The sequence below is a fragment of the Pelecanus crispus genome, chromosome 5, assembly GCF_030463565.1.
Source record: "Pelecanus crispus isolate bPelCri1 chromosome 5, bPelCri1.pri, whole genome shotgun sequence".
Lineage (NCBI taxonomy): Eukaryota > Metazoa > Chordata > Aves > Pelecaniformes > Pelecanidae > Pelecanus > Pelecanus crispus.
This window is the reverse complement of record NC_134647.1, coordinates 24,580,975-24,725,153: the sequence shown is the minus strand read 5'-3', so window position 1 is coordinate 24,725,153 and position 144,179 is coordinate 24,580,975. Positions and strand designations below refer to the sequence as shown.

At 42.8% G+C, this 144,179-nt stretch overlaps 2 protein-coding genes across 3 annotated transcripts; both read right to left on the bottom strand.

Moving 5' to 3' along the window:
* Positions 1–28,953: 28,953 nt before the first annotated feature.
* On the bottom strand, positions 28,954–36,701 carry CDCA7 (cell division cycle associated 7). Its single transcript, XM_075711340.1, has 10 exons — positions 36,647–36,701; positions 34,882–35,007; positions 34,371–34,481; positions 32,598–32,849; positions 32,104–32,181; positions 31,164–31,352; positions 30,608–30,748; positions 30,036–30,185; positions 29,309–29,445; positions 28,954–28,991 (listed from the first exon to the last, which is right to left on the bottom strand). The coding sequence occupies exons 1-10, from the start codon at positions 36,665–36,667 to the stop codon at positions 28,961–28,963; spliced, it is 1,236 nt and encodes a 411-aa protein (XP_075567455.1). The 5' UTR covers positions 36,668–36,701; the 3' UTR covers positions 28,954–28,960.
* A 10,766-nt stretch (positions 36,702–47,467) lies between these two features.
* On the bottom strand, positions 47,468–139,241 carry MAP3K20 (mitogen-activated protein kinase kinase kinase 20). Of its 2 annotated transcripts, XM_075710588.1 has the most exons (20): positions 139,185–139,241; positions 132,487–132,676; positions 107,736–107,823; positions 103,357–103,458; positions 102,513–102,578; positions 101,500–101,528; positions 101,247–101,384; positions 95,131–95,217; positions 91,480–91,554; positions 85,920–86,026; positions 79,961–80,096; positions 68,491–68,535; positions 67,549–67,579; positions 67,289–67,428; positions 66,038–66,100; positions 64,947–65,039; positions 53,720–53,836; positions 52,085–52,159; positions 50,880–51,030; positions 47,468–48,147 (listed from the first exon to the last, which is right to left on the bottom strand). In XM_075710588.1, the coding sequence occupies exons 2-20, from the start codon at positions 132,643–132,645 to the stop codon at positions 47,468–47,470; spliced, it is 2,382 nt and encodes a 793-aa protein (XP_075566703.1). In that variant the 5' UTR covers positions 132,646–132,676; positions 139,185–139,241. The 2 variants fall into 2 exon arrangements, with proteins under 2 accessions (XP_075566703.1, XP_075566704.1); XM_075710589.1 differs by lacking the exons at positions 47,468–48,147; positions 50,880–51,030; positions 52,085–52,159; ... (5 more) ...; positions 68,491–68,535; positions 139,185–139,241 and adding an exon at positions 75,147–75,650 and having other exon boundaries at positions 132,487–132,672.
* Between the last annotated feature and the right edge of the window lie 4,938 nt (positions 139,242–144,179).

Sequence of the window (144,179 nt, the reverse complement as noted above, 5' to 3'; positions counted from 1 at the left end):
TTTCAAAGGCAAAACATTTCCGATTCTAAAGTATCTTCATGAGCCAGGGTTGGTTTACCTGTTTCCAGAGAATAATAAACTCCACCAGGGACAAGGAAACTCCTTCCCTCCCCTCTCAAAATTCCTGTTCTTTTTCAAAGGGGCAATTGCAGCCAACAGTTTATTTCTGTCCTATCTTTTGCTGCTCCAATGGCTTATAACTCAGTGCTCACCACTAATACATAGCTGAATGCAATTCTGGATTAAATACCAAGTAACAGAACACAGCACATCTTTGTACAGCGCTATGAATAATGGTGTGGAGCCCCCTTTTTCTTTTTACAACGAGGAAAATTTAGATCTGGTTCTTACAGACTTCTAAAATTTTAAGCATTTCACCATATAACTTTGATCTGGCGATTTCTTAATAGAAACTCTTCTTCTTCTGGAGAGTTCAGCTGACCTTGGACTATTGTATTAATACTCCTTCTCAGCACAACTCAGTGTTTCTAGCCTTGTTGACATGCTAAAAGGCTTACACACAAAAGTCCACATTTACTTTGTGAAGGCAGACATTTCAGAAAAGCCTTATATTTAGAATTTTGTCCATATTTTGGTGAAGGTTTAGCTGGCCTTGCAAGCTGACACACTTCATCATCATCTGTGAATGGATTCATGTACTATGATGAACATTACTTTATGTGTATGATTTAAGCTTATGATACCCAGAGTCTGTATTGCATGGTTTTAAAAGCTGTAAAAATGTTTTAAACAGGGAATTTGGCCACAAGTAAAATCCAAAGCTTTTGTGCAAATAAACACTGATAAGTATTACAAATCTTTTCTATTAATTTCACAGCTGTTCTGTCCTAAACCTTTTAGTTACAAAAAAAAGAAACTGATGCTTTGTGAACTCTCTGAATTTACATTGACCACTGTTTCAACAGTTACTTCATTTTCTCTCTAACTCTGCATGGAGAGAAATCAGGGTACGATGTGCCTATCATAATGATCCTACAGACTGTTTTTTAAAAATCAAAAACTTTAGTTACGTTGTTTTTTAAAATCCATAGGCTTGTGCTCAAAGGTACTGTCTCTACATAATGTTTTTTCAAGTGTGGACAACGATGAATAAATCTTGTTACCTAAACAGAAATACTGAAATCTCCTGGAAAGGACAAGCAGAAGTGATGGAGTTGGAATGTCCAGAAAAGAGACATTTCTAAAAGAATGAAAAGCAAAAAGTTCTCTCCTGAACCCGATAATGATGTGAGACAGCAGACCGGCTGGGATGACTCGTGCTGTCAGCTTGCATTACAAGCCTCAGCCCTCTGAAGGACAGATTTTGCACTGTGAGTGACCCTAAGTGTGTTGTACTTGGATCTCTACCAAATAGAAGTCATGATAAAATATTATGCCCCATAGATGGGTCTTACACCTTAACTGTTGTTTTCCCCAAGGCTCTGTCAACTGTAATTCTTAATTTATGGAGACTTTGCCCGAATGTAACTTTGGAACAAAGTGTGTCCAGTGTTTGCAAAAACTTTCAAAGAAGGTAATGCTGTTCCACAGTAGTGTTTATCTCCTGGACTGCTCCCCTTCTCAATCCTGAACCATTACATTAGTCTGGACTAGACCCTTTTACTAACAATCGTAAGAAAACAGCATTTACCATGAAATAAAAGAAATTTCTACCAAGTTAGTTAGCAGTGACCACTGGTCTTAGATATTCTAACTACCACAACCAGAGAAATAAACAGGGCCTTTCCATTACTGCCGAGTGCTGTCACATGTTAATGCACAGACGGCATTACATCTGGAACACATACTATCTGATGAAAGTTACAGTGCTTGACTCAGACAGCTGCCTGGGTGAACGCTGGCTGCTTTCTGAAATAAGAGGTAGCGCTCTGCTCTTCTGCATTTTACTAGCACCAGTCATCAACCTTGCGTAAGTATACTTGAGCAACAGATTTGGCCCTGCTGCCTACATATGCTGAAAACTTGCTAATCCTCCTCTGACCAAACTACCTCCTAGCGCCAGTGTAAGGACTTCTGTTTAGCCCCATGTACTGCCTGTGTGTAACGTTACCTTCAGTGAGACACTAATTTCACTTCTTATTTTTTCTTTAAATCCATTTCTAACATACCCACTTCTGTGTGCATTGAAATATTTATATAGGCAATAGGTAGGGAATCCATTAGCAGGAATCAATTGTTCCACTTCTGGGTTGCTTTTCAGACACAGCACTATTTTGCTAATATAGAATACCTAGCCAGAAAGCAATACAATACCCTAGTGCAGCTGATTTATTGAAACTATATTTTTGAGGGCTGTTTTTTTACTTTATAGTGACTCATGCAATGTGGTGCCATTTAAACACTGTGTGTAGAACACATGCTTGTTCGAACACTTCATTATTTGGCTCAAAGTAGTACAGTATATTGTTCTGTTTAGGGAACAAGTTTGAATTTACCATTGACTCAGGAGAACTTCACAATGTATCGTTGGGTCAAGGACAGGAAGCTGTAGCAGAAATAGCAATGGAAAAAGCATCAAAAGAAGGCCACTGGGTTATACTTCAAGTAAGTCAAAGCTCTTCATTACATCAGTGCTGCATTGCAGTGTTAAAAACTGAAGCTTTTCAAAATAACATGTGCCTAGATGAAAGAGTACTAAATAGTGATTTAAAACTTCCTTTGTCTTCACCACAAGGGAAGCACGTAACTTCATCTGTATATGCAAGTATCACTGAATATCACATAAAATATGAATTGCAACTATCTGGTGTGTAGGGAGTCAACTAACATATTTTCCCAAGCACATGATATCTGATTTACTAATTTATTATCCATTAAAAAAAATCCTTTAGTAAATAAATGTGTAGCAAAAAGAATTGTTATGCTGTATAATCAGATGAATAGATACAAACAGGGAAGATTGCTGTCATTATGCAGTATATTGTGCTAAACAGATGCACACGATTTTTTTCAAATATTGTGCAATATCAAACTGCTTCCTTATGTCTGGGTTTTTCTTGTATCAATAAAATGTTTCACATTTCAAATCAATAGCTCACTGGGAGGCCTATTTTTTCCTCCCTTCTCCCCCCCCTCCCTCCCCATCTCTGAATATTTATTTTGTAGCAAAGTGGCTTGACACATTAGAGAAATTACTGAAGAAACCCAGGGAAGGAAGTCTTGCAGGGCTATCGGTTTTGAGCGTGGGGAACCTGCCCCTTCTCCTAAAGAACATCTCATTCCAGGGGGGATTCAGGAAACCTCCTATTAAAATAACTGATAAGGCACTATCTGAAATGCTGCCTGATCACCATGCTTCACTGGATAAATTTGACCAGGCAAGTAAAACAACACAGAAATAAAACTTTAAAAATGTGACTATTAAACTTCTCCTTTTAAAGCCACTTGAAATGGTGAAGTCACTAAAAGCCTATACAGGATATGCAATAACAAAGCAGAATGCATTTAATTTCTTAAAGATTTGTTCACATATCCTAAAGTGAAATAACTGCACATCTATCACCCAAAAAAAAAAAAAAAATCAAAAGAGAAATTACTTCTTTTCATTGTAAAGCGTCACATACAGCTTCTTTTTAAAAACATGCCTGTGTGCACAGGAAACAAAGAATGCACAGTCACTACAGATAATTACTGTAGTACAGAATAAGAATTTATTTTGGTTTGGTCTAGCTTAGTTTGCTTTTTCTTGAAATGCAAAACCATGCTTTTTTGTGTCTCTGGAATATCTTTTACATATTCTGAGTATGTTGGGCACTGGAATTAGGTCTTCAGCTGAGGTAAAGCAGTGAGGTTTACTATGCCAATTAATATCGCTAAGGATTTGGTCCAAAATGTTTGGCTCGTATGTAGGAGGAAGGAGTGCTTTGGCTGCTAGGTTATCCTATTTTCCTCTGTCCTTTTTAATCTTTGTTTTGGAAGGCTTTTAATAAAACCATTTTTTGTTACTGACTCTCAAAAGATACATACAAACACAGGTGTACACAGGTAGTAATTAGAAGCTATGGTCAAAGATATGGTCAAAGAAATCAAGTATCTCTTTGGAATACGTATCTGTACCACAGAAAGAGCATCAACCTGAATGGTAAGAAACTCACCAATTACAAAAAAAAAAAATAGTTTTTCGACTGCCATTTAATACCAGTATGTTCTGAAAAACCTTTGTGAAAATTACAAAGGCTTTTCGTCTTTCCTCCTGTTTAGAATAATCTCTTCCAGCAATAAAAAAGGGAAAAATTGCCAGCCAACTGCACAGAGGAAGGAATGTCACCGAAAGTGCTGACAAACGCACAAAGAAAACCGCCGGCTGCCGGCACGGGCAGAACGCGTTTGTCACCAACTTCTGCGGGCGGCTGGCTCCGCCGGGCCCGCTCCCCGCGGGGCGCCGGCGCTGACCGCCTCCGCCTGCCGCGGGCCCCAGCGGGCCGGGGCCGGGGCCGGGGCCGGGGCCGGGGCCGGGCGGGCCGGGCAGCCCCTGCGCCCCGCGGGGTGCCTGCGCTTCCCCGCCGCCGCTTGTGGCCGCTGCGCTCGGGGTGTCGCGGCCTGCCGGGCCGGGCCGGGCCGGGCCGGACCTGCCGGGCGCCCGCGGGGTCCCTGAGGGGCCGGGCCTCTCAGGCCGGCGGCCAGGCTCTGCCCTGCAGATCGTAACCTCTTCGCTCCCCCGCACTCCGCTGCGAAGCGGCGGTACCTGCCGGGTGCCCGGGGCTGCCGCCCGCCCCCGCCCCCGTCCCCGTCGGGCCGCGCCGTGCCACGCCGGGCGGCGAGGGGGCGGGCAGCGGGACGCGGCCGGAGCGGCGGCGGTGGCGGCGCGTTCCCGGAGCCAGAGCGCCCCCTGCCGGCAGCTGGCCCCGCCGCCGCCCTGGCGGCGCCGCGGGGCCGCGGCGGAGGCGCGAGCGGGCGCCGAGCAGAGGGGTCCGGCCGGGTCCGGCAGCCCGCACCGCACCGCACCGCACCGCACCGGGCCGCACCGGGCCGCACCGGCGGGCCTGCGGCCGCACGGCTGGAAGTGACGCGGCCGCCGCTGCCGGCGGAGTGCCCGGAGCTGCCCCGGGCGAGAGGCAGGCCCCCGGGGAGAGGCGTGTACCCTCCGGTTTTGACCCTGGCCGGGGCTGCGGGGCTGCGATGCCGCGATGCCGGCCGGTCTCCTGGGAGGTTTGCCCTCGCATACGTTTGCGTTAGCGCCGGAGGCAGGCCGTACGAGATCCCCCGCGCCGGGTCGCAGCCCCAGCCCCACCGCTGCCAAACTCCCCGCTGCCGGCGGGGAAGCCTCCCCAGGCGCCCCGCATCCCCGAGCCGCCTGCTCCGGCTCCCGGCTGCGCCCCGCGGTTGCCAGCACATGAGCCAGCAGGCGCTGCTGGAGCCATGTCCGCAAAAGCAAGGCGCGTCCCGCACTTCTGCCGTAGCTTCCGTGTGGAGGGCAGGGGTGTGACAGGAGCAGAAACCAGTCCCGGAGCAGTGACGGACCTGCGGGGCTGGGGGCAACCCGGCCGGCTGCAGCCACCTGCGTCCGCCCGCTGAGCTGGGGTTCTGTGCCGGGGGAAAGGAAACACAGGCATTAACTGGCATACTTCCTTACTCATTTAAATGGCCGCAAGTACGCTACTCTTTTTGAGGAATTACATCTTAAATAGATCTGGCTGTTGAATCATCAGCCCCTGATCCCCTGCAGCAGTGACCTCTGAGCCCTTGATCAAAGCAAAGATTTCTTGTAATGCTGTGCCAGCAAGGCTGCGGCCGAGCGGCGATACTTAGAAAGTGTCCGTGGGTGAGAAAACTATTTTGGTAGGAGGGAGGCAAAGAAGCCCTCTCCCTTCCATCTCTGTGGGGCAGTTTGTGATTACCCCTGCCTGCAGCAGCGGCCGTGCCTGGCGGCAAAAGGGACCCTCGCTGAACTCAGCGTTTGGTCGGATGGGGATGGGAGGCAGGTAGCAGGCAGCACCTGTGCTTCTGCTTCCCAGCCCACGCCGAGCGCAGCCAAGAGCGATGTCTCATAGCCCCCATCCTCACCTGAGAACACATTTGCCATCTCACCTCCTCCTCCTCCTTCCCCCCCCAGCCCTGAGCAAGGCAGGTGTAGAAAGCTCCCAGCGCCATGTGCAGGGGCTTCATACCCACCCTGTCCCTGGCAAAGAGGCATGGCAAAGAGGAAGGCAGGAGCAAAACAGGCCCTGTACGTACATGGCAGCAAACTGTGGGCTCCATCGTCCTTCTCCTCGGGCGGCGGTGCCCCCAGCCAGCGGCAGCTCACCTGCCGGCAAGCCCCACGCCAGCCCGCGGCCGTGGCTCTCCGTCCCCAGCTGCCAGGAGCCTCCTGCGGCGAGGAGGAAGGAGAAGCATCTGAGGAGGGAAGGGGAACAAAAGGACGAGATCAGAAAAAGGAATAAAAGAAGGAAATGTAGTGAACAGTAAAAACAAGAGGAGGAATTTTCCCGGGGCGGGGGGCGGGGGGGGGGGAGTGCCATTTATAAGAGCCTTTTTTTTCCTACAATTTCTGCAGAAATTCTGACAATGCACGTGCTCATTTTCCCTTTCCCATCCCACACAAACCTGTTGTTATTTTACTTTCATTATTTCTTTTTGTTGCATCAGAAATGCTGAATCATAAAAGGGGGGTTAGTGAAAATGGTATTTATCTTACAGGAGTGAGCCCCACATTATTTTAAAGATCCCTGCACTACCACTGTTGTTGTTATTATCATCATCATCATCATGCATCTTGGCAGGTTGAAAGGTATCTCAGAACAGTAAGAATTCAGCAGTAATTTAACATCCCACAGCAGTACTTTAAAAGCATCAAATAACATTTTGAATTTTAAGTCAGTACAAGTGTAAATAAATGGATGTACTCCCACACGTCTGTTGTTTTAAAACTTGTGATGATCCTAAAATATTTGCCTAACAGCTTTGAGTTGCAACAGAATTTCAGCTCATATATACACGCGCGTGTGATATTGAATTAAACCATTTGTCATTCTTTCCCATAAAAGACACAATTTGGCTCTCAGCAAACCATTTGAAATAGAAATTATGATGATGATACCACAGCTCCATTTTATTTTATGGTAGTGTATTGATTGTCAAACAGACAATACATGTATTTTTGTAATGGTCTAAAAGAAGATATTCTGCCTTTTTATTTTACAGTCCTTATGCTATTACTTGCTTTCATTTCAATAAAGGATGGCATTTTTCAGAGATGCTACCATAAATTGCTTCATTTAATAAGTTGCTACACAGAATAATAATGTTACTCCAGAGAGCAGCACTTTGTAATTTGGAAAAAATAACATTTTTCTTTTAAAATATTTCTCTCTCTCTATTTTTAAATTAAAATCATCTCTCTGCTGTTTTCTAACTGAAGAATAATCTGATTATTAGCAAATTCTTTTTTTTTTTTTCCTTGCAAGCATCAGAACTTGGGTGTGACATGAAGAGGCTAATTAAAATGGGGAACAAATTAGATTAATTTTCATGGATATAAAAGTGTTATAAAAGTCTTGTTCTCAACAACGACTCCATAACAGAACAATTTCATTTATGCCTAAGCAGGTTCCTTATTCTGTCTAGCGAGGATTGCCACCAGTGTCTTGGTGACAGGGTTTTTATTATTTCTTTGACAGTTTGATAGGAAGTCAGTGCTTGCTTCTGGGTTTGCCGTCTCTTCAAACCTGGATTATGAAGGTTACCATAAAAATATGGATGTAATGCTACCTCCCCAAAGCCCCATCCGTTATGGCCCGCACCCCAATGTGGAGATTGCTTTTGTAATAATAACTGCAGACAACATGCTCCATATGCTATTAGAGCTGCAATTCAAATACTCAGTCACTGGGGAAGGAGTCTCCCAAGCTGTGGAAGACAAGGTCAGTCAAAACATAGAGCAGGCTGCAAATTTTGTCACAAGATGGTGTGATGTCTCTGGTTTTACATTTTTTTCTCCTATGGCCACCAATTTCAATAGAATTATATATTTTCATACCTGCTTTTTACAGGGATTCAATCTGAAATTTGTAATGAGGGATCTCTAGTATACGTGAGACATAAATATAGGCATTATTTTGCACCACATAGAAAAAAGATCTTGCTGGAGTGTTACGATATATTAATAGGGTTGGGCCATTTAGGATCCTTTGTCAGGTTGCAAAATGCCATTATTTGCAAACTACAAGGCAGAATTTGCTTTTCTTCCTAACAGCATGAAATGTTGCTGCACAGATCTTCCACTCCTTCTCCATTTCACAGAATAAATCCTCCATATCCTTCATACTATGACATGCAGGCAGTAGAACTGCTTTCATTGCATAAAGTTAAGATACACAAAGTTTATAATTTCCTTTACATTATTGCAGAAGTGGGTGCACGAGATGCTTTATGACAACACGGTATCTCTTGAAGGTGAAGGCAGAGCTAGATGACATACAGAAAAAAAACTTTCAGAAGAAAGTAAGATCAGATATTTTATCCAAACACCAGCAGAATGCTCCTCATATAAACTGATTTGTTCTCCAGAATATGAAAGACTGGATCTGCTGATATATGAGGTGAGGTATTCTCTTCAAGAACTTAATTTAGGTCTGAAGATACGTGTGCTTTGCTTTACTAATCTCAGGGGATGCATGGGCTTAAACATAGCATCAGTGTACGTGCCAGTAACAGGCAGTTGTGAGTGATACTTGGGGAGCTTTTTTCTGATTTCATTGATTAAAAAATTGTGCTTTCATAAACTGCCTACTCCAAACATGTAACTTGTCTCCGTATATCGAATGATTTGTTTTAATTTGGGTAAAAAAAAAAATCATGAAACTGCTCAGGAGATTTAAATCCTCTCTCTCTCTCTCGATACTAGGAAGCAAAATGCAAGGCCTCTGATTACAGTCTGACTCCCATTTCAGTGCAGACCTGCAGGTAAGACAGGGACATTCTTCTCTTCTGCCATTGAAGAAATTTGGCTTCTCTGTTATAACTGCTAACAGGTCTGGTTGCTAGTTACAGTGTGTGTTCACGTGTGTTTTAGGCAATCCATAGGAGAGAAGGGAGGCAGCTGTTTGATACCTCACAGACCCTCTGATGCTGAAAACGAACTCTGCTTCATATAGATCCCTGCTGGATAAGGCGCATGGTTCTTAAATGATCGACATCGTCTTAAATGATCAACATGCTCAAAGACATCGGTATGTGGCATTTGACCATCATTAGGAGATGGCCATTACCTGTGAGTAAAGGTGCAGGAACAGCAACACCCAAGTCCTGATCTCACTGTGCGTCTAGTAAGTGCAGTGAAGCTAGGTAAAAAGGACATGAGTAACTCATCACACATCTTTGGCATTTTTTTGTAATAATATGTCTCTCAATGCTGACAAAGTGCTGAATAGGAACATGTAATGTTCTTAACCATGCAGGGTCAAATTTTCATAATATCTAGCAATCTCAAACAGCGATATACCTGCTGCACTAACATTTAATATACGTTCAAATCATGGAATTGGGCAACCAAGTAGCTTCTTAGGCATCGCTAGCAATTTACACAGACAATCGTGGTATATGCATGCACAGCTGTAGTTAATGCATACCACTCCAAGACTAGGTACTGAAAATGTAATTCATAGGGCTAGTTTTTTAAAGGGACCTCCTTTTTCACCACCTAGAATTACCTTCCTTTCGATCTTTAATTCAGAGTAACAAAACATGGGCACTCAAATAGCCATTAGTGCAAGCAAGCCAGCAGAATGGTAGCTTGATTGCGTGTACAATTTTCTGTGGGATATCTGAAAGCAAGTTAGTAATTTGGCCCTTTATCATTTTCTCCCTGTATGTATGCGTAGGTGGGTGCTTCTGTGCATATGTATATGAATTACTATATCATATAATTACTTAATGCAATTAGAGTGAATTTAAGAAATACAGAAAACCCAGAACCTACACTCTTGTTTTTTCTGACCATTTCCCCCTTTTAAAAAATAAATGACTCACCCCAGTTGCAAGAGCCAAGATATTCTTTACACTCGATGATTTAGCTACCTTATGTGTTTTTACTGGAGAAAAAAAAGCCCTCTATCATTTATCATGTCATCTTATCACAGTCTCTTTGTGAGACGCAAATAGCACACTAATGTTTTCTTTTGTTAGGGTGAGTTGGCAATCTCCTCAGAGATGGAGCAACTACAGACAGCTCTTTTTTTTGATAATCTTCCTGACACTTGGATGAGACTGGCTTATCCATCAACATACAGTTGCTCAGTGGTAAGTCGCATGCCAACAGTCAATCAGTATGGATGGTGCTTCTTGTCCATCATAAAAAATAGAATAGAAACTAAAGAATTTTTTTTGGCAAATGTCTTACCTTCTTGTGTAACTCAGAATAGCTTTTTATCATAAACTGATATTACCAGTGTTATGAAAAGCAGAAAGAGCCTTGCATTTACCTTGCCAATTACTGCACTTTGAAAATTTCTCTAAAATTTGTGTTCCCACTTCTTCCTTGCTTGCTTGTTTTTTTCTCCAGCTGTGTGTGCTGATCAAATAGGTTTGGCAAGTGCACATAGTATCTCCTACTTAGAAGACCAAGCTTGGTTTCTTGTGTCTTTTGGGATCAGAATTTGTAACAATAGAAGGGTACTGCTCTGAGCTCAAGGGCGAAATGGTCACCAGAAGGAGCAGGAATTAACAAAGCAGCTTGCATTAAGAACCTAGAGACAAGTTTCAGAGCAAGTAGCGGGGCCATCGTGTTTCTGTTCATCTTAATTGAACTCATTTTAAGATGTGTCCATCTACCTCCTCTCCATGGCTGTCTTGTAATACCAAAAGTGAAACTGAGAACAAAAAGTGAAAAGCCATCCAGTGCTGGCAGATTATTTATTTGCTGACATACATTCAACTCTCCTCAGGAGCCTCCTGAGTAATGCAAAGAGCCACTGGCCGATGGAGCTAACCAGGACTGGAGAGCTGACCGCCGGACAGGAAAGCTCTGCCTAGCACAAAGACAGGTAGCGCTAGAAGGCAAAGCAAGCCCACACTTCTGAGATCAGTTCAGACTTCTGAGAGATCAAGAGAGGAAGAAGAAATCTTGTTCAGCAAAGGAGACATTGAGAGAAGCACCAGAGGTACATTGTGGTGAAGATCAATCAGAGCTTTATGGAATTAAATGCTCTTTTAGCTTCCCTTGACGGAAAACTAAAGCACCATAGAGATACTGTGATGTCTGTGATAAATATATGTCCTGAAGACAGAAAGCGTTGCCTAGGGGATATAAGGCAGTAATGCTAAATTACAAGCTGTTTTCCTGAAGGACAACACAGCTGCTTTCTTCAAAAAAATGTATGGGGGAGTCAAGCTGGACCTTATATTCATGTTTGGAGAAAAGAGGGTAAAAGTACTCACTGATTATATAAAAGCTGTCTTGCAGAACTAGTAGGATTTGAGGTGACAGATTATCTTTTGCCATCAGGTGCAAAATGCTGTGAGTCACTAGGGAGCAAAAACATTGCCAGGAGATGCTGCGTTATGCAGCTGGGCTCCAAGACAGGGAGTGTATGGGGAGGGACTGGGGAGCCGGTGAAAGGGAGGTCTGTCATGAGCACCGGAGAGGTTGTGCACAGATGTTACTAGTGGAGTGGCCAGTTCTGCTTGGCCATCAGTCCCTTGGGTCTGGGGAGATTAAAAAAAACCCAACAGAGACTGAAAACAAAACTTGAATCACTGTCACATCTAAAAAGCCTGTAGTAATTGTTGTCAGTAGCCGGAGCCATGAGGTTCCTGCAGGGAAGGACGTCCTCTCTATACCACCCTGTTATGTACACTGCAACGCATGAGAAGGCCTCTGTCATCCTGATAGTTTTATCCTCCCTGTTTTTTAAAACCCTCTGTCTCTTATATACTTACCTGATGTGCCACCACCTGAGACATCAGATAAAAACCTTTGCTTTGCAGATGCCATTTCAAAGTAAGACAAGATGGGGTGAGGAGGTGAAGGGAAAAAATCTGAATACACGCACAGTTTAAGCGTCGTAGGCTCAGCAAATGCGTCAGAAACAGCAAACGTGAGTGATTAAATGAAGGAGGTGATTTCAGATCACCTAATAATCTCAGATCTTCAGTTTGTCTTCAGGATTCTTTTCCACATCTCTGAAATGAACATGAATTCTGTTAATGCTTCCCTTTATAAGCTGGCCCTACATGTCACCTAGTGTTTCACATTTCTGTGTAGGAGTTGCCTCTTGCCCCTGAGCCAGCAGTCTCCTGTCTCTGGGTTAGAGACAGTCAACTATCCTCAGGGTGGAAGATGTGTCTAGCATTTCTTAATAACAGCTTGTTAGGAAGCAAGAAGCAACACTGAATAGTGCCAAAAAAAGAAGACCTCAGCTAGAAAGGTGGGGACGTGATGCCAGTGATGTTAAATGGGGTAAAAGGAAAAAACAAGCTGATGCTTTCTTTTTCAGGCCACAGACATTCAGAGAAAAATCCAACAGATAGGGGAAAAGAGTGTGGATGGAAGAGAAAGATTGGAAGCTTGTGTCACAGGTCATCCCACTTTCTGGAAATCTGCAAAAGACCAACAGTGGGACGTCTTAACAGAGGCAAATATGTTTGGGTTCTGGGCTGTGACTGCACTGGCAGGCAACAGCTGGAGCAGGTTGAGGTGACAGCAGCAGTGTGGGAGGATTTGAAAGGAGACATTACATGCAGAGGGGATGAAGTGCAGGGGCTTGTAAGGAGCGGAGGGTAGCGGGGAGGGTAGGAAGTCACGAAACGTAGGATCTGCCAGAAGAGGAGATGTTCATTCCCCCTTTGGAAGATATTCATAATACACAGATACAGGCTTAGAAACTATTCCATGAAAGTTCAGGGTTATGGCATTGACTCCCTTGCAGGCTAGAAAAATACATGCTTGAAAGGAAAAGGCCTTCAGGGTAGGAGGGTTTGTTATTTGGGGTTTTTAACTGACAGAATCCGCTGCTGACTTGTAAGGTGGGGAGGTATTAACTCCTGAGAAGGAGGAACAAAAGGCAGGGATTGCAATCCTGCGAAAAAAAGCAAGGAGCATTGCAAGTAGAGGTGGGCTGGTCCAGAGGGGGGGTAAGGATATTCATCAAGTGCTCTGAGATGAAACATGCTGTGTGTTCGCAAAGGTGCCTGTCAGTCAAGTGGGGGAGCAACCTCTCTCCCAGGAGCAGCAAAGACCAAGATTTCTTTCCCTGCAAAGCCAGCCAAGAAATTACTGAAATGGTTGTTTTAACAATCAAAGCTAACTGGGAGAGAACAAAAGAACTCCAGATGCATGTACACACACATCCATCCATCTGTCCATGTCCTCCTATGGCCTCCAATGAGCCAACTTCCACTTAAAGAAAGCCTCTTACGTTGGTGAGAAAACAGGCAGCAAATTATTTTGCTGCTGTAAAAGTTGAAATGATCTAGGTTTCAGGGAGGAGTGCGAAATGGGAGTAACTTGCATGAAAATTTCTGAGAGTACCGTTAAGTCTAATGCACATGGAACAGCAGAAAAGAGGTTAGATTTCTTTTGAAGGAGCCACTCTCGTTTCCTGAATACCGACTTGCTGTCTTACTAGCTACCTCTCGAAGCACAGCTGCTGCCGTGGCTCCTGGAGACAGACGGGCTCAGGTTCCAGAGGGGCTGTTCTGAATGCCCAAGAGCACACAATATTGCTGCACTTGCTGCTATTCGCTTGTCAGTACTTAATTAACAAATACAAATGCAGAGCTGTGCTGAAATCAAAAAAGACACTTTGGTATGGAAAAAACTTAATATGAGGAAGTTGCTTGTTAAACAGAGAGGAATTTGTTGTTCAGCTGCACTCAAAACACAAGAAAAGGGAAAAAAAACATTAATGTGTGCCAGGGCAAAAGTAGCACTGTCTTGGCAAGAAAAAGAAACATTTGCAAGCTTCTGAGTTGGTATTCGAACAATGGGGAAGAAAATGAACTAGAAAAACTGCTTGATGGGCTGCTGAGAAGAATCCTCCTCCCCCCCTACACACGCTGATATTTGTGTTCTCTTACACCCGGATTAAGATGGACTGATGGTACAACAAATAATATCTGACACACAAATTATACAAAAAAACATGGTATTGAGAACAGAATTCAAAATGGGCTTAACTCCTTGAATTCAAAGGCAGTCAGGTAAGTGGCAAAAATATAATCAACTACCACCATTCCTTTCTACCAGAAGATGTTTGATAATTGAAAACAAAACTCTATGAGCTTTTTCACACAGTTGCTATCCCAGTATAGGCTGATACAAAGTGAAAAACCAAACCAAAACACCAAAACCCAAACTGAACCAAGCCTTGAATCCAAGGTTGAAGATCAAGGTGAGAAGAAACCTTAAGTCTGGCTCTCACCCATCTGAAGTAATAGGTCTTCCAGTGTTTGCTTTGGTCATTTTCCCTGTGGCTGTGATCTTTAGTGAATTACCCCTAATCTTTCATCAGAAGCCTGCCCTTCTTCAGTTTTATCCCAAATTCCTAGTTGGCAGCTTCTCAAACAGCCAGTAACGGCTTGGAGCTTTCTTAACATATTGCAGATGAGGGTCAGAATTCCCCATTGTTAAGCTATTCGTATTTGCTTTTAATCCTTCTCCTACGCAGAACGAATATCTAAATATTGCCTGTGTCCAAGTAAATATTTTAAAACATACATACTTAACTTGGGGCGGGTGGGAGGGGTGGGCTGCAACTGTTTGCAGTCCAGGATCTTCACATTACTGGGTCCTTCCGAGCATGGCAGGTGCCAGGTCAGAGTGTGTGTGCTCGCACACAGCATCCCAGGTACACAGTGCATCTAGGTCCTTCCCAGCGCCTGTGATTCCTGACCTTCTACGCCTGGTTTGCCTCTGAACACTTTTAAAGCAAAAGCACCCTGTTCAAATCCTCAGTGTTTCAGGGTTTGCTAAGCAGTACATTCTATTAGCGAACACTTCCACCGCGGGTTAAAATTCTCAGACGCAGATCATACAATGCGCTGAGAAGTATTGGCTGGGGAAAAAAAAGCCTGTCATACATAGCAGGACTACCAATAATGTGTAGTATATTACACCCCAGCAAAAAAGGCTAATATCAAAGCTAAACAGGAATGATTTGTATGGTTGAGACAAGTAGAATAAAATATGTATTTTAACTAAATCAGTTTTTAGGAATACCAGACACAGGTTAATCCTTTATAAATATGTTCACAGAGTACATTAGACACCAGCCCGCCTACACAAAATGAATGCAGCACACACTCTGATGTATTACAGAGGCAGGATAAATGAGGGAACTCTTCTGTGTTTGATCTGGTTCTGCTCTGTAATTCAGAGATACTGGAGATGGGTGGTGAGTTTCTCATTGATCCCAAAAGAACCAATACTGTTGAATCCTGTGAAATGTAAGCTTTGTAGAGGATTGGAGGCTATGCACGAAGGACATTGTAGCTTTAGGGGCATATTCTCTTCTCGGGAATGTCTGTAACTGGCATTCACAAGTCATACACATCCTGGGGAAACTAGACCCTGTAGCTTAACAATAGTGAGAATGCATACCTAGCTCCACAGGCAATTATATCACTCTCATTGCTACATCTGCATCCAGTTATCAAAGGATAGATTTCCAGCAGCTAATAAATGAACCTGGAAATGAATGCCTTGAGAATTTTGAAACAATGCTAAATTTGACACACATCAGCATTTAAAAATGCAGCAAAGTGCAGTCAGAGCATCAATCCAAGTCTAAGATATTTTAGATAGGAAACACAGAGCTAGCACATAGATGTGGGAATAATCAATTCCAGGGTTTTTTGTCTCCCATTCTTTCCAGCTTTTTAAACCACTTACACCAGTCCTTGCTTCTCTGAACTGTATTTTGCATATGGTGGCGGTGTTAATGCACAGTTACTGCACAACGGGGTTGTGAATTTTAGTTAATGAAAGCTTTTAAAGGCACAATGAAATCCTCCGATGAAAGGCAACAAAGAAGTGCAAAGTATTATTATAGCCTAGCCTAAGTTTTACTGAGAGCATTCTTATACACGATGGACACAGCGTAAATATGTGGATGATAACCTCCCTGTAAAGACTAATTCCCCCTCCTGAGGCTGCCAGAGGCAAGGGGTGGCGGTCTTATAAGACTTAATAAAGTCTCATAATGTTTTCATCCTATTCCTACCCCCAGGAGCTAGAAGAGGACCCCTGTATACCTTCTGAATCCTTAATGAATAGCATGGCCATCCCGGCATATTGCGTGCACAATTAGATCACAAGGACTGCAGACCAAGATGGTTCAGTGAACTCTCAAAGGCAGAGGCAAATATAGGAAGTACAGCAAATGCTGTAGTTCCAGTCACAGCAGTGTGGCATACAGTAAGTTTACAGTGTGTGTTTGTATGCTAGCTATGGAAGAGGTAAGCAAAGGGACAGAAATCTGCTTGTCATTTTCCTTGATAATTTTTGCTAAAATCCAAGTAATTATTTGTGCATGATAACAAAAAGGAACAATTAAGATGGTCTGTATTTTGGAAAAAAGGCGAGAAAGGGATAGCTGTCAACGGGATGTGGATGAAAGCTCCAGTAACCCATTTGGAAAAGATCTAGCACCAGAATAAATGTACAGCAGCTTACCAGGCTGAGAAAGGACAGGATCTGCTGGTCTGCACGATGGTTTGATCTGTTACGATGGGAGTGAAGTCTTCAGTTTGAAAAATATTATTCTGCTTCCTGGGTCTGCAAGAGCTAACATTGTTCTAAAGGCTGCATCCCTCTGATCAGCTGCCCTGTTTCACTGATCATAGCCTAAGTGATCTGTAGCCTCCTTCTTTTTCTGCTTCTGTTCAGAGAAAAGATTGCAGCTTCATTTCGGTTATTATTTGCATGTTTTTCTTAACAGTTTACTCTCAGCAGCTTCTGATTTAACCTTACGTGTTCTGAAGTCCAGGAAAATACTAAAAGGAGAATTTTTAGATCGGTACCTAATATTTTCAAAGTAATCGCAGGCACCTCACGCATACATCTCATGTTCCACCCTTTTGGTAAATGTATTCTAACACTCTTAACTTACCTGCTTTAAAAGGACTGGCATGTTGAACCAGCTGGCCTTTTTCCACTGCTATAGCTTTTCATGTTATGTTCTGCTGCTCCAATTTCTGTATTTTCCCTGCATTTTACAAGACAAAATGCAGAAGTTTAAAGGCTCATAATGTTTATGTGACAAAATCTTACTGCTAAGTACAGTATTACTGACGGATTAGTTTAATGCAATAGCATAATGTAATTTAATTATAGTAATAGTGCACAGCAACAACCTTACTACTTATGTCAGATTGTGAGACATTCTCTCTTAAAAGCTTCATCATTATTATTTAGTTTTTAGGTTTAGTTCCACAGTATTCCCCCCCAACACACACATTAAATTAATTTCATAGGTGTGGAAGAAGAAACATTAGGTAAACCGCTCCCATTTTGCCACTGTAAGATTCCATAAGAATTCACAATACTAACTGAAAACCTATTCTGCATTATGAGACAATAGTCAGCCAGCCTGTGGTGAAAGCTTGTAGCCTTCTGGGCATAAGTCCTCAGACCTGCATGCTGCAGTTCCAAAGAAAAAGAAAAAAAAAAAAACCAAAACAAACCCAAAACCAGCCCAAGCCAAAAAAAAAAAAAAAAAAAAAAAAAAATCATTCCACCAAGTCTACCTTCTGTATTTACCAGAGAGCTTTTAATGTAGATTGATCCAAATTCCTGTGCCAGCCATGAACTACTTCCACATTCATGTAAACTATTGTAGTTGAGGGCTCCAGTTTTTTCAGCCCACAGCTTCCACTGATTTCAGCTGTGGCTGACAGCAGTTCTGAAAATCCAACCCACAATAACTCCTGTTTCTAAAGTGTTTTCTTTCTGAAGACCACAGAATTTTCTATCAGTGTTAATTTAGCCTCACAACAGCTCCAGAAAGACACAAAACTGCATCTTCAGCCAGCACAGCTGTATGCAAAGTGAACATCTGTCCACTGCCAAATTCAGTTTAGCTAATAATAAAAAACCCCACACTTTATTTTCTCTTCCAGACAGGACCAGACTGCAAGGGAAAGCCTGGAGAGGATTTCCATGCTTTAAAAAGGGAAACAGGGAGAGACTGAATTTCCTAAGGTCACTGAGGAAACGCGTGGCAGCGCTAGGAAAAGAACCCAGCACTTGAGCAGCCGAGATACCATCTTCACAGCCAAAAATGGATGTTTTTTTTCTGCAGCATGCCTGCATTAGCTCTGTCATGGTGACATAACAGCACAGACAGAGCAGGCTCTGTGGATTTTGTGGCAATGAAGTTAGATAAGGTTAATTTCTGGTTGGCAGACAGATGTTGTCTTTTTGTAATTGCATCATGGCAAAAGCTCTTCTTGCCTTATTTCAATAACAAGAAGCTAGGTAATGTGAATTAGCTAAATCACTGCAAACCACTGCTTTTTGGAAAGGGTAATGAAGGTGTGCCCTTTTTCTTGAAACTATGGAAACTGCAGAATAGTCCTGCTGCGTGTTGACCTGTTGCTGTTCATTTACTAGCTCGCCCAAGGTTTCGTAAGACCCAATTGTATATATTTTTCAGTGTATACACTTATTTAGGTGTGAGGCTAAAGCCACAAAGGGTCTTGGGCTCAGTACTGCAATGCTTGACTTTTAGGGGCTCCTTCAGCTTAAGAAACCCATAGCTCCACAAAAGCCAGCATCTCTGCACAGCATGAGTAGGCTGTATGCAAGGGACCTACACTTCTGCTTCTTTCAAGGGGTTTGGAAGATGACTCAAGGGTGGATAGACATACTTCTCTCCCCTTCCACTTCACAATGTGTATCAATGTGTGGATACCCATGCCCAGTGGTCCCTTTCTGTGCAACATACCAGCATAAGGAGGAGATAAATTGTGCTAGACTTCCCCACTCCTTTTCAAGCCTCAACAGTATATTTAAGAGCAGTTCTGTGCTGTGAGAGATTAAAATTCACAGCCTTTTTTTCTATATTATTTTGGGTAGATGTTTGAACCCAGGATCAATCTTTCACAGCAAATATTTGCTAAAAACTAGCCTATTCGCTGTTTTACAATACCAAAGGCCACCTGTCAAATCTATGGCACCTTTGCAAGCTACAGAAAGAAACATAATTATATGCCAATTCACTTGTGCATTAGTTTTAGCATGCAGCAGAACCCATTTCTCTAGCCAGCCTCTGCTACTGCAGCAACATCCTGCACTCAGCAGAAACATGGACTTTTGATAGAAGTGGCACCATTTTTATACCTTTATGCCTTGGTGTCATTCATACTGTGTACCATTCACTACCAAAAGCCTCCGCATTTCTTAAAGCTTTGTCTCAGAAGAAGAAAGAAATCCAGGTCAAACTCCTTGCATCAAAGCAAGCTGGTGGGGGATTTCAACCTTTGTCTTAGCTCCATGTCTTAGGTGACTGTTCTGAAGATTTAAGGCCACTAAGAAAACATTGTCCTCTTCGCTGTGTCTTACGTGAAACTTTATAACAACTAGAAAGCAAGAAGTTGTTCCTAGCCGAAGATCTACTACAGTAAATTAGGTCACCTCAGCTGCTTTTGTAGACAACATGATGTACATATAGCAAAGTCCCTTCCTCCCATTGATAACATTGTTCCCTTGCCTATACATGTTGATTTGGAAATGAACCTAGAGTTACTATTTAAAGTGAAACTCCTGATTATTACTCCCTCTGCTTTTTTTTTTCTTGCTTTTTTTTTTCTTTTTTTTTTTTTTTTTACCATTCAGGTGCAGTGAACAACTTCCCCGCTGCAGTGAGCTTGACTCCTAGCCTCAAGATCTCACCCTCCCCAGTGTTGTCTGGATATCAGGTTTTTCAACCCCCAGTCCTTCCTCACAGGTAGGAAGCACATCACAACTCATTAGTAATTTACTGCTACAGTAATTTTTATAATTACTGCCAGGAGGCCTCATTAAATTTGATCTAATGAATAAATATTGTATTTTTCAACGTGATTACCAGAACAGCTTAAGCTGAGTGCCATAAACAATTATTTTCTTCAATACGCAGTATGTCAGTGAGTATTGACTTTTATTTTATAAAGAATTTACTGTATTCCTACCCATGGCTAGTAAGTAATAAATAGCCATCCCTCTGAAGTGTCAATTGCCATGGAGCAGATGGCAAGACAGAAATTGGGGGATCTGTTGCAAAAACTAAAATAATGCACATTAGTGAAGACAAAGGGTTTGTCTGGAGGTCAAGGAGGAGTGCTCCAATGTGAGTCTTTCTCCTAGCCCTCAAGAAAGCAGCCTGCTTTAGTCTGGTGGTCTCTGATTTGTAAGTCAAGGACACAAAAAAATTTAGGATATGTTAGCAGGGTACAACAAAGCATTTTATCTCAGAGATCTAACACGTGAACAAACAACAATGCCTTATGTTTCACTTGCTTTTAGATCAATTGATCAGTTGAAACATTCTTCTAACAAGTTTAAGAAAAATACAGAAATACGTAATATGCTAAATGTGAACCTACAGTTCAAGCCAAGGCTGTAAATTATATTTATTTTCCAGTATCATTTACACCTTTTTCAGCACTTGCAGACTTTAGCACACAAAACTCTTTGAACTGTAACAAAAGGCATGCATTGGCAATGTCTTAGGATATACATCAGAGGAGTTCAGCATCAGGAGAAAACCCTTGAAATTTCTGTCATCTAAGAATGTTTTCTGCACCTCCAGCTATATGGTACCACATTAGATAGATCCAACTCCATAGCTCGAGCACGACAATTAAGTAAATTTATCTACAGCAACAAATAGCACTGCTGGACTGTGCCATCCGTTTTTTGTTTAAGCAAGTCTTTCATTGAGGGCAAGAGAAACAGGTGTGAGGGTAAACCCAGGGTCACTGAGTGCAATTCAAATACCTGAAAGGATTTTTTCCTATTTAATTGACAATTTTGAATGAGCTGCATTTTCTCCCTTGGTTGTTTAGTTTAAGGAAACCTGGGGAGCCTTGAGATTGTTAGCTCAATATCTCCCACTCAGTCTCCTTGCTGTGGCCAAACTGTGATCTGGCCTCCACCAAATTTCACTGGAATGAGTACAGCACAGTTACCAATTTGTAACTGTGTGCCATCAGAAAAGCCTCTCTGACTGTCACCAACATGCAACTTTTCCCCCTTACACATTACGTCCAAGTAAACTGTAGGCAATTAACTCTGCATAGGACCTTAGGACTAGATCCACCTTAGTTGCTCCTTCACTCCATAGCATCTGTATTTCATGACACTTAACATTTGCTCTTGTAAAGTCCCTTTAGTGCCCGGGTTTCTGCTGTGACAGATGTGGAGGAACCTCAGTCTCACCAACACTGGCTGATGAGTATCTGTGCTTCCAGATAGGCTGTTGAACAGATATAGCCTTCCTCATCTCAGTAGTGGTGGGATTTGGTGGCACTCGCTGAATGATCCTTGCACAAGGAGCAAGTACAAGCTCCTACAACTACATGCTACAAGCAACTACAGCTTCTCTTCCTTCTTTGTCTTTTTGGTACTGTGTCCCAGAAACATGCTAACCACAGCAGTGCAGAGCACAGTACAAGTACAGGTAAAAGTAATAGTAAGAGTGCCCTGCAGTACTGTGGTCTGACACTTCCAGTACCACTCTTCCACTCCAGTGACTTTATTTGTGAGGGCTAAGGTCAACATGGTTTAGGGGCCAGGCAAACACCAAGAAAACATTGCTCAGAAATTGAGGCAGAAAGAAGTTTAGGTGTTTTTAACTGTGGCAAAGAGGCGAGTGTTTTGTACAAACTAAGCCATTTATCATAGGGACTTCAGAGGACCCTTTTTACAAAATCCATGTCTTCTTGCATATTGTACAGCAAGCTGTGGTGTATGGGAAGGAGCAAGGGCACTCCAGCGAGGCTGGCTGTTCCACTAGATAGCAGGGAACCCTAAGATCTGGCTGAAATCATATGCCCTTGTGGATCCCAACATGTTAAAAGTATGATGTGATACCTACACAGGGAAAAACAGAAGCTAGATTTCAGCAGTTAGGCTTAATTAGGAAGTTAGCTAAGCCTGCTATCAGCCAAATTGTTCATCTCATCTGTAACTTTCCCTCAGAACTGCAAAAAATCAGATGCTAGACATGAGCTTTTAGAAACTGGAAAAACAGGCAAGAAGAAAGAAAATGGTACCTAACAGATTGCAATACTCTCAACTCCCTTATTTCAGCTATAATGCATAATATACTTAATAGTGAGTACATCTAAGAAACAGACTAACTCTGCTTGCAAGGAGAAAGGGAGTGTATCTCCAGTCTATGCTTAGAAGGTACACAGAAAAAAAAAAAATTATTCCTTGCTGTGGGTAAGTCTGCATGTCCTGATGAAAATTAATTGTAATCTTTTTAAGAACATTCAATTGTTATTTTTTTCAAAAGCAGGCTTCAGCTGTGTGGGTGAATGGGGTTTTGTGACTTGTTTAAGATCATACCAGAAGGCTTTGACAGAACACTGTATCTGTATGCTGTAAGGGGCACATAGATACCATATATACTGGTATATTTTTATTTACTGGAGGTACTCTTCAGAGCTTTGTAGTGCAGATGCTGCCTTCTAGCCACAGCAACCATTTAAAAACTAGAAGTTACTTCTCCCAGAGAAAACTGGGATTATATCAAGGCAGTTCAGTTCCTCACAACAAAACTCCGTACTTGATTTCCAATACCAGAATTGTAACATCGCAACTTTTTCATAAGAATTAAATAGAAACAGAAATAAAGGGGGAAGAAAAAGCTTTTAGAGTGTTAACTCTCCACGGCAGGAGGAAGCCAGCATGGGCATTGAGCTCGGCACACTCATCCCCTTCTCCCTGCTGAAAGGGATACAAAAAGAACTCTGGCTAAGCATTTATTTTTCTGCTAATGTGAAAGTTTTCTTTTAAAGAGGAAGCAGATTGAACAGAGCACGAGAAAAGAATTTGACTCTGGCTTATTTCCAAAGGGTTTTTTTTTTTCCTGATGATTCACTGTTATCACTTGTATTCACATTACAACCAGCCTCAAAAAGAAAGACCCAAAACCGAAACCACCCCCCCACACCCAACAACAAAAAACCCATACCACAAAAGCACTAAGAAATAGGATCTTTCCTACTGCTAAATTCTGCTAATAAGCTGTATATAAGAAGAGAATCACATAAGATAAGAGTGCCTATGTTCATTCACATTTGAGTAGTAACATAGCTAAGCCTCTAGATCTGGAACTTTGGAGCACATCTAAAGATGGTGAATGTCCAAGGTATCAAACAAAATGGTTGACAATGACTGAACTTCTTGTTTTACTTCAGCAATAGAATAAAACAGAAAACATCCAAATATCTCTGAAGTCTAAAATGTTTAAATTTTCAGTATAGTCTTTCCAGTAGTTTTATTTGAAAACAGGAGTTTGGGTATTCAGCGAGAAGGCATAACTGCTAATCTTCTGAAAACATGAACAATACAAATTTTTGTATTTGTGGGAGCCCTCTCACCCTCAGCCCTCACAGCAGTCAATCGTGAATGCCCAGTTTATGTAGCAATTCACAAACATACCACTTTCACATGGGCATTCAAGCTAAAAGGAGGTAAAGCCAGGCCAAAAGGAGTGCTGGTAGGATTGCTTTGTTACTGTGTACGTGATTAAAAGAAAATGAGGATGCTTGCCATAAGCTTCTGTTGCTTACATCTCTTGACACAACCTGGCACACAATTACATTCTCCCTGCCTGCAATGATATTAACAGACAGGTAAGGATATAAATCTAACTTGAGCCCAAACACAAATCTATAATTTCAGTAATGTTTTGTTGCCATGTTCAGGAGTAGACGTTAGTTTTACCTGCAGACATACTCCTGGGGAAAGATTTTATGAGTACGGCTCAATGCAGCAGGATCTACAGTTCATCTGATTTTTTTTTTTCTAGTCAAGTGATCAGTGCATATACTACTTATGTACCACTAATAAGAGACAGATGCAATGCCTTCTTATCCCATCCTGACAATACCATGACTTCTGGTTTATTTTTTTCACGTAACAGAACTGTCTGCCATCCTTGCAACCAGGAGCTTGATCAATTCTAGCTGGAAGAAAGCCTGTACCAAACAGCAGCAAGCAGATCTTGTTTAGTATGACTGTAGCTCTATGCTCCAGACACGCTTTCATACAAAGTCACTATCCACAACTTCTTATAAATATCAGTCGCAGGAGGATTCCAAATTCCCCCCTCATCTCCCCATTTCAGGACTCCTACGACTGGCACCAATCATTACATTTTTGGCTTCAAACACACAATTCCCCTCCTGTTTCCCACTCTGATCCCAAAGGGTTTGTGGGTTTTTTTGACACCCATCTAGGAGCCCCAGGCTTATTATTGAGCAGAAGGGCGAGACCCAAGCATGAAAGTGTGATGCTGTCCTCTTGTAATGTTTGAAGCCCAAAGACACATGTGTATCTACGACACAGCCCAGCATTACCTGGGTGCTGGCATTTAGGACCCCAAAGACTGGACAGCCAATACTTGACAGAGAAAGCTGTATCTTTTTACTCACTTTTAGTTGCAAGGCCAAGAACATGAAAGAACAGCAGGCAGTGTTTCCAAAATCTCCACACCAGCTTATGCCATTAGCCATGCAAGAGCTGCACTAGCAAAACGCAGTAAAAGAACAAACTGGTTTATGCCAGCAGAGGTCAGTGGGTGACTCTCTTGCCAAACGTTTCAGATGCACATTGTGTATTACAGATAAGGTTTCAAAAGTCAGCTACGTTCCCTCACCCTGGAACGCTGAAAGCCATTCTTTGACTAGATGCAACCATTTTGCCCTTTTTTATCCCATTAGCCTACCCAAGCAAATGATGCTGCTGCTTTGTTATGTTGCCATCTCCTTGCTTTTCTCTTCAAAATATGTTTTTAGTTTTCTGACAGACAAAATAAAGGTATATTAGCCCATGAGACTAGGAAGAGGGGGTAGTATCCAAAGCTAATGCCTATTTTTAAAGTTTCCATTGCTGCTCCCTACATTAATGTAACTGATTAAGCAGCTGAGTGTGTCGCTCTGGAATGTACAGTGTATGCTACTTCACCAGCCTGTGAAGCAACACTTCAATGCTATTTTCGTAACTTACATATAATGAAAAAAACAGTTTGCTTAATAGGTAAGGAAGACAAAAATCCTTCTCTCAAGATTTGAAGAGATCTAATGTTTCAACATTTGGCTTAATCAAAAAGAGAGACAGGGAAGCAGCAAATAATGTATATATTAATATACACTAGTCTGAGAGAATCTTCTGATAGTAAGGAGGTTTTGGCCAATTCCATCAGTAGATACAATGTCACTGTAATGAAAAGTTCACTCATAAGCAAGCTTGGGGGTTTATTTACATATTTAACTTAAAAAAAAAAGAAGCTATCACTCACCCTTCTGACATAGTCACTTCTCTCAGACTATTACACAGCCACAAATGCCCTTCCCATCCACCTCCTATCACAGGGAACAACAGTCCAAGGAACTTAAGAGTGTAATTTGTCTTTTAGTCTTTTCAGTATTCTATTTCTAGTAGTTATAAATTATTATGCCAGGTTAAAAAAAAAGTTAGAAGTTATATGAGACCTCGGCACAAGACCACCTGGCCCTAAAGCTGAGAGTAGTGAGGGAATATTAACTCATAGAGCCTTTTTCAATAATAGACATTCTACCTCACGCATCAGCTGCATTCTTCTGTTGTCTTTAACAGTGATGCTATATTTTCACACATCTTTGTTTTTAAAGGTGACAGTTAGGATCCTTTCCTCATGAAGTTTCTTAAATTGCTGCCCATTTGCTGCAGATATAAACCATGAGCTCTTTGTCAAGTTAATACCAACAGTACTTAAGTAGCTGTGGTACAGAGACTTGGGGAAAAAGGTGCATTGAGACACCTCAAAATCATCACGTAAACCGTAAACTAACATACTAGACAATTACATACAAATTCATGCTCACATCACCAGCAGTGTGATGAAAGGTAATGCATCTAAACAAAGCTTTTAGGTGAGAGTAATGACATGAGGATTTTACCAGTAGAGTACCTGGGGCCAGCTCAGTCACTCTGCTTGATCACTTCTTTCCCATTTCCTCTCTCACTACAGGTCGGCTTTGTGTAATCTTCTGCCACAGTCTCATGTAAATCCTCTCTCTAGACCCAGCTACGCTGATGCAAAAGCAAGGAGCGCAAGTATCAGAAACAGTCTTCAGCACACTCAGCCTGCAAACAGCCCCCCCCCCCGCCCCAGGTAATTCTCTGCTCCAGCACACAGCTCCTGAGACAAGTTACTCAAGAGTCTGTTGGGGGGGAAATATAATGGCAGGCACATGACTTCAAGTTGTGTCCAAAACAATAATATCCTCCTCATCCTTCTAAGCTCAGGATGTAGGCATCTAGTTTAAAAAAAAAAAATAGAAAAAAAAAAGCAGAAGTGTAAGCACATAGCGCATGTGCTTAAAGTCTGTACCTGGCCTGAACTCAGCACCTATATATTTCTACCATCACAAGTTAGTCATCAGGTACCAAACAATTCAATCCAAGCAGCATGATTATCAGAGCAGGCCTTGTTCAGGGACACAGGGCTGGGGAGAGAAAGATGTCCTAGTCCCACTGCTCCCCCAAGTATCATGGGAGCAATCGACTCCTTTACTTTGCAACAAAAGTTTACCTGAAATGTGGTAAAATCTAAGTACAGCTCTAATGGGCTTTTTGAAAACAGTTGAGAGGCAAAAATTCTAACCCAAAAAATGTTTATTTTCAAAATAAAAAACTTTGTACAGAACATTGTAGATCTGAGTAAATCTAAATACAGCAGTGTCTGTGATACGACGCAAGGGTTTGCTTTTAGCACAGTCCTTTCACACTCTAGCAATCAGAAGGCAAGCCCAGTAATGGGGGGTGGAGGGGGGAGGAACAGGGGGAAATCGCTCTTATCTGCCAGAACATGTATTTCTAGAGTTCCTTCTTCACGAAATGTACCTAGAGGGTAGAGCACTCTCCACCTCAGATTGCACAGCTATTCACACTATAAAAACAGACAAAGAGAGGACAGGAGATTTTCAATAGGACAGATAATTTATGGAACAGAACTGCAAGTCTGAGACATAAATACCTTTGTTTCTAAATTCCTCTCTCCTCCCCTCACACACACACTGACGTAATTCCCACAAAGGTATAAACTGTGGACCATTATGCATACACACAGTGAAAATACTGTGCAAGCAGAGAAGTCTAAATCCATGTTTTGTTCTAATACTCAATAAAAGCAAGTTGACTCTTCTACTATTCAACTGTACATTATTTATAAAATTGCATTCTAAACCTTGTACAAAGCTTATACGGTAGTTTCCATAAACAAACTAAGCGCATTTATGGTTCTCCAGATGCAATTTTCATGGCACCTTCTTTTCTACAGCACTGAGTACACAAGACCTCATCCACACAGCGCATTAGAATTCTTCAGCTCTGTTTTTGCTGTACTCATGCTTCATTAACAACATCATGCAAAATACCCTTCTACAATCATGCGGAGCCAGATACAGAAATACGGCTGGACTGTTAAGGAGGAGGCCACAGCACTAACCACATTTGTAAGTGCTCATAAACTGTACGCAACCCATCACATATCCCATTTTATTTATTTTTAAAAGCCTTTTTGATGAGGCAATCATTCTTCCTCATCTGTTACCCGGGTGTCTCAAGAATATTATCTATTTATGTTTATGCTGCTCTATGCAACTGGAAGAATAGCCCACTTTAAGCTGGACTGTAGCTTAGGAAGGCCTTGCTTTTTTTTTTTTTCAGAGGTAAAAAAATTCAGGCTTCCGATTCCAGTGATTGTTTGTCATTGCCCCTTTTCCTGATAAAATTCAACAAGTTACCATCTTTCATCCACTTGTAGTCGGCCAATAGCCACATGAACCACTACCCCTCTACATAACCAAGCCCTGGTCTGGAGGCATCCCTCTTCCCCGGGACCAGTGCTGATTCTGCAAAGAAGCAGTTCCACACTGCAGCAAGAGCAGAGAGAAGAGAACCCACAAAACCAGTTATTTAACAAAGGGTACATTCTGTTTTAGACAGAGTGGTCACTCCACAGTGTATACCAGTACATTCACATCGCTGTCATCACTAGGCAATGCTAGTGCTGGTGCTGTGGAAGCTTTCAGCAGTGGCCTCCTCTCATCTGAGCAAAAATACAGAAAGCGCCACCCTCAACTGCTTCTGCTGCATTTTTTAAGTCAGAGAATCTCCCTTTAAATGGCTAATGTGCACTTTGAGTACTCTATATAACCAAGTATTAGTGCTTAGAGACTGCTCAGCTGCAACTTTTAGGGCTTCCTTTTTGAACTTAAGAATGTGTTGTTGTTTTAGAGAATTCTTAGCTGCTGTTTGGTATGTATGTTCAGCAAGAGTCTGTATTGCAGCAGAAGTTGACCCGGAGTTAACCACATACCTTTCACCACTTGGTTCTGTGGGGAACAGTGCCCTGAATTTTCAGAACATCCGTATCTTTTTGTGATCAACTTCAAAGCATAAACAAACCTGCAGCACAGATCACTGCATGAATAAAACTCTAATGACTTAAAGCCCCATCTCCTTTCAGGGGAGAAAAAAAAGTTATTAGCATGAAAGCAAGGGCTGATGCTATCTGATTTGCAAAGTTGTTTAAAAAGAAAACAATGGCCTGTGGGCAAAGACCTTCATTAAACAGTTTTCCCAACTATGATGTGCACTGAGGTAAGTGAAAGTTCTTTATCCTTTTTTACCCAAAAGGGGAGGGAAGGAAGGCACTGGCTTTGTAATCTCATTTGATTAAACAATTCACTGTAGGCAATAACATGACATTGGTGAAGAGTACATAATTTAAAGGCAGTCACAGCTTCAGTCTTCCATTCCAAGTTCTTGTTTCAGACTGAAAGACAAGTAGAAACACGAGTTAGCTTGTAGCAAAACACTGTTTGGAAACTCTTTAGACCAATTAGTGGAAGCCCTGACAATAAACACAGCTGATGTTGAGAGCCAAAAGACAGAGTGGATATATCACTTGTTTTGGGGAAGAACCAACATTGTCAGAAAAATTGTATGGCAAAACACAGATTCTAAAGGCAACACAGACTGATCTTGAGATTTACCTGACAAACTGGGATGTGGAGAGCTCTCCTCTCCCAGTTTTAACCTAGTTATCCCACTTAGAGAAGAGCCATGCCATTGACACAATGGCATACTTACCTTTTCAAGTAGGCATGGACATTGTCATAGCCATGGTACTTGGCCAGATAGACCAGGACACCCGTAGCACATCGGCCATCTCGCTGTCTGCAGAAGCTACAGTTGCAGATTCCACGACATGGTGGGCACCTCCAGGTCTAGACAAAAGACAGACAACAAGCCTTTTAACTGAACTGGAATGCCAGACATTATTCACACCCGCAACTTAAAAGACAGCCCTGCTCTGCACCGAGTTCTGCAGTGAACATCAGCACTGCAGGAGTTGTCTAAATCAGTACAAGAATAAAAATTGTTCAGTCTGTGAAGGATTAAACTCCCCTTTCCCTGCCTTGCACATAACCACATGAAGCATTCTGCTCTGCTCAACTCCTGCACCACTTCCACAGCCCACAACAGCACCACTTTGTCCACAACACAGTTCCTTTCCATCAGGCATTAAGCACTTAGGCAAGGCAAAATAGAACACTATTCTGATGCTCAAACACAAGAATACTTTGGCAGCTGCTCTGCTCTTGTAGTTTACTCCTGCAAATAAAGCTACAGAAGTAGTAACTATGAGTTCTACACCACACAAGGTTCTGTGATTCAGTTTGAATCAAACCAGGACTGCATTACGTACTACAGCACTGTGAGCAGTTCCCCTGCTAAAACTCTTTCGCTATGAGTAACCAATGCGCCTCTCTGCTCAAGTTAAGCACAATAAAGCCAACATTCAAAATTGTCTTACCGGATCCAGCAACGCTGTTCTGACATCTTCCCCATACCTATTGCGGAGGCATGGCCCACAGAATTGGCCCCGTACTCCTATGCAATCAGGGTTACGACAATTTGTTTTGGTGTCTATGGTTTTTTGGCGACACTGATGACAGGTGGATCCCTAGAACACAGGGAAAATAGTTCAAGAAACGAGACATTAAAGATGGCTCTTTAGTTAGGGGAATAAAACATTTAACAAGCAATCTCTTTGGCAGCTAGCAGCACTTATCCTGAAACAGAAAGCCACCCTGCAAGTTTGAATCAAGACTGTTTTAACATTGCATGTTCACTGTCTGTTAATCACTTTCCTCAGCCGGTATTTCCTACGTACTACAGTTGTTCTAGGGTGAAAGCAAGCTAACTGGCTTGGTAAAGGCCATTCCATAAATTCAGGGCAAGGTAAGAGATGATGTTTCAAGATCTCAGTACTTCTCCCAAAAATCACATCCTTCCTCTTGGTGAGAGGGAGTCTGGTCTATTTGATGCTAAACCACAAGCAGGTAATAACAAGAAAGTGATTTCACAAAGTTAGAATATACTTACCATGGCCCTGTTATATACTTTATCTCTTGCGGATCCACAAATATTATTCAGCTCTTCTGCTGTTATCTCCTCAACTGGGCGCACAACGTGTGGAAAAGCCATGGCACCACGGTGACCCCTCCTGGGAGTTCGGGCTTCATGCTGAATAGTGAAGACACAATACTTTTAGTATTAGTTTCAGAAAAAACTCTACATAAACAAGGCAGGGATCTTCAAAGCAATGCCGAAGTCTCAAATATGCATCACATATTTAAACAAGAGATACAGATCTTTGCAAAGACATGTGGATGCAGCTTTAGCACCTTCACTTGATCTGTCACCTTTGGGGTGCAGAAATGCTTCTGGATCTTGCTTAATTCCTGCTGGAGTGCAAGAGGAAGTCATTTTTCAAGGATAAGGCAGGGGGAAATGGGAACATGTACAACGTGCTATTTTCTGTACTTCTTCTCAGGCCATTCCATACTCATAATCTGGATCAACTCTGCATGTTTCTTGAAGGGATACAAAACCACCTTCATGATCAGCCTGCAACTGGAGAACTAGAACCTCAGCGTACCTCCAAGTATTCATCAGACATCTTTCTTCTTCTCACTAACATGTACCGGTCATCATCTTCCTCTTCTGGTAAAGGAGTAGGAGGACCTTCAATCAGGGACCTGGATCTTGTATGAGGCCGAGAACTTCGGTCTGGGTTCCTCCTCAAAGCGCTTCTGGGCAATGAACGTCTTGGAAGTCGCTTTGGTCCCTGGTAAAGTTTAAAAGCCCCTCATGAAACAAGCAAAAACCCAGACAGCTCCTGTGCCTACTATGAATTCCTCCCTCAAAAGACATGCCTGCCTTCTGTCTTTTCCAAAGATGAAGTCTCCCCCCATCCCATATCAGAAAACACAAGGTAAAAACACCCTAGGCAAATTCATCTCGGGCGTTCTGCTAGCTGCAGAGAAATAGTCAAGAGAATGTTTGTGCCCATGCAGGTGTAAGATACAATAATTATACCACGCAGCAGAACCCGTGTCTATGAGGAGTTGTGACTTTTAGTGTTGCTCCCATCTTCACACAGCTTAGAGATAAATTAGCAGTGAAATTCATTACGCTGCCAATTCACAACCCAACCTTCTTTAAGGACCTAGTTAGGCCAAACATCAGGTTTTTTTTCAAGGCTCCAAACTCAAACAGTATTCAGGCTTGAGCTTCAAAGTCTGAGCCGCCCCTCTTATCTCCAGCCTTCATATAAATACATATTTACACAGCACCTTGTTTAGTTTTATTGGCCTGTGGAGACACCTATCCTGTATGAATTAATCTGTTCTGCTTTATACAGTAACAAATCAAAAGAGAATTGCACAATGAGGATGCCTGTTTTAGGAAGCAATAAAATTCTGAACTGGACCTTGATTTACATGGTTTATTAAGTTTTTTAATCGAGAACCCTGTTTTGTAATGTTAGAATTTGACTCTCAGAAATCTGAAGGCAAATACAGTAAGTTTATACTTACATGACTGACAGTTGGCAATGATTTTCTCCCACCAAAGATACCAGAAACATTTTGCAACTCAGCCATTAGTTTTGCAAGCTAACAAGGGAAAGAAAAAGGAAACAGAGCCTTAAAAGGGTGTTTATGCGCTATTACAGACTATTAGATTAGGGCAATTAGCTAGAATTACAATTACTTATAGGAAATGCAGTCACTCTTCAACTTTTTACTTTTATGTCTTATTTATGTTCTAGTGACTGCAAGTAATTTGAAAATGCTCAAACTTAATATGTTGAAGCCCTATTCTTTAGGCTTGCAGGCTATGGACTTTTACTGAAGTACTTAGCCTATGGATTTTCACATGCCAGTGGACATAAAGTATCAGATTTAAATATTAGAAATGTAAATTCCTCTTAATGCATTCACGTAATTCCCATTAGAGTTAATTTGAACCACCAAAGAGTTCTCCTCAGAGTCAAGGGGCGGGGAGTGCCAGGGAGACATTGAGTACTTGCCATTGCTTTGTTTTCCTTTATGTTTAAAGCTCTTTTTTCTAAAAACATGGCACCCTTTTCTTCAGAGTCAGAGTCTGAATCTGGAGCAGGCATCAGCTTTTCAGGAAGAGGTTCCATCTCACTCTTCCTCCTCTCCGATCTTCGAGGTGGAAACTTCATGGCTACTTTTAGAGGAATAGGGCATCTCTGCCTTCTCTGATCTACCTCATTTTTAGTACTTGTATCATTCTCCTCTGAATCCGATTCCAATTTCTGTTAACAAACCAGAATGGAAGCACTTAAATCCAAGTGAGTTGCTCTGCAACTAAATACAGTTCAACAATATTTTGTTTGGGGGTGGTTAGAGAGGCTATCTGGCTGAAATCTAGACATTTAAATCTCCAGTCCTAGCGTTCTAGTATATTTTAAGGGGGGGGGGGGGGGGGGGCGGGGAAAGAGGGCAGGAGGGATATTTTAAGGGGGGCGCAGGGATAAAACACTGTCAGGGAGAGCCACACTATACTGCCACAACACATCAGAAAAAGGAGTTTGTTTTCAGTTGCAGCAGTCTTAGCTGTCACTTGCAGGTCTTAATAGCAAAGATCTTGTGTGAGTGTGAGGAAGAGTACTGCCTTTAAAAGGGCTTGATTTTGCAACATGTTGTATTTGGCTGTAAAAAAAAGCTACTAGGCAGTTCTCAACACAGGGTCAAACCCAAGTTAGTAAGCCGTCAAGAATAGTCATCTCAAAGTATCAGCATTATCAAGTGAAAACTTCCTCTAGTCAATGAAATAATTATGAAAAAAATCCCAGTATTTTCTTATCTTTGAATTCTGATGTCTTTCTTACAACTTTTGCAAGAACCAAGGGTTCAGTGAGGACAGAAATTAATTTCTCTAGTTAAAAGCCCATTTTCAATACGCTTTGACTTTTAGGTTTAGACTCAATAAGACAGTCTTATTTTGGTCATAGGTAACAACAGGCTTCCTGCTTCGCATGCACAGACCATCAGTCTCAAATGGCAATCCTTATTTGCACAGGGTTTTTACTAAACCAGGTATATGGTTCTGGCTGCCACTTGTGTGCAGTTATCGATTTCTTTTTCTTACATATCTATTCCAGCTTTGTCTCCTACTATTGTGTATTATTTAACTCAGACACGTCCTCTTCCAATCAGATGTTATTCTTTTCTAGTCATTCCTCAGCATGTTCTGAAGTTACGACAAACCTGCTTCATGCCAAACATGGTACTACTACTGTCTTCTCTACTAAATACCAATTATTGGTCTTTTTAAGCAATAAAACTGCTCTTGCACTGATGTCAAAGAAAAGCAAGAAGGCGGATTTCACCACCTATCACTATTTTTCTACTGCTAAAGAAGTACAGCATTTCCTGTTACGCTGTCAGAGTGCAGGTCTGACTGCATGTCAATATCCACAGAAATTTTTCTCAGGTTTGCCAGAGTCCATGGGCTAGCACAACATTTCATACTGAGGAAACCAGAAATGTTAAGAGTCTGACAGAGTAAAATCCAGCAAGGAGAGTTTTAAGAGGTATCATATTTCAAAATCCATATGGCAGATTTCATTCTGAACTCGCAAAGCTCAGGAGCTTGGGGGCTTTTTACTGAGACAGAAAGAAAATGAAACTATGGCTACTTAGACTGTACATTAAATAAAGTGATGCTTCTTTATGACAACATTTGACTTTCAAGCCAAAGCTGCCATTACTTTTCAATCAAGAATGTGTAAGAATTTAAATTTAAAATTGCAAACTAAGATCAACCGTCTTACCAATGCATCTTGAATCTCATTTTCTGAAAAGCCACAGAAGGATTCATCATCAGAGGCTTCGTGAAAAATTTTTGCCAGTTCTTCTTTAATATCCGACCTAAACTTGCGTTTCTATGAACAATAAAATACCCTTTAACTGAGGTTGTACGGAAAATGATTCACATTTACAAGTGCAGTATAAGCAAATAGCTTTTTTAATAAAGAAAAAAATAGTTAAGGCATTTAACAAGGGGTTTCAGAACGGCAGTTGCAAATCATCAGGCATGTTAGGTTAGGTGACATTTCAAAGGCTAAAATAAATAGCTAATCTGTTTCCAACAATTACCACCTAGAAGCACAAGTGAAGAGTGAAATGAAATTACAGCATATAGCATACATTTCTAACTATTATACAAAAACATAAGCAGAGCAAGCAGTTTTAATCGTGCACAAAACATTTACTAGCTTCACATTTTTGCAAGCTGTACTAGCACTGCACATTCAGTTTTATTTGTTCTTGTACCGTACCTACCGTGTTTGCAAAATTATCAGAACCAAAACTGTCACAACTGTCATCAGAGGATGAGGATGTTTCCATGGGAATCAGTTTCGTATTTCGGAATGCTGTTAAGTTTTTCCTTCCTGAACAACCTCGGCGCTGCAAAAGGACAATGGCAACACCGTTAATAGAGACCTACTGTAGTGTACTAGCTTTTAAGAACGTCCTTAAATTGAAGTTTAGGAGGTTTGAACATTTTAGGATGTTTAACAGTCTTGAATACAAGTCAGCAGAATTATCATCAGCTTTGAAATAATTCCCAACGTTAGAAATGGGAATAGTTTCTGCTCTGATACATTTCTGATCATCGTTATAGATGAGTTTTTTAAGTGTTTTCAAATACTTGTTTTATGCAAACAGCCAAGTGGAAATATACACAAAAATTGTATCCTTCCCTACTCATTATAGATAATGCTGGAAAAGAGCACAAGTACACAAATAGTACCTAGAAATCTGCTTTGATTTATTAACTACTTCTAGTTTGAGGCAAACACTAAACACACTGCAGCTGTTGAGGAAGGGACTAAGGATCATATCCACAGAAAAGAGGAGCTTAGAAACAACTGTTCTAGACAACAACAGCTTGCCGTTTTGTTAATTTTATTACCAGGGTGAAATACCTTTTTTGATGGGCTTCAGGTTTGCATTTCCCAGTGAATGTTTCTACTGGCAGTGACCCATTTTACCTCCCCAGGGTGGCAGCGGTGGTGACACGAAGGCCAAGCCTGCTGCACCCACACGTGGATGCGGCCCAAGTTAGAGCACTCTAACCGTTACCAGTTCACAGGCCCCAGCTGACTGGGCCAAATATTTTATAAATACGGTTTAAACGGTAACTAGCTGGAGTAATTTAAAGACCTGCGTCCTCTCCCCAGCACCGTTCAGCACGCTGCTTTTCGCTGGAGCGGCACCCCAGCACCGCTAAAGCTTGCCCACGCTACACAAGTTTTGCTGGTGCTGACGAGGAATAAAAAAAAAAAAAACCCGACTTCCCGGCCCGGCCTGGCACGGATGCGGCCCCAGACACGAACGGGGCCGTTTCTGGCGTGGGCTGCCGCGGCTGAGGGAGCGCCCAGGCGGAGAAACACTGCCGCGGCAGGCCGGGCTGCAGCGGCGGCCTCCCGCACGGGGCGGGCCGGCACCGGGAAGCCCAGGCCAGGAGACCCGGGACCGCCATCTACACGCAAACAGGCCTTCCCCTTCCCCGCCCCCGCCTCCCGCTCCGACGGTGCGCCCCCCCACCCCCGCCCCCGCCCGCCGCGGCCGCTCCCCGCCGCCCTCTGGGACCGGCCCCCCGCGCGCCTCCGCCCAACGGCCGCTCCCGCGCCCCCCGCCGCCGGGGCGGAAGGCAGAGGGCGGGGGAGGCCGGCGGGGGCCGGCTGCCGCCCACCACAGCCGCCTGCGCCCCGCCGAGCGCGGCCCCGAAGCCGGCCCCGCCATCCCAGCCGGGCGAGGGCACCGCCGGGCGCGGGCACGGGGCGCTCCGGCACCACGGCGGGGCAGGAGGCCCGGGGCTGCCGGTCTGCGCGGCGGGGCTGCCCCCACGTCGCTTCCCCTGGGGCGCCCGGCGAGCCCCAGCCCAAAGACTCGCCCTGCCCGCCCCCACCACCCGCCCCGCAGCCCGGCTCGCCCCGGCCATGAGCCCCCGCAGGGCCCCGGGAGAGCGCGGCCGCAAGCGCCACAGCCGCCCCCCCGCCCCCCCCCAGCAGCGATCCGCAGCCGTGCGGGCAGCGCTCACCTGCGGGCGCGGCGGACCCATGCTGGCGGCGGCGGGGCGAGCACCGGGGAACTGAAGGTTCGCGCCAAAGCGGCTGGACCGTGGGGGGCGGGGCCCGGCGGCGCCTTTCCCGCGTTTGCCCCCGCGTCCTGGCAGATGCAGCTGACACCCCCGCGGGATCGGGGACCCGGCGTGCCCGCCCCGCGCTCGCCCGCCCACCCCCCTCTGAGGAGCTTATTCGCTCTCCCGGGGGGGGGGGGGGCTAGTGCGGGGGCCCTTTTTTTAATTTTATTTTTTTTATTCGCGGCGCGGCGTTTGTGGCGCTGCAAGGGCCTGCCCTGTGGCGCGAAAAGCTCCCCGGTCGGAACGCCGCGGGAGTCGCGTGCTAGAGGGGAGGGGCCAGCGCCCCCCGAGCGGGGCGGCCCGCGCCGGCTCCAGCTCTTTTTAAAATTTTTTAATTTTCTCTGTCAAGCCTGGATTTGTTTCCACCGCTCTGAAGTAAAACCCCCAAACGTGCAAGTTTTCGCGGGGGGGGAGGGGGTGTCCCTATGAAAGGCAGGCGGGGGCCTGCGACCCCGCTGCCCCCAGGGCTGGGGCAGCCCCTGCGTCCCCCCCGCGCACCCTGCAGCCCTTGGGGCCCTGCGGTGCCTGCCGAGCGGGGTGGCCAAAGTGGGCTTTGTTAAAAAACCCGCGCAGCAGAGGCGCGCTTTGGTGTGCTGCCGCAGTGCGTGAAGCCGGATTTGCCAGTGCCCCGCGAGTGCAGCTCAAACTCGGGGGGGCAGGTCGTGGGTGCCTCTGCTCCCTTGGGTGCATGGCAGCGCAACAGGATTTTGGAGAGAAGCTGGCTGCGTTGCTCCTCGCAAACAAAGCGCTACTTGAAGACAGGCCAGAAGAAAACGGGTCATCAGTCATTGCACACCACTTTCCGTAACGTTTGGAGTATCGTATTAAATCAAAATACAGCCGTTAAGCGCAGCAAAGTAACTGCCGCGTGACCAGTATTTGGCAGCAATAGTAACGGGAGAAGCCCTGAAGAAGCTGCGTGGCATCTGCCATTATTTGCTATAATCCTCCGTGCACCCCGTGGTTTGAGCGGGGCTCAGTATCCGTGCAACTGTAGCTGCTCAGCATTTCCAGGTGCCTTCCCAACAGCCGGCGAGTCCCCGTTGCAATGGGCGCGAAGGAAGGAGGCCCCGTGCACGTGCAGCTCGCACGCAAAGCTGCGCCTGTGTGAAGCAAACCACGAATCATCTCTAAGCCAAAGCCTGTAAATAGGCTACAGCACAATAGAGTACAAGAGCCCTCGCGGAGGTTTTCTATTTTCTGTGGGCATTATTCTTCCTGCGCGTGCTGCAATCTGTCGTGTAAAAGAATCTCCATTTTAAATAAGCCCGTAATTACATACTTACCTGCACCGCTGGCTTCTCAGCGCGCAAACAAAAGCAGATGAACTAAACCCGGTTCTCCGGAGACCAGACCACACTCGATTCCTCCAAATCCGCATTAGTGGGGGATTGCCACCCAGATGGTTTCCAACCAAGACAGCTCAGTTGGGAAGGAGGGATGTGTCTTGAATTTTGATGTAGTTTTACTTCTTTCAGAAAAAAAAAAAAATTCTACAAATACTAGTTTACTTACGTGGAAGAAGAGATCCAGTTTCTCAACAGTAACAGCCCTTAACCTCCTGAATCGTGATTATCAGGATTTTACTGGAAAAGTAGCCAACCTTCACAGCTGTTAAGAGCATCATATGAAATGTTATGGAGTACTGATGGGGCTAGCTGAATCCATACTTCAGACTGCAGTTAATTTTCCATTTAATGCTTAAGGGAAACAGCATTCTTCAAACAACATACGTAGTCAAATGGCTTTAAAATTAATAGGCCAGAGCGGGGACTTTGTGGGGAAACTGGACAGGACATTTTGTGAACTGTATTTTCAGCTTTTTTTTAATATGTGAAAAAGAATTAATTTATTGAAAATTGTGTATGTCGGCTCAGATGATTTATAGAGGATTGGGGAGAAGGGGGCAGGAAAGGGAGAAGAGAAATGGGAAGTATGTGAAGGGCAGGGGCTTCCCTTCCTACGGTACAGTGCAGGGTACCAGAAAATGAAGGTCTGTAACTGAGGACATGGCTGTTGTGGCCTGCACCGCTGTCATTTCCCCTGTTTTCATCAGTGGATGGGCAGAACAAACTTACCAGCTGGCTTTACCATGACAGAAAAAGTGTCTTAATGTTTGTCGAGATGTAGGCAGCACCACTGTCCTACATCAAGCTATTTACAATAGCTGAGGACATGCAAAGCTGAACCCAGGTGACCATTGCATTTTCAGACACATTTAACTCAAATTAGGCTAATGTGAGTGGAAGAAAGCATCCCTGCCCGTTCGGTCTGCCCGTCGAGGTCCTGCGTGGCCTGGCCAGTGCTACCAGCCCATCTCCCCTGCTGCCCAGCTGCGGGGTGAGCTCACCCCTCAGGGCTCGTGTCAGCAAAGATTATCTGGAGTATTTTATCAGGTGATTCCAAGAAAATAGTCTCTTAAATTCTTGTCTTTCCTTGAAATGGGTTGTCAGCACACGGTAGGGGCCCTTGGAAGACCCGCTAAGGGAATAGGCTGGAATTACAGAGGGACGTGCAGTAGATTGAGCATGCAATGCTTTCTGCATCCGTCTAGGGGAATCAAAGTTGTGTACATATTAGGAGCTTCAAGCAGTAGCAAGAACGTGGACCTCCAACAATAGCTCCATTGTCAGAAACAGTAAATGTGACCTTTGTTCCCCTGGGGACGAGGGACAAGCACTGTCCTGGATGTCACCCCACAGATTTCAGCTGGTGGCATTGCAACACAGCTTTTCTCTCTGAAGGCAGGACTTCTGCTGCCGTGTCTCTGGCTCTCCTACACACTTCCTATCTTCACTATGGACAACACACTTTATGCTCTAGTTTCCTTTAGTTTCCTTTTTTTTTTTTTTTTCCTAAATCGGGGCAATACATTTCCACTTGCCTAAAATAGCATGTGGATACATTAATTAATGCTTGTGTGATGCTAGTAATTCTTGTGATGGGACATGCACAGTGACACAGATTTGTAGATGTTAAGTATTTCAGTGGAAAGGGAGAGTTTGGATTCTCCTGACCGCAGAGTACCTGTAGCACAATGCAACAGCACGTATCTTAGCTCTATAGAAAAGAATAAGATTGCAGCCACTAATGACAGTAATTAAAAATTTCTGTAAGAGCTGTCCAATCACCTCTTCATCTGAGCAAATTATAGTGTGTTATTGAAACTGTTAGTGCAATAAAATGAAGCTAAAAACATTTTGCATTAAAATAATCAGACATGGATTTATGATGTAAATTGTAAATCGGTAACCTATAACACACACTAATTGTTTTTCTCTCTCTTGAAAGGTGTGTTTCTGTAAAAGATCTGATCAAGCATATGTATTTGTTCACATGTCACCCTCCAGTGGCTAACACTACTATACAAGACATAATAAGGTGTATAATCAGGTAACCTGCTATTGATTGCAACCCAGAAAGGACACTTGTTCTTATACAGAAGAAGGAGGATGGCCGCTTTTGGAGATTTAATTATAGTTAGACCTCTAAATGTTTGCTGGACATTAATTTTTATGAAGCACTTTTTTACTGTAAATACTTCGACATTGTGCTCTGATAGGTAGAACCAGAATTTGTGCAATAAATGTAAATTTAAACATTTAGTGTGTATAATCAGTTTATAGCCAAGACCAACTGTACCAGCTCCATAAAATACCTCTGCAATGCAATTGGTATCTTTTTCCTTTTTTCTCTCTCCAAGGAAAAATATATTTTCTCATTTTAATTTAACAGGTTTGCATCTCCTTGTGCTTTGCTGTAAGTTCCCTATTATTAAAGGCTGGGTGCAAATGCATCCTGCATGTTGAATTGAAGGTGGTCATGTCTGATCCTATCCGATACCGTGTTTCTTTGACACAAACTGGCAAGACCATAAAAATGGAAAGAATAAGAGAAGGAAAACCAAAGGAATAAATACAGCCCAGGGAGAGAAAAAGTGCAGTTGATAGATGCCTCTAGGAACCTATATTCATCAGCGCACTAAGAGAATGGCTGAAATGTGGTCAGTTTTGATAGACATCTTAATGATTATTCCAAGTATACGTCGTAGCAGATCATTCGGAGCCCAGAGCATTGTGATGCACATTATGGGAGTGTAATTATAATGCTCATTTGAGTATCCTGTAGCCATTCCACAAAATGCACAGCAAAAAATGCTGATCAAAAGTAGCTGTTGTTGATATGCAGTAGCCACTTTTAAAAGCTCAAGATCCCAGCCCTTTCACTCTTGGGCTTTGATTTATATTTCCCTTTGAAAACACAAAATAGATTAAGTCACATCATAAAGAAATTGCTTACAAAATGTTCTGCAAATGCATAGCTGTGGGAAACAGGAGGCTATCAGAAAATAATCAAAAATGCTTACTGCAGTCTGGTTTTTTGCCCTTTTATACAAGCTTTGCCACTGCCTCTCTGTGAATGTTGATTTGCATCGCCTCCACCAGCCTTCAGCAAGATGCGGTTGCTGGGAGAGGATGGGAGTGGGGGGACAGGTGGTGGCTTAACCTTCTCCCCAGGGACTTCTCTTCTGGCAGCTCCTTCAGGAGGGAGGAAGGGGGGCAATAGGTAGAAAGCCCCCCCTGGGGCTTGCTACTGCCTGCCGGGGGGTCCCCAGGGCACACCTTGAGGTTTCAGGCCCTTCTTGCATTTTTTCACAGCACGAGGGAAATGCCCTCTCTGCTGCAGGGAGCCCTCACCTTTCTTGCTAAGGCAGGAAAGTAAACGTATATGTTGAGCCCCAGGTGTATTAAGCCACTTCATTCTGTGTAGCACAGCGTTCGTGTCTGTAGTCCGTCAGCACCTGCAAAACCGCCTCATGAAGTCTCTAGGAGGAGGCACTGACCCTGGGGGCTGGCAGGCGGCCGGGGCGGGGGCGATGGGATGAGGCTGGGGGGAGCGTAGGTGGTGCTGGGGTGGGAGCTGCAGAGAGGGGCCGCACGCTTTACCCCCGGTGCTCAGCTACCCTGTGCTGCCGCTGCCTCCCAGCACCATTCCTCTGTCCTCCAAGACGTTCATCTCAAATGCCCTGTGTTTACACATACTCAGACATGATCTTGGCAGACCCTTATTAGTGTTATTGGCATAATAGACTTCTCCTCCATAACCTCTAACTTCTTGCAACAAACTGGCTTGAACTGCTAAGCTTTGGCACTTCATTAGATAAGAAAATTATGTAAAAACCCTTCTATGGTGGACACATATACAGAAAATAATTCTGTCAGATGTAATTTTCAGAGGTAGCACAGCTATTTGGTTCCATTTTAGTGATGTGAGATGTCAGAAGGTCTCTTGGTTTGGGGTTTTTCCACAATTACAAAAGCAACTGCCCGTCTTTCCCCAGCCTAAAGTAATAATAATAATAATAATAATTAGGTCAAAGTGTATTCTCTAGCACAATCAAAAAAATCAAGTGCTTATCTTTGATGCATGGTCTAGTATTCTTGGCAGCAAGCTTATAGAAAGTCTTAAAATACTTGGGGTTTGATCCTCAGCAGCATCAGCTGAGCTCGAGAGGAGGACAGTGGTGAGGGGTGCCCCAGCCGGGGGCTGTTGCTCTGAGTGAGGAGGGAGGGGGAACTCAGAGGGTTTGGGCAACTTCTGCTCCTTAAATCAGCTCAGCAAGTTGCCAGATCACAGTCAGCTTATGGGGTTTTGGTGTGTGCCCAGGGAGGGTGGCATTGCTGTCAGACATGGCCAATTGCTAGAAAATGATCAGTGGCAGCAGGTTAGAAAGAGCAAAACTGCAGTAGCAAATATTTTCTTTAAAAAGTAAACAATGTCCAAAAACACCTATCCCTGTTTCACACCGATGTCAGTGAGAAAGCAGGTTTTCATGGGGCGTTAGCTCAGCCGTGGCAGCGCTGGGGGAGGCGCAAACAGGCGCTCTCCCCTCGCAGCTGAACAGGAACTGGGTTTGCTTTCCCTAGCATTTCATGGAAATAATCAACCAGCAGCAACGACACCCGTCAACCCCAGCCCTAAAACCCACCGCTCCTGGGAGCATGGCAGTGTTTTGTCTGCTGGCATTGCATCACTGAGATCCAGGTGTAGATGGGGAGGCAAGAGGGGCCACTGGCACCCCCCCTGCTACAGGCAGGTCTCAGCAGCATCAGCGCAGGATGACCAGGTCCCACGGTCACCCCATCCCACCCCGTCAGTCTGACCAGATTCCCCCCAGCACAGAGGTACAGCGCACTGTGGCGGCAGTCGGACAGGTGGAATCCCTGGCAGCCACGTTGCCCAGCGAAACAGGGTTAGATGGCCACCCCATCCCTCCTCTCTGACCATTACGTCTGTTTATTTTCCTGATAAGCGCAGTGCAGGCACAACATTTCGGTATGTGCTCTGAAATCAATACGAGGCCAAAGCAACAACTAGAAATGTTACAAGAGAGAGATTACAGCGCTGCCCAAATCAATCATTGAGCTGTGTGAAATTCCTACCCAGGCCATAAAAAGCGACCTCTGCAGCTCCGCTGCCCCAGGACGGATTGGCAGTCTACTCATGTCACAAAGGGTTAGGGTTAGGAACCGCCTGGGGTTCTTTATGATTTTGGGGCCCCTTGGACTGTTCAGTGGGCTGTCACCTCTGTGACAGACATCCTTCTGTGAATTTGCCAAGGCTCCATGGGAAAAGGAAGGGCTTGTGTGAGGGGCTGAGCTGGGAGATGGGTTGTTCTGCCATTTCATCCTCTCCCCACCCAAGCAGATGAGCAGCTACAAAAGCTCTCTGAGCAGCTCTCCCCCTTTCAGAAATGCCTCTGGCTCTGTCGAGCAAGCTGCAGATGGGCAGCCCCCTTGAGCCCTGGCTGCATGTGAACAAAAGCGGTCTGTGTTTGCAGGACTGGGCAATGTTTTTGCTCCAGGGAGTCTCACATTCACATGCTGCCCGCTATGCTTAGGAGCAGAGTTTCACAGGTGCTGGAACCACCAGCTGGCTTGCAGCACAGCAGCGCACACGCCTCCGACCTGCAAGACACAGGGAGCACGCACCTTGAGAGCGCAGTTGCTCGGCCCCTTCCCCATGCAGCACTGCGCCAGACTGCTGGGCTGGCTCTTGGTCCCTCTGCGGAGCGGGTCCCCAGGACACTTGCCTCTTACAACCAGTCCCTCTGATGGTAGCGGCAGGTAACCCAGTGCTGCTGGGGAAATTTGTGTACTTTGGAAGCCAATATCCACCAGGGTCAGACCCAGCTGTGGGACACCTTGCTGAGCTAAAGGAGAATGATTGCTAACCTCAGTGTTAAGTGCCTGCTGCCCATTCTCCTGTTTTCTTTTTTTTTCTTTAAAGACATCCTTAGGTATATGGGAAAGACAAAAAAAAAAAAGCTTAAAAAAATTGAACCACACATTTTGTTGGCAGAAAAAAGAAAGAAGTCTTAGCATCATTTTTGCTCATGCCATGAGAACATCAGCTGTGGGGGGAAGCCTGTAAAGTTTCAGAAAACCAAGGACCGTAATGCTGAGGTTAACCTGCTCTTCCTGTCTGTGCTGAGCACCACTTCCTCCCTCTCTCCCAACCCGCCAGCTGGGTTAAGAACTAACGGCTGGAGAGAGGTGCTGCTGTTCACCCTGAAACCTTTCTGCCAATGTCTGGCATCCAGAGGGAGCTGGGCAACTCTTGTGATTCCCATAAGATCCAGAGCAAAATGTTGCCGAACAAACAGATTCTGTGTAAACTCTGGCAGTCAGAGTCTTCCACTTTAATTAAAAAAAAAAAAGAAAAGAAAATTTGTATCTGATTTTGTAAACATTCTCCCCATTGGACACAAATACTCACTTTGAGTGAGTTCTGAACTTGCCTTCACAAGTTCTCCGCTATTTTTCCTCATCCATTCCAGCAGCCATCCCAGAGCTGGCTTCTTATAATGCAGAGCATTTTAAACTGTGGAAAAGGAAAATGCAGGTACCATTGGGGATTAAGGAAACAGCAACATCAGCGCACGGCGATACGAAGACCAACAGAAAGGAGAGCCAGGAAAACAAGGGGCAGCTCTACAGCAGTGACATTTTGTGCCACTTGTAGAGTCAGCCACGGAGGGAGGGCGTAGCACTGCCGAGGATGTGTGTATGGATGGAGGGCAGTGTGTCCAGCTCCTAGTGTGCTGATGTAGACATACTGGTACTTAAATATGATTGGCTTTAACAGACTTGTAAGAAAACCCTAAGAAAATGAAGCATGGCTCCTTTCCAGAGAGCAGACATTTGCTGAGGTGTAGTTGCCCAAGACTGTGTCATTTTCCACGTTGCTGTGCGTGGTCTTCTAGCTGCATGTTGGTAAAACATGGAAATAAATTGCTCGGCTTTGGTGAAAATGTAAGCATATTTTGACTTATAATGAATTATTACCAAGATAGGGAGTAGCCACATTAAGAGTGATAAAAATGAGATGGAAAACTAGATCTCGCTGAGACTTTCCTTTTTTTGACAAGTTCACTAACTGTTGCTTTAACCAGCAATGCTGGTGCAGCAAGAGGTTTTCTAATCAGTCACTACTGCATGATTGTTTAATTTTAATAGGCATGATCAATACCATCCACTCCTTTAAATGCTAATGAACACGTTAATACAACAGATGTGGACAGACAGTATGTTGCAGATTAAAATTAGGCACAGTATTAAATTGCTTACAAACAGCAGAGGAATCCTGCTGGACATCTTGACAATCAACCACAGGCAGCTGATAAATCTTGAATTGCCACCACCAGTCCACAGTGTCTGCTGGGTAGGGCCTTGTTTTCAGGCTTGTACAACTACACTGCCATCCTCATCACCCTGGAGGAGAAATGTACCCTTCCAGACTCTTGCAGTGTCTTTCTAGGATTTGTGCAGACCCAACTGTGAAACAAGATCTTGCTTCCTGAGATGCATATCCAAATTTTAATAACACAAGCACATTTCTAGCAAGTGCTTTCAGGTGAGGTTACTATCAGCTGGTATCCTCCAGCCCATTTGGGTCATGGCAAGAAATGTTAGGGAAGGATCCCCAAACCAAGACAAAATGCCAGTCTCCTGCTAAGTTACGACAGAGAAACATCCAGTAGTGGATTGTCCACGTCCCCCAAATTAGTTGTCAGATTCAGTAAACCAGGGCCAGAAGCTGGATTACTAACTAGCTTTCAACCAGTTTGAAGCCACAAGAAAGCAGCAAGCTTTGTTATCACAGAGCTTCACGTGCAGCTCCATTCCCTTCTAGATAAAGCTTCTTACTATTTTTTCTGCTCTTAACTGTTGTCGGAGGAAAAGGTGCTTAAATGACAAAGATCCAATTCTTGACACCCGGTATCAGTTGCATCCTGCTCTGTTGGTTTTAGTGGACCGTGTCCTGAATTAATGAAATGTGAGTCCCAGTTCACTCTGGTAGGTATTGGGAAACCCACCATGGGGCTTAGCCCTCATTGGAGCTGGTGGGAATCACAGGGAGGAGAGCTGCATGTACCCCCAAGAGTGGCCTTTGTGTGGAGCAGGGAATTTATATGTCCTTTTGAATGTCCAGTGACGGGGGTCATCGGGGTGGTGATGTGCCAGCACCTCCTCCAGCATTGCTCACAACTGCGTGGCAGCGAGCACCGCTTGGCATGGATGGTATGTAGCAACTTGTTCAAAGGCATCTCTAATTTACAGTTTCTTGGCTTTCAGAGGGTACCATGCATTGCCTTGGGTTCAGCTTCCTTTATCTGTTTCTTCCTTTTTATTTTCCCCTCTTGCATCTTGGGAAGCCCTAACTTTGGTTGTTTTTTTTTTTTTCTAATTGTGTGAAATCAACTTGGAGTGAAAAGGCCATGAAGAAACTTGCTGAGTCTACAGCTGTGTCTTTGTTCTCGGTGGAGCTAAAGACCACATTAGTCACAAACTTTGCTGACCTTGTCTTTACTACCTGAAGACTAAAAGACAAAAGCGACACAAGTCTGGCCACATTTAAAAATTCAATTAAAAAATGCCTGCTGCCCAGGGATAAACATTATCGTAGACCTCAGTGGGGTTAGATGTAACTATGATAAAGGCAATGCCTTTTTCTCCCTCTACTTTTACTTTTTTCCCAGAAAGAATAAAGCCTAGTTTTTGTTTCTCCTCCTGATTATGACAACTATGTATGCAACAGAGTGTGCTCAGTGGTGTTGGGTAGCTGGTGTCAGGGCTTTTAGTAAAGAGCGAGGTGAGAAATTCCTGAGAGGAGACGGCAAGCTGGAAGTGGAGAAGTGAAGCTACTAGTAGACCTGAAGAAAAATCTCCCTGCTTTCCTGTTTTTTCAGGCTATGCTGGTCTGATAAAAATACTACCTCTTCTGATAGCCCTGGCAGAGGCAGATTGAACAAGGGGTGAGGAGACCCTGCTCAGAGCCAGACTCAGCATCTGGAGACATAAGCGAGGCGAGGGGAGATGTAGCAGCGCAACTCCTTCCCTAAGGATGAAACGGAGAGCCTTTTATTATGGCACCCAGCTGTGCCTTACTGATTTTATTATTGAAATATTAAGCAAATCAGTGCGCATTCAGTCAACCGAGAACACGAGCAGCCAAAGGGAGAGGAGAAAACCACATGAAATCCCCCGGCGCTGACCGTGACAGGAGGAGAGGCAGGCGGCTCTCCCCTTCCGCTGGCAGGCCCCAGGCCACCAGCGAGGGAGGCGGCATCCCGGCTTCAGTGCAGCGAATTAAATAGGAGCGGGCGTACCTTCTCTAGGTTGAACGTTTTGTTAAATAAAGGGGCAAATTCCTCCCTCAGAACGTCCTCCGGCCCCGCCAGCTCCCCCTGGCTCTCTCCTTCCCCGGCTTGCCGGCCATCTGCCTGTGGGACTTCTTTGCATGCTGCACCTTTATCCACCCCCCGTCGCCGAGTCTGCTCTCCCCTTCGCCCCTCCTGGGCTCGCTCTCGCCCTGCAGGGGCATGCCCGGGATGGCCTTGGGCTGGGGAGGGCTGCGGGGGTACCTGTGGTGCTGGGAGGCCGGGGGGGCCGCTGGCGAGGAAGTCCTGCAGGCTCTTCCCGAGTGCCGCGGCGGCACCGGGGAGCTGGTCCCGCTGTGCCGCCCGTCCGAGGAGCTGCGGGAGTTACCGCTGTGCGAGGCGTTTCTGCCTTTGCCGGCAGACCTGTCCCTCTCCGAAGGGGTGTCGGAGGCCGTGCTGGAGGTGCTGCTGCCTTTTGAGTTCAGGTGCAGATTCGAGAGGTTTCTTACTAAACTGTGTGAGAGGGGAGAGGAGTTTCTGGAGTGGCTGATGGACGTGAACTGGTAATTGACGGGACCGCGCGTCCTCCTCACGGCAGCGGCATAGGAGTCCTGGCTGCGAAGGTAGGGCAGGTAGTGGGTGACGGTGGTCGGGCTGTGGGGGTGGCCGTGCTGGAGAGAAATGGCTTTCGCTATTTGGTGCATCCGCAGCGTCTGCATCCACTGGCTGTCGATGCCTGGCGGAGAAATGGAAACGGAGTCAGCTTTCTGTGAATTGATGGAAACCGCTCTCTGGTTTACTGAAGGTGTGAAGTTAGGTACCAGGGTTTCTCTCTGAAGAACCTCAACATATCTCAGACCACCCTTTCACTCCCAACATTGCAGCAAATAGTCCTAGGTTTGAGTATGTTCAACATTATGAACATAATGTTGCAGTTTTAAAACAGCAAGGGACACGAATATTTCTGGTGCCATTGCAGATTATGGAGCTTAGACTAGAAGATACTTACTGAACCATCCATTTGGCTGTTCAGTTGGGTTCCCACTCCCAAGTGCCTCCCAGTGTTTTTAACCCAACCTGGTTTTAAACATTTCCTGTCATGCTCTTGGCAGCCTCAGCAGATTTTGCCACCTTTCATTGCAAAAGAGCCTGGAGACCTCCAGAGTAGGCATGGGGCGGGCACCCCAAGGTGCTGGCACCACTGCAGCGTTGCCCTCCACCTGTGTCTCTCCCAGCCGGCACGGTCACGCCGTTGGCAGCCGACCGCACAGACGGAGGTGGTGCAGACTGCAGTGCAAATCCCTGCTGCGGCAGCCAAACTCACCTCTTCTCCCTACGTTTTCTCTTCAAACTGCTACACACCACAACAACCAGACCCACTTCAATTGTTATTATTACTACAGATTCAGAAGTCAATCCACTTTGCCCGCTCCAGATACTGAGTCTAAGTCCCAGCTATACCACTCTGTCCAGCTTCACGCAGAAGATCAGCTTTGTATGTGGAAAAGCTGGTGAGGCAGCAGGCTTCAGCCAGGATAGCCCAGACAGTGCTTGACTGCGAGCAACTCGGGGTATTCCAGTTCCCTCACACCTACTGTCACAGCCCCGGGATCGTAACTAAAGTTGTAGCTCCCAGAGATCAGACTGAAGCGCTTTTGAAAGTCAGTCCTGTGGTTTGCATGAAAGCCTGTAGCAAATACAATAGTTGTAAATTTTCTATTTGAACTGCGAGGGCTGCCTGGTTTGCTATTGTATGGGTAGAGCAGAGACCAGGAATTCCTCTTATCTGAGGCCACAGCTCTGGCCAAAAGCCCCTAGGGAGCAGCTTAAATAATTTTGCTCTAGAGAGATTTGAATGATTTGTCCTTAAAAATTGCTAATATCATTCCAACAGGAAAGCATAACCCTGCCAGCTTGAAGCAGCATAAATGTGACCGAAATGTTATCTTCAACAGAGGACCCTAGCTCCTCTCTCGCCTTTTGCTGGTTTTCCAGGAAAAGAATCCCTACACCATGGGCCCTCTGCCTCTCACTGCAACGCTGCATTGGCTGTGAGGAGTTTTGTGGGAGCTGGGTAGCGGCTCTGTCCTTGTTGGGATTGCTCCTGTTAAGATGTAATGGATGGTCTCTTCCATTCCTCCTTTCCCCAGACTTTGCTTGAATCCCAAGAGATTTAAATCACTTCAATTTAATGTCAAATATGTCAAAAGGAAACTGTCTTTCCTGTCGAAGTGCGAGTGTGACACCACCACATGTGTGGTGGTGTCCCAGCTCTGGCTGCACTGGGAGATGAGCCTCCTTTCACGGAAAGACAGATGGGAATTGCCTTCTCTGCTTCTTAACCTCCTTGAAAGTCGCAGTTTCAAAACAAACATGCATGCTGAAATGCACTTGCTAGACACCATCTCCTCTGCCGTTCCCCTGTGCCCTCCTACCAAGGCTGTGGATGTAAAAGACAGACCTCAGAAACCTGGAAGCAGCAGGCTCAGGACTGGAGTTTGGATCTTCATTTGTTATCAACTCTCAGGTGGCCACCACATGCCCTGTGGGACCAGTGCCGAAGCTGTCCTGAATGAGGGGCTCCCTTCAGCACCCTCAGGTTGTTCAGTCCCTGCTCCTTACGACCAGCCATGGTCGCCAGCCTAGGGACCAGCTGCCCAGCAGGGACCTCCCAGTGTGCCCTGTGCGGCTGCCTCTCGCCTCTCGTGGGCTGGGGGGCTTCTCCCTCGTACAGTCTCTGAGCCACCAACTCTGTACACTGAATGAAATGCTTTATGTGGCAGCCCACAGAGGCAGTACCCTCACTGCTGGTTATTTTAGCCTCTGAAGGTATTACCTTCAGTAATTTCTAAGGTATTACCCTTACCTTTTGCTTGGATTTGGTGGTGTTTTAAACCTAGGGTAGGTGGTCTGGTAAAGAAGACAGGTCAGAAGGTTTGCTAGAGCTGAGGCACAGCTTTCATGTTGGCTGGTAACCCACCTCCTCTGAACTGTGCCTATTCACTTGGGTGCTGACAATGCATTAGTACCTTCGTGTAACTCCTCCATGTGCCAAAGGGACAGATAAGCTCTCCCACCGTTCACGGCAAAAAAAATGAAAGCAGAAGGATCTGAGCTCTATGTCTGCTGTTGATGTGCAGCTGCAAGCGACTATAGTAGACGAAAGATTTGTAGCTAATTGCCATGGACTGCTTCCAGCATGCTTTCTATAGGACCATACAAGTCATCCCCCTTAAATCACATTGTGATATAGAACATGTTACTACCCAAGGTTTAGCCTTTAAGCTAAGTCAGACATGCCAGGGTGCTCCTGCATGCATCTATGAAGACACCACAGGGACCACAATGCCATCTGACGCTGCAAGATGTGCTCTGTTGTTGGAACAGAGTCATGGCATTGACTTTTTGCTGTTCTCCCTGTATATGCCTTGCCCATGTCAGCAATAAAGTTCGCATGTACTGACTTACTTGAGTCGGATCTGCTTCGTGAATTCCCCTCCGAGTTGGGGAGCGAGGTCTGTATCATGAGCTGTACTGTCTCGACCTCATCCTGTGCTTTCACCTTGCTCCAGCAGATAGCTTGGATGTGCCTGGTGGTTTTGGGAGCTCTAACATCACTCTGCTCAGGAAGGACACAACATGCATGAGGACAAAATGCACATGAGGATATAACAACACACAACCCACTAAGCTCTGAGGGAACTTCCACTAGTGCCTGGGCGGCTGCAGCATTTTCAATATAGAGTTTGTTTTGCAAAGCCACTTAGCCAGTTCTCAAGTATTTTTAGACTCTAGATAATTTTGGCTGGTATTTTGTGATTATGCTAAAAATGTGGTAGTGAATAACTATTTCAATTCATGTACCATGTAGAGGAAAGATCTGAAGGCCTTCCTCTACAAACACAAAAATAGATTTTCCTAGTTGTATTAAAATAAGCGTCAAATGGGCAGTGCTTTCTGCTAAAAGAGGTAGGACTAAGCAGGTATTCTTGCAGGGGGACCCTCCACAAAACTTTCCTGGAGTATCAAGCTCTTCAATTTGCTGTTAAGGGCCTATGACTCCTGTGAGAAGCTTCAGGCTGAAAGAAAACTATTGTTCTTCACTTTTGAGACAGGCAAGCAAGGTCCAGGATTTCCCCCTCTCTCCTTCACTGCTTGAATCCTTGCTCAGGACAGAGCTGGAATCTCATTATTAGTCTCCTTGTGATGCACTGCATTGGTCTTTATAAAAACACTTTTGTAAGTAACTGCAAACTCTTTTTACAAAGGCTAATTTCTATCACATTCAATTGTCTTCCAGGTTTTATTTTGTCTTATTTTACTCTTGACTTCTCATTTTCTTTCTTCTCCTGTTGCTCCTCTGGTCTCCTAATTAGTACTTCATTGAAAAGGTAAAAAACAGGCTCTTTGAGTACTGCACACCACATTGACCATTACACTTCAAGCAAAAGGAGTTTTCGTCCTTGAGAAAATGAGCCGTCCCAGGCAGTCTGAGGACACTGTCTCTGTAAACCTCATTCAGCTTTTGCTCTGAACTTTAGATTTTACAATTAATTACAGGCTGCTGAGACTGAATTATAGGATATAACAAAGCCAGAGGATGTTATTTCCACACCTCCCATGTAGGTTTTATCTTGGGTAAACAATTTTTTTATTTGTTTCTTAGAGCTTACCTCATACGTAACAACACATTCTACTGACTGGTGTTCTTCTATCCCCACAATCCATTTCTCCATTACAAACGGTGGCTGAAAAAAACATGGTGGTAGTTTTATAAGGTGCTGTTCATCTCCTGACTTGCTTCTGAAACACCCCAAAGATATTTTCAACATCTGCCTTTTTTTCATCTGTTTCCATATTGTTAACATCAATACTTTTCTTAAAATCTTAGGAGACAAAACAATATATTTTGGAATTATTTACTTCCTGGTTTACAAAAGGGAACAGAGAAGAGATTTCTATAAATAACAGACAGTAGGTAAGACAACATGGAATTTTTTCCTGGGGGCATAAACCTTTTTCATTCTTGTGCATGTACAGGGTTTTTTTCTGCTAGATTTACAGAGACCAGCAAGAGCAAATATCTAGAGATTCTCAGAGATATTCCCTGACAGATGTAAAAATGTTGAAGTATGTGCAAAGTTAATGTTATTTTATCTAGTTATTAGTTTATTTAACTTCAAGCCTTCTTTTTTTTAAGGAAAAAATTAAAATGTCCAAGATGAAAATTAAACAGAAAACTATTTTACAAAATAATAATAATAATAATAATAATAATAATAATAATAATAATAATAATAATAATAATAATAATAATAATGATGCAACTGCTGTTCCAGAAATCACTAACTATAAAAATAGTATTAGCATGAATGAAATATGAGAATCCTTTTTGGCAAATACTCGTATTTTCACATTTTCCTTAAAATTCTGACTGTTGAGAATCTGATTTTCAGTTTTTCCTTTAGAAAAAAATAACCAAAGGTTCCCCCAAAATTTTCCCCAAAAAATTCACAGTTAAAAGCATTCAGGAGTTTGGGGGTTTTTATCAGTGCACATTAGAGCAGCATTCTAATAGGTAATCAAGCTGTATATTTTTTCATTTAGAAATTAATTTTGTTAGCTATTATCAAGTGGAGCATATTAATAAAAGCAAACAATTAAAATAACAGCAAACAGAATGCCCTCTGCATTAACAAAGCTTCCGTTGCTTACGGTAAAAGCAGTCTAAATGCTGGCTGGTAGGTATTTACAGGCAGGTTCTGAAATGAGGTAAAATGCCCAGTGACACTGAATTGCAGATGTTCAGTGCTGTACTGTCTGTTGATGAGTTTTAGTCTTTGTGACCCATTGTTGCATGAAAGAGGGAGTTTTAGAACCATGTAAAAGTTCTAAAACCACGTCAAAAAAAAAAAAAAAAAAGAGAGGGGAAAAAAACCCCAGACAAATCACATGAAGTTTCAAACTGGAACATTTAAATCACTTTCTTCTCTTGAAAAGGAAAGTAATTTTTTGAACATTCTTTTCTTTAAAAGGGGTAATAAATTCAGAGGACATAACATGGAATTAAAACAAGAAAATATAAATTAGTTCCTTCCCTTATTTTTCTATTGTTAACATTATTGTCAGCTTAAAAGAGAACCAAAATACCTAACTCCTATTATGATACAAACCTGTTTAAAATGTGCATTTTATTTAAAAGCTGTCAAGAGATTGAGCTTCCGCAAGCACAAAAGTCGACTGCTGAGGTATTTTAATGTCTTTGTTTGAGATCTGTGAATTTGTGAAAGCTTTAAGGCTGTAAATACCTTTGTCATCTTTAAAATCTCTACATCAGGTAGGTTAGTGTTGAATGTCACATCTTTTATGTAGGTTATTGCAATTTCATCCCCGTCCATCTCCATGTACATTTTCCACTTACAATCCTATGAATTATAAAAGAAGAATGCTGGACTGTTAGAACACACAAAAAAAAAAAAAACCCAAAATGAAACCAAACTGAAAGCCAAAACAACCCAAAACCTAATCCTCAATATATGGGGGGGAAAAAATAACCCAATGAGAAAGATAAGGAACATATACGTATTTTAGGATATGCATGTTTTCCGGTAAAAGTGTTCATCACGGAAAACCCTCGGGTTCTCTTGTTCGTTCTCCTCTTAGCTCACCCTGAGAGACAGTCGCCACGTTGACAGGTCTGGATGTCTTCAGAGGTGGGGATCCCCTGAAGGGCCCCAGGAGGACAGAGGCGTCACCCACCTGGACGGAGAGCCCGTTCGAGCGGGCGGCGCGGGAGCTCCGCACGCCCGCGTGGCGGTGGAGGCACAGGGCAGCGGCCGGAGCTGTCGCTCGGGCTCACAGCCAGTGCTGGCAGCCCGCCCCAAGGACATACTCCCGCCGAACCCGGGAACAAATGACCAGAGGGGTCTGTGAAACGCCTTTAAGACAGTCGCTCAAATAATGGACGAGAGGATGAGCCGGTTATTACAGCCTAATTATTTCAGATACTGAGTGCCCAGTGAGGCACTGAGCATACTCAACTTCTGCTCACCTCCAATTGCACTATTAATTATAAGCAAGCTCAGCTTAAAAAATAATCATAGTGAGTCTAATAAACCAAAGCAATGAAAGGTATCCTTAAATAATCCCATGAGCTGAACATGGGGCCAAGACCCACCACTGCACAGGTGTGAGCCGGCAGAAGCTGACGGCTCTGGCAGCATCCTGCACGACATTCCACATGGGCTGAGCGCTGGGACCGGGGGTCGTGCCCGGGGCCAGGGAGGCTCCCACTGGGGACCAGAGAGTGCCTGTCCACGGTGCAAACCAGCCAACACTTGCTGGTGTGCCCAGCAGGTGCTTTGGGGATTAGATACTGTCCGGCGCACCGAGCTTCTCCAAAAATCAGTCCCCTGAGGGGCAACAGGGGCTGTACGTTTTCCATTTACGATCCCATGAATTATAAAAAAAGAATGCTGGACAACAGGGACAACTCTGCAGTGAAGCAGAGCGTCTCCATCTCCATGCGGGCAGGAGGGGACCTGCCCTTCACAGAGACAGGAGCTCCTCCAGACATGCCGGGAGTTCAGGAGGGTCTGCGTCCGCCGCGCACCGCTGGCCAGGCAGGTGCGGTCTCAGCATTTGCAGGAGGCAGTCTTCTCAATTCTGTTCAGAAAATGCAAAAACTTTCAATGGGGACACAGATGGCCGCTTAGGGCCAAGGGCTTGCGTAAGCAGTTATTTGCACACACAAACGTACAGCAGCCTAAAAAGTATCCGTTCGCACATGCCATTATCTGCTAGTGTTTGCACGTGCATCTCTCATAAATGTAACGTAGGAGCTCAGCCCTCAGAAGTCTCAAAGCTTTCAATCAGGCATTGAATTGGCAATTCCAAGATAAAAGAAAACTGGAGTATAATCATTTCCGAACCACAACAACAAATTATGCTTATGAAAGCATTTGGCCCTCTGTGTCCATCTGTCCCCATTGAAAGCTTCAGCATTTTATGAGCAGAGTGGACATGTGAGTTGGTTTTCACATCGCCCTGGTGCAAGTCTGAGCAATGGGAACCACAGTCCAGCGGTCAGGGCACCGGACTGAGACTCGGAGGCGCTGAGTTCAGTTTCCAGTTCTGCCATTGGTTTCCTGTGCAACCTGATAAGGCACTGACGTTGCCTTGTGCCTCTGTTTCCTAATCATGGAGTGTATCTCTTTGCCCGTCCTTTTTCTGTCTTGCTTTTTTGGGCTGTGAGCTAACCCGGGGTTACGCCTGTCTCTTCCCAGGTAGGTACAGCGCGACGCACTGGCCCTGATGTTGGCTGAGGACCGTACGTGCTATGTAACTGAACATCAGCAGCAAAGCAAGTTGTCTTTGACTCCTCCTCGCCTGTCAAACTGTGCTCCTCTCCCTGCCCACACCATCCTTGTTGCCAGACTTTTTTGCAGGACTTCCTAAATTCATGCTACCTGGATTTCCTATTGCAGATTGAACCTGAGGTTAGAGACAAGATGCTTGATGATATTTATAAGTTTTACAAAAACACCTGAGCCAAGGAGAGAACAAAACATTGACAGAAAATACTGTCTTCCAGTTAATTCAGAGCATCTCCTGCCATGAGACCAGTGCCAAGCGCCCGAGCGCCACACCTTGTGCCAGTGATCCCGTGCCTTCACGACTCAGGATTTTGCGCCGTTCACTCACATCTCCCTACAGACCAGATCTGACAAACGTGAGCTCGTTTTAATAAACAACATGAATCAAACTACCATCTCTAAAGAAAAGGCTGACAAGCTGTGTAAATCCAGGGTCTGGCAGGCGGTGGGCACCTGCCAGTGCCCGGCCCCTCGCCGGATCCGCTGCAGACGCAGGAGCCCTCTCCGTGCGGTAACAAATCAGGCTGCCCCACGCAGCTGTGGATGCATGAGCCCTGCACAAACACCGCCTTCCCTGGCTCCGAACTGCAGCTTCAGAGAAAGAAATACGCTCTCCCGTCCTTCAAATCCAGCCCCCAAACCTTCGGTCCTCCTTGGAGTCCTCTCCAGCCACACCGCACAGACACCAAAAGGGCAAATTACCACACTAAGCGTACCCTCTCTGGTGACTCAAAAATACGTGTCTCGTTTTATTTGGAAAGGTTTTCATTTTGCGTTATTGTAAAATCATCAGTGGAAAAGGGGGAAGAGAGAAAGAGAGAAAGACAGGGAAATAAAGAGAGGAGAGAAAGGGAAGGAGAAGCTGGGAGAAGAAGAGAAAAGATAGAAAAGACAGAAAGAAAGAGAGAAGGAAGGAAGGAGAAAAGACAGCAGCTAGGTGACTTTTGAATCCAGGCACCTGGGAAATATCTAAGATAAGTAGGTGGCTACTTGTCTTACAAAGTAAGACATTTCGTTCAACCACACGGTAAATAATGCGAGATTCGTGTGCTGCAGAAAGAGACATATTTCCCTGTTTTCCAATTGAGTTCTAGGTTCTTATTTAGCAATGAATAGAAGAGAGATGCTCGGCCACTTAAGCAAAAATTTGGCTAGAATAATCAAGTATACGTATTTCAATTCCTTGATGAATTGGAACCATAAGATTTCTTCGATCGAGACTACATTTAGTACCAGACGTATGCGGGAAAATAATTTGGAAATGGCTTGTTCAAAATGTCTGTTGATAAATACACTTACACAAGTCTTTCAGAGAGATTTCCCTGGACACCTTGCAATTCAAGCATTAAAATACTCCCCAGTATTTACCTGCTCGATTTTGATTTAAATAAAGAATTACAGCCTTTTGTTTTTCTAAAAAAATCTGAGAGGCACAACCAGCAAAACTTTGTGTGAAAAATATTTCCTAATAACACTTTGACAAAGCAAATAAATCAGCACCCTCTGCAAATGATTGTAGAAAAGCAAAGCGAATCACACACGTATTTTGAGCCACTTCTCAGCTTCAAAACAGAAAATAAGAACGCTTTAAAAATTAAGTCTCCAGCTTACTGTGGTGAGAATACTCCTTTAACCCCCTATGTGCTAACGTCTGCAACAAAAACCAAAAGGGAAATGAAAAAGATCAGGCACAGGCTTTAAACAACAAACACGTCTCCTGCAACAGCAGCTTAAAACTCTTGCTGGGGAGACACCTCATTTTTCAAGGAGGCCCAAATCCATGATTCGTTTTAAAATCAGTGGTTGCAATAAACTTTGGGGTTTTTTAAGATTGAAGAAAAAATGGAAACAGCATTGTAGCAGGCAACTGGATATTAGAAGAAAAGTAAGATGTAACGCAAGATGAAACAAATACGAAAAAAATGTTGGTCATGCTGGTACTAAAAGTAGTAGCATGTTGATGATTTAGGTCCCCAGAAGCTCCTTTACATTCTTAGCTATTATCTATCTCAGCTGCTGAAACCTGCTGTTTTAAAGGCATTAGAGTTGAACATCTAGTGACAGCACTTGGGTTATTTATCATTATGTATCACCCTGCTACACTGTATTTTATTATTCTGGATTTAAAGGAAGATAACACAATTATGGTTAATTTGCTTCTCTTCTTTATATATATAGTGTCATGACCCACCACGGCTTTGTCCCATGAGATATTTTTAACCAAAAAGAAATCCACAAGAAACTCTCCCTAAAAATTCCATTAATAACCTCTTGTAGCGTGTATAGGTTGCAGGGTCTGGAACTAAGAATGTTTTAATCTCTTCAGCAAAACAATGTCTCATAATGATGTACAGGACTATTGCTGCACTGATGAAGAATCATACATAATTCAGCACCTTTCACTTGGCACCACTGTGATATCCTCATTAGCAGTGGCTCACAGTGGCTGTCAGATGGTGTCCATGCGAATGCAGGCATTATATTGTCTTTGAGATGTGCAGCTGCTTCCATGACACTGCCAGTATATAAAAACATGACGCCAGTTTGTTTTATTTAGTGCTAAACCTTCCAGTTTGTAAAAACAAGGCTGACACAGAGCCTGACATGAGGCAGTGAAAATAATTAGCTCTCATTTTCTCAGCCTCCTATTTCCTTCTCCCCGCTGTGTTCTCTTTCCACTAAACCACCACATGTCAGTCGAAATGGGAGGCAATTAGTGGGCTCATTTCAGTCCCCACAACTGTGCTGAAAAGAAAGTATTTATGATGGCACAATGAACAGCTGAAAGATTAAATAACATTTGCCTTTTGAAAAGAAAATGACTTCTAGCTAAATGGGCAATTTTTGATTATTCTCAAACAAGCTTAGAGTAGTTGGTTTTTAAAATACAAGAAAGGAAAATGAGTCATTTTTAGGTGAAAGAATCAAATAAAACTTGACACAGTAATGCAAATAACTGATGTTTTATTGCAAAATATGTAAATGTGTTATACCCTTAACAATGGCTGGTGTCTCAGGTCAGGGCAGGCTGTTGCCAGCCAGGCTCCAGCGAGAGAAGGTGGCTCCACCGCCGGTTTTGTTTCAGCTGTGCAGGCAGAAAAAAACAGGGGCGGAGGGGAGGCCTTCCGAGAGAGATGGTCTTAAAACGTACAGAAACAAAGCAAGCGAAAGATTTATTTATGTTATCAGTTGCCTGGGTGCCTCCTCCGAAAGCCAGAGCCCTTACTCCTCTGCAAGGCGACAGGCACTGGCTGGCTGGAGTTTCACCCGGAGAAGCGCGAGGCCTTTTTAACACCTACGCAGACCACCCAGCGGTACCAAAAATATCTGTCCCCTGACAGCGCCTTTCTTTAACATCCAGCGCTGTGGAGCTCTGTGCCGCCACGGAGGGGAACATAACGGTAAACAGCGGGCACCGCTACGTGCTGGGGGCTGGTGCCCCGAGAAGAGCGGGCTGCAGCAGCTGAGATGGAGAGCTCTGCGATAACAGCGGTCCTGAGCCTTGCCTTGCCTTACCAGAAGCTGCCCTTGCCATGTGATCAGAAGCAAAAGGGGATTGCTGCGGTCGCAGGCATCATCACGCACACGAGCAGCCTGCCTGCGACAGCGGGACTGTGAAGGTGGACGCATGAAAAACACGAGTCCCTTCCCTGAGGGCTGCACGGGTGCCTTCCACCGCTGTCTGAGCCAGCCCCGTCCTCCAGCAGCGTTTCCCGCGGACCGCTTGTGGGAGCAGCGCGCTGGAGCCGGGCAGGCACCACGTCCCCGCCGACGGTGGGGCGGCGCGCGGAGGCTACAGCTCGCACACGGGGGCTTGCGGCCCTGCGGGATGTCGGCCGCGGGGACGAGGGTGCGCAGGAGCTCGGGAAAGGCACGGCAGGGGCACTGGACGTGTCCTGCGCGTGCTGGGGACAGAGGTTCCTCTTCCAGGCTTTTGTCTGGAGAGGACGTGTGCCAAGCCTACAGACCACTGGGAACCTGTCTGTCCTTCTGCAGACGTATCCGTGACGGAGGCTGTACGCGTGAGAGAGAACGCGTGGAAGGCAGCAAGTTAATTCAGAGTGGCCAAGGTATAAAAATAAAGTTTGAGATTGAAAAGTCTAGAAAGTCAAGTGAGCAAACTGCCTAGCTGAGAAGTCTATATGCCTCTTCAGGATTATGGAATCAGTTCTGATGGGAATCCCTGGCTCAGCACTGCCTATGTAAGGATTTTAAAAGGCCTTGGCTTGAGTTTGACCTCAGTTACACATGGATGCTACAGCTGGAGCAATCCCCGTGGAGGTGATGGAGTTATACCAGCTCCACCTTGTGTAAAAACAATACATGGCCCAGAAAAGCCTCTTCGAAAGAAGACAGAAGGAGCTCAGACCACCTGCACTAAACTTCTAACACCCTACCACTCATCCACCTCCTTGGTGGACTACATTAACCAGTTCTTAATGGTGCTGGTTATATTTAAATGTGGCTGTGGTTTTATTTTACAGCTTAGGTAATTTTTTTTTTTCCTTCACAAAGTATTTACCCCTTTACTAACTACTTATTAGAATAGGAGCAAATCTATGAAAATGGCACACCAACACAGCTACTCTGATTCTTGCATTAACTATTAGCTTTTAGTGGTGAAAGCATTGTGCATTGAGATGTAATTAAAGAGAGAGGCTTTAGAAGATGAGGTTTTGAGATCAGATTAAATAACCCCACGTTAGAAAGTCAAGGTACTTGCAAGTATCTTGCAAAGGAAGGGCCAGATAAAACCAATTCCTCTGCCAGCTTTACTTGCTGAAGTGGGTTACACCACCTACAGAGCACGGGGAATATGTACAACTGAAAAACTACAAAACTGGAATTTTAAATTTTAGACCTCGGCCCTTCCTTTATTTTTTGCCACATCTGTAATGTGAGGAGTACCTTACATGGCTAATTAAACTGGTGATGCTATATCATGTCTGTCTGAACTAGGAATTCTTTTAAAGAAAGTAAAGAAAGGTTTTATGAGTGTTGATGCAGTGGGAGGGTGGAGAGGAAGAAGCAGCATAAAGAGTCTCAAGCACTTGTGAAACTGCATTCAGTTACAACAACTATTTCAGTATTGTTTTGTCCAGTACTGCCTGTGCTTTGCCAGCCTGGGTTTGTCCACATGAAGAGTTGGTCACAATGTCTCTCTAAAGTAGCCTTAATATTATATTCACTTTTGCAGTACACATTTAAATAATAGCATTAAAATATATCCCAGTTTGGATATTCAAGGCTAGAAAATAGTTCATACAGTTAGCAGATGGTTTTGAAGAGGCTCTGCTCCTTACCTTGTCAAGTGGAGGGAGAGGTAACTGGGGAAAAATAAGGCAAAATGGTGGGCCAACTTCAAGGCTTTGTGTTTGCATGTAGGTCAGATTGTGCCACCCTCAGTAAAAAATGAAAATATTCAAAGGCATGGTGAAATCTGCCCTTTTGAGGACCAAAACTAAAGAACGCATCAACAGGAGACAAAAAGACTGTGAACCATCCTTCTTAAGGGGTTGGGTGATTCATCAGTGCGGAGCTGACACAGCTCAGACACCTTTCCCTGATTGGGAAATTTTAATGAGCCACCTAGGATGAGAAAGCCATTGAAAATTCCCTCTGCAGTTCTGCGAATCAGCTCAAGCCACAATTGCCAGGGTTTGTTTTTTTTACCCTCTTTGGTATCTTGGAGTTAATTGGTGTGTCCCCCCTTTTTTTTTAATTTGTGGAAAAAACTCATATAAAATGTCTAAATCTATCACCTTTCAGCTCAGTGGGAATTGTGTACAGAAAGGTCATTAAAAGGAAGTGAATGGAAGTAACCACATAACTCGAACAACAAGAGTTGGAAAAGAAACCTCTAAAAACCAGGTTAGCTTTGCAGCGCTCACTCCTGATGCATTCGGAGAGCGCAAAGGTCAACTGAGCTTTCATCACCTCCAAAGATGCAGCTAAAAAGGGAAGGAAACCGTAATGAAATGACTGCGTCTGTCAGCTGGTGGAAACCAACATAATCCCACTAGAAGATGCAGTTTAAATTGGGTAACAAATCTGAGGCTGGTAGAGTTGCATACTGGGAAGTCAACGTTTCATTCAGGGTACAGACAAGGCTGAACATTCAAATGCCATCCTGAAGTATATTCATCAGGAATGCTAAAAGGCACCGCCATTCCTAAGACCCTTAAGTTTCTGCCTGCTTATGGAGAAGGTGCACTGGCTGTGCTGACGGGGCTTGGTGCAGCACTGGGGAGAGGACACCTGTGCCCCAAGGAACCGTCTTCACACCTGAGACGGTGCTGTGCTCTCACCAGGCAAATGCATCTGAATTAACCTGCACCCCTCAAATGGTTTCTGGGTCCGGGACCAGCTCATCTGATACTTTTACGCCCTATAGCATTGCGTTATGTCACGCTGCACACCGAGGCTGCGCCCACACCAGAGCTTTAGTTTGCATCAGGAGCGTGCTTTTGTTCCACATGTCCGTCCTGTCCCATGCTTTGGCGGAGTCACATCCGAGCGCATGGACGGGCTTGCTTCCAGATGCAACTACACCAGAGGACGTACTACAACTAATGGGAACTCGGCCCAGGAGACCAGCGCAGAGCCAACCTGGAGTAAAACCTCCCAGCGTGACCTGTTCCCCTGTAGAGAGCCCTTCCTGCTGCACTGCACCAGCTCCCAGCTGAGCCTAATAACCTCCCTTGATGTACACAGTCTACACATCACCCAGGGAACACACGTTCTCAACTCGTAACCCAGATTTGAGCTTATTGCCTCTTTTTCCTCATGGCTAAAGCAGGAGAAATGCTTCTTAGCTAGGCAGCCGGTTATAGAGACTGATTAGGGTAAAGTTCCTTTGAGAAATTCATTTTTAAAGTGATATAGGCCAGCTTTTTAGCTATAAAGATGGTGGAAGGTACAATCCCAAGTGCTTCTGCTGACCCAGTTTTACAGGAACAGGCAACACTCTTTTACAAAAATGGGACAGTAAAAGTTTAAACCCTTCGATCCTGGTTTACCCAGTATCTCCAATTCATTTTGGAACAAATCTGGATGGCAGCAGTAGTTGGCTTAAAGCAGCCTCTAGGGGAGCTAGAAGATTGTATCCAGGGATTTTCAAAGAAGCAAGATAGCCAGATTTTCTATATTGTATGTCCCACAGCAGTGTTTGTTAGTGTTGTGTTTAAGGCAAATTACCTTGCTCACGTTAGTCCTAGCATCCTGCCCGAAAGCTCAGTCGATGTACTCCTTCCAGTCCACTTCTTAAAACTGGCTTAGCTGTAACATCTTTAAAGGCAGGTATGAGTTAATAAGCAGATCTCAGACAGAAGTTTCCAGCCCAGACAAACTCGGGTGACAAACTGCACATTCCCTGGAACAGCATCAGGGACACGGGCGCTGCGGCGGGCGGATGCCAGGGCAGGCATGCCTGGCACGCGCCCGTGGCTATGAAGGGAACGGCTTCCTTAGGAAGGGGCCTGACAGCACACAGAACGGAGAGGACCAATTAGGAGGTCATGGGGAAGGCAGGACCGAAAGAAAAAAGGGTTCTCAGTTGGCACATCAGAAACCTGCAATGGTTAAGCTGGCACTATTGAACTAGCCCTGTCCTCTCATAACAATTCAGCTTCTGTCCTGTAGACTTTGGCACACTGTCTCATTTGCAAATTTTGCCATCACAGCTAAAATACATACTTGTCCTCAAACTTAGTAGGCGTTAGTGCAACCTGAATTTCTCTCCAACACTCAGAGGTCTATTTACTCCTTCTCTTGCTTTCTCCTGGGGGAGGTTGCCCACCTCCCTGCACTACAGCTCACAACCCATATTGGAAATGGAAGGGAGATACAAGCTATTTCATGGACTTTTAGTTCCTTGTAGAGTTGCACATGGGAGAGAAAGATGCACACCTACAAAAAAGCAGCTGTACAGCATCATAAGCTACATGCATTCAAGAATACTGAGACAGTCTAAGTAATTCACATAGTGATAAAGAGATTTTCATGGGAAAAAAGTGCTTAGGATAAAAGAAACAAACAAAAAAAGGAAATCTCCAGACAAAAAGCAAAAAGCTTTTTCAAACTGATGAAATGATTTCAGTACGAGTCCAAGTTCCTACTAAGTACAAACCTAAATGCTTTCTCTGCAAGCACCACCAAGTACCAAAATCAAGAGACTTTTGCAAACAATATGCCCTGAAAGCAAAGCAGCCAGATAACACAAGATGAAAGTCAGCCACCCACAAGTTTAGGGTGGACACACAATGCAGATTTGTCAAATAGAAAAGGAAACAAATCCTGCTGTCACAACCCCTGATCTAACTCAGAAATGCTTTGCACACCATTTCCACGTATATGATTAATTCTAAAACCGTTGAACTCGGAGTCCATGGCAGGCTGGATAAAGAAAACAAAAAGCATGGGACAAACCTCACTCTTGAGAAAAGACAACGTAGTGGAAATGCTTTGCTGGAACATCTGGAGTTGTCAATGCTCCCGTTACACAGGGCGTAACGAGAGATCCTTGAAACAGCTCGGCTCGGAGCTGAGGTTTGATTAGGATGTGGCACGCTGGTAATTGCCTTTCGCCAGCCGCTGCACAGTAGTTTTGCCATCTGTAATGTGCTGTACCTACCCCTCCTTCCCCAGTACCGTGAGTGAACACAGTCACCACCAGGACCAGTCCCATCCTCCCCAACCAGCAGCCATGCATACCATGTATTTTCCAAACTCCTCTTGGTTGCATAAAAAGACACCACCTTTCTGCTGAGACAAAAGTAATAGTCTGTCCACTAACATCAGGTGTATGGCACTGCTCAACTCTGAATGGGGTTTTTTGCATAAATGGATTGTTATTTCACACCCATTGGGATAAAAGGAACAAAGCGAAAGCCCGAATTACAAAAATTACCATTAAAAAATTGTTCACGAGGAAACAAAAGCTTTCAGTGAAAGCTGTCTGTGCCACTCTTTTCTTCCTCGCCTGCTCTGGGGTGCGGTTCCCCATCACCGATGCAGCCCCATTTGCCACCTTGACATTTGGTCAGCGTTTCCCAAACCAAGAGGATTCTCACAGCAAATTGTTGTTTTGTGTCCAGAAGATACTGGAACCTCTGGGTAGTGACTGTTAACCAAACCAACCGATCTAGTGCTCCCAGCTTACCTTTGGACCACTTCCTGGCTTCAAGTGGTAACCAAAAACGAGTTCAAGATTCACTACTTTCTCTGTGTTTTCTTCAGCTCCACCTGCAGAATCCTGCCAAAAAAAGGCAAGGTGAGACTTCACGCCTACCACAGCCCCCTGGGAGACAGGAGCAAAGCCTCTGGTGGCAGAAAGGATTTGCCTTTCAGATGCTACGAGTCTGGCAGGCAGCAGGAAGGAGCCATCACTCTGCCCCCATCACGCTGCTCCAAGAGGGGCCAGGGCTTCTGCGTGGGTTGACGGAACGCAGTGGATTGCACCTGGGAGATGCTGCACGATTTCTGCTCCTGGCTGAGCCACTCCGGCACAGCACGGTGCTGCTGCGAGCATCATGGCAGCCACTGCTATTGGAATTGCAGCCGGCATGGCACGGCAGTGAAACCCTGACTTTCATTTTCCCCTTCAGGGAACAGAGCTTCGCTGTATGTAAATTCACTGTAAGTAGATTTCACTCTATAGCTGTGCAATAAATTATGACTCAAAAAGCTACTTCAGGCTTTGGGGTCTAGAATTGCTTGATTAGCTCACTGAATTAAATCAGGCAAATATCAGCTCTGGCAACCCCAAGGTTCCTAAACACTCTCTCGCTTTTGCATGGCTCTTGTTACTGATATCAGAAAACCAACAGGTTAACACAAGGGTGACCAGACATTACAAATCACCCTTCTCTCCTGTAACATTAACAAACTGAGGAGTGATGGGTTCATTCTGGGCCAAGGGTCTGCCGTTCTTCGGTGACACCAGTTCGGAGGAATGGCTCTTAAGAGTAATTTCTGATTAATGACAGCAAAGGAATCGCAACCAGTAGTCTTTTAATTTAATACCACCGGTTCCACGATAAAATTTCAGAGCCTCCTTGAAAACAACTTTTATTATCCTGTTACTTGTTCTGATGTGACCCAGCGCTGCTGTTGACCCTCCGCATTTGTCACAACCCTCTGCAGCAACTGCTGCTTCGCCCTCCCGCGAACGGTAGGAAAGTTGAGACACGAGAACAGTAAAATATTCATACCAACACAACAAGCACTTCTTATATAAACGATGAGACTTGCCTTAATTAATGGTGGAAAATGAAACAGATTTAGGTAGTCATGGGTTAACTTCTCAATAGCAGTCTAGAAAAAAAATCAACAAGATCAGATGAGAGTTATTCAGTATCTCATACTGCAAATACCAGCATGAAAACCAGTGTAACTCCATGTGCACTGTTTTCCACTGTGGATACATTAGGGCATGTGAGAAGAGTTTAAAATACAGCCCTGTTCTGGAAACTGTCGTGGTAGATCGGCCCCATTTCGCATTCAGAATCAGATCTGCTTAATCAGAGAAAGAGATGTTTGGGGGGTTGTTTTGGTTGTTTTTGTTTACGCTCAATCAACCCCCCGAAGCTGAAATCTTTCATTTTGGGCATTATTGACTTTATTAAGTTTCAATAATTTTCTGTGTGGGAAATGTAAATTAAATATATCAGTAATGGTGTGTGGCACAGAAAAAATGGCTGATGAGCAAATGGGGAATAAATCTGTGTGCCTTATGAAGCTAAATTTGCAGGACTAGCAATTAGGATACAAGTATCTCTTTACTGATAAACTGTGGTATAAAATTGTTGAGACTCAACAGAATTATAGATGCTGCTTTTAGAGAAATCCTTTTCCAAAGCTGACTGCCAGGAAACTGAACTCTTTCCTGTAGCTACAGTATTAACACTATCACTGCTGTTGTGATCAAGTTTTCCAGACCGTGATTTTCTTAACTCATTACAAACATTAGATATTTAAAATACCATGAAACAAAGCTTGAAGAGCAAAGCAACCTAGCCGTCAACCAACTTTAAAGTTGTCTAACAGAGTTTTGTTAGTCAAAGTGTATTTTAAGCTATAGGTGAGATGTGAAAGTTGAGAAGTTCAGAGATTTCAGTTCAAATAACTGTTTTCGTATCTGCTTCTCCCTCAGCTAAAAAGAAAGCTTCGGGAACTCTCTCTGAAGATATCCAAAGCTTTCTGCCGGGAGAATGGCCCTCCTAGGCGAATCGTTAGCAGTACTGACACTCCAGCCCACAAGAAAACCAAGAACTGCAGAGGAGTATAAAAACCTCAGCACATTTCCATGCCTCATAAAATGCTCAGGATGCTTTGGGTTCTAGATCCATATGAACCTGTAACTCTGGGGGTTTTTTATACCAAATGTGTTCTCTATTTAGCTTTATAACTTTTTTTGTTGTTAATACTACTGAAAACCCATAGACGACTTCTTAATATTCACACTATAACCTACTGCAACATTCAACATATGCTGTTAAATACCTTTAAATGGATGATGTGTCCTCTGGAAACAATTCCCATGTCCTTTAAATCCTCTTCTTCTAGAAGAAGCAATCGTTTCCCAGTGATATGATGCTCCTTAAACAAGCTAGCATATACACTCATTTCACCAGAAGCATCGCCTTAAGATAAGAGAGGTTATTCAGAAATCCATAGGGTGCTTTACTGGAGGGAGAAAAAGATGAGCAAATGTATGTATAATCATAAACATCAATATGAAGGTACATACGAATAGCTTTTACCTTTTCTAGTAAGTTGTTGCATCCAGAAAAACTGCAAAAAAGAGGAATCAGTCTTGAAGTTCACATTATCAAAATTTTATATTACAGTTATTTGGAGTTCACAAGTAATCATTCTTTTTTAAAACATTTTTTTTTTATTTTAAAATATTTCTAACTTTGGGTTAAAGGACTCAAGATTCACAATGTAAGTGATTACTTCTATTTAGCTTTTTAAAACTGTCTTCTATTTTGCAGCCACCTTCCTCAGTTTATCATTACAAAGAACAACAGAAATGACCAAAGCATCTGTCACATGCTAAAAGGGCTGAAGTTAAGGAGCCAGGGCTATTATGGCTTTTGCACTGGCTTTCCAGACAGTTCTTCAGTAAATGTTAGCTAAACAACCCCACAACACACACGGATGGTGCAGATGGGACATTAAAATCACTATGACACATCACTATGCTAGAGATAAATCATTGATGTTTCTTGTTTAGTCTTTTAATGGAATAAAAAGGTTAAAAAGACTCAATGTCATTATTTTATGAGATTCCACACCCCTTAAAAAAAACCCTTAACTTTCTTGCAGTTAATTGCCATCCTGGTGGCATACAGTGGGATAAAACCTTTGAATCCATTTGGTCCTGTCCGGGACAGGTCTTGGGGTGCTTGGGGCACATTCCTTAAATGATCACTCAGGAATGGCCTCCTGGCTGCTGACAGCTCCTAGCATCAATTATTTTCTGGACATTGGAGAATGTGGCTGTTTTATGAAGGTCACTCGAGTCCTTAATTTACTCATAGTCATTTTAAAGCCTTTCTGGGACACAAGCTTCACCAAACAAATAGCAGTAAAATCTCACCTAGATGTTCTGATCTGGCTTTCCCTCCCTCCGTACCCACTGTAATTTGTTAGAGAGCTCCAGGAGCGCAACGCTGGCCCCATTAACACAAAATACTCACCACGTCTTCTTCAGTCCATGCACAAATATCAAAGGAGGGCAGCAACTGTGTGAGAGATACGAATTGAAAAGAAAACCGTCTGACCATTTTTCTCCCCTCCACCCAAATTTTACTCTGGTGGCTGATTTTATTTGGTTCCTTTTCCCCTGCAAAGGGCAGGACTTTAGGCTGCGACTCTCATACTGATACACTAAACCCTTGGATTCACGCCGACCACGGGCTGGCTCCAACAGCACGGTGGCAGTGCTAAATCAATCCCATCACTTTATGTTGATAAAATTATCAGCAAATCTCGAATAGAAACAATTTAGGAAGCAAAAGTAAACCATCTGATGGCAAGGGACTCTCTAGCTGCCTCTCCTCTCGGCTCTGACACTATGGGAAGGCTTTTGCTTTTGCTATGGCTTTGGTAGCACCCGATTTCTGCAATGAAAACAACGCTGTGATTACAACTCTCCCCTGAATGATGGGTATTTTCTGCAAAAGGAAGGAAAACTGTCACTAGACAGCAGTGAAAGCAGAATTTGGAGTCAGGCCACTGTGGCTAGCCTTGCTGTACAGACAAGTCTCTTTTGGTTTCTGCCAACGCTTCGTAACCACTCCCATGAGGCTGGGGGAGTGCAGCACTTCCCAGCCTCCTCCAATGCAGCCCACATGGGGCACACTTTGCTGTACGCAAGATAGCATTAGCTCTTGAAGCACAAGGAAACCACAGAGGATGCACAGGAGAATAGTTGCATTAAGTGAAATTCCGGGATGATTTGAAAACTGACACAGGAGAAGATGTCACTGTAATACCGATAGCCATTTTACTCATTCCAGCACATGGTATTCCAAACTTCACCTTCTTGGCATTTTCATCCAGCTAAGGGTTAACGTTAATTGGTATGTATGTATTTGGACTGTCAGTGTCTCCCAAAGGCTCAATACCATGATGCAGTTGCAAACTTACTTGATGTACATAACATCGACTTGCAAGAGACTCAGCTCGGTTACCCACCAGCCCTGAAGGCTTTGTTACCTCCTCCAGAGAGCCCTGCCACCCACAAGCTCTCCAGCCCCCACCCACAGGCCAAGCATGCCCCCCCAGCAGGCACTTACCCCTACCTGCCTCCAGCTGAACACTGAGTCCAGGGCAGAGTTGCCCATTATGTGCCTGAGCACTTCTCTGGCTCTCCAGGCACGAGACCAGGGTCTAGTGTAATCTGCCCACAACTTTCAGCCATCGCTGTGAAACACTCTTTGCAGCATCCACATGAAACTCCCACTGAAGGACTTGTGACTGCCTGACACCCCTGGACTTCTGCCTCTATGTCTATGACTTTTTGCTGCCCACCCCACTTTGAGGACTCTTCAGATCCTCCTCCTCCTCCTCCACCAGTGTCTCAGCCAAACCTTGCTGGGCACAAACCATCCATGAGACCAGCTGAAGCCACCTCTGTGAGGAGGACCTAGCGGACTCTCAAACCCATCCCTTTGCCCACTGTTTCCCCAAAGGGGACAGAGCCAAAGGCATCAGGGTGAAGTGGCAGAAGGGAAGATGTGTCTGCCAGAGAAAAAGAGACCTTCCTGACTTTTTCCTCTACTACACCATGCTTCCAGCCAATTTTCTCAACCTACCTGCTGGTAGTCAGGCATTCCCTACGCTAACAGCTACCCGCAGCCTGGGCAGGATGCTGTGGGGCAAAAGTAGGGCTGGGGACAACACCTGAGCACAAGGGAGGACAAGTGGCAACCATAAACATCCTTAGGAAGGCAGTGGGTCGTGCCTTTTGTAGGTACTTATAGTCAAACCACCTGGTGCTGCGGGAGGAGGCTGGTGCAATAATTTGTACAACTGAATCATTTACTGCAGAAGTCCAATATTGCATTTTTAGTTGCACAATGGATTTTGTCAGCTCTTCCCACGTTTAAATACAGCCAGTGGCAGAAAACGTTCTGTATTATTTCAATTTTTTTTTTTTTTAAAAGATGGGACAATAAAGGAGAAATGTCACACAGTGAGTAATACAAAGAGTGACTTAAACCAGCAGACAATAAGGAACCTCTTGAAACACCAGCATTTTACACAGGGACACAGATGCATAAAATTTACTGTCAAAATGTTTATTGCAAAATAGAAGTTTGGAACAAAGAGAAGCAAAGGAAAAAGTTCACATCAAAAGAAAGTTTATGACACCAATTGAGGAAATTGAATACATTGCAAGATTTCTTTTTGCTTGTTTGCTTTGGTTTTACACTGGAAAAATCAAATCTACAGTGTGAATAAAACAAGACATTGTATGTCAACTGCAATAAAGAGAATAACTGACGCTGCAAGGTTTTACCACACAGAAGTGTAACATTGCATGTTCCACACAAATGATATATTCAGTTTACAGCACAAGAGTTTTGGCACAGGCATTGCGCTCAGCTTTGTTTTTTCAGAAGGGAAAATGAATTTTTCTAACACTGTGAAAATATTTTCTATTCAAATGTCATTGGTTCACACTTGAAGTGTAAGTAGCATTGACTCCTAGTATTCAGTACAAAACTTCTTCAGTAGTGCAAAAGCAAGAAATGCAGTGGACTATATCTGACTTTAAAAGGCATATGAATATTTAGCACACAATATAAAATGTTTAAAGAAGGTTGTTGGTTCTACAGTTTTAAAATTAAATCTTCACACATCAGAAATCTCTGTGCAGATCTTACAGTGTACACTAAGTCGAAGTCTGGGGGAAAAGGGAAAGGTTTCTCCTCCAGATTCCTACCAGTGCATTTTAAGGGCTGTGAAAATTACTAAATGAACTTATTCTTCTACCTGAACGTTCTACCTAGGACTGCAGTTAAAACCTCTGTCAAGTTAGAGGTCTTATTAAAAACCTGTAAAAGCTGCCTGATTACAGAAAAAGGAACTACAGTACTAAAGACACACAGTAACGCTGCTGAATTCTTAACGGTTATATGCACACTATGGATTTACTGCTACTGCTGATAGCAATGTAAATCATTGTTGCATCAAATATTTAACTCAGAACAGCCACCTTAAAACCCAGAAGGAAAGGGAATCAACATCTAACAAAACCGCTGGAACGATAAACAAATGACAAGTCAAGAACATGACTGCGTGACAAGGAGCTGTGCCAGATCTCACCTCCTGGAAGCCCTTCCCATCTAGAGGGGACAAGCTCCACGTCAGGCAGCACAGAGCCGGCTGGGGATGTAGCACACCTACACACCGTACCTTAGGACTTGCTACTCCAAGGAATTAGTGGTGTGATCGTCACAAAAATGACTAGATCAAAAGTTTTTCTCCGTTTTTTCCTCCTTCCATTTTTTCCCCACTTCTGAAGGAAAAGAAAGGGAGTTGGGAGTTGGACATCCTGTCTTGGTCCCAGCTCACCCTGTATCTTCAAGCAAGCCAAAAGCCAATCCTCACCATTCTTCTCTCGAGCCATTTACCCATCTAAGTCAATGTTGAGAATACAACAGCCTGGTAAAAATGAGAAGTTCAGGCCTGGTTCCTACCTTGCCCCTCCATCAAATGCATCAATACTATTTTACTGCAGATGCCTCCATGGCTTTATGGAAGGTAGAAAAAACTGGGATCCCAAAAGGCCTCATGGGGACTAGTGAGGTGAGAGGTGTACGAGGCATGGGAAGGCTTTTGGTGGCTTTGCTTACAGCCCAGATCAGCCAGAGAAACACCTTCTGGGTTTGGTTAATGCTTTCATAAGCTGACACACTATGTGGCTGTGGACTGTTGTGGAGATCTATATACCCTGGTGATCATACAGGTAGGAGACAGACTGGGTTGCACTGCAGAGCAAAATCAAGTGTGGAAAATGAAATACTCTGACCTCCTCCAACCAACATACCTGCCCACCACAGCCACTTGCAAAACCTTTAGCTAGTGAGAAGCGTATCAGAGGCAGAAACAACACAGCTGGATTCTCACATACAATTTTTGGCTTGTAAACTGAAGACATCTGGTATGAAAGCCATCACTAGAAAGTAAAAATGCAATCAATACCATTATTTTTTTAATAAGCGTAGCCAAAATCCTACATGTAACACTATCTCAAGGGAACTGCATCAGAAGAGTTTGTCATATGTTATCATGTTCTCTACAATTCAGAGACCACCTTGGCTACTTTGAACACACAGGTAAGTTTTACAAGAGTTTAAATTTTTCCTTAATATAGCTTAATTTTCTTTGACAAATAATGTATGAGGAAAGAAAGGGGAAGGGGGGGAAAAAAATCCATCTTTGTTTCATTAAAAAATACTGGAACTAAGTAGATAGTGGAAATTCCTATGAGCACACTACCAAATTCTGATGATATTTTGCTGAAATAAGTTACACACCTGCGTAAGCATAAAACCTTGAAGACAGACTTAAATCTTGTGATTTTGCAACTATGAAACCCTGTGTCATACTAATTAAGGACTATTTTTACTTCTGTAAAGATTAAGGAGTGGATTTACAAATTCACTTAAAACCCATGCAAATATAAATGTGCATGAAGTGCTCTGAGATTGTAAGATGCTAAAAAAGTGCAAAACATCAATGCTAGTGACAGATATTTTTTGTTGGTTTTGAATACTAAATGTACTGAACCAAATTTCATTTTCAGTTAAAGCTGTACAACCCTACAGTGCTTATGTGGTACAGTAATTTATGCACAATGACACACATCTTAAGATCTAAAGTGCAAATATTAGATTACACAAATCCATCAAATTTTCCTGAGTGCAAAGTGGCAGTTGCAAAAATAGTATCATTACTGTAGGTGTTAGCAGACATAGACTTACAAAAATAGTACAAATCTGCACTGGAAACAGCCTATTTCCATTTAATTGTTTGCCCTTCAACGTCCCTTTTTCTCCCTAAAATCAGGTTGTTTTGATGGACCTAAGAAGCCATCCCTACCTGTGCCGAAGGAGCAAGTTTCTCCTTGGGATACTCCGTAAACTTATTACATCATTTAAATTACAATCCTGTCATGAGAAAAGCTTCTTAACTTCAAGCCAATCGATTTGCAACTGTTAGGAAGAAGGTGGAATGTGGAATGACATCCTACAGAAATTAAGCATCTTGGAGGGTCTAATCCTATGCAAACTGAGTGGAGTAGCCTAGCTCAAAGCACAGCACTCACTGCCTTGCAGGTTACCAGACCAGTACTGATGCTTAAGGATAAAACAATTCTCTCTCACAACCCGAAGAGGTGCCCACTCGTCACTCTAGAAAAACTCCTTCAAAGAACTTTCTCTTTTGTTGAGTGAACGTGTAATGATTTCAGGCCTGCTGTTATCTAATGTATCCATTTTTCTCTAAGCTATCTACAAAAACACTCACCATAATATGTAGGTTAGAGCTGTGTAACAGGCAAGCCTATAATTAAAGAAGCCACTCAAAAACAGAAGTTTTCATAAAAGAAACCCCTCCAGTAATTGAGAATGGAATTTTGATGGCTTATTCCCACTACAGCTGAACTAGACAGTAACGTTTTTCTTTTGAAATGCTGCCCTTCTTCCTTGGGCAAATATTTTACATCTTCCTTTCTAACCTGCATTTGTGTTTGCGCTGGTTTCCCTCCCTCCTCCTGCATCACCACTAAAGGGGTCATCAGGAGAAATGTACTTGCTGCTCTCAACATAAGTGCCTGGAAGGCAATTATTGCAGCAGATTGTTACACACTGAGTTTTACGGTAAGTCATAACAGCAGTGGCAATACTTTAAAAGTGATTTGGCCGCAAAAAACAGGTACGCAGGGACTAGTAAATATTCCTCACGTTACCGCCATCACACAGAATTTCACATAAGCCACAGTAGTAGGGCCCAAGCTGAAATGTCACTGTGGCTTCTCTTTGTCCTTTCGTAAGAGTAGCACACACAGAATCAAAATTTACTAACACCAATTTTTACTCTCAGGTACGAGAATAAGTCCACTGAAGTTAATGAGGCTTCCTGGATTTACATCAACATAACTGAAAATTAGCTTCTAGATCACAATATCCAAAAATAGATGCAGAGGTCTGATTGCAGTTCGCTTTGCTAGAGTGAGTTATATACACATGCACAAACACGTGAGGGGAAAAAAGAATGTTTATACAAATCATCTACTAATAGCGATTATCTAGATTCTGCTGCTATACAGTTTTTAAACTGTACATTTAACTAGCCCCTCTCTTCCCCTCAACCAAGCTTCTCTCTGCCTAGAAACATATTTGTGACTTCCCACAATGCTGCCATGAAAAAGGCTTTAAAATAGAAACACAGCAAACCCCTTCACTGCAACAGTAAGAAAGAATGGATGGTAGAGAATAGCAAATCTGGAAATACGAGTATATTCATATGATTGACAATTAAAGGGGTAAGGGAAATGACAATAAACACAAAAGAAAAATTCAAAGTACATTAATGGCATTAAAGGCATTGAAGTTTCCCCCAATGTTTTCAGATCTTAAGTTTATCAAGCCATAGTTTCTGTAATCAGGCATTAAGAATTATAGATATAATCACAGTTCTTAAAATAATAATAATCTCAATTAGTTTGGAAAGTTTAGTTCCAAATTTCATCTGAGCAGAAATAAGTCAGCACAATCTAAACAAAAACAACATGTCTTTCTACACACAAACATGCTCAGCCTGGAAAACGCCTCACTTTTTTTTTTTTTTTTTTTTTTTTTCCCCCCCCTTTTACAGGATTTCAACAGACCAAACTGACAGGATTCTTGTTCTAAAACTTTATTGTTTTGCTTTGCTAACACCGATTTCAAGGTTAATTCTATAACTGATTTCATTCACTGCTATCATCTGTGTCATCAAAATAATCATCATCATCATCATCATCGTCATCTGACCAGTCGAATTCACTGAAACCCAAAGCCATGTTGATTTTCTTTCCTTTTCTCATAGAGGTGGTTTTAGAAGAATTCTTTTTGGCTTGCATGTTTATCTGCATTCCAGATTGCAGGACAGATCCTGCTTGGTTCAGAGAGAAGATATCCCCAAAGCCCGTCATCATCAAGGCCTTCAGACTTTGGTTCATGCCAGCTACCTCCCCGTTACTTGCTGCTGTGATCTGACATGACATCTCTGCACTGTTTGACTCCTCTGTTTTAGATTCAAAGTAAGACTCCTCAGACATTCTTGCAGCAAGAGGTAAGAAAAACTATTTAAAGGAGGAAAGGACAGAGCAAAAGTGAAAGTTAGAACCAATTTAAAAATCGAGGAAAAAGACACCACCAGATTAGTTGGCAATCAACAGAAAGCACAATGATTAGTGAATCTAAACACGGAGATCAAGTAAGAATTCATTAAACCAGACAGCTTCATTCTGGGGTCATTGTTCTTAAATGGAAGTGCAAAATCACTGAGTCGCATGGCAAGAACCACAGGTAGCAGAGTTTTCATGACAAAAGAAGGTTCAAACTCTTCAATCCTTCATTTTGTACAGTGTAAAACAGAATGTGACATTTCCCAGCCAGGTGGACTGGCTCCCAAGGCAATGTGGATACAACAGAAGTCTGAGTGAGTTGCTTAACTGAACCCTTCAGGATTGAAGAATAAATCATGTTAAGATCAGAGAACCCAAACAAGCTCCCAAAGTTCGGTGCAGAAGTAGCAGCCCTCTAAATATCAGAAATAACAGCAGCAGTATTATTTGTGCAAAGACTTGAGCGTATGCTCAAAAGGAGAGGAAGGGGTCACCCTGCAACGGCCGCAATCAGAAATGAGCCTCTCACCAATGCAAAGGACACGGGAACCGGCCTCCAGCCCGCACCGGCACCTTGCTTCTGGAAGCTGTCCCAGGGAAGAGCAGGCAGCGGAAGAGGGGCTGATTGGTCGGCTGGTCAGCTTCTTCAGCTTGGTTGCCTTTGCTTTTTTTTTTTAGTGATATCAATAGACATCTGCCATTTGATTGTACATCATATTAAATCTCTACTGATTTAATCTTCGCCTACAGATAATGGTGTTTTCCTGACCCAGTCTGTTTGTAATAAGAAATGAAATGTGCCCTCTCCAGCTAAATAATGATTAATGCCTCTTCAGAGTGGCCGGGCTAGTAACCTCTGTGACATGCTTGCCTGTTCTCGACAGGGAGTAAAAGCTCAGGAGTTTCATCCCAAATCAAACTACCTACTAAAGCAACAGCAAAGGAGCTGTGCGTGAACACCTGAACTGGCCTTTCTTTCCAAAGCTGTTTGCAAAACCACCTGCCCCAAATTCACGGTTTTCCACATCTTTGAAACCTAATCAGAAGACTGACTCAAGAGTCAACAGCATTGGTCACAACAGGTTACAGGGGTGATTATGGTGATGCCCTGGTCTGTAACACAGGAGGCTTCACGGCCAGGCTGCTCAAAGAGTGCCCATTTCTTCACAAAACCACTTACATTGACAAATTAGCTATCATTAAAAAGGGCAATATCCATCTTTGTTCCTCTCGAGTTTCCCCTTCTTACATGGGCTTTATATTTGCGTTGTGGTTAACAAAAGTTAGTGACCATGGTTTAAGAAATTAAAATAAAATTAAGAAGTTGGGGAGATGGGGTGCCCTAAATACTCTTCATGCGTCCTATGGCTAAGTGACCAAAGAACCTGCACCTAAGCTTCTGTACACCTGGCTGCACAGGAAAAAACAATTACACCATCACCAGAGCACTACTCGGATCAAGGACACCAAAAGCTACTACTGATAAAGAGAAGGAATATTTAAAGAACAAGATCTAGCCACAGAAACAAGGTACCCAGGACACACGATTCAGTGCCCGGTAGTTCTTCTGTCAGCTATTGGAGTTTTAGGCTACTTTAGATCCATGGAAAAGCACCCCTGACATATAGGAAGAATTCCCTATAAAAATCAACAAAGCTGCAAAACAGCTTTCCTCTAAAACACGTTTCTGGGTCAGTGTTTGTGCTGTGGGTAAGCTGTGAAGGGGCCGTAACTGTGGCTCATTTTGCAAGTTATAATCACCTTACTTCCTTCATATTTTGCCATCTCATTATCTGGAGAACTTAGGAGCTCTTTGCGACAGGACCTGCCTTTGGTGTCGCATTGCGTATGACAACTATCATGAAGAGACTTTTATAGGTGGCTGGGATCCCCAATCTGTGTACAAGCCACTGTTCTCAAATGAGCACCTGCAGGTGCACGGCATCACAGGTGAATATCTAGATTTCATGTCTCGCTCACTGCCTTCCTCTAAATATGAGCTTCAGCTTAGCTACATACACTCCCTTCTTAAAGTCAGGTCCTCTTTCAAAAGAAGTCTCCCATTTCACTACAGCTGTGGATGTATTTTATTCTTCCAAAAGGCTCCAGATTCCCTTGTGCAAGAGGCTCTTGGAGGTCTGCACAAAGGGAATTTGCAGAGATCAGACTCAAAGGTGTCTGTTGTATAAGACACAGCAGAAACAGGGTCAAAACAAGAGCAGGGAGAAACACTACTTTCACAGAAGTGTTTCTAAAGATTGGCCTCATCCTCCTCTCATGCTGATGTGTGTAAGGCTATACTTTAGAGTAGGAGCAGCCTGCCACTCATAGCTACCTACCATGCAGGATGAAGCTTCTACCAACCCTAAAACACTGGAGAATCAAGTGGCAGCGACAGCTTCCCTGTTCTCCTTTCATTTGGTTTGAGTTTCTCCTCCTGCACACCACTTTAATAGTATCTGCTGGCCTCTGGTCTTTGCTGCAGAGCAAAACGAAGAAGTGACTGCGGAGCATAGAGCAGGGATGACAGTACCAGCAAAGACACAACAAGGCCTAGTGTTGGTTAAGAACCAGGTATAAGCCTAGTGGCACCCTAAGCTGTGTTATTAGCTCCGGTTGCCATATCTTTACTACTGTTTTAACAGCCAACGTAGCTTAAAATCGAGCAGTGCACCTCCCTGTTGCAATCCTCCACTTTGATACTGCTGAGCAGACATACCCTGAACCAAGGGAGGGAGGGAGACACTTGACTCCAAGGATTACGGCTTGCAAACAGAATGCCCAGGGATATTTTGCAAATGATTTACAGCTATGAATTTAAAATATAGATGTATTTGTAACCAGTGCCTTGTAGAACTTCATTTGCTATGAAAAAAACAATCCTGCTTGAACAAGCCAATTTTTGCCAGTATGCCAATTTTTTTCCAACAAAAGGGCTTTATTTAAAGCTGTTCCGTGTAACAGTTCACTAAAGATCTATGGAAAAAACAAACCTGTATTTCTCTATTAGAAGAAATTGCATTTAAATGCAATAGGAGAGTTGGGTTAATGTTATGCAGAAAGATAGTTCATGCTTAGCACAATAGGCCTTAGCACAATGCTTTATTCTTTCAGCAATGCCAGCTCCAAGTGAAAAGTAGAAGTCATAAGCAAGTACAGCATAAAAAACCCTAGGGCCCTGCTCGTGAAAAGATTTGCTCATTAAGGCTGTGTCTCATGCTGTGCTCAGGATAGATGATGGCCCACAGCTCAGTTACTGGAAGTTTGCAAGCGTTAAAGCAGGCATACAGATATCTACTGAGAACATACAGTATCTGCACACAGGAAAACATTCATTCTTCATAATTTCACTACTGCATGTTCACAGCTGGAACATGAATGCAACTTCATTCAAACAATAGCAATAAGCTATGCGTAAAACCAAGTTGTATGTAAATGGGTCTGGCTGGAATCAAGGTTCTAAGTAGCATAAAATTGTGCATAAGAAAAATCAAATGCTACTGCAAACTCAATTTGGTATTTGTTTTGGGTAGTGCTTTAAAACAAGTAGGTAACATGGTATTTTTCTTAACAATTCTGTTGTAGTATGTGTAGCCATCCACTAACCCTGTGGTCCTCCCTCTGCCAATCAGTAGTCAAGAGCATCGTATCTCGTTAAGAAATTCAAGATAACCCAAGGAAGGTTTTTTAATTCAATTTATTAATAGAAATGTGGCAATCCTAACAGCTAACAACTGGCCAGGACAAGTATGGTAACTATAATTATGAACAAAGCCCTAAATTAACACTTCAAATTTTGACCCCCTTTTTCACAGAATGGAAATTTGCTTCTTCTCAAAGAAAAAGAACAGAATAAAAAAAACCTACATAGATTTCTCAAGCCTTCTTTCTGCAAGAAACAAATGATTCTTACATTTAAGACCAAATCCTGCATCCATTAAAGTCAACAAATTTCTAGTTGAAAAATGAATTTATTGAATGCAATCAACTTTTAAAGCTGAGAACTGTAATTAAATCAATGGGAAACTACTTAAGTGCCCATGGCACAATATGAACTATCAGCAATATCTGATACCTAATGTATTAGATGAAATTTTAAAAAATAGTATAGTTATTTGCAGTGATGTAATAAAATAGACTTTAATGGGCCCAAACGAACAACTGAAGAAAACAGGGGCACTATTTCCTTGGTGTGTCTTTAGATTTACATAGACAAAGGTCCAAATACTTTCTGAAGATGAAAGGTTGAATTATTGTCTACTTACAGGAGTATTGGACTGTTCGGTTAACTTCTGCTCCCACATCCTCAGACGTCGCTCCCGTTCCTTTAGTTCCTGCTCTTTACAGCTCAGATCACGCTCCAGTTTCTTTAGCCTCTCTAAGGTTGCCTCAATTTCACATCTGCACGGAGACAATTTGTTACGTCTTGTCTTTTCCTGACAGATATAAATTGTTCATAATTCCCACTTGAATGTTAATTAAATGTGAAAGGCTGAAAAGTACAATACTAACTCAAGCAGTTCATTTAATTACCAAATGCAAAGCCTTTCAGAGCTTTAAGAACAACTGGCAATGTTTGTACTTGAGAATAACCATAATACCTTCAGTTGAAGAAAAATAGCATTTGAAAGGTAAAATGCCATATAAAATCAACATTTTAAGAACTAAAATGCTGTCTTTTCCCTCAACATCATGAAACATGATCTTATCCTTAAAGAAACTGCCCTAAGAACTGGTAACAGGGACAATCATTAGCAACACAATACGGGCAGTCTAAGAAGCCCATTTGCCTGGGTTTGTAACTTGGCTATAAATATTATTTGGACTCAAAATACACAGAAGCAGCACTGGGGTGTTTTTCCCACTTACCTTCCTATTTCTCTAGGTGAAGACGTAAGAGCAAGAATATAAACCATGATATACCCAGCCCTACAAATGGTTACAAATACAAGCTTCTCGAGTTAGGAACAGTTAATAAAAGGATTTGGTTTACTTTGCTTCTCACCATACATGCAAAGGTGTGAAAAATAAGAAAGGCAGGAAGCAAAGGCGGTATTCTAAGGAGCTTCAGATACTGTCTTTATTGGGTTGCATTGCACGTACCTCATCCCTTAACAAAGTGGTTTCCTTTGACATGCTTTCTGATGGACAGTATCTTTTAAACACATGAATTTAACTGCTCTTGGAAAAGAGTTTAACAAGTTTTGCGCTACAAATGCATGGGTATATACTAGAAGGTACACAAAAATAATTCTGTCACTAAATTCAGCCACATTTTTTGCTTGTGGGATAACCAAAGAAAAACCTCCAATTTGTACCAGAGGTTACATTTGCATTTAGCAAACCGTTTCTGTGACTGTTTGGGAGACTGTGCACAGCCTGCCACCTGTGTCCTGACTATTACTTCAACTGTTTCCTATTCATATTGTGGGAATAGTCAATCAGAGCGTTTCATTTTCCTCCTAGAGAGAGCAAGCTCCTAAGGAGACAGAGATCCTAAGGAGAGCTCTGAAGATAGCTATTGCGACTCTGCAATGCCAAATCTTCTGAAGCTTTCACAACAGTTTCCCTTCATAAACACACTGCAAACAAAATCTGCTCCTTCTGATGTTTTCAAAAAGAAACTAAAAGGATCAACAGAGTTAGTTGTCATTTCTGTTGGGGGTGGGGGGCATGGTGTAGAAAAAAAAAGAGAATTATTTCTTCCTGTAAATCTCCTATCCTAGCATGGAATGATTAAGCTCTTCTCCAGTATCAACCTAAAGGCGTTCAGGCTCTCAGTGTGGCAAAATGCATACCCAACAGCCTGTTTAAGTAAATGAAATAATTTAAATATTCCAAATCTCATAGATTTCTTATTTTAATAAGACATCTCTGTCAGAGAGTAATGCTTACGAAGTACAGTGAAAGGATTCAGAGCTGGAATAACTAGCAAACTCTACTGCAACCTCTACCACCATGCTTAATTCTGCTGCAAAAATCAGCCACCTGGGGCAAGGGCATTTATCACACTTAAATCCTGCTGAGCGAGCTGTTCAATGTGGGGGTCAGAACAAATGCCCCTCACAATTATTATGCTTCAGATTTCAAGCAAAATTCTCTCTCGTATTTAGGCATGCAAAGGTCAAGGCTGATCTCTGTGCTGGGTGGAAACTGGTCACACATCCTAATAAAGAGACAATAAAGGAACAAAACTAAAAAGCACTGGACAGAAGGTCAGAAAGTGACTCCTCTTCAACCATTCATTTCCCTGTCATAAGCCCTTTCTGTCAGGTGCAACATAGACTATGCAATCTACTGTGGGAACTACAGAGCAATCTGAGGATAGCTGCAAGTGCTGCTTTTCTTAGTTTGTCTCTCAACATCACTGCTACTTATACGCAACTCTATAATTTTTAAAATATGTAAATTAAGTTCTCTTTTAAATAACATTCTGCACTAGGAAAGTCCTGGTAACAATAGCTTTCTATATGTCAAAAGTCTATTTTGTGCTGTAATTACCTTTCTTCATTAGACAGAAGCTTATAATAAAAGGTCAGTCTGTGAAAACAGTTGCATTCTGAAAAATAATTCTACTGTATAATAAAACTGTGTAATTAAAGAGAAAGCTACCGTACATTGCCCAGTTAATGAGTCTTACTTCATAAATGAAGCAGCTTGAAACATTATACATGGTAGGGCATGTGGATTTGTTTGCTTCTGTAGTTCTGCAGTCTGAGCTTACTGGCTTTTCTAGAATAATCTCATTCTGTGACACTGAAGAATGTATACTGTATTATTAGAAACTATAATGATAAACAGTCACAGATTAAAAACAATGACTGGCATTTGCTTATAAGTGCTGAATTGCTACTGATACACTAATATAAGTGTCACTAATAGACTATTTTAATCATTAGAACAGCCGGTCGTTGGGAGAGGATGGAAGGAGAAATGCAGTTAGCATATATGACTAAATGCTGACAAATATGATTTCTCACTGAATTGGAACATCATTACTTCAATAGTAATTTTTTTTCTTACTGTAATAAAAGTGACTTGAGAAAGAACTCCAAAAAGATCACAGAATATGAACTTAAACATAAGGCAGACCTGTGCAACTTAGTTGTAAGACAGTGCCCCTATTGAATTAAATAGTAAAAACATGAAGGGTAAAACAGTTAGGAAATAATATACTGAATTATTTTAAGGAAATGACAGAACAGGCAGATTAAAATGCATTATTAATATAAACATCAAGACCAGTAAATGTTGCAAATAAGACTACATTAAAGACAGGTCAAAGCGTCATTTATCTCATCACCTCTGCCAGTCATGTATAGATTCAGCCCACTCCAGTTTTCATGCCAGCCAGCCAGAGGCGTTGAAGACTCCAGTTACTCACTGCTACAGATGCATTTTTTGCACGTCTCTATACAAAAAACCCCTCACCTTTTTTTAAAGAGTGGGAAAAAATGTAATCCACCTTGTCTGAGCTTTGATTTGCTTTGATAAGTGCAGTATCCCTGTGAAAGTGCAGTATCTGGATCGCTGATTTGGAGGTCCCTCAAAGGAACAAGTGTAACCTTTGCTCTTCCCAAGCCCACCCTTCTCCAGGGCTCTGATAGCCAGCCTTCATTAAAATTCCCTATTTCTTGGTAACACAGGTCATTCTCTCCCTATTGCTGGTTCAACTATTTCTTTACAAGTCACTGTGGGATAAAAAAATATAAAAAAAACCCAAATCAATGAGTAAAAGCAAAGACTTTTCAATGCAGAAGTTAAACCACATTAAACTTCTGTGTAACTGTTCTCAGAAACGGTCTTAGCCTGGTTTCGTTTATCCCTTGGGATCACTTTATGCACACAAGTCCTTCTACTTTAACTTGCGTATTTTTTGCATACTTTCTGTTAATTTGGCTTAACCTTCATGAGTGTCTCCGTACAGACATGGCTTTCGCATCAGGGAAGTCAGCCATTACCAGAATTCAGGTAGGAGACTGCCCCTCTTGCCCAGCTTCTGAGCAAGTCCCCACACGACTTGGGCTCTTTCTGCACTTTGTGTTTTCATTTCAGCTTAATTCAGAAATCACCTTTGCTTTCAGGTAAATCATGCCCCATCATGAGTTTGTATTTTCCCTCTCGCATTGCCTTGTCTCCAAGTTACTTATTCTTCCAAAAAAAATGCCCAATCTACCTTTAACACAAGTCTCCATGGTAAGTTTTTCCATGACTTGATAGTGCCAAAGAACTTTTTGTTTTTACACAGCCCTTCATTAACACTTTGTTGGTCATTCCTCATCTGAGCAATTTAGGTGCCTCAAAATAAAATCTGAAGAAATACTTGGTCTACCCGAGTCACACTCTGAGAAATGAATCATTTTAGTAAAAGAACAGAAGTTTAATGTTACAGAATGTCAAGTAGCACGGCTTTTATTCTGCTATATTGGCAAGATTTAGGTCGCTCTTTGTTTTTCCTAAAGGAATTTGAGTACTTGCTCATCTTTTAAATAAATATTTTTACTATACAGGGGTGTGTAAGAAACCCCTCACTGGGGGATATTTTTCTTCCAACCCTCCTTGTGTTCTGCCTGCTATCAAAACCACAACGCGATGTCCAGAGTCTGCATAAATAACGGTGGCCAAGAAATACGTTTTTGTACTTTAAATATCCGGCGTTCACCGTGAGCCTTAGAATACGGATTTGGGGGGCGAGAGGGCCTACTGACAAGATTGCAAAAGCAACGCCACGGATGCAATCATTGGCAAATATTCGGGAGCCGGGTACTGGCGAGAGGGAACACTGAACGCAGCGTCCCGGGCCGCTGCAGGGGGGGAACCGCGCAGCGCCGGCCCCGGCGGCTCCAGGGGCCCCGGCGGCTCCAGGGGCCCCGGCGGCTCCAGGGGCCCCGGCGGCTCCAGGGGCCCCGGCGGCTCCAGGGGCCCCGGCGGCTCCAGGGGCCCCGGCGGCTCCAGGGGCCCCGGCCGCAGGGAGGCGCAGGTCGGCGGCGCGGCCAGCAGGTGGCGGCCGCCGCCGGTCGCCGAGGCGGCGGGGCTGCCGCCGTCGCGCTGCTGAGTCAGGGCAGGAGCGGTGCCGGCCCCGGAACAGGCTATTTCTGCTCCACCACGTGACCGGGGGAGCGTCCCCTCGCCAGCTCACTTTTTCCACTTGCCCGATCAGAAGTATGCGCCTCGATTTTCCTTGGAAGCCCGCGGAGGAAATGTGGGATGCTGGTTTTGCTGCAAGGCTCATTTCCATGCGCTCTTCCCCGTCCCCCACCCACTCCTGGCTCCAGGTTTCTTCGATTCCTGCGCTGACTGCAGGCGGGGAATCTTCGAATATTACTGCTCCCAGCTTACCGGGAGCGGGGCCAAGGCTTCTTAATATAGACCGAGGCAGGATCGTCTGGTAAAAATCTTCTGCCTATGCAGATCTGTTTTCAATTTTCTTTTCCAAACAGAAGGACGTACTGTGGGGCAGCAAGCTTTCTAGCTGACAAATAAGCTTCGGGGACAGGGTTGTTTTTTTTTTAAAGTTTCGGCACATACAGAAAACAGGCCGAAACTTTTACTGTAAAACTGTCTCGTGTAATAAAATTTTGCTCAAATCTCATCTCCATTTGTAGTGACTTAGGAATAAAAATTACAGTCAGCAATAGGTAAAATCATATGCTCAAGCAATGCTGGTGCACTATGCAAAAACAGGGCTGGCCTGGGCGTATGCTGAATGTGTGGACACAAAGTCAATACAAAGGAGAGAATGCACAGAAAATGGCAGAACGCATACAAGTGAAGACAAATGGAGGCATGAGTTGAAAATTTATTCTTTTACTGTTCTTTTATGCCCTTCATTTTTTTTTAAAATATAAAACATATGCCTGTGCACTTTCTATGAAAATTGCATCAAACCTACATATACCTGAGTTGTTTTGCCCTGACACTATTGACTGAAAACGCGTAATTGGTTTTAGGATGTGAATCGCAAAACCATAAATATCATGATACCTAAAACAGTGTAATAATAAATATAGGGTACAGCTAAGTGTTAATGGCTAAGTGTTAAAGTTTCACAACGTTCTGGGCATTCCTGAAAAACAACAAGGTAAGCTAAGTTCTAAAAATACCTCAAGCGCAGATATTTTCTACCCATACATCATCGGAGTCTGACGCCTTTCTGAAGAATATGGACTCACACCATTTCAAAGGAAAACCACATCATTTCATCTTGGGAGGAAGGAAACTTACCTCCACTCTGCCTTGTTATGCAGGAATGAGTTACACTGGTCTGGAAGGCTGCTGTCATTTGACATAGATTCCAGGATTGAAATGATCTGCTTGAAAGATGGTCTTTTCTGAAGATTTTTGGGGAAAAAAAAAAAAATCACAGAATAACACACAGCATTTGCATTCCTATACAACTACTACTGTGTAAAATTATTTGCAGGAATTTTTCAGTTGAAACACTGCAGGCAACAGAAACTGGGATGCTGCTTGCTGAACACAGCGTCCTACAAAAGGACTGTAAATTTGTAGATGTGGTTTTTTTGTTCTTCCCATTGAAGACAGGGTCAGTTTGGGAAAAGTCACATAAGCTAGTAGGACTGAAACCTTAGCTTAGTCTCCCATATCTACCAGTAAAACCTTTTGGTACTCAAAAAGGGCATTAAACAACATTAGTAGCATCAATAACCATCAAGATTCTTAATTCCAAAGAATAAAGTTTTCCTCAAGCTAAGAAGGAAAATACTGCCAAAAGGAGAAGGCTGGACCCATTAGCGACCGGTAATTAGATAGATGGCCTTTTACAGGTAGTAACCCAAATTCTTTAATGTGTGAACAAGCTATTTAGCTGCCCATGAAAAATGGGTTTCTGGCTGCAGTTCCCCTTTTGCAGAGAAGGACAGACTTTCCAGAAAACTCTCTCACTACTGCCTCAGGAGCAGCTGGGGAAGAAGTGAAGACTGAGGCTAGACAAGGATGTCTTGCCTGGCAGCCGAGCTCACATCAGCTGTGTCTGTGCTCTTCTCTCCTGGGCTCATTTACTGAACTTTCTGTTCCAGGGCTCTCCATCCAGCACCCACTGTGCTCACTAGTCACGGAAAGCAGTTAAAACTTCTCTGTATTTTCTACTTTCCCCTTAGTCCCAAAAGGAAGCTATGAAGTAGGATAATGAAAACTGAAAAAGCCACAGTTAAATGTGTTTCTTGAAAGAGCACTGACTGTGTTAGTCTGTTTGACAGACCCCAGACAAGGTTGAGACAAAAGGTTGAAACAAAATGTAGATACATAATAAGGGGATGATGCACATTCTCTCTCTATCGTGCCTGTAATTATACCATTTCTGCTAAAATTACAGATGCCGCAATTAAAACGTGCATTTTAATTTGGGAGCACAAAAACAATTAGGAACAATGCTGAGGTGTCTCTCCCAGGAAGATCCAAGTGATTTCCACATTATAAAAGAAAGACAATTTCTTTATTTTAAATGTCAAACAGCATGAAAAAGTGTCAAATGCGTAACAAAAAAAAAAAAGACAAGCTCTCTTATACTGTAATGCTGCACTATTCGGCTGTAACTGGAGGCTTTGTCTGTCATTTTTTGGTCCATCTCCATGATTTCAGGCAACGGGCAGTTGGATGAGCTATGCAGATTTTCTTTGCAACAGACAGCGCTTGCCCCAGTGACCATGTGCTCACACAGTTCAGCCCCCAGCCCAGTGTCCACAGAGCAGCAACCCGGGCGCGCCGAGCGGCACGGCAGCAGGCACCTATTCAGCAGCACATTGCTTGCACTGGTTGATCTAGTCCCAGTGTGGAAACCCCACGGGGTCCCCTTGCATTTGCGGGGGGGGCTGGGGAAGGCAGTAGTCCTCCCCCTACATGCACGATGCTGCAGAACCTGCCGCGGCTGAGCAGACCCTCTGAACACGTCCTGGAAGAGCACGAAGCTCCCTGGTTAGGGAGTGTGACACGCTGGGGGTACAGAGCACAAAATTCATCCCTGGCACCAACCAGGACGGACAACTCTGGTGCAGTTTTGGGGCAGGAGAACCTTCCAACAGCCTTCACACCCTTCTTGCTGCTACAGCTGCACCTCTTGTAACCACCCCAATGGGTGTGAACTGTTGAGGGGATTCAAGAGCCTCCCCAAATGGTGAGGAAGCTGCCAGACAGGAGACCATGTCTCCCCACCAATACACCAGGGTATTGCTGCTGCTACAGACTGACAGGTGCGTAAGGTACTTACACTAAACTAATTCTGTTTTCAGGAAGAGATGAAGGGCAAACAGCCTCATGCTGCATTAATTACAGTATTTTATGGCTTATTTAGGCTTCTTTTACAAAACACTTCCATGAGTTTTGCTTTCTTGGGAGTATACTGGGAAGTATAGGGCAGGGCTGACACTAAGTGAGCCCACTCAACACTACTATCAGGCCTGCTTGGAGTAACTGGAGTGGAGATAATGACAAAGAACAGGGCTTTTACTAAGGGCGGGTGAAAGCATCAACTGACTGATTTGGGAGGAGCAGCAACACATGCTCTTTGGGTCCTACACTACAGACAAAGGAGCTGTTGAGTTGCACAACTAGAGCTGGAGCAACTGCACAGTCACACAGTGCTGACGAAGCTTGTACATCTCTGGCTGTGCAATTTCTGTGAACAGCCACCAGCTACCCTGCCAACTTTGTAGCTGCCAGATTTACAGGTACCAGCTTTCCCTGGAGGCAAAGCTGACACGAAGACACAAGCCTACACTGTCATGTGGGTTTTGTTGGTTTCTTCCCCCCAGGCAAAGATAAATTCAGATTTAATAAATGCACTCTAAGTGCAGACTGATACCTTGGTTAAAACTGGCAAGAAGTCATTGTTGAAATTGGGAGCCCAAGCTGAGAAGCTTTCTTTTTAAAAAAGTCTTATTTTCGGTGGATGACTGCTTAGCACTTTCTAGAAAGTCAGACATCTCAAGTCAGTCCTTATAAGAGATTCTTAAAATATCAAGGCATGAGTCGCCTTTGAAAATTGTTTCCCTTTATATCTGTGATGTCTCATACAAAAATCTTTAAAATATATGCCCCTCTAGAAATAATTCTGGCTAACATTTTCACTGTTTCCTTCCACTCAGTATTTCTTACTAAACAGGTCTGCATAAAACCAGGATATTTAATCCATATGGCTTTCCTTTCTTGCTGCTTCTCTGTTCCCAGGTCTCTGATTCCCATTAAAATATTCAGTAACTTACAAACATCTTTGGTGCTAAAATGGGGATAAACTGAAGCACAGATGAAATGAGAAAGAACCACTCACCTGTGTTTCAAAAGCAAGTATCGCCCAAAAAAAAAAGGCATCAGTGTTGAGCAACCTTGTTTGTACAATTATCTAGTACCCAAGCGAAAGCAGCTTGTTTGGTAGGGATTTTAACATGTGGAAGTCGTTATTTAAGATACTTAAGTTACCACAGAGATTGTTCTTTAATAATTACTGACTTAAAATAATTAGTAATTAACATTTTAGTGAACCCACTAGGGACTGTTTGTTTCAACTAGCACAGTTTAAACTGTATAAAGACTACTATTACAAATATTATGTGGATCAATGCACTATGAACATTATTCTCCACGTATAAAGAAATTCTTAAGAATTCAAAGCAAAGTTAGTAACTGTCCATTCCCACGAGGAAGTTATGGTGTGAGCAATGTCTGACACTCCAGCTGCTCTGCAGCAGCTCTCCGAGTGTATCCCTTAGCCCCACAGAAAATGCACATCCCTCTTTTCTCAGGGGGAAACCACCTAAAGATACCTCATGCTTTCTCCAGGCTAAAAGCAAACACGTTAGCAATTGCTTTTGAGCAGCTGACATCCTCAAGCTCACCCCCGCTTGACCTTCAGTAACTTGTTCATGCATTGACTTTCTGATTTTCTAAAGCTAACCCTGGCAAAAAGGGAACGTTACACAGAGCTGTATTTTAGAGGAGTGTGCTCCATCTTTTGGCTCATGCAGGCCACACAGTCTTTTATCAAGGCATTCTGAGAGCTGTAAGTAGCGATCCTTTCCCAACACGTGACTGAATAATGCAGTCACATGCCCAAACTGACCAGAGATTACTCCATTTCAGTCACGTGAACAAAGCATTTATAATTGCCTAACAGAAAAGCTGCATGAAAAAAGTAGCAAAGAGCAGACTGCCAGAAAACCCCATCTAACATGAGATTCACTCTTTGCACGCATCAGACACGCCACTGGGAACAGTGCTCCCAGGAAGCAGCCCAAACCCAGGTAAATTGCTTGCACAGACAGAACTCAGCCGGATGGTTGGGCATCCCTCTTTTACAACATGCAGATCTCTCCCTCTCCTTGAAAAACAGCAGCAGCCTTCTGGACACTTATATATGTGGCTAGAGCAAGGCAGAGAGCGAGCTGATCTAGCATGTGCTGCAATTACAGAAAAGAAGCTCCAATAATTCTTATTCTGTGGCATCTGGTAGCGACGCTGACGCTTGGGAGTAGTTATTAAAGATATGTAGTTGCCACTGGAAAGTGCTCTTCAGTAATTACTGACCTAGAACTTAAACAGTCTACTTGCAGACTCAAAGCATTTTTATCCCCTCCCTTCTGTGGAGAGGATAAAGAGGGAGATATTAAGAGAATGGCATTTAAATGGATGTTCATGTGGAAACCACATGTTGATGATGGATCTCAGCCTTCCAGATCCATTCTGTAGGAAAGCAACTCCTTGCTCTAAAAAAAAGGAGGGGAAAAAAAAGAAAAAAAAGAAAAAAAGAGAGACCAAGGAGGGAAATCTCCTTTCTCATATTCTTCCTCTATGGCTACTCTCTGGTGATAACAAGTTCTAGCTTTAAAGCACCTAAGTGCTATAATTTGTCTTGGGATTAATCTCGGTCTCTCTGAAGTAGTAGCTTTCTCCTGAGTTTAAAGGAGCAACATTCTTCCTGGTGCCTTGACTTGAGGAAAAAGCATAATTTCCTTTCCTTAACTATCCTTCCCTCTCTCAAATATATCCATAGGCAAAGGAAATGGATGCTAATCCTTGGAAATAAAGCTAGTATGCCCACAGGCTCTTTCCAGCCAGTTTTATGTACAACAGGATGGTAGCAGAGTCCATTTAAAGAAGGTAACTCCCATAATCTACAAAAGCTTTTACTGACTAAATACTCTCTTTAATTTCTCTTTCAGGTTTTGGGTCTTGAACTTGTATTTTTACTCCATTTTCATGGTTAAACAGTATATTACAGTACTTCTATTATTATATTACAGTATAATCATTACAAAGCTCATTATTCAGAGTTCTAAGGGAAAAGATTAGGAAAGGTTTAATGTTAATTTAGAATGTGTTGCTGCTGTTCCTACCCGCATTTTATGGATTAACTTATTCTTTACGTGTTTTCAACACAAGGAAGGCATCAAAATTGGACTTTGAAATAGATAGTTCATAGTTCATATGTGATGTTCACATACATCCAAGAAAGATTAAATATTAACTACTAAAAGAAAATAGAAAAGAATACTTTTTCACTTGCTCCAAAATGGCTACATTCTTGCCACCTCACCCTATTTACTTCGTCGTCTTTAGCAGTCAGGTAAGTTAGCAGCGTAACAACTCTTGATTAAAAGGGAGAGACAGACATTTAGGTATAATTCTGTAAACTCATTAAAAAAAGACAGCCCCAGCTATCTTTGTGAAGAAATGTGTCTAAGCTCAGACCTGTCCCCCAAATAAATGCTAACACACTTAGCAAAACAAGGCAGGGGGTGGCGGTGTAGAAATCAAACACAAATTAAATTACCTTTGAATCAGCATCCCAACATTGGTGCATCAGTTCTGCAAAACTTCTGGGACAACTGCTTGGAATGGTTAATCTCTAATGGAGAGAGAACGTACCTGTTATTGGAAGCCTTTCCCTTTAAGCTGCTACTAATAGATTTCCTATAAGAGCAACGCAATTAAAAGAAGCAAAACACACTCTTCTTTCTTTTAAACGCAATATAAAAACTGACGATTGACATATTAGAAAGAAAAATAAAAATTACTAACACTAGCAAGACATATAATTAATAGACCTATAAGGAAGGAATGGAACAAATGCACAAATAACAAAACTCGGAGACAAGGAAGTAAAAACGAGGCAAACAGCTTTTAATACTAAAACATAATAGTTTGTGGAGGTTACTGCATGGTATTCTAAGATGCTTGTCAAGATAGGCATAACGTACAGCCTGCCTTAATTCCTTTCTCCCACACCGATGATCCAGCTGTACAATACTGTAATCACTTTTGATGTAACAAATAGCTGAAATATAGATTACATTAAGCAAGTTAAAAAGAGTTAAGTGAAGCTCTACATGACACAAGAAATGTTTCATGAGCCTGTGGTTAGAAGGATTAATGAGGACATGCAGATCTCAGAAAGCACTCACAGAGCACACTGAACTCATATAAATATTGCCTGATGACTGAAGACAAGGAGTTGCTGGTTATAGCCAGGACCACTGACTACAGAGAATTAGTTTGAAGCTTGTTTGGTTTCTTTTGCTGAGAGTTTTAAACCATGATAAGATTCCCTCAGCCAGTCTTAGAGGACTTTTAGTTTAAAGACTCTGCCTCCAGACTGGAAAGCCTAAAAGCAAATCCTCTCTCACATGGATACTGAAGCCTCTCCAGTTGCTTAAACGTGCATCCCAACAACATTACACATATAAGGAGATCCCCTCTGCTCTCTCTAAGACAGTTAACTGTCTTCAGATGTTTCATACTAAATTAAAAAAAATTGTAGATAAAAACCAGTTCCTCGGTGAAAATGAGTCCAAATATAAGAGGGGTCAAGCTGGAAAAAGGGTGCCTTGTCCTATAATAGGTGAGAACAGGTATTACAGGCCTGTTCAGACCAACCTGCCAGGAAGACCCTTTGATCTGTCCTACTATTGCCATTTCAGAAGAAAAGCAGAGCAAGTTCTGTCAAATTCTGCCGTTACATTACTGCAATGTGACCTGCAAAGCCTTACAAGCCACAGCAGCCAAAGTAAGAGTTAACAAATTCCAGTCCACAAGCATTTGAACACCATGAAAAGTGGAAACATGAGATACAGAGCCAGGGCACTGCAGGAGTATGATTATTAAAACAATGTAATACCTTAAGGTGCAAAGCTTTTTATGCAAGAAATACACAGAAATTTGTACAATGCATAAACAGATTGTACTTGATCTCTGGTTGAGTCATTACTCTAAAAATACACTGGCTAGTCTTGCTACAGTATCTGTCTGTAACCCTCACTGTTCCAGGAGGTGGAAAATCAGTTGCAGTCACCATTTATATGTCTCACTTGTGCAGAATGTTGTCATGTAATATAGAGGTAGCAGGTTCCAAAAGTGTTGCATTATAATAAAGATGACATTTCTCAGTGACATTTATTATGAGATCACGCCTATCATAATCTGAACGATCATCTTTTTCTTTTCTGGATTAAAAAAATATATAATTTTATAGAAACTCTACCAGAATAAAAATAACTCTGAAATTATGCAAAGAATTGAAAAAGACACATACAGAATCATTAAAATCCACTGCATTTATTGGGGTCAGGCTTTGCAAAGGGGGATTTTTCACCCTACGCAATTATGCTTTGGCCTCAGTCCCACGCTGATTTTAACAAGAGACCTGCAGTGCAAAAAATGAAGGACTAGCTCAACAGTGATTCAATTCTGTTGTGAACTGGAACCAGGCAACCCCATTGACATCAACAGATTGAACTGAGAGCAGAACCTGACCCTCACACTTGCCTTGGGACATAGAAACTATGAAGAAAAGTAGCACAGGCTGACTTTTCCAAGGCTTATGCTGGGCATATTCCCTAAGTCATGGCCAGAAAAAATAAAAAACTATGTAAGCAAGTGTTAATGCCCTCTGAGCTCCTTGGCACCTTTCCAAAGAAGATGGTAGCAACAGGCTAGTGATACCTGGCAGACAAACAGCTGGCTCTGAAAATGTCACCCCTTAGGTTTCTTCAGCCATTAAGTAAAATAGTCGTCATGTCCACATTTTGTTCATATTGTGTTTTACGCAGTTCCTTGCTCTGGAAAACTGTAGAGAAACTGTAGGCGTCTTGTACCCTCTGACATCTTTCAGCATATGACTACATCTCTTTACAACATTCCCAATGCCACTCTGTACCCCTTACATAAAACTGCACGTGGTAGGCATAAGAAACAAACACTGTTGATGGAAGGCTTTATGGTTCCTCCTTCAAAATGGTGTATGAGGCTTTTCCTAAACTAGGAGAAGGTGTCTCTTTGTGCCTCCTGCTCTGATAAACGCTGTAGACGACCACATTCATAATCTTCACACTATTAGTGTACCATTTCCAACTAATCGGTATATCACAGTATCACTCACTGGAATTAATCCAGTCCTCAAATAGAAGAAAAAAAGACAGGGGGAAAAAAAACACCAACAAAAAATATTAAACTAAGAGGAGGAAACCGAACTCCTCTGTTTAACTCTGAAGCATTTTGAGAAACAGTTTATGTAGAATAATAGGAATCTGTATTGTACAGCCACTGCCTTGCCATTGTAATGTTTCCCAAGCTTTCCGCTGTGTCTAGATAGAGGAGGTTTCATCTTTGTGGAGGATTTCCATGCTTGTCTGTGTGTGGTACAGTCACAACTTTAAATGTTTTTTAAATGTAGTTACTGTCTTTGATATCAAGAGACTATGTGTTCAGATATACGCTCACATGTCCAACTAACTGAAAGCCTCAATTTGTGTGAAGAAGAAAAGCGAGGCTGGGGACACTGTACAAACGGTGTTTACACCACTGAAGTGCTTTTGAAATGGAAAGACTCTGCATGAGGAGGCTTGCAGCTATGCCACAGCCTTGCCGATACCAGTGAGGAGCTCATCTTCAATGTAGTGTTGAACGTAGGTGGCAAAACTGTAATTTCTCTCTTTTTTTAAAACTATTTTTTCTTCTTTTATTTTTGAAATTTTCATCTAAGCGGCAGTTTCTTGTACTATAGTGACTCCTGCTGGGAGAGTTAAGTTGAAGTAGCTGAAGGTCTCTTACAGATATATCAACTCCCGGCCAGTAAAAAGATGTCCTAAACGCAGGAGATGGAGTTAAACTGTTCCCCTACCTTGGACGCAATGGCTTCTTTCATCACTAAGAACAAACCCCTAGGTTTTACAATTGAGACTGAGAAACTAGTACAGTACTTGTACAATTTTTGATCTACAGCATCACGACGTGAAGCTGCAACAATTAGATGTAAAGGGTCCATTCATGAGGAATAACATCACTTTGACCCTTTGTGTTAGCTCCTACTGCTAATCTTTCCATACGCGTGAACTTACTTTCAATTTGAAGAAGATGAAAAAGTCTTTTGCAAAACCCCAATACTGTTTTCTGATCTATGTACCTGAATGTAGAAACGTAGTCTTACCTCGTTTTTTTCCACTACAAGCCAAGCTACTTGTAATCCTTCCAAGCCTTTAAAGGGGACCTCCCTTGTTAGCATCTCCCAGAGAACCTGGAACAGAAAAAGAGAAAAGAATTTTTATTTCTGTACTTTGTATTTTAAATACATTATTAAACCTTGATACAGCACTATTCTGTATCCAATTATCAGGCAACCAGTTTCCATTTGCAGGAACTTGGACCAGTGTTTGTGTGCAAGATCATCTCACTAAATTAATTTGAATGTTTCTGCTTTTTCCTCTACAGAAAAGCTGAGATGAAAAACTGGGTTGTGTGGGGTCTAATGCCTGCAATTTTGTGCGAGCCATGGAAAATGCTTTTTACTTTCTTTGCACACTATAAAGTTCACATTTGGCAGTTGAGACTTGGGAAGACAATGAACTCCTCCTCTCCTTCTCAGCCCCAGCTAGACACATCTTTGCTTTGTAGTCATTTTGCATTTAAAAATATTTCTGTAGAATTGCAACTAGTGCTTCTCAGTAGTCAGAATATGATCCAAAAGGTATTTTGCTCCTATGATATGCCTATGAAAATATTAAATATAATTTTGTAAGCAAAACTGTAATTGTTTATCTCCAAGTATGTCATTATGTTAAACTAAACAATATACAGCATATAGAAAATTACTCGGTTCTCCTTGGTACCTTACAGATGCACTTGAATACAGAAAGACCTCCTAATTTTGCATGCTTTTAGCATTTTGGTAACACAGTACCCGAGAATCTAAGCTACTCTGTAGAAAAGAGTTTGGCATCTCCAAAAAGGCTTCAAGTCAATGAATCCAACTTGGTTTTCTGCCATTGGGACTACATATTGGAGTTCAACCAAATTAACAGGCATTGTACCTTCACTTGTATATGTCTCTTTTTTTTTTTTTTTAAATTCAGAACCTTCACATACATATCTTGTTACAAATATCTACATATAAACTTTTTCTTCTGCTCATATACCAAGCATAACAACAAAGACGACATCATTTATGTTCGATCTGACCAAACGCATTAAGATCCTTATGTAAGTCTCTATATCCAAGTCACTGTATCCTCACTATTTGGGTTAGTACCCAGGCTTATTCCAGCTACATTCTTTTCAATGGATTCTGGCCAGCTATGAAGGTAATTAGAAAGAAAATGCGAGAATATTGGCAGATGCAGCTAAGGCAGAAAAAATGCATTGAAGCAGAGTTGGGCCTTTAATCAAGTGAGCGGGGTATTCCATCAATAGACCTATTTGAATAATTCTGCTTGAGTCAGAAGACTGATTATAGTAAAGGTAAGGGTATCTTGGAAAAATATGTAAAAGGACGGTTTTCCTGAGAATAAGAAATATATGGGGAAAGTTATCATAGAGGTATTCAACTCTCCTGTTCGCCTCAATTCATTTCTTTTAGAAGGGGAAAAAAAAAAAGGCACCTCAATTTGTAATTCCAATTATCACCTCTCTACTGGTAGACAGGAAATTTAACTGTGAGAGAAGGAAATAATTTAGCAGTCCCATGTACTTCAGACAAAAAAAAGCCATGTACGAAACAGCCAGTTTAAAACAAAAGCCCCTGGACCAAATCAAACATGCAGTTGAGCAGCCTTGCAGAACCACCTCATCTGTACGGCTGTACCATGAAACCAGAGAAGAAATTCAAGTTCGCACATCAGATAGAACAGTATCTAAACATATCTTCCAAGTAAAAAACATGATGAAATACATGTTAAATGTCTCCAAGAGCCTTGAGCTGGAAAACTCTACTGTTCTACTGTTTCTTTCAGAAGACTGTAAATTGTAAGGGTTATCTCATTTCATTCATGCACATAAGTTTGTACAGAACATTTTGCACTGAATTCCTTTATCATGACACCTTTATTGTTTATTTCCACTGCCTGTACGGATCACTGCCTTCCTAAACCAACAGTGCTAGCTTAAAACACTGCAAGGCTGCACACAGTTCAAGAGAAAAACAGCAATCTGACACAATATGAAGAATTTTTCTTAATGTCTTATTTTTCATTAATAGTAGAAGAAAGTAGAAGATACAAAAGCAGGACGTCAGAAATCCTTGTATCTATTTACAGAGGTTTAGAAAATGTTCTAACAACAATGCAAATTTCACATTCAGGCCAATGGTGTAGATAAAGCCTTTCTTTTCAATGGTGACATGTCTCTGCGTTCAGTTTTATAGGAACTTCAACCCTATCTCATGGATTAGCTACCCTGAATCATCAGCTAAGGTGAATGATTGCCTTGTCAGCCTTTTAAAAAGCAGCAAATGGGTATCTTCTGCATTCCCATTTGTCTCTTCCTGTCCCCAGGGTCAGCAGCAGCGGAAAAAGCACCTCAACCTGACTTACCCTGGCCTCTTTATTGTGAGATACACTGTTCATTTTCAGAACTGGCTCCCCAGCTCACCTCATACAGGAATCAATCTATCTTCCATTTCTGGTGTAATTTAATTGAGACTGACATGGTTCACTTCTCCTCCCATCTCTGATGGTGAGGATCACCTGCTTTCCTGATCACATCACATCTCTGTGATGACAGACAGCAGGTGCTCACAGAGAAACAGCCAAGCTAGACACAATGATGGAAAGCAAAGCAAGATCATTTAATGTAGTGGTTTGTAAGCTGTGGCCTCTGAAGATGTTGGGCTCTTCTTTGCATACAGAGAAACAGAAAGGAGAGACAAATGTGTGAATGTTCATCCTATACATGAAGCTGAGAATAAGAATTATATGATCTTCAGAAAAACCTCACACACTTACTTTTGTCAGCTCTGCTGTGTGTTTCAATTCTTATCCTCTCAACTATGTGACAACAACCAAAAGGAAAAAAAAACAAACCAACAAAATCCCCACATCCCCACCCCAGTGCAAAGCCAACAAAGATTCAAAGTGCCATACAGGATAGGGACCATCCAAATGAGTAATTTGAGAAAAAGCACACACTCTGAACATCTTCACTGAAAAAACAAAATGTTTTCTCTTGGCAGGAAAGTGTTCACAGATGAGGGTCAGGAGCCACAATTAGCAGAAGTACAGCACGAGCAGAAAGTGTGGCACTCTTAGAGGTACTGCCCTTAGGCATGAAAATTAGGTCAGTCTTCTCTGCATTGATCCAAGTGGAAGTTAAAGATCTCATAATTCTTTTCAAAAAGAGTAAGGGATAACCCCTGGAGCTGGCCAACATTCCCTCTATAAATAACTTATGTTCTCATAGCTAAAGCAATGTAGGAACTATTGCTAGGAGTGTAACAGCTGCTACATTTAACAGTGGTCTCTATGCTACCAACAGCCAATTAATGGTTTTCCTTTTTTGTTCTTGTGTTAAAATAATTCCGCTACATCACATAAGCTTTCTATGATTAAACACATTTATGCTGATACGCAAACACACACTGCAGTGCACTACAAACAATTTTGCCAGGATAACATATTCTGAGCATATATCTTCATGATTTCAAAACAGCTTTTAGAGTGAACATTGTCATTCCACATACACTTTCATATCTGGAAGAGAAGCAAGCAATCGTTTTTGAGCAACACACACAATGACATGTGAGTCAATTTCTGGGCTGATCACTTGTAACACTTGGAATCTGTTGTTTAGAGTATGGATCTGGAAATGCATTAGAAAACAGAATCACAGCATGGCTGAAGGAAAGTGCAAGATCTGTCTTTGTGTTGTAATAAATCTCCTGGAACATTTAGCTTTAGCATTTCATGGCAGTATTATAAATTATTTACTATATATCACAAAGAGAATATATGGACCTGTTTAACCATCCATGAAGAGCAGGACAAACTAATCTGAACGTTAGCTATAAACATGTATGCATGTTCACAAAGAGGAAAATTCAGCTGGGGAGCAACTCAGACCTATAAGGTTGCAGAAAGACTTTGACGCTTCATGGAAAAAAAGCTCTCGCACACCTTAAGCAGAATACTTAAAATCACAGACTGGTTTTTAGAAAGAAAAGCCAGTCAGAGAAAAAATAGCAGAAAAGACATTAAAGAAAACCATGGGGAAGGCGACAAATACTGCAAACAGACTATCTATTCCTAGCATCTTACTAGTTTACATTTGAAAGGATTCTGTTCTTTGTTAACGGGACTTTAACTGAAGAAAAGCAGATTTGTCTCTCTAGCACAAAAGCTGCTGGCAAGCGTTACACTTTGAAAAGGGATTCTTTAAATTTTGTTGTTATAGATAATAATCATTTGAAGAGACAAAAATACCCTTTCTAAGATTTTTTTGGTTTCAGTCTCCTAGCTAATTCTCTGATAGTCTAACACTTACTATAGGGAGATTCCAACTTTCTATGTTCTATTCGGACAATTTCTTGCTAGTATAACCCCATTATGTGAGTAATTTCATCAACAGAGAACTTGGGCCACTGCCATTCTTCATTTCTACCCCTGTATCTCCTGTGAAAATGATGGTGTTTCAAGACTGGAGTTATAAAAAGATGAATTCATTCCTAAGTGCTTATGAATTCAAAAGCTTCTACCCACAGTAGAACACATTAGCTCAAAAACAATATATTAAAAAATGTGGGTCAAATATTGTTAGGCATACTAAAGTAGCACTATACACTCATAACCACATTAAAATATTCTAGTAACACTGAACTGTTTTCATACAGAGGGTAGCTGAGTTTTACGTCCAAGCACAGAACTGTCAAAGGAGCTTTACCTTTTTTTTGGATGAGGAAGGATAAACTATGCGTGACATACTGTTCCCAAGGCTCTGGTAATAGTTGACATGATAAGATATTAAACATTTCTTACCTTCCCCCACTTCTATAACGTTACTTAAAGTCAATTCACACCAAGATGACTATGTGAGCAGTTTGAGCTATAAGACCATGTTTGGAATTTCTCCTCTAACATTTTTGCTTTGTTTTGAAACTGGAATGTTTCCCATCAGTGGATAATATGTGATTGCTTCCAGTAACAGTTTACATTAACATTTACATCTGTTAGCTTATGTTCTCTTACTGTTTGTGACCTAGTTCAGTTAAGCAAGCAAGGATTTTGAATCTGCCAATACAGGCTTTTTCCTCCCTCCTTGCAAACTGTCAACCTTTCAGTTGTAAACTATGCCACATCATCTCTCATATATATTTTTTTTTCCACTATAAACAACTGTTCAGCAAAAAGTTTAAGTCTTCTTCCATTGGGACATCAGCTTAGCTATGTATAGCCATAGGTGCTAGGTTAAAACAATAGTACCTCCTTCACATCTGTCTCCTCCCATCCCTCAAAGAGAAAGGAGGCAATACTTGACAGGTACTGAAAGAATTCCTCATTCTGCCACCCACCATTGAATCCAAAACCAAAAATGGTTAATACACAGGCTATGGGGCTACGCACACAACTGGTCTGACCAGTAGGGCTATTTCTAACCTATTCTGTACTGCAGAGCAAAACCAAATTAGAGTTTAACTGTGGATAGAGTGAAATAATTCACATTATAGTACCTGCAAATCTGACATTCTGATGAACTGTAACTAATTGTTCCCCTTTCAGAAAAATGGCAAAGCAATGCTTGCCTTTTCTATAATTTTTAGATGGGGCCTCTACCTCTGCAAGAGATACAGCCTCTACTGCCACAGCTAACGATAGCAGAGTCTTTTAAACGATTAAGCATGGAGAAGTGGCTTACTTTTTAATATAAAATCGGCAACACTCCCTTTTATGGAAAGTGGAATCCTAATCATTTAATCCTGTTATACACATATTGCAAGACAACCTTTTTCTCCTCTGTTCCACTGAAAAACACAAGCAGAGATCCATGACACAGATTGTTCAGTGGCTCTTGCAAGCCGCTGGACATATGCTGAATACTTGTGGTAAAGCATGCACTTCCCACACTGGCATGCTGCTAATCTAATCAGATAAGGATATTACTAAACGTGCAAGACACTCTTCTTCCTAATATTTGCAAGCATGTAATTATAAATTATGGGTCAGTCTTGAAAGAAAGTGTGATTTTTTTGTTGTCCTTATTTAGAATTGTTGGTCTTGCATCACACAACTTCTGTCACAGTAGAGATCTGCTACTACACATAGGGAAATGAGAGGCACTCACCACTCCATACGAGTACGTGTCACATGTTTCAGATACTGGGAGACTTTGGATAACTTCTGGGGCCATCCATGGAAAAGTGCCCACTAAGGACATGTGTGTTGTATGGGAGTGGAACCTTGAGGCACCAAAATCACAGATCTGGCAAAAATAAATAAAAAATAAAGAGATATTAGAGTATCAACCTCATTAATTAGGCATCAAAACACTGAGTCAAGCAGCAGCATCTCTCTACAAACAATTAAAGTGTTCGTACCTTTAACACACCATCAGCAGCTATGACAACTGAAAATGAAAAAACAATAGGTTACAAGAATGCTAGTAAAAATAAACACAATACATTTTCACAGGAAAAGACTTTGCTTTTTATAAAAAAAATGATCCTATGGTGAGCCAGCACCTGAACATGCACACATGCATGATTGTCCTGGTTTCTTTGAGAAGCTTTAGAGAACATCTGCTGAATACCTGCAAGCCTCTGAACAAACGCAAAACCTTTCAGGCCTTACTGAATTCAAAGATAGCAACACAACTATAGCTAAAATACAGATAAACTCCATTCTTCCCAATGTAGTTAGGCTTAACAAGAAGCTCTCTGGAAGATTCATTAATAAAAGGAGAAAACTTACAACTGAGGTGAGATCTAGACTTTTCTTGACTATTATCTCCCCATGTGCATTATTAAAATCTGTGTCTCTCCTATCCCACTACTAATAGTGAAAGTTTCAGTTAAAAGGCAATGTTCAGCAAATTTCATAAACAGTTGTCAACTGCTAAGTACAGACTAAACACTGCAGCTCCACACTGAGTGCGTATTTGTCAAAAGCATGAGTATCTGTCAAACCTCAAAACAAGGGACAGTAAAGACAAGATTTTCAGATAAGAAATAATAGGCCTTAATGAGTCTATTGTGTCTGGTGTCTACCAGCCTTTCCTGGTACTCAATCTTTCCAAATAGAAAAGGAAGTGAGAAGTGCCAGGCAACATCTGATAGCTGGTAAGATGGGTAGAATCATGGTCAGCAAGACACAACTTGAAAGAGCCTTCCATGGTGCTCTAAATGATGCCAGGGACTGTAACAGAGCTCAGATGGCCTCAGGATGGGGAGGAGGGAACAGGCTTTTCTGTGCCTCAACAACGCCTAGTGCAGCTTGATGACAGCCAAGGCATTAGTTAGTTCTGCATGCTCACAAAGCTCAGGTACAGATTTAAATGCTACATTAACAGGTAACAGTAAATGCAGAGTGTTTCAGTGTTTTGCTACTTTACCGTTCCTGGACTTCAGATCCCTGTGGATTACTTTAACTGGAGCTTCCATGTGTAAATAGTGCATTCCTACACAAAACAAGGGAACAATCTAGTTAGGCAGGCTGAGTGTGGCCATCACCTATCAGCAGTCATGTTTTCTAGTTCCCTTTAATTGTCCTCATTATGAGTTGGCATACCTGTATGCCATATTGATGTGCTGCAGGAGAAGCAAAGCTTCCCATAATCTACTTTGAGTAAAAAACACTAAGCAAAGCTCATATATCTCTCAGAGCATCTATATAGGTATGTTAATGCTTTTTAACGTCATATTTAGTTATTTTCTCAAAGGTGTTGTCTACACAGGGAAGCCAAGATGCGAATTTACTGTTCATTCATTAGTTTACACTAATTCTTGTGTGGTAACAGAGAACAGAAAGGACAAAACAGCTTGTTCTGCATTACTATATGAAGAATTTCAGTATGTTTGCTGAGAATAAGCCCTTAGCTTCCTTAAATGTCCCAATTCAAATCAAATGTAAGGATAATTATGCACTTTACCTCATAATTACTCTACATCAGCAAAATCATCCTCTTGGGACTTAGGGGCAAACCAGAAGTAAAACTGGCTCATAGAAGCCATTTTCACTCCAGAAATTATTTTGGATTCATAACAACCAAGAAACATATCAAAAAGCATAGTGAATGGGGTTTGCTTTTTTTATGTTTGGGATTTTTTTGTTTGGTGTCCCCCCACAATTTGAATAAGGAAGTATGGAAAGGCTTTTCTGACTTCATAGGGAAAGCATCTCCAGCTGTACACTTTGCTGACTGTGTAGGATAGTGACACACCACTCATCTTGCTTACCTTTAGCTATGTCAGTTGCCCAGGTCATGATATGATCCATATCCATCTCTTCACTTTTGTTACTATTAATGTAATCAAACAGTGAGCCAGCAGAAGCATACTCTGTTAAAAAACAACAAACAAGCTCGCATGACATTTTAAAACATTGCACCTAAACTGAAAGATCTAATGGAAACTCTGCCAGTTCCAGAAAGCAGCCAACCTCTGGGCTTAATGACAAAGAATTTGGCTTCAGCAGCTAGTATTATTAGTAGTGTAGTAGGAGAGTGGTAGTTTGTTCTGATTGTCCCAACACAGACATAATCTACTGCTAAGGGTAAAAAAAAAAAAAAATCATATATAACAACAGGCATTAAAATGAAAAGACATTAGAAAAGTCTGGCATCAAGAAAGCTCAGGCAAAGCAGTTCAAATTCCAGAGTAAAAGGTTCTGGATGCTCCTTGTTCAGGATCAACAGACCTTTTTCTTAACTTCTCTCAACTACACCTACAGAAACCCACAACAGAATTATATGGGTGCAAACAAGGGCTTTTTTGGCCCGTTGGTGCTTGGAAGTGTGGCAGACAGAATCCAGTCTGACTGCCAGAGCTTGCGGGGCTGAAAGCTGGAACAACAAGCTAGTTACACCTACACACATTTAGCTGTGAAACTGGAGACAACTGAAACCTCCACAGCGCCACTTTTATGTACCTTGAAATTCTTACATATTTAAGCAGTGAATTTGCTGCTCCTGATCAGAAAAGCAGTTAACAGATGAGTTTGGTGGTATCAGATCCTTCTTACATGTTTCTGAAGACAGAGGATATTCCCCACTGGTGAGCAGTACTTCATACAAATGATGCCCCATAACAAAGGATAACTATTTTATTTCTGTTTTTTGAAAGTAAAATCAGATGTTAAATATATAATGCTCTGTTAGGAAGAAAGGGTTTGCAAGCAGAAAGGGAAATTAAAATCTTCTTTTCCTATTTCCCCATAGAAGAAGAGAGTAGCAGATCAAATCATTTGTTCATGAAAAAATGGAAGGAACAAACCAGAGGTCTAACCCCGAGGTAAGTGGGCCAGATTTCCATGTGCTGCAGGTCATGTTCAACAGTCTCAAGGCTGTAGTTCCTCTGCTTAGTATTTATTACATAAGCTTTATGCTTATTTAGTATTCATTCATGCTTCACCAAAAACACAACAGGAGGTTCATGAGCTGAAGCAGCTGATACATTTTCTTCTATCTGGTTGCCAAGACAGAGTGGGCACATGCCACCTGGTGAGCTCAAGTAGCAAAGACCAGAGGACGCAAGGAGCAACTTCAAGCCTTTCATCCCTCTCTCCCAAGGCTATTCAGTGTGCTCCTCAGGCAGTCTGGAGAATTTAAAACCTACTTACAAGACTCCCAGAATCTGCATACCTAAGGTGGCAAACCAGCTGGTATACAGTTGAAATGCTTAATTTCAGCCATTTCAAAGCAGTCACAAAATCATTCCCTCTAAGACTACATAAAATATATCTGAATTGCTGTTAATAATAATATTAATCAATGAATGATACATGATAGGTAAATGCCTAAAAAGTAAACATTGCTCCTCATCAAGGAAATCAAAACCACTGGGAGATTGTAGCGTGGGGAAGGAAACTCTGCAGCCCTAGAAAGTGGTAGGCCATGTGAGAAGATTCCAGCACTAAATGAAAGAGGGAAAAAATAGGAAGTCCCTTGAAAGTAAGCACTCAAGTGGCAAGTTAGTTTTGGATCATTACTGCAGGACCTCCCACTGAAAGGAGCCTGTGCAGGAGACAGAAGCATTGCTTCTGATGTCACCAAAAGAGGAGTAAGCTGCTGACCTGCGCATGTCCTCAATTAAAACATAAGCTTTTTTTACCCATGATGTCATGGATTCTTCAGGAATAGGTTGGCTGCACGCTTTACATGCCTTTACAATGCATAATTTGATCCACCAGTGTCAGGCACAACTCAGCTCCCCGAGCCTTTTGCCACTCTCTGTGAATGGAGGTGAGCTTCAATCAACAAAGCTCGATCCTTTAGTATTTCTTCTACATCTTTATTGTGCCACAGGTTTTTACTAGGAGCTTATGGATTTGGAAATCATATCATGAGGATAATTTTCTGCCAATAATGGAAAAGAGGTATTTGCTTCAGAAAGAAAAGGTCTGCATGCCTGATTGGACCCACCCTGTGAAGGGCTGTGGGATACACCATATGTTTCTGCACAGATGGGGAGCACAAGCTCTGAGAACCTTTTGCAGGGAGGCAGCTGTGGTCAAAAACCAGATCTGAAAGCTAGGCATCGAGACCACTGTTGACAGACAGTGACATCTAGGATGATGTGATCCATGCTAGCAACTCGCCAGGCGGGATGATCAGTTGTAACGCTGAGGTACATCCCAGCAGGGAAATGTGTTTTGACTGCAGCCTGTGCTGTAGCCTTTCTCAAGAGAACTCTTTGACAATCCCACATAAGACATCACGTGCAGCTAATGCTCAGTATGTACCAATGCTTGGCTGAATGCCCTCATTTCCATCACTCTGCAGAATCATTAGGTTCACAGGATTTCTTCTTGTTTGGGCTTTTCCCTCACAAGAAGTGGATCTCTTGACTAAACACAGGATTAAGTCCACAACACTGAAGGGCACCCAGAATATCACAGAGTGAAAATCTCTCTAAAAAGTATTTCAAGGGCAATTAACATTTCTTTTCTCAGTAGCCAATCTCCCATTTGTAAATGGTGTGGGGAAATAGAGGCTTGCTTCCCTTCCAGCCCGAGGGACTCCAGTCTCCTTGGAAGTTGCAGGGAAAACCAATGCAGTTCGTTAAAAAAAGCTTTCATCTTTAGCCAGAGTGGAATCAGAGCTCCCCGAGTAACAAAGTAGTTGGACTATGCAGAGTAGTCTCTCTCTCACAAGAGTTAAAGAGTCCCCATTCCCAATGACATAATGAACTACTTTAGCTGCTGTCTGTCCTGTGACTGGCAAGCTGGTCAAATGTCCTTCTCCGAACACTGACCTTTTGTGAGATCAAACTGAGGACCTTCTGATCCAGACATTATCCTGAGTTGTTGATTACACATTTCCTTTGTCACTCTGCTTGCTGGTTTACGCTTACTACACTTATAAATCACAGTAAAATTACATTGCTTGATTTATTACCTTTCTATTATTTTTATTGCTTCAAGAAGGTATTCAAGTTCCTGTCTATATGCTACCACCACTGCAACCTCTGAGTGGCGTAGACTGTTGTCACCCCCATGCACCTCTGGAGTACTGGTTGCAACACCGTGACCTCCAGTAGGCCAGTACTCCCGTAAGTAAAGCTCCCCATGCTCTGAACAGTGCTGTATCTCTGATGTGCTCCCACCGGAATACACTGCCATCTACTGTAATAATCGGATGTCTAAGAGACAGGTAGAAATAACTGAATTTTCACAGGTTCTGTCCACCAACTGAGAACCAATAAAAACCTGAATGGCAATGTTTCAAACTGGTATTAGATTGTGCCACATGCAAAAACTACTCTTCACATCAAACTCTCTGAGGTGTTACAGACATGCCAAAATATGCCTCCTAATCCATGCTTTCATGGTTTTTACCTCTCCAAACATTCACTTCAGCGGACTGGAGATTGCTTTGCTTTGGGTTTATTTTCTACTATTATCTTACCTAGTGTCTCCCATACAGGAAGGGGAGAGAAATTACACTGTCTGTAATGTAATTTTGTATCTGGACCAACTCCCAAGATAAGGGAAGGAAGCTTAAAGTGGTGATAGGAAAAAAAAAAAAACTCCAACAAAACCACAAAAACCCCTCCACATAATACTAGGAATGCCACAACAAATGAAACCTAGTTTCCAGCAAATAAAGGGAGTTGTCCTATGTCAAATAAACTCTTGACTCTATTTCAAGCTCTTCCCATGGCTGGGAAGTTCCCAACGCAGATTCTTCTATTTTGCATACAGGCAGAATTCACGGTGGAGCTTTGCTTTGAGCAGATTCTCAGCCTTCCCTTTTCACAGAACTTGCCAGAACTTCCTGTCATGAAAACCTCTACTTCTGTCACATGTCAGTTAAAATGGAAAAGCAATTCACAGAACAGGGTAAGAGAACACAGTGAAAGCTTCTATTTAAAGGAGTGCTGAGTTTGTGCATTAAGAACACCCCAGGCTCCAACTGCCTCTGTGCTGCTACCAGTCATGCTCCCAGCCTGATTCCCACCTCCAGCACTCCCATTTACATTGAGGCAGGTGGTGCCAAGCACTGTAACATTCAAAGGTGGCCAGAACAATTAGCAAAACACTGAAATTGGGTAAAGCTAATACCTGGTAACATTGGAGTTTTACAGAATCAAGACAAAGATCAGACAAAAATCGTTACCTGTAACTATGCCGTAGTTTGGAGGTTCAATGACAGCTCCATAGAACTGAATGATGTTTTTGTGACTGAGCACACTGAGTATTTCTGCCTGTTGAAAACAAACAAACAAACAAGTTAGACAATTAAGAATGGAGCATTTACTATGATAGTTTGATAGCTTATTTTATACCCAAGCAAATATACACACATATATAAAGACGCACACACACATGTATCTAGGAAAGACTGTTCACAAATGCTTAGCATTTGAAAACCTCACAAGATAGTTTGGCAGGTGAATGCTTAGTATGTTGGGGGAAAAAAAAAAAATCAGACTATTCTTTCATGGCCAAGGCACAGATGTAGAAGCTAAGTCTTTGGAAAAACTGAAGGCCTTGGAAAACTTTGTTCAAAGAAAGATCTGGGATTTTTGGCAGAGTTGCAGCAGTCCTGTCCAGAATTTGTGTTTATGCAGAAAGTACTATGGGTTCAGCAAGTCCAGCACTTCAGGCTGTTACGAGCATACCATGCACACACAGCTCCATCCAATGTTTACTGGAAACATGGAGTTTCCAGGCATGCGCTGTAGAGTCTGATGGAATACGCACCGCAAGCATGCTTGAGATTGCCAAACAGCCAGCAGTGCAGTTGAAACTGCTCCTCAGAGCACACTGCGGATGTTTGGAAATTCTGCATAAATGTACAAAACCTTAAAATTCCACTTGAAAAATGCTTCTAGGTTTGAGAAAGACACTGCAAGACAATGAAAATGTATCCACAGAAATTAAGACATATAGTCCCTGCAGAATAAAAGAAGGTCAGATATCTCCTTCAAGGTCCCTCAACAGTTTCACCTCTGTAGCATATTAAAATAAATACTCAATACTCAAGAGATTTTAGACACATGTTTTTACACAAATATATGTATTGTGCAAATACAGATATATACTATTACGTATTTTTCTCTACAGCAATGCATTACTTTAAGACTTTGAGATTGTTAACTCCACCAGTGAAGAGCATCTAACAAGAACAAAATCACAATTAATTCCTCTGAAGTTAGCAAAAGTATCTGATCTGACATATCCCTTTTTGGATCCCTTGACTGGCTGTAGGAGTGTTGCTGTTTACCTGCAGGTGAGTCTTCCCACATTTGCCTAGATAGCTGCCAATTAAATTATTTTGTGGCCTTGTAGATTCACTGAAAACAGGAAGGCTATAGCTGCTTTCTGCAGAAAACAATGGTACATCAGCTAGTGCTACTATAATAAATGTATAGACATAGCAAAACAATATTTCTTTTGGCTTATGTTTTATAGCTGGTACCATGATACATGTGCATAACTGCATGGTCACACATAAAGGCATCAGATGGCTCAATTTTTTGCTAATGTTGTTGTTTAAAGCCTTTTCTGAGTAACTTCAACACAGTTTTGAATTAACATCTTTATCTTTAGCTAATGCACCGGCATTTACACATATTCAATTAAATCCTTAACTATAGCTTTGAACTTAACTTGGGTTGCAGTAGTTCTTCATGCTGCTTAGCCTGCTCAGCAAGGGAAACAAAGTGTTACTGTGAAGCAAGTCATCTTTTTCCACAATACCAGAAAAGTAGTTTTTTAAATGCATGCTGTTTTCAGCAAATCATACTGCAGACTGACTCACCTACAAGTCCACAAAATAATTTAACTGGCAGCTATCTAAGCAAATGTGGGAAGACTCACCTGCAGGTAAACAGCAACACTCCTACAGCCAGTCAAGGGATCCAAAAAGGGATCTGTCAGACCAGCAAGGGATCTTCCAGCAGAAGGAGCTCTGCCCTCCAGCTGCAGCCCCACCAGCCTCCCAAGGCAGGGACTCCAGCAGCAGCAGCACTGCCCACTTCACGAGCCGTACCCCAGACCTCCTTCAGTAGCCTGGAGGATGCAGATGACAGCCTAGTCATTCAAAACTCTGTCTCCATGGGCTAGCAAACCCAAGACCCCTATACTTCAAAAAACTTCTGTACTATGTTTTTATCTTCTTTAGGAAATATTAAATTGGGGAATGTCCTCTAATTCCTACCAGCATTACTACCATATAACCAGGAGACCTAATACTCCTTCACTGCCTACCTGAATATTGTTAGAAATGAGACAGGAATACCAGGCCACAAACAACATCAGACAAACTACCTACATCATCTTTTCTTGAACACCTTGGTCAAGAGGAGCGAAATAGAACTATCTTCTTTTATAGTACTTAAAAATCCAGGTCTTCAAAGCACTGTGCACACCACCTGCTGGTGTTTACAATACACATACCTCAACAGGTCATTAGAATTAAATTGACTGGTCTGACATTTAACTTTCCCATCGCATAATGTATTTAGGTCCTGGCTACAGAAGTAGCACTAGATGAATCTTTTTAGAGAATGATTAAAAATGCCATATGATGAACAACACATTCAAGTGCTGTAGCTCCCTGTTCCACCGCACCAATGTGCAGAACCCAGTGACCATCCTCCGCCCCTGTACTGCTGGATCCAGTAAAAGCCCACCAGAGTCACTGGACAACAGGAGGGGCTGCACTGCAGCCACACCACCAGCAAAACCCAGGCCTACCAATCACCCAGTGCTACCATGAAATGGACAACAAGCAAGGCAGGAGCGCCAGGCCAAGAGGACGAGTCCTTCGCGCCACAGGCATACTGACACACAGGCCTTTCATTATTTGGAGATTCAAAAATAATTATTTTTCTAAGATTATCTTATTTACAGTATATTACATATTAAGATCACATTCCAGGAGTATGAAGAAATGCTGTGTCAACCATGGCTAATACCATCTTCACACTGATGTTCATACTCTAAACTGGGATTTAACAGACACCAAAGCAAGCTTCCGTCTAAGAATAAGGAAAGGCACCTACTAATTGCCCACAGATATCCCAAATTAATAACGGGGGGTGGGGTGGGGGGGAATTGTCAACTCTTTCTAAGGACCATTACTTCTGAAAGAAATCCTTTCTAAACACTTTTAATCACTCTGCTGTTGTTAGCACTAGCAATTCTAGACTACTTTCATGTTTTGCTCTTCAGTCACTGTAGATCAGCTCTGAACTCTATTAGCCAATTTAAAGACACTTATTCCTTACAGTGAGAACCAGATGCAAGTCAATCCACATTTTTGAAGCTTTTGTACTTTTTTTTTACAAGAAGGTGCCGTATTTCAATGAAAGAATGACTTTCAGATAGCAAATTACAAAGTGGCGGTTAAAGACCAGTATTTCAAAGGTTTCCTAGGCACTTACAAGAATATTTAGAATCACCTTTAAGCATCAAACTCATACTTAAATCCAAAATGCCTAAATGCTTGGAAGAAAATCCTGCCATGCATCTGTCTGCCTAAAGGCCGCTGAAAAAGTCAGCCCTCACTGGCTTGGGCATGACACACTCGCTTCCCTTGGTAAAGCTGCTATCTATCTTATGAAACTTAAATGAGCATCCGTTTCTTTCCCAAAGCCATGGTGATGACAAGTAACAAGTCTTCAGTTATTTAATTATATTACTTTTTTTATTCTTTTTTTTTTAAATGTTGGATCGAAGCAGAACTAGAAGGAGCTCAGCTGAAGGAAAGGCACAACCCAAACATGTAAATACAAACTCCTTGGACATAACATAGAGACGTAGTCAGACACACAAGGTGACTGCAGTGGAGTTGAATATTACACTTAGTCCCATGATAAGCTTAGTCACAGACTGGTACTGATCATCAAACCACACTAAAACCCTGTACTTACACCACAGGTATGGGTGAAATTATGTCCCCCTCTTGAGTCCTGCTGAAGGGAATTACAGACTAGATGCCATTTCCTGAAGGTAAAGGGATTCAGAAGTCTAAACAAACCTTATCCACTGTTTACATAATTCAACCGCTATCATGAAATCCAAGGTCAGAGCAAATTACACTACAACCATTTTAATTTAATTCTCACTTACTGGCTCTTGTAGTGTTACTGTAAATGAAGCGCAGTTTGTAAGACAACTACAGTATAAGACTTAGGAACTCAGGTAATCCCTCAGTGTACAAACTAATTGTGTCCTATGAACCATGGTCTAGATCACAGTGCTTAATGGATCATTTAGTTTTATGCTTGTTTAATCTCTGCTTATTGACATATGTGAAAATGTCAACTACAGCATCTATGACTGACATCACCCTACAGCTGCCTCTAGACCTGCTAGTACTGCTCTTAACCTTCTAGTACAAACAACTATGCATGAATACTCATATCCTCGGTATTTTCAGCAGGTAAAAACAGGGTCCTCCCCTAGGCCTTGCCTGTGTTCAGCAACTGCTGAACAGAAAGCACCGACATAGATTTTGGGTAGAGCCAGAAGCAGATGAGGGGACAAAGCAAGCTACCTGGACAGCGTGGTCTCATTACGAGCAGCACAAGCCTCAGCTCACTGGGACCCAAGTCCTAGCTTGCTAGGTGCCAGTGCAGCAAGAGCAGCAAACGCAGCTTAGCTCTGATGAGATCTTCAAGGTCGGCGCTGACTGCAGATGTGGGCAATGACCACCTGATGCTGAGCTGGCATTACTCAGGAACACAGACAAGGCCCTATCGTCAGATCTTTAATTGCAGCCGCAAAGGCAGTAAGGATGTGGACGGAGGCACTTTGCATACAGCTGTGTTGTTGCCTGCCAGCTACTCGTACCAGCCGCAGCTGCTCTTGTTAGAGCTCCCTATCCCAAGGCAGCTAAAGTTAGCAAAGACCAAACGACTCAGCATATTTTAGTTACTCTGGTCCTCCTTGGAAATACATTAGAAAATTGTTACACTCACACTTGTAGTCAAGAGATGTGATCAAGGGTTTGGGCTAGCAGTCTATTCCAGCAGCACAGCTGGAGCTGCAAAAGAACATCTGTCCACAGGGTTTTTTCCATATCAAAAGACTTTTTTGCTTGGGTCCGGGCAAACTGGGCCCACAGCAAGTTAATCACCATTTCTTCCAGGTCCCTTTGGAGCTGCTGGCCAGAGAGGACAAAGTACGGCCATCCAGCCACTCTGGTCTGAGCATGATGGTTTAGGATTAACATAGGAAATAGCTGCAGCCCCTTGTGAGACCATCGGGTCAGCCAGCAGCCAACCTACTCTGCTGTTAATAAATCAGTTAATTGCACAGCAAGAGGCACCTTCGCTCCATGCAACATTACAGGGTCAGACACGGTTAGCTACTTAAGGAATCTGATTAATACAACTTCCTTAACTGCCTTCTAATATTTATTATTACATTGTGCAACAGTTTGGTTACTTACTTTTCCAAAGAAATGTTTGCTATGTTTATTAAGGAGATATTTAGACACACTTAAGGCAGCTTTGAAAAGATATTTTTTCCTAAGTCTTGTAGCATTTTAAAGGCTTTGACCTTTGTCATGTTCTTGGGAGAGTTGCAACTTAGCTACTCTCAGGGGGTTTTACAGTCTAACAAAAGGGCAGCTGGAGGAGGCCAGCTGATGTTTTATTAAAATTCTTCTATTTACTGACAACCACATACAAAAAAGATACCGAATGCTAACACAAATCAATCCCAAACCTTTATTTCCAGATCTGTGCTCAAAAATACATTCAGCCTATATTAATTTCCAGTGTCTCAGGAACGCTCTCCTGTGAATTCACTGATGTCTAACAAGGGATGATGTCTCTCATAATACAGTAGTTCCTCTAGGTAAATGAGCCCAAAACATCATTTTACAGATGCAGTACTAAAACGATCAGCATCTAAAGCTACAGTTCAGCTACAAAACACTAGTAAAATATGCATCTTAGAATCCTACAGACTTATGAGGTCTTTAAATGTAATGCTGACAAATCATTAAGCCAAAAAACTTGCATACTTTTCCACAAGATATCTATGTTTTACATGCTTTAACAAATACTATACAGCCTCATGATGATTCTTTTTAAATTACGTTAAGGTTTTGATAGAAGCCAGAAATTACCTACAGCAGATAATTTTTACTACTACATTGTTTCTGTCCTTTCAAAAGTTAAACTGAATACAACTCTTAATGAGCAGGACATAGAAACAGTTTATGTAATTTAGCTCTTTCTGGATTATTATCATGCCATAGTCTTAGACAACTAATATTCTATCATTGCTAACAAATGTTCCTCTCAATATGCAACAAATAAAGATATATGTAAAGAATTTTAGAAATATAGAACTACTGTTTTACAGCAGGGATGTTATACAATTGTTATAGCTTTTAACATTAAAAAGAAAATCAAGCAGATACAAAATAAAAATTTAGGGCTTTGCCTACTGTTTTGTCTTTTTTCATAAATTTTTGTAAGAAAAAAAAATATATGAAGGTTTTGTGCTTTGGGGTCACCAAGAAGAAAGCTATTAATAAGCAAAGTACACTGATTATCCAGTTCAGAGAATGTTTGTTAAACCTATCAAACTGTCTTTGATATTAATAAAGCAAGAGGAAAACCACATGAGCATGGCAAAGCCAAAGAATCCTCAGTGAGATTTTTTAACTGCAAATAAGCAGAGTTACCACATGCTTTGATGAATGCTGTGGGCACCCTTCCTGCACAACTGCGTTACCACCCCTTTCAAATGGCAGTCATAGTTCTTAAAACTATGGTTGCATATCACTTAAAGCTGTGTGACTTTGGGGTTCTTTTTCAGTCTTTGTTTAGAGGATCACCTATCAGAAATATAAGCTATTTTCTGTAGCCCATTAACAAGTCAAAACTCTGTCAGCATTTGTTATGTCTTAGAAGACAGCCATATATTCAGTGTTACAGGGATACTATTTCACAAACCACACAGAGAAGGGTTAAATTACATTCTCAGATTGATGCTACCAGCACTTCTGTAAACAACAGAATTAAATTCTCATAAGTACATCTACAATGATGTACAAAACATGTATGTAAAAGCATTCTGATTGAGCAAATGTTTCAAAGCATCAAATTTGCATCCAAAATTATGTCCTACACTGTTACAAGTCCCAGAGATTAAAAGTGGAAATATAAAGGAAACTAATATATTCTCATTGCTATATAATCATCTTATCATTATTTTAAATGCATTGTTTTCTATCACTACACAATTCTCATTTTTGGAAATACTGTGGTAGAAACACACACTTTAAATACCTTGCATTGACTTATAGGTTGCAATCTTGAAGGAAGAAAAAAAAAAAGAAAAAAGCACATTTCCAAGATACCTCAATTCTGTTAAACTGTCATAACGTACTGCACTGAAGGAATATGGACATAAATTTATTATGTGCTGTTACAGGTTCACCCTATCTTATGTAATGTACTTTAAAATATTTCATTTGCACAATGAAGTAGCAAACGTGTATGAGCATTTTTGCAGGTAAGGAACACCGTAGGACATGTTAGTAGTAAAATATATTGGATATTGACCATTTGAAAAGAAAACTGTATTTTATAATCTCCTATAACTTTTTATAGCATCCTTTGCACATAAATTGGCAGTTTTAATGATAATTTGAAGGCTACGGGATTAGGAGTACTACCTAGTGAATTCAGAACATCCCTGTCAAAAGACTGCAGAGACTTGCTCAGCTCATGGAAAGCAGGTTGGTCCCTCCAAAAATCACAGGGAGGTCTGTCCTTGTGATGTGGCAGCAGAGCTCCTGCCTTGCACAGAAAGAGGGAGTCAGATCAAGCTAACTGGCTCGATCCTGCCACTGACGTACATCAGCAGAGTACACGTACACAGCTCCACACGGAGCCCACCCAGCAGTAACCGAGCAATTCCAGGATGATGGTGTTGGTCTTCCTCATGATGGGGGTTAAAAACTTGCTATCAATGAGAGAAAAGGCTGTTAACAAAAGCTGCAGCATTTAGGATAAAACTAAGCAAGGGCACTTTCTGCAGAAAATCCTTACAGAAGGTTTAATAAGCTTGAAAATGACATTTTGAGTTACAACTACACTGCCATTTACCAAAAAAAAAAAATCCCCAAAAACCCAAACCCCGGCAAAGATCATGGACAAATAACTCATTTTCACACAGATTTCAACGAGAAATCCACAATGCCCAAACATATCCCACAGGAGTGTTACATTTTGCAGCATACAGCTTGAGATTGTATCAGTATTTAATATTAAAGTAGAGATCTGCCAAGAACAAGAAGAGTAGTTTGGATTTCACTAGTGTTACTCACAGTTAGTAAACCCCTTCAAAACACACAAAAACTACGTATTTGTAATGGTGTAAGAGTTTAGAAATGAGCAATGTCCTGCAATATTATAAATCTTTCATTCAGACAGATTTACAGTAAGAAGCTGCCTCCAGCTGCAAAGCAATACGAGCAACTGAATAGAAACAATAGATGAGTGGACTAAACAGCAGGTTTGAAATACCTGAGCTCCCATAGAGCAGTTTATTTTCAGCAATCATCATTCCTCTTCTCAATGTTGGGAAATTTTCCCATTTACTTGCAATCATTTTGAACACAAACCTGCTTTGACTATAGAGTACAGCAACGAAACCCACAACATCTCCAAAATACAAGGGAATAACAAAACATGAAACTTTCAACTCCCTGCTCGCTCCACAGGTGAGCAGATATCATGGCTAATATGCAACACCTGAATCTTTCCAGACCCAACAAATGGAAAAATATCCAAGGAAATTATTTCTGAGATCAAAGTCACTCTAAGTCTCATGAGCACCTTGTTGGAAAGACATTCTGGTACGACAGTGATGGGCAAAACCAATCCCCTCTCAAGGAGACTCTTGCAGTGCTTAGGAGCAACGGAAGAGAAAATAATGTCAAAGAAATGGTATCTGGAGAAAGGCCATGTCCATACATATCCAGCTAGAGCAGTGATTTTTCTGCAGAGTATTAGTAAGGAATCTGGATAAGATAACTTAGAAGAACAAGTGTAACCTCATTATACAGTGGCTTTTGCTGAACAATTAGCACAGACTCCAACAGAGACAGCAGCAGCTATACTCATGGATCCCGATCCATTCCTCTAAAGCAGCTATGATCTTTCCACTGAAGTATTTTCTCAAGCTTGACCATGAAAACTGTAACTTAACCAAAGAAAAAATTTGTCATATTCTTGATGAGCACTCACTTTAAGCTTGTCTTAGAGTAGATAAACCCAACCTACTGTAGCTAATGATAGGGACAGCACTTGATGGCGATCCCTCTTATTGGAATCCCAGTAATTGTTATAATTCCAGAAAATGTTCCTCAACGAGACAGGCTGAGCCCACCCTCATGAAAACAGCACAAGATGTGTTACCTCCCTGTTATTTGTTAAAAGCAACTGCTGGGAAACTGTGTGGGGTTTTGCTTTCCACATGGGCTATCAGAGCTCTGTAGAAGGCTCTCCCCAGTTATCACTCAAAAATGACCTGCCCCTGCAGAAAAGCAAAGAACTGCTCCCTACCCAGAGACCACCTACTTTAAAAAGACAGAAAACTTTCAGCGCAGAAATTCTGGCCGTGACCAGCTGGCATAAAAGAAAGGTGAGAAAGTAGTTGCCAACTACAGACATTCTTCTGCTGAAGTATCTGAGAGTCTTCCATGGATGAGAAGCATTTTTCATGCCACATTTACCCATGCCATAGCACAAGCTCACGAAGTCTTGGGTTTTCAAGAAAATTGAGACCATAATCTGAATCTCTGACTGCTACGCATTATCTGAACACATTATCTGGATGACGTACATCATGGGTTTATGTGCAACTGTCCAAATAATCCATCATGAACCTGCTTCTGGTTTTGGTTTTACAATGTATTAGCGACAGATCACCTTCCTTCCTGAATCCAGAGCTGCAAGCTGTCCTACCCAGTCTTCTTTCTCTTTACCACGACTTACACAGTAAGCATCCTTCCTCAGGTTACAGCCAGATCTCCCTTTCACCTTGCCAAGATTGGCAAGAACATAAGCAAGAATGGTCTCTGGGAACACGACTCCCAACTCCACCAAAATCCGACTTTTACCTTCTCCAACTAAGTACGACTGCCCTTCAGCCAGGGCCATGCCATCAAGCAAGAGCCAGAACAACAGACTTCACAGCAGCTCTCTGGCTATGTCCACACTACCACCTAGACCACTATGGATCACAGTCTCCATTCCCAACAAAACCAAAGTTTCAGGACATAAATTCCTTGACTGCTTTTCAGAAAAGTAACTCTTCTTTGTCTAAGATGGAAAATTGTATTTTACTTAGAAATTAGGCTCAAATACTACCCCTACTGCGTAGCAATGGTCAAAAAATGAAACTAGACAAGACTAATGAAATTTCAAGCTTTTACCTTTATGCAAAGTAGATCCACTGTTTATTTTTTCTTGGGATTCTTCAGGCTGCCTTCATGGTAGCTCAATCTTTTTCCATTAAGACTAAAAAATTTCAAATAAAACAATGCCTAAGATAAAAACCTTAGAGGAAAACTAGCAATATTTAAAAATTGGTTCTAGTGTCATAAAAACACATTTATTAGTATTACTGCACTATGTATTCCTGCCACATAACTTCAGCTTTTCCCCTACTTCCCTTTAATGAATTTCTTATACACAGAACTCCTTATCTTATCTAGACTTCTTTATAGCTATCTGCTTACATAGGTACGTCAATAGTAACTATTTAATTTCTAATCCTTGTCATAAAAAAAACCTGTTTTCAGAAAAGAAAACCTTTTTTTTTTTAATTATGCAGACATTAATTCTATGTAAGAATACAAGCAGTCAGCCTCAAAATAAATTGTTTAAAAAGGCAGTAACTTTGATACCAGTATGTCTGAACTCTGTAGAAAGTGGAAGTCTAGAAGAACCTATCTAGAATAGTGATAGAAACCAATTACAGAGTGACCTGGTAACCTATGAAGGCAGTAGCTTCAAGTTTCATGAACAGCAGACATACAAGGAGCAGAGAACTCGCAGTTTTTGTACCACCACAGGGTATCAAATTAAGCCAAAAATCTGACTTTCTCGTTGCTCTTCTCCAACCAAACAGCAATATCCCAAGCCAGTTCCTTCCCCAAAGTTACGACAGAATGACCTGAGGTACCATAACCTCTACCTGTGTCTGCGCTGCAGCCTTGGCCCTGTAGTTCAAACCCACCAGAAAGAGCAAAACTGAATAAAAAAACAAACTGAGAATGCGAAACCCAACACCTGCTCCAACTCCTTTGCAATGATCTGGTGGAGGAGAGCACATGCAAGCCAGGAGCATTTCCTCTAATGAGAGTTGGAAATGTGGAAAAATCACAGCATCACGCATGCCATTAATTCTCATTCTCCAACACGTACAAAATGTTTCTGAGAACTGCTCTCACACACACACAAACAGACCAAAATTTCTAAAAGGATACAGATGTAGGAAGAAGTGGTAAATAGAAGACAGTTGAATGCAAAAATAACAGTACTGCAATAATACTCCATAACGTAACCACAGTACATTTTAGGGTAAACATCTTGCAACCACACTCAGCTTTGGCATTTCTCCATTTGTGAGTTTCTACTTCCACACGAGTAATCTGCACCCTCAGACTTCATTTGAATCTTCTCTTTTATCATTTTATTAGAAAAATTCCAGACACATCAGAAATAAATGAGAGGAATACCACACACATACCCTAATGGAGGATTAAGAACGTTTAAAAGGCCAGTTGGAAAATGGAGATCATCTATTTTGTGATTACAAAACAGTTGACTTGCACTACTTCCTCCATCGCCCTGCACTGTGCTTCCCGAGGATCTGCAATAAATGAAACAGTGAAGAGGAAGTGGGAACGCTGCATTACATGAGCCCACAGCAACTTCAGGACTGGGGTCATGTCATGCAGCATACCAATGAGCTCTCTCACGGGCTGTACCTCAAAAGCCGAAGAGGAGCCAACATGCTGCAGCCAATGACAATTCCAGTCTGAATCTGAGCACAGCAAAAAGAATTGGCATTTCTCTTCCCATTCTAGCAATGCCCGTAGTCCTCCCACGCTTACTAACTGTTTGATTTCTGCTCCGAGTACAACAAGGATTAGATTGGCAAAGTTCATGACAATGAACTGAGCTCACAAGCTGGATCCAGGGCCCAGGAGCTCCGTGCTGTTTCAGTGGCACAGAGCACATTCAAACCTGCAACATCTCCTTTGGTGTGGAAGAACAGCATCACATATACCACAGCTTCCCATTTTCCAGTGCCAGAGGTATGCAAAAACTCATCTGAGGACTACTTTAATTTACATACACAGAGAAATAAACTCCCATCAAGGATCAGTCATGAACAAATGTAATTTTCCATACAGCCTTCAGGTCAAGCAAGGTTGGGATGACTTTAAGCATTCTCCTTCATTCAAACAAAATCATCCTCTAGCAATACTGATCACAAAGCTTTGCTGCCTGAGACACATCTCTAGAAGGCACAGCCAGAACTCTTTTCCACCCTGTCAGAATTATGTATGACTACATGACATTGCCCCTCCCTGGAAAGGGAGCGTGCTGCTGCTACTGTACTGTCCACTTTACTTGCAACACCACTGGCCTGCTGAGGATGTTCACTTCTAGGAGACAGTTCCCTGATTCCAGGGAAAATCCTTCCTTCTGCCTGGGGCGGGGGGAAGAATGGAGCTTAGGAAGGCTAACTATAAGAAAGATGCAGCATTGGCAGGAAAAAAGCACCCAGAGAAACATTCCTTCTTCTCTTCAAGTAGAGTTAGAGATACCTTGTTACTAGTATTCAGTGTTACTATAAAGAGGGTTTGGCTGATGTATCCAGAAGAGAGTCATAACCCTTCTGCCTTTTTTCCTTCCTGAGTTTGAATTGTTGCAGTTTGGAGGGCTTCGAGATTTCTCCTCAAAGCCAATTTCATCAATTATCTGTGTCTTTATCAAATCTGGATATAATTATTGCAGTTGGCTCGGAGTGGAGAATATGAGACCATTTGGAGATTACTGTTGTGCAGAGCAAGTGTGATGGTCTCGCATATAATTGCAAACCTTGCAAATATAATTTATTAATATTTCAACCATTAATTATTTCATACTGTATCCTCAGGGACAGCACCTTGTTGTTAGTTTCAGAGATGGTCTGGAAAGGAAAAATCATTTTCAGTTTCAGCTAGGTAAAGATTAGATACCTATCTTTAGCACTTTCAGGACAGACAATTCTGTGATGGGTGCTCACAACTCTTGCTAAAAACCTAACTACACTTTTAGCTAATAAACTGTTGGAGAAATAAAAACATTTTCAACAGAGCAAAAATAAAATTATACTCTGCCAAAATTTGGAGAAAACTGAGCATTTCAGTTGGGCCAATGACGCATCTAACTTTGGGTGCCTACATTCGAAAATGATCTTGATATTGCTTCAAGTTCTCCATTGCTTGCTCCCATTACTCCCAAACCACCAAAAAAGCAAAGCTCTTTTTTTGAAAAGGAAACCTTGAGGAACAGAGATCTTAAGCCTTTAGAAGTGTCCTGCATCTTTTCATACGTCCTCACTGTTTAGTTTAGACTAATATACCTTTATTACTGTGTATGTACAAAAAGAAAGCACAAGGTGTAATAGCCTTCTGAAAATACTGCTTTTTTGTTCAGTCTCTACTGAATTCAGGATTTTGATGGGTTGAAGTAAATAATGGTGCTAGAATAATAGTGAAGTTGTATAATTCAGATCCCAATTCTTCCAAATACATATTTTAAGATATACAGCTTCTTTAAAACTAGAGGAAGTATAATTCCTCATTCTTTTAAAAGCTGTGTAGAGGGATGGATTTTTACGACAACGAACAGCCTAATCACGGTGAAGAATCCTCAACTGAAAGCTCACAAAGGGACCCCTCCATCCCTTCTCCATTTTTTCATTTCCACTTTTCTCTTGAAAAGGGTGTCTCACTGGAGAACCTGAAGAGTGAAAGATTTTAAAGTATAGGACTGAAATCCATCAAACCCAGGATTGTGGTCCAAACCCAACCAGCTGTCAAACCCAGAGATATGAATGTATGCTCACTTCTGCCTAATAAAATTTGAATCAAACACTTTGCATCTGATTCTCCATGTGAGCTTTTATGCAAACTTCTAAAGTGCAAGGAATCCTGGGGTGGAAGAGCTATTCTGAGAGCTTTCACATAGTTCATGTAATTAGGGAAACCACTTCCTTTGATTGTAAGTGTTCAAAACAGCTGAATTTCTTCTTTCAAAGGAACTCTGTGATTTGGGTCATCTCTTTTACTTGCTCTTTCATGTTTCTCAAGATGAGAGGTGAGACTGTAGAGCACATTATTTAGAAAAAAAAAAGATTCCACTTTTTGTTTTAGGGATTGAACTTGGACTATTCAAAAGGTTGTCATTTGGAAATCTATCTTTCTTTCCCTCCCTCTGTTTCCTTCCTTTTCTGATAAGCTCTTCAGTGGCTCCAGCGAACATAGTCCAAAATGCCAATTTAAACCTAAGGGAAAACTGAAATACGGTACATAAAGGAAAAGGGACTCTCATTTTCCTTTGTACGGTTGTGGCTGAATATGTAATTATAAAGGAGCTCTAGCTGCAGGATCTCAGTCCCCATGTCACGTTTACTTTTTTAATGGCTCTAAACACTGACCAAGCAAAAAGGCAGAAATACAGATTTTAAAAGACAAACAAAGCAGCTGCCCTGGCCTTTGAAATGGGTCTGTGGGTTTTTTCTTTCCCAAAAATGGAATTCAGGTCATGGTTTCAAGGCAACAACCATGTCACTAGAGCTAATAGCCGATGCCAGTGTCGTTACAGAATCAAGTGTCACCTGCCCTGAATTTCTTGAGCCAGGCACCCCATTAGTGCTGTTACTCCATGTTTGTCTCGGTAACAGTCGTAACGGGCAGGGAATCTCTCCCTTAATCACAGTGTAGCACAGAAACACAGCAATGAAAAGGCAGGAGGTTTCATACTGCAGATTTCAAATTTATTAAGTAATAACAGTATGCTTGTTTACCCCAGGAGGACCGAGCTTTATTCCCAGTTGGTGAAAAATCACAAGACTCCTTCCAGAATTATAGCACTAACAGGGAAGTGGTTTGCAATGTGAACACAGTAAACCACTTGGGACACAGCACCAGAAACCACATTACTGCCAACTTCTGCACAGGACACATGAGACACTGGCTTGGAGAGAAGACTTTACAATAAAGACTTTGGTTCAAATACATAAACAACTGAAAAAGCAAAAGTTAAGAGCAGAACTCCAAAATGTGTGGTCCTAATGAGTGGTGTTCTGGGTCTTGTACTTGCCTTTACGGCCCTCACAAACTCTTACAGGGGGTACTAGGAAGAGCAATTCAACAGCTCCGAATTTTATCCATATGTTGCTACATATTTACATCACAGGCAGCACCTCGGCATACACAGACACATAGCAAAGAGGTCAAAGTAAAATGCCTTTTCCTTGGTTTAGGAAATTAAAAGGACAGAGTTCATCAAAAAGCAAAACCACCAATCACTACTTAGAAGCCATCATCTTTGACAGGGCTGCCCCAAATGCATATGACATTATTAAAATTAAGGTTATTGTATGATTAGACAAAAAGTGATGTCTGTGCTTTTCCCCCCTCTAACTGCATGCAGGCACGCACTACATTTTCTCTGCTCTGCGATTCTTCCAAGGAAGAGGAAAAGATATCCTCTTGGAAAATGTCACTCACTCACTCAAGGGTGCAGCAACTAGATTATTTTAACAACGTTCCAGAACAACCACCTACTCACCTCTCCTATTCTGCCTCTGCCAGATAAAAATTTGCAGAGCGCCTCAGCTTTCATTGAAAAGCCGACACCGGCCCAGCCTGCGTGCCTGCCTTTTGTTTTTTCCACCTTCCAAAGATGAACTTTATACAAAGCAACTGCATGTTGTCTTCTTGTGTCTACCAATAGCCTCCTCGCTTCTCCTACAGCAGCTCTAGGGTTTTTACAAACCATGCTTATTCTTGATGCGGCTACTGGAAACTCTCGTGCCTGATACACAAAACCCACACCCATTTGGTCAGGTGTGTATCATGACATGATTTTTTCTTCTGCCCTGCGTACAACATTTAGCCATTCAGCAGTTTCGGAGCAAAATAAAGGAGCAACCAAAGGCAGGAGAGAAGTGGAAGACTGTCGCTTTCAGTGATACCCAGGGGCCAGGCACGACTTCGCCGAGGAGGCGCAGCCGTAGGGGGGCCCCTCCTGTGTGCCAGAGGCTGTCCCGCTCTCCGGGCAGGCAGCCGAGCTGCAGAGGGGATCGAGGAGGCACGGAAATGGTCACTGTTACTCAAGTCACCCAGTTTCCCAGTAGAGGTGGCATTCTTAAATAGAAATTATGTAGAATGCAGATTCACTAAACATGAATCTAATAAACTAACACATATTTGCAAATAGGATTCCTCCCCAGTAGCTGAACTGTATCCAATGAAACACATTTAAAAAGACAAACAGGGCAGTTTGGAGGTGGCTGGATCAGAAAAGCAGCTCCATATTTGCCCTTAAGGGCGTCATCTCCCCAGTGTGTTAGCATAATTAATTGAGTATGAGAGAAAGAGTTAACACTGAAACTGTTCTCTGGGCTCCTCTGCAGCCTCCAGCTAACATAAACAGGTCTGAATGTTTCCTTGTGACTGTTTATATTGTCCTCTTAAAAAGGAAACTTTCTCTATCAGCACCTTAATAAGTGGCAATAGGTACATGTGAAATAACTTTTACAGTTACAATTAAAAAGATTGATTTTGATGCTTCCCTTAAAGTTAGGCTATATTTTTTTTTTTTTCCCTTCAACTTCATTTTCAACGAAATCTTGTGCCCCAGACCCTTATACAATTCATGTGCAGCCAGTCAAAAATTAAGGAACAAAAAAAAAAAAAAAAAAAAAAAGGCAAGTAAAGGAGGATATGTCTAGCCTTATCGAGTGTTTTACTGCCCTCTTAAGAGGACAAAACGTTGTTCAAAATTCCATTGCTACCATGTGCGTGGCAGGTAGTTTGTGGTCCCCAACCGAAGATTATGGCCCCTGTGCTCAGCTTTGAATACACCTGTGAAAAACAGCCCCCAGGAGACCGATGGTCCCACACTCAGATCACATCAACGCCAGCACAGATCCCTGACTTCATTTGAACCATCACACAGGCATGCAACAAGCCAGAAATCGTGTTAAGATTCAAACAATACTTCCACACACCTCAACAGTGACTTTTCTATTATCAGAAACAATAATTCATCATTCCGTATGCTGCAGTGAAGTGTAAATTATTTAATTAGAGTCCCCAGGGACTACGACATGAACAGATTTCAATGAGGATCACAGACATTTAAATTGTCAGCTGTCCCTCAAAGCACTTGAGACTCAAACATGCAATCACTTACAATACTCTAAAGTTACCACTAGATCTCACCAGCCATGCCATGCAATTTTACACTGTAACCTTGTTTTAAGAAAACTATATAGTTAGATAAATGTAGAGATAAGACTAACTTGAACCAACCCTCAATTGCTTGAGCCTGCAACAGGCTAAAACACCACTTTGAGAGAAAAGGATCTCTTCCGTGTCCATGAGATTTCTACAGCGAAGCTTCAGGACAGCTTAAACGTCCAAAAATATCATTTTGCAGTTGATCACTTCAACAGAAGCTCAGGGTCAGAGAATGTCGTGGGACGGGAAACAAAAGAGCTGCCATTTGATGTCAAGGGTTACTGGCATGGAAAAATAAGCAACACAACCTCTCTTCCAAATTACAAATAATAACTGAGCCCATGCAAAGAGAAAACAGAAAAGGGAGAAACACATCTAGAGCAAAAAAAACCAAACCTAGGACAAATACCCTTAATTGCAGCTAAGTATCTACTGGCAACTTGAGCAACCCACTGTCAAACAAAAATTTGCAGCGAAATGACAGAGTAATTGTTAAGACAATATGATGGAATTAAACTAATTATGAAACTAAAGAATATTTAATAATATCCTAACAGGCTGCATATTGTGGATAGCAAAAAGGATAAGAAAGAGTGCTTTCTAAATAATCAGAGACAGCTTTTCTCCCTATTCTAGTCATAATTTGTAGGAAACTGGCATAAAAACTTGTTCACCTGCAGATGTTGCACCTTCTGAAAAAACAAAATCAAAGGTAATTGAGGTAAGGCGGTCCAAACCTCACAGAGATATTCCTAACCCAGGGATCAGGCACACAGTAAGTTCCTGTGCCTCAACCAAGCTAGGGCAACTGCACGTGTATTCTTGACTAGCAACACACGCAAGGTAATTTTGCTTCCCCGCTGACAAAGTTTAGGGCAATTCAAGAGAGTCCAGTGAAAGGAAGCAACAGACAAATCTGGTGTATCTTAGCTTATTAATTTACCTGTACACCAAATTTATGCAGTAACTGTTTGAAGCTGCCCACCAGTCAACTGAAGGACATGTGCACTTAACACTTTACAATTTCAGTACAAAATCCGGTGCTTTAACTGATTAAAAAAAGGATAGGGTAACTTCTTAAATATGGCTACAGCAGGATTCCCAGCACTTGTGAAATTGCTTTTCATTTACTGCAAGCTAAGATGACAACGCTGACAGTCACTATGTCTCAACTGACCCAAAATAACTTTTGAAGCCACAGATTGCCAGTCTGTACCCTGACATGCCAGTTTCACTGACAGTGATGTCTAAATCAAATTAAGCCAAAATTGGCTTGATTTAAAAGAACTAGGAGTGTATACACAAGCCTGTGTAAGTAAGAATCTCAAATTAAGCTGGTCAAAAAACCTCAGTAAGCCACACAACTCGTACTACAAATACTCTTTATGTACATGAAGCAACTCTGAAAGACATTACTAATCTAATGAAAAATTTGGTGTAAAATGTTTAAATACACAAGTAAAAAAATCCGCTACAATAAAATGTAGCAAAATACAAATACGTTTCTGTGCCTGGGTTGCTATGTTTCTAAGATCGTTTTGGGGAGCAGAGATGGAGAGGAATGAAGCTTCTTCTTAAAACAGACAAAATGAAACTAAAGCCTGTTCTTCCCAAGAATAATTGTATTCTGGCAATGCTACATCATCTTGCATCATACTGGTATCTCCCAAATACCAATAGGGTTTTGATATCATTTTGTTTGCAACACACATGCCACTCAACACTTACGATACAGTCTTATCCAAAGCACCCACTAAGAAAATCTAATGCACCTGAAAACATGACATTCATTTACAAAACAAAGTCCTCCAGACAATGTCCCTTGAATGAAAGCCAATAGTAGGGCAAACTCAAAAGCAGAGACTTATTGCAGAAGTCCATCCTATCCAAAACAATTTATTCTGCAAGATACAGAATACACAACAGCTGGAGCATCTGAACCCATTTTGACAACTTCCACAGTCTAGAAAGGGTATCGAGTATCCTCTTGATACCTTTTGGGAACACCCTAGTCAGCACCAAGAGGAGCTCTCTAAGCCATTTCCTTTACCAAAATATAAAAAAAGAGAGTTGTCTGGAAAGTTCATGTATTTGACTCCTATATCTTATGTACCTTTATATAGCACACACACTAAGCCCTCTCTCACCGTTCATTAGCAACAGCACCTGCATTAAAGGACCAGGGGTTGGAAACACAGGGTTTGTCGTCCCCCCACTCCGAGTTGGAACCAGGTAAATCCAGACATTTCCTGGCATACGTTACCTAGAATCACTCTCAGTACTTGCTGACTCAGACATGAGAGGGGTAAGGGAGTAGGAGCTCCTAGAAAGAGCTAATAAAATAATAAAAAAGCACGAAAATTGCCCTTCATTACAGCCAGGTTGCAGCGTGGAGAGTCATTCAAGGCTGGCACCCAAGCACCCATACCAGCTACAAATCGCAAGCAAAAAGAACAGCTACTATTTTTAGTCCTGTCAGGGCTAAGTATCAATTTCAGTTTGGTTTGGTTTGTTTTGCTCTATTTTACTCTGTTGTTTTTCTCTTGTTACTCTTCAAAGTCATTCCCAGTCCTTACTCTCATGACCCACATTAAAATTACCACATGCTCTCTTTTAGGACTACAAACATGAGTGAGGTAAGTCCAGTGACATGCATGTGGTTATATTTAACTCATCCCCTTTGGAAGGCACAGACACAATCCACGTTTTCTGGACAGTCCCTTCCAGAAGTGGATTATAAAATCAAAAAAAGTGAATAAGCTGCATTATATTCCATACGAAAAGTTTTATGAAGCATTAAAAGATCCCCTAAAGCTTATTGCACATGTATTACATACAAGAAAACCTGGCGATAAAGAATTAATTTCCATGGTAGTCAGACTTCCAGCAATACAGCATCAAAACTAGTAAAAACATGTTTTTATTTTTGAGTCTCGTAATACTTAAATGCATTGCACAGACATGACTGAACAAAGCATGCACAGTTAACCCTACTCAATTTAACATCTTTTATCCACAAGTTAGTTCTTTTAGTTCACCAGAAGTATTTCCCAATAAGATTACAGTTAAATTTTACTGGGTTTTTTTCCGCCACTCTCCTGCAGTTTGCACAGACCCCCACAAGCATTTTGAAGGAATCCAGGAACAGCTGTACTGCACGAAACCAAACAGTCTTGTACTGAAGTACCATGGTTGTAACTCCTGAAACAGGCAAATCAGATGCAATACTGCTGTCCATCAATAGCACAGAGACAGTTCATGGATCATGGAGTACTTCCAAGAAGCAGTGACATTAAAAATAAATTCAAATTTCAGGTAAAATTCCAGCAGTAATAAATCTCCTGGTGAAGAACCACACTTCAGATCAGACACCAGCTGCCAAAAACCAGCCACCAAAACCATAGCCTTCCAAAGCAGTGACAAATAACAAGTGAAATTCAGAGATGTACAGACAATCGAAGAAGGCGAATGCTATTTGGTGAAAAGCTAACATGGCAAGGCATAAAACAACAGGTTGTAACATTTCGCTCCAGCAGTTACCTGCTTAAGATAATGGAGACAAAAGAACTGCTAGCAATTTGCAGAATAAGGCCTTTGAGCCCAATCTCTCCCATCCATCTCCCAGCCAAATTATGGGCTTATCCAACAATTCATATAATCATTCACAAAAATACCAAATAACTTCCTGAGTAGTAGGTGCGCATTTTCTTCAATGAGTGCACATAATTATCACTTAGGGCAAAGGAGCAAGCACACATCCTACTACAGGAGGCACCTCTACTCCCCCTACAAGCATCATAAATATCACACTGTTAGTTTGATTTTCCATAAAACATTCTCAAGGAACTCCGGTTCCTTCCTTAAAACCTAAAACTGCTAAAGTGCTTGGACTAGACAGTAAAACGGCAATTTAATTTTGGTTTTGCCGTTATTTAATCACTCAAGACACACTCCTATGGTTTACTTAATCAGCAGAAGTCTTGTCCAGAGTTTCAGATCTGATACTCCAATCAAGACCTTGCAGCATATTTATTTTTCTCAGCACACCTACGTAGCTGTATTTAGCTGTATTTTATTCACATAAACACACACCTCTCCCCATACAGTCATATTTTACTGCTGTCTATAAAAAGTTAATGCCTTGCAGAGGTCTTCCCCTTTCTCAAATTTTAAAGAGTTTTGAAATCTGCCTGAGCAACACCCTTCCAAGTATTTATCAGTTTTTCTGAGCGTATATTTTAGTATGTTATGCTGCTATATACTGGAACAAAAATTGCTTTGTTTCACATGTTAGAACTTGTTAGCCACTTGGCTAATATAAAGCCTTCAAGAGCTTTGCCGGTTTTTATTGGCTTGTTTAATAAAATGAAACACAGATACAACATATTTGCAGAATGATACCACAGCTCTATTGACTTGGCTTGTGCCCTTGGACTCAGCTAGCACAAAATTCCTCTGAGCAAGCTTTTCCCAACTCTCCTCTGTTTTCTCTTTAATCAGTTGTTACAGATTATTGGCAGCAGTTAACAGAAATACAAGACAATCAGTCATGAAGTTAAAAGGACACTTCCTTTCAAATAAACCAGAAAGGGTAATAGTTTCCTGGACTAAATACAAACCATCCAAATATCTCCTAAACACAGACACATTACAGTTATGTCAAGTTATTTTTCTATTGCTATCAGAAAAGCCATTGACCCGCCATGACTTTCAGTACAGTTCAGTCACAGATGTTCATTATTGTCATCACTACAGATAAACATACTGCATACTATGTATGTAAACAGACAGCCATTAGGGTCAGAAGAGACCTTTAGGCCACCAAAGTTGGCCTCGGGTACATCACAGGCCACTATAGTTCAGCAACCTGCTCTTGCATTGAGCTCAACAAATTGACAAAAACAATTGTCCAAAAAGACATCTTCAATGTGAAGACATGAAGAGATGGAAAGGATTCTCCATCTTCACTCCTTCCCTTTACAGTCTGCTCCAAGAGTTACTCATCCTCACTCCTTATAATTTGTGCTTTATTTCCCATTCTAATTCGTCTGGCTTCAGATCGCAACCATTAGTTCTTGTAATAACTTTTTGCACTAGAGTAAATGAGCCCAGCATTTTCTCCACATGAAAATGCAATTTTTGTAAGCAAGCTCTTATTTTTTAATTCTCTAGGGTTTTTGACAGACAAGTTCTGGCAAAATTTGCTAGACTTATTTAAGGCATCACCACTTGCCTCTTTGCAGCCTCCCCAGAAAACTTTCAAGAGAAGATGCCCACACCAAGCTGCTCCCAACTATAAGCGACAGGTTATAGTCTTGTTAGTTTAAGCTGCAAATGGTGTCCAGCCTGAAGGAAAATAAACAATTTTGTGCTGTAAGGCACTTGCTCCCCTTCTGTCAACTCATCCTGATGGATGATGTCCATCACTCCCTTCCAACACCCACGCCCCCACAGCCCCCCTACTTTTCACTCTGTGTTTTGCAGTCCCCCTTGGGCTGCCCCCCCCCCCCCCCCCCCCAGTTCATTTACATTCTGTTAAACACAACAGAACCGGGTCTGTACCTACTGCCTAACACCCATTTTCCCAGTGCCACATACCAAGATAAAGCACGCCTGGTTCTTACAAATTACTTGATCCTCATTTGGGTATGCAAGGGCATTAACCTAATTTGCCTAACAGCACCATGATATGAGCTCTTAATGAGCTGCAAGTCTTCATTAATGCCTAAACAAACCCTGAAATTATACCAGATTCTTTCCAGCGTAGTTTCCTTTTCCTAGTGTGCAACCTGTGTTCCTTGTTACTACAAGCTGAACATTGTATTTGGCTGTTTAAAGAAAATTTTTTTTTTTTTTGAATGGTCCAACTGTGTCAAGCAATACATATGGCTGTCCTACTTTCCCCATCATTTCCCATTCCACTAATGCCGTCACAAGATGTAGTAATACTGTTTTTAAATTTTCTTTCAAAAATGCTTGAAGTACCTAGCCACAGGTCTAGCACAGACTCCTGTGTAATCCCACCAGAAACACACCTATTCAATAAAGATACTTGACTGACCGCTACTGATACCTGCCAGCCAGTCGATTTTTAAGGAGCGCATTACTGACACTGCATAGCACCAATTTTACTTGTCTTTGTATATCTTGTGATATTAACCAAGAGTAGAAATAAAGAGAATGGTACAAATTGACATTGGACAGAAGGTGTACATCTCCCACCATCCTGGAAAAATCGAGATCCTTCCACATTATTTTAGACAGCAACTTGCTTAATCAGGATCAGACATGCTTATCACATCACTAAGCATGATGTAATCACGCTAACTTGGTTGCTGCAGCAGTGGGTGAACTTTGGTGTCTAAATATTTGCTAAGCATATTATCCCTAGCACTGCTCTGCTGTCCTCCAGCTTATAACTGTCTTCCTAAAACACTCTGAGGATATTGTACACAAGTTAGACAAAGTCATGCTGGAACAGCGGTCCAGTAACTGTGCTGACCAACACCACGCTGGTGCATCCTCACTGCTGCATCAGGAGTGGTGACCAGCAGGCAGACTGGAGCACTGTGACGACCACATATGCTGTGTCTCTGCTGGAACTGTATAAAGCTGAGGGTCAAGAGGATTTTCAGGTAAACCTAAAAATCTTTTTCAAAAAAAAGAACAACTCAAACCAACCTTGGTAAAGGAGCAGTAAGTTAATTATGCCTTTTCGCACAGGATTGCCAAGAACCTGTCCACCTTTCCAGGTGCACAGGACACTGTGAGGGAAGGTGACTGGTAGAATGGTTAGGCTTAAACCTCACTGCAAGATGAGAGCAAGCCGAAGCGCGGCTATGACTAACTTGGAGCTAGCGGAGCCCCAGATCAAAACCTGCAGCAGGCAGGGAAGAGACAACACCCAACACGCTAAGCCTATAGTGGACATACAGATGTGAACCACAGCACTTAAGAGACCAGATGTAAAGAGGAGAAAATAGAGGCAGGCAAAGACAGTGAACACTACCTCTTCCTATCTAGCAACGTGTCCACCTGTATCAAAGGGAAGTTACTAGCTCCACAGGTGCAGCTAGCTCTCCTCCTCCTCAGGGCCAGGGCAGAGAGGAGCTGCTAAACAAGAAAAGCAGGGGAGGACAGTAAACAGTGAAACAGTAATGCTTTAAATCAGAGACACCCTCGGCTGGGGCCCCCTCAGTATGTCTTTACTGTAACATCATCCAGTTACGGGGTTTCGTAATTAAACAGACAAAAAGCCCAAGGTAGTTTGCCTCAATTAGCTAGAGGATGGAAGACACTAGAAAAGAACTTCTGTCCTTGTTTCCACAGCAGACAAAGTGAATGAAAAGTAAACTCTTACCTCTTTTTCTATTTTGAGCAGCTTCTTTACAGCCACCTCCTTGTCCTGAGAAATCCATCGGGCTCGGTAGACACTCCCGAAACTCCCTCCACCGCAGTTCTCAAAAAACTGCAAGTCATCAAATCTAATTTGCACAAATGAAGCACTGGTAGACGACATCTCATAATGACAAAATATACCACAGCAAAACCTGTGAAGAGAAAAGCTTTCATTAACACATATGCTCTGCGGATTTATGGACTTTCTTACCCATGCTCAGACATCCCAAAACCAGAAAAAGTCACCATAAACACACTACAGTAAAATCTGCAGGGTATAGGAGGAAAAGAGCCTGGGAACTCGCACTCCAACAGGCTGTGCAAATGTTTGCATAATTTGCACAAGCTATTAGGAGCAGCTGGGAGACAGAAATGACTAAAAATATTCCTCAGAGCGATACTGACGTTTCCTGAACACCTTGGAAGCAGCTCTGTGAAAAGGCAGGCGTGTCGCTGCCTTCCCCAACGTGAGCAAAGTGCGCCGACGGACGGGAAGCACGCTCTCCACTCCGAGCTTGCCTAGGAGCTCAGGCATGCCAGGCACGCTGGCGCTCCTGCCGCCCCGGCCGGACAGGCAGCCTTCTGGCAGGCAGGCAGGCAGGGGTGCCTTGGCACACACCATGCACGCTGCCGGCGCTCGGGGCGAGGTAGGAGTGCTTCGCGCAAGGATGTGGAAAAACCTGGCCACGGTAAACGTCTCTTCCTGAGTGACTCAGTTCTGTTCACATGTTATAACAAAGCGCAAGTACATGGCAATTCATCTGGGTTACAATATGTGAAATTCTGCAGCCTGTGCCAAGGTTGGTGTCGGCAGTTTCAAGAGATGATCCCATGTCTACTGCCAGGGGAACAGAACGTCCTTCTCTGAGATTTCACAGCGATAAAGCTTATGCCTGCAGCAAATTTCAAGAAATGTTATCACCTAAATGCATGAACAATGACTAATTTTAGGTTTCTTTTTTTAACAGTGTAAGATCAGGAAGCCTCTGGTCCTTAGTGGGACTGCAGGACACAGCATCCTCCAGAACCATCTGCAAGCCTTCTGTGGGATTGTTTCAGATGCACCAGTTTAGGCAAAGTAGTTTTAATTACCAGCAAAAGTTACTATACTTGCAATTAATGAAAGTAAACTTATCAGCATAAAATGAAAGAGACGGGTTTGAATAAAACAAGCCAAAAAAAGACACACAGATTTTGGGTTGCTGGTGAAAATTACACCTCCAATTATACTGGTCTAACTGTAGTACCAAAACACTGTGTCTTCTGAGAGCCTCCAATCCATAGGACTTTTTGAGATGGAATCCACACATTATGTGTTGTCCATGGCTGGGAAATGCACCTATAATACACCTAGCACTGTTGACTGCCAAAACCCCTTCATCCCAGTCCCTTCTGTAACACACAAAGACATAATTCCCACACCACCCCCCACCCCCGGCTCTCCTGATTGTGTGCAGCTACTCTGATTAAAATCTTGAGCTAGCATTTGACCAGAAATTTCTGGCACTGTTTGGTTGCAGCTATTCTCCAAATGAGAGATGAAGATACTGATGTTTTTTCTACACACTGTATAAGATAACATGCAGCCTTTTCTGAAACTGCCTGCTTCGTTTTACACCTCTTCACCACCCATAAGGGTAAAGGCAAGCGCTGACCATGACAACTTATATGTTTACAGAAGGCATCATGTTTAGGAGGGAGCAGGCTTCAAGCACACCTTTCGCTGACAGCCAGCCTGCAAAGCTCTCGGTGAGGGAACAAGAACTCTCTTTCCCCAGCTCTGCAAGTCAGAGCAGGAGCTACCCCTGGGACGTGAAATAAAGTCCATTCACCCAGTACCCTGCCGGCTCCTTCACAGATACAAGTGCCTGAACTCTCCTGCTGACCTTTTGTTCTTGTTTTAACCTTGTCGCTGTTGTGGTTACACTTCCTCCCATCTCAGAGTCATCTTTTGCACTGCCCTGCACAGATTTTCTTTAGAGAAAGCTCAAGGGAAAGGAAATTGGTCAGTCCTGCAAGTCAGGAGGGTAGCAAAGGCAATTTTCACTTTTTACTTCTTTGCCAGTGCTGCTTAATTAGCACATCTTCAGAAACAAATGCTCATTTGCCTCATTTACTCCAGCAGTTGCTCCAACGCTGTGTACATGGCATCTCAAGCATATGTGACACTTCATAGACAAATAAAACAGGTCAGCTTCCCAGAGACCTCACGATTTAAGGCCACAGCCCTGCACACGTTTATGCACGTGGATAATTATGCTCCCATGAATAATCTCCTTACTGACAACAGAATTATTCAGAAGAGTAATGTCACTCAGGCAAAAGCATATGCACCGAGTGGACCATAAATTTAACAGGAAAATGTGAATAGCTGGTAACAGATGGTTGCATTTGGGATGGCAGAAGGAACAGAAAACCAAGTGAAAAAAAAATATATATCACAGCAAACAAATATTTCTGGCCTTCACTATCTGAATTCAATAGTTCTGAAGAGCTGTCAAATTATTTTAAATTGTTGTTCACCCAGAAGAACCAAATCATCCTTATAAACGAGTAAATTATTTGACTTCTGAAAGTCACGCGAACATAGAACAAGATGTTATTCCAAGATTTCACAGAAAACAGACCTCAGGGTGGCACAGCATACATACCAGACACTTGATAAACACAAGTACTTTTCTGATGTGTCCTCCTTGCTGCTTAAAACTTTACCTAAACATTTATGCAATTGCAATGCAGTGCCTGGCACACAAGCATTTGCAGAAGCTGCTGTTCAGTCTTTTAACACTTTCCCAATCTCAAATTTACCTACAGCAGTAGACGCTATAGGCACCAGCATACAGTAAAGTAATATAATTTAAAGAATGATTCATTGGTTTGTATCAGGTTCTTCCAGATGCCTTTTTCCAGAGAAAGTAGAGGAGATTTACATGGGACACTCTTTATTTAGAGATCTGTAATTAATGACAACCTAAGTTAGGTATACAGTTTTCTCCTCCTAGATGAAAGAACAGACCTGCTTAAATATTACTGCATGTTTTCAGAGGCAAGGTAGTTAATCCTCAATTAGACAGATCAATCCCTTTGTTATGTTTGAGGAAACAACTGTTTAGAGTAACAACTTCATGTGACAAATCCACACAGTTATTAACTTGTCATTCTGTTTTAAAAGATACTTAACAATCTCAGTTTATACCATTGGTTAAAGAAAAAAAAAAAAATATCAGCTATTTCATTAAACTCCATAGCCTTACACATGCATCTGAAACAAGCGCATCATTCCAACAATGTGTGGCACTTCTTCACATCCTACACTTCCGCAGTCAGGAGAGCGGTCTTCTGCAATGGGGTCTCCAGGCTTGGGGCCGGGGGCGTCATGGCAACCCCCCCGCAGGCAGGCACACAGCGCAAGGAGGGTTTGGCATCAGCACCACCCTTCCTCACTAACACAGTTCTGAGTGTTTAACCACTACCATTGCGTAGGAGTGGGGAACACTACATCAACTTTGTTGCCTGTTGTCAATGAAATGAAAATGTGACAGTTCAGAAACGGTGAATGACAGGTATTTGAAGAAATAATTCAGTTGCTGGTTATTTCAATTATTCCTACGGGATCTTGGGGCCAGGTGAAAACTTTCTCCTTCTGTTTTATTTCTAATTGTTAACATGAACTTGTAATCACGCAAGAACATCTCCATCTTCTCCTGTGTGTTTTTTTTTAACTCGTAATAACTTACTTGAGCATGCTGTTAGAAGCTGTTTGTTTCACGCAAAAACCCCAGATCTAAGCTGCATTTGGCAGTATTAAACATGTCGGGTTATTAGTTAACATTAGTATTTAACATGTCAGGACTCTATTATGCAGTCACTTTGCAGCAAGCTATTAAGCCACAAGCAGCTCAGTTCAGTACAGTACTAAGTGCTCGGTATAAGAAACCATCGGCCATCACTGGCTTGTTGTGATTACAGCATTTCAGGGGAGTAACCAGTGCAGGGGTCCCTCCCCAGGACCCTGCTGGGATCCCAGACCTGCTGCTCCCCCCAAACCCCCCCAAGGTGAGGGAACCCCAAGCACCTCGGCAGGCAGGTTGCAAACTGACAGCACTGCAGCCTGCCCTGCATCCTAGCACAGCAACGCTGGAAGAATCCGACACATTCACTTGTACCTCCCAGCTCCCCCAAAACAGTCTGCGCAGTAGGGGAAGTGCTGCCAAGCCCAACTCTCTGCTTTATTCCATGTACAAGCCAGAGGACCCTACCGTTTGTCATTTAGCTACTGCTCCCAGAGTATAGAGAGCTTCCACTGAGGGACTTGCAAGTTAGAGACAGGAGGCAGGAAAGAATTTAGCACAAATTGCACAGTAACTGCAACTCATATTTCACTTAGTGCGTGGCTGCAGAACTGAAAATTGCATGCTTCATCTTGCACGTGCATCTGACACTGCTTAAATATTCGATTACTTCAGGAAAACCCTCTGTAGTTTATTAAAGGGAACAACCACACAACTCACTGCCCTCGCTTCACTGTGTGGTTCCACGAAGCAGGATTCAGTGCTTCTTTCAGGAAGGCATGCTGCCAACATATTGCCAATAAAGTAGTAGCACACTACACTTGTGCTATCTTAAAATACACAGCAGAATGTGCCAAGTTTCCTTATTTGGCAAAACAGCCCATTTGCTTTCAGGATCTTTGACCATCCATTTTTAGATCCAAATCATCCTTTGTATCCAACATGGCCTACAGTCCTTGAGCATATCAACCTGGATTTTTGCAGCAGCATATTTATTTAGCCTTATTAAAAAATAAAAAAACAATCCACAAGAAATAAAGCCCAACAAAAAAAAGCCCTCAAATGCCAAAACATGGTTAACTGTCTTATCTAAACAGAAAACAGAAAAGGAATTACAGTGATACTGAGCTACAAGACATACTGCAGAAGGAAGTTTTTATAAATAAAAGATCCTTTAATCATATCATGAACTGCTGATGGGTAAGATGCAAACAAACTCCAAGCACAACTCCAAATTAAATATATCCTAATCTCCTCCTCTGCCAGTAAGTTAAAGTCAACAACCCCTACAATTCCCAAACTTTTCTTAATCCGACTAGCAGCAGCCCTGCAGACAGTGAGACTAGAGGCATGGGGTCTGCCTACCTTAGTTACAGAAGCAACAACATTTGAGCCTGTCCTTTGTCAGAACCTAAGAATTCTGCATAACTTCCATTAATAACATTTCTAATTTTATTTGAATTTATACAACCATCAGTGCTACAGAAAAAGAGCTCAACTCAGCCTAAACAGTTTGAGTACTTCAGGAAAAGAACTATTTTTGACCCAAGCTGTGTCAATGGCAGAGACTGAAGGGTTTAAAGGCTTCACTTTAAATAGAAAACACTTTCTCTCGGAGAAACCCTAAACTGCTCACTTCGCTTACATTGTACCTCATCAGTGATGTCTGCCAGCAGCACGCACGCAACAACACGCAAGAAAGACAAGGCAGCTAAACCCGCAGCCCGGCCCATAGAGCTGCCCGGTCCTCGCAGAGCCACCACGGCAGGACCCGGGCCTTGGTTTTGTCAGCGTTTCTGCCTTCTCCTCCGTCAGTGAGCTGGGGTCTCCAGGGTTGCCATTATTCACACAATGCCACCGGTATGCAAAGCACATCACTGATAGATAAAACAAGTAGGCTTCTGAGGACTTACAATTTCAGGGCAAAGTCCTGAAAACATCTAACCGCCTGCCTCCAGCGGAAAGCTACGATGTTTTCAGGCAGTGACCCAGTTAATCCAGTGCTTTCAAATTATTTCTGCTTCTGGAATTTAGAAAAAGTAACGATCTATGGCTTTCCCGATGGCTCTGTCGCTAAAACTCACAGCAAAGCATGCTGGATAGAGGGGTAAGGGATGGCTGGCACACGCTAAAAAAAAAAAAAAAAGGCATACTGGTGGAAACAAACTAACTTGAGCGAACATAGCAAAAAAAAAAAAAGGGGGGGGGGGCGGTTGTTCAATTAAAAAATGAGAGGGGAAGAAAAAAAAGGAGGGGAAGGAAAGTCACACCTCAAAGCCCAACCCGCGGGAATTTCTGCCCAAAACAGACAAACGCAGCAGGTGCACGTAAAGTGACCCCGTCCGAAAGGCCGCCCGAGGAGCGGAGCGGTGGGCGAGGGCAGCGGCCCCCGGGCAGCCGCCGCTGTCCACGTCCCGCGCCCACCCCGCAGGAAGACAAGAGCCGGCGGCACCTTTCCGGCGTGGGGCCGCCCCCCGCCCTGCGGGTGCCCCTCGGCGGGCACCCCCTGCCCGGCCCGGCGGGGCGCGGCCCGCCTCCCGGCGCCCAGCGGGACCCCCGCCCCAGCGCGCCGCTGCCTCCCGGGGGGGGCTGGCCGGCGCCGCGGGACCGGCCGGCGGCTGCTCCCCGGGGCGAGGCAAGGTCAGGCCGTGCGCCGGGACGGCCGAGCGCCTCCCCGCCAAGGACTTTCGAAGTTGCTTCGGCGGATGGGAAACGTCCGAGCCGGCGGGGACACTCGGGGCCCGGCCCCGCTCTCCGGCCGCGCTGCGCCCCGCCGGCTGCCCGCCCAGCCAAACACGCACCGACCGCGCCGCCGCCCCCAGCGCTGCCCGCCGCCCGGGCGTGGCGGGGGGCGCCTCGCCCTCCTCACCTTCCCCGAGGGACTCCGGGCTGGCGGGACCCGAGCGGCGCCGATCCCGGAGCCGCGGAGGGAGGCTGGAACCGGCGCGACCGCGTCTCCCGCTCCGTCCGCCGCGCTTCCGGTTGATGCCGGGGAGCCGCAGCCGCCGCCGCCCCCGCGCCGCCTCGCAGCGGCGCCACCCCGCGCTCTGCGCCGGGCCCCGCGGGGGAGGCGAGGCCGAGGCCGCCGCCGCCGCCGCCTCAGGGGTGCGGGCAGCGCGGCCGCCCCGCCTATAGGGGGCGAGGTGCCGGGGCTGGCCCGGCGGCGTGTGGGGCGGCGAGGCGTCGGGTGCCGGCGAGGCGTCGGGTGCCGGCGGGGCTGCGGCCCCGCACCGGCGCCGCCGCCCCAGCCGAAGGTGCGTGAGGCGGCGGGCGAGGAGGCCCGCATGCCCACCGCCCGCGTCCCCGATGCGTTGGTGAGTAACGGGGCGCCCGGCCCCTCACGGCCCGCGCGCCCCTCGGCCTCGGCTGCCGCCGTGGGGCTGGCGTGAGGCGAGCGGGATGGAGCGCTGGCTCGGTGGACGGCTTGGGCTGACCAGAGAGGATGGCCTTCGACTGAGGCAGGGTGTCTGCGTGTCAGTTAGCCGTGCCAAATTTAGGAAGAGCCTTCTGGACCGAGCAGGGCCTGTCAGCTCGGGTGTTGCCGGTCCGCAAGCGCGGCCCTGCCGCTGCAGGTGGAGAGAGGCCTGGCACGGTGCTGCGCTGCCATGGCCACAGCTTTGAAGTACAGCTGGCCGCCTTCCAGGGCTGCTGCTTTGGTGACAGGCAATATAGCTAAATTTATCTAAAATTATTACCAAAATGACCAGGCGATGGTAGTTTCTTAAAAACATCTGCTTCGTTGTTCTCGTGCCACTGGAGCTGGGATGGCATGGCCACAAGCAGCAGCATCGTTTTAAGTGCTGGGCGTTGCCTGGGATTGCTGAGCTGCTGTGGGCGCGGGTCTGGCAGAGGGTCTGGAGGTCCCCAGGAGGAGGAAGGGAGAAGGGTGTGCCGCCATAGCCAGTCCTCCTTTGAGGAATGTGGAAGAAGAGGAGGACTTGACTGGCAAGCGCAACCCCCCTGGTCCCCCATCCATGTTCCCCAGCTGCTCTCAGGATGATCACCCAAGGTTAGGAAGAGAGACAACCCACCTCTACCATCTGAATCCACGCGGACTTATCCAAACATTCTAATGGTATTGAGGTACTCTGCTGTTGCGGAAAACTTTTTGCAAATTGAAAATAAGCTGTCATGCTTAAAGGAAGTGACTCAAAAGACTCGGGGGCAAACAGTTTTTCTGCGGAGGCAAACACATCACATGGCTGTGACTACATTTTTTATATCGGTATCGTGCAAGAGTCAGTGCCCATCACCGCTTTACGCTGCACTCCCCAGCTCATATACTGGTGTCTATATACTGTGGTTTTGCATTCACTGGAGAATCTGGGCTCCTCATTACCTCTCTCATTTGACTATTGTTATACATATGTGCCATATAAAAATCAGCTGTGTAGCACAATGAATCACAAAGAGGTGTGCAGCATCTCCCTGAATCATATACATTAATTGTACATCATGAAGATGTGTGGCATCGAGGTGAATCATGGAAGAACACTTTACTGATGAATCGAATACAATTGTTTCATGAACTATCAGAGGCTTTGCCCCAAGGTATGTTATTTTGGCATGGGGGAGGCTGAAAAAAAAGTTAGTGGAGCAGAAGTATACATAAAATAAAATATTTTACTTCACTGTGCCATAATAACTAACCAGAGTAAAGTTCAGCAAGATCTTAAGCACTTGGTGCAGTAAGTACATGCAGATGCTAAGAAAGTCAAAAAGCAGGCACTGGTGACCTCCTTGTGCCCACCTGGCAGACTCAGCATTGCCAGGACAAGCCGTGAAGGAGGTCGGCAGGCTCTGGCTTCCCCTGAATATGGTACTTTCAGACATTTTTTGTCTGATCTGAGAGTGCTTGTGCTTTCTTATGAACTGATCTGCTAGTGAGCCTGGAGAAGTCTCTGGACAAAGTCAATCAAAGGTGCCACATTTTAAAAGAAAGCACAAATACCAAATGCAAATCACATGAAACTCATGCTCTGGAGGAGGAGAGGTGCCACATACTTAGTCTCTTAAATGCTGTGTGACTAACATGTTTATCCTTCCTGTCTGAGGCAATGGCCAATTAGTCAAATGATTTTAAAATCTATTTAAATGTTAAATCACGCTATTCATTGGCATTTGCTTCAGAGAGCAGAGCACTTGCATTCAGAGGGCCTAAAGCGCTTTGTCCAGGCATTTCATCCAGGGCTGTGTATCTGCAGAGCTGGGATTTATCATGTCTGACGTTAGGCGCTGGTTGTGGAAAGAAAGAAACTATTCCAGTAGCACATGAGAAACGAGGGGGTGGTTAATATTTCCTACTCCAAGAGTAGGAGTGCAGAGTCTGCATCAGGCACTGTGTTAACATGCCACTGCTTAAAACATGTAATTGCACTTGAGGACAATTAATTAGAGGACAAGAGAGCGAAAGCGAAGGAGCGTGCATGAGGACTGTCCAACCCCAGTGGTACACTACCATGAAGCTGGAATTACTACAACAAGGTTTTAAGTATGCACTTTTGGGTTTGTATTCTTTCTGCCCTCTGGCGAGCGAGTCTTCATGTATTTTCAAGGTTTTTTCCATTATCATGAGAACTAAAAAATTAGCTAGAAAAGATCAGAAACGGAGTAATTGGAGTTTCTTGGGTGGTCATAATACCATATAAAACAATCAGCCAACACATGGCGGTATGGTTCCACCCCACCCCCCCCCCCCCCCACCCCCCTTTTTGAGGCAGCAAATTCAAACTGAGAAGCTCTGAGTTAGCTCTGGAGTACTCGATCCTAATCGCAGGCTTCTTTAATTTAGATGGAACAAGCGGGAAAAGAAAATATTCAAAAGCTGACAAACGTTATTGTAAAGCCACAACAATTGGCAAGACTTAAAGGCAGCTCTGGCAACTTTTAACTCAATTTTCGAGTTGAAAGGATTCATATGAATTGTCTCTTTACATCTCATTGCCACACAGGCTGTGCAATGACGTCTCACCACCTTTCAACATGGAAAATACAGTTACATGTGTACATCCAGGCGGTTTAAATCATCCTGCCTGCCAAAAGCAGCAGTCACACCCCTCCCCTGCCTGGTGAGCCCAGTTCCTGCCACTGTGCTGCCCACCTCGCCTTCTGCCAGCTCGGTTTTTGCACGGCTGCACAGTGAACTGGGCTGCGGAGGTGAAGCTACTGCAGGGAAAAGCAATCAGTTTTCACCCAGATCTGAATGCAGGTCATTGGGCAATTGCACAAAGACTCGGGCCAGCACAAAGGCAGGAGAGGAGCAAGGGCTGATTTGAGCAGCTGAGAGGGGACAGAGCGTGGAAGTCCTTTTTTAGCAGTAGTGAAGGTTTATGCCAGCTTAAACTGTATGTGAAACTCTAGTCACAGATAATTTAGAGGTGGACACCTGCTCCGTATTTTTCAATTTCTCCTTCAAGACTGGCTCAGAGTTCAGCTCAGGCTTAGTACTGAGGTTTCTTTGAAGCACTTCTGCTTCTCTGGCTGATATGGCTTGCCTTTGTTTATAGCTTAAAAAATTGGCAAAAAAACGTGGGGGTCATGCTTGGCATATACTAGGACAAAAGATTGTACACACATTGCCGCAAAAGATGTAGCACTAGCGTACGCTAGTGTTAATCTAGCTGGTTTGAGCAATAATAGCAGTAACAATATGGTAGCATTAATTTTATGCCATTTGTACCATCAGGTTTGTGACCTGGAAGAGGTTCACGGGTGGCTTGCCTGAAAACCCTCTCTGCATCATTATTTTTGCTTGCGCTGTCCAGACTGAAGTTCATGCAGGTATGTCCAGATACGCTGCAACCACGCACCTCTGCGGTTGCACCCCAAAACATAACGAGCAGGGTTTGTTTCATGACTAAAAGAGAACTTGTGTGGTACTGCTAGCCAAAGTCCACTGCATTTGGTCTTTCTGAGAGATGGAGTCAGTGAGCTCTAGCAAGTGGAAAATCTAAGGAATTGCCTTTGGATTTGGTTCAGAGGCAATCCTGCCTTTCCTGCTCTAAATGACACAATGAGTGTGCACCCATAAACACTGGCCTGCTACATGCAGCCCCCATGCCCATGCAGCCGGGGCTGATTCCTGTTTGCTTCAGTAGCCCAGTCTTTGCAGTGCTGTGGCTAATGGCTAATACTCGACTTTCGTGGGGAATAAAATAAGACAGAGCCCGTACTAACCACTGTATGTCTCTTAGACCCACACAACTGGTATTTTTTTCTGCTGTTGTTTCCTCGTCTGTTTTTTGTATTAGAGAGAAAAATAAGGAATTTGTGAAAGTGCCTATATTGTATATTTAACATAAAAATCTATATTATTATAAATATTAATTATGAATTAATTGTAAAATTAAGCACAGAATTATTAAATACAGACTCAAATGATAAAATACAGGCATTTGTGTGGCAGAGGAGGCTTGTGTGCAATGGGTATTTTACATGTGGATCAAATACCTGCTTTGTGCATAATGGTTTTCAGAACTGGCAGGCTACAGCTTGTACACTATTTGTCTTTTGATCTGGCATGTGTGCAGTATAAAAGCACGTATAACTTCTACAAAAATGTCAGTATAATTAACAATGAGATAGCAATGAGATGGCAAAATATTAACAAGAAATACATTTCCTGATTGTTTTACATGAATGGTTTTCTTATCTTTACTGGCACCACAATTTTTAGCCGATCATTATACTCAGCTGTAATCCACTCAGTAGTACCCTGCTCAGTTACCATTTCATTACATACTTTTAATTATATATATATAGCTCATACTCCTTCTTATATTAAATTTTGTGGTCCAATAGACTTAATTTGTTGTTCTAATTTCAGCACATTTTTTCTCTAAAATGTAATATGGCTTAACACTGT

Bases quoted from the DNA above. Each gene is read 5' to 3' on its own strand.
- CDCA7 (XM_075711340.1), bottom strand. From the start codon at position 36,667: ATGGGTCCGCCGCGCCCGCAG. The intron at 32,182-32,597 runs GCAAGTACTCAA...TTCCCTTGTTAG, and splicing joins TAAAGGAAAACAAAGCAATG to CTTGCAAAACTAATGGCTGA. The intron at 30,186-30,607 runs GTAAGTATATTC...CCTGTGTTCTAG, and splicing joins AAGTATATAACAGGGCCATG to GGATCCACCTGTCATCAGTG.
- MAP3K20 (XM_075710588.1), bottom strand. From the start codon at position 132,645: ATGTCGTCTACCAGTGCTTCATTTGTGCAAATTAGATTTGATGACTTG. The intron at 103,459-107,735 runs GTAACGATTTTT...GTTTTTTAACAG, and splicing joins AAACTACGGCATAGTTACAG to AGTATGCTTCTGCTGGCTCA. The intron at 67,429-67,548 runs GTAAAAGCTATT...TCTTATCTTAAG, and splicing joins GCAACAACTTACTAGAAAAG to GCGATGCTTCTGGTGAAATG.